General features: G+C 37.6%; 6 protein-coding genes across 39 annotated transcripts in view; 3 read left to right on the forward strand and 3 right to left on the reverse strand.

Annotated features, from left to right (window-relative positions):
* The first annotated feature begins 7,897 nt into the window (after positions 1-7,897).
* On the forward strand, positions 7,898-27,176 carry LOC307164514 (interferon-induced very large GTPase 1-like). 3 transcript variants are annotated; one of them, XM_079881439.1, is made up of 8 exons: positions 7,898-7,935; positions 8,346-8,381; positions 9,147-9,232; positions 9,318-9,454; positions 9,787-10,020; positions 14,321-14,384; positions 14,993-15,057; positions 20,740-27,176. In XM_079881439.1, exons 4-8 carry the CDS (start codon positions 9,440-9,442, stop codon positions 25,525-25,527), a joined length of 5,166 nt encoding a protein of 1,721 aa, XP_079737565.1. In that variant the 5' UTR covers positions 7,898-7,935; positions 8,346-8,381; positions 9,147-9,232; positions 9,318-9,439; the 3' UTR covers positions 25,528-27,176. The 3 variants fall into 3 exon arrangements, with proteins under 3 accessions (XP_079737565.1, XP_079737566.1, XP_079737567.1); XM_079881440.1 differs by having other exon boundaries at positions 9,836-10,020; XM_079881441.1 differs by lacking the exons at positions 7,898-7,935; positions 8,346-8,381; positions 9,147-9,232; positions 9,318-9,454 and having other exon boundaries at positions 9,787-10,024; positions 12,866-14,384.
* A 12,333-nt stretch (positions 27,177-39,509) lies between these two features.
* On the forward strand, positions 39,510-48,427 carry LOC307164533 (tripartite motif-containing protein 16-like). The gene is made up of 6 exons (XM_079881467.1): positions 39,510-40,141; positions 41,734-41,829; positions 41,926-42,159; positions 43,892-44,042; positions 44,149-44,196; positions 47,654-48,427. Exons 1-6 carry the CDS (start codon positions 39,569-39,571, stop codon positions 48,181-48,183), a joined length of 1,632 nt encoding a protein of 543 aa, XP_079737593.1. The 5' UTR covers positions 39,510-39,568; the 3' UTR covers positions 48,184-48,427.
* Positions 48,428-52,445: 4,018 nt separating this feature from the next.
* LOC307163909 (uncharacterized protein) lies at positions 52,446-53,275 on the reverse strand (the record flags this gene model as incomplete). The annotated part of the gene is made up of 3 exons (XM_079880238.1): positions 52,446-52,680; positions 52,808-52,971; positions 53,255-53,275. 3 exons carry the CDS (start codon positions 53,273-53,275, stop codon positions 52,446-52,448), a joined length of 420 nt encoding a protein of 139 aa, XP_079736364.1.
* Positions 53,276-56,332: 3,057 nt separating this feature from the next.
* On the reverse strand, positions 56,333-75,346 carry slain1a (SLAIN motif family, member 1a). 3 transcript variants are annotated; one of them, XM_079880235.1, is made up of 10 exons: positions 75,169-75,346; positions 74,697-75,091; positions 73,374-73,510; positions 71,158-71,286; positions 70,090-70,188; positions 65,905-66,054; positions 65,295-65,627; positions 61,339-61,518; positions 60,228-60,507; positions 56,333-57,143 (listed from the first exon to the last, which is right to left on the reverse strand). In XM_079880235.1, exons 1-10 carry the CDS (start codon positions 75,214-75,216, stop codon positions 57,068-57,070), a joined length of 1,827 nt encoding a protein of 608 aa, XP_079736361.1. In that variant the 5' UTR covers positions 75,217-75,346; the 3' UTR covers positions 56,333-57,067. The 3 variants fall into 3 exon arrangements, with proteins under 3 accessions (XP_079736361.1, XP_079736362.1, XP_079736363.1); XM_079880236.1 differs by lacking the exon at positions 71,158-71,286; XM_079880237.1 differs by lacking the exon at positions 71,158-71,286 and having other exon boundaries at positions 74,697-75,229.
* An 869-nt stretch (positions 75,347-76,215) lies between these two features.
* scel (sciellin) lies at positions 76,216-90,983 on the reverse strand. 8 transcript variants are annotated; one of them, XM_079880539.1, is made up of 38 exons: positions 90,843-90,983; positions 89,250-89,297; positions 88,744-88,849; positions 88,504-88,566; positions 88,313-88,402; positions 87,230-87,265; positions 86,916-86,960; positions 86,770-86,829; positions 86,581-86,661; positions 86,250-86,303; positions 86,110-86,139; positions 85,956-86,027; positions 85,793-85,864; positions 85,567-85,620; positions 84,185-84,214; positions 84,012-84,074; positions 83,844-83,897; positions 83,608-83,637; positions 83,435-83,497; positions 83,270-83,323; positions 81,568-81,597; positions 81,393-81,455; positions 81,228-81,281; positions 80,509-80,538; positions 80,336-80,398; positions 80,171-80,224; positions 79,935-79,964; positions 79,761-79,823; positions 79,596-79,649; positions 79,182-79,211; positions 78,198-78,269; positions 78,036-78,107; positions 77,752-77,808; positions 77,610-77,666; positions 77,449-77,517; positions 77,260-77,368; positions 76,920-77,022; positions 76,216-76,825 (listed from the first exon to the last, which is right to left on the reverse strand). In XM_079880539.1, exons 2-38 carry the CDS (start codon positions 89,287-89,289, stop codon positions 76,809-76,811), a joined length of 2,124 nt encoding a protein of 707 aa, XP_079736665.1. In that variant the 5' UTR covers positions 89,290-89,297; positions 90,843-90,983; the 3' UTR covers positions 76,216-76,808. The 8 variants fall into 8 exon arrangements, with proteins under 8 accessions (XP_079736665.1, XP_079736667.1, XP_079736666.1 ...); XM_079880541.1 differs by lacking the exon at positions 85,567-85,620 and having other exon boundaries at positions 76,454-76,825; positions 90,843-90,913; XM_079880540.1 differs by lacking the exon at positions 83,844-83,897 and having other exon boundaries at positions 76,454-76,825; positions 90,843-90,913.
* A 6,536-nt stretch (positions 90,984-97,519) lies between these two features.
* The window catches only part of mycbp2 (MYC binding protein 2), a 109,143-nt gene continuing 62,483 nt past the window's right edge, over positions 97,520-144,179 (forward strand). For 17 of the 23 annotated variants that reach the window (XM_079880710.1, XM_079880727.1, XM_079880731.1 and 14 more), the window contains exons 1-18: positions 97,520-98,181; positions 102,572-102,647; positions 117,344-117,559; positions 119,834-119,987; positions 120,064-120,260; positions 125,409-125,651; positions 126,153-126,224; positions 126,433-126,529; positions 126,866-126,939; positions 130,760-130,898; positions 131,021-131,097; positions 136,437-136,641; positions 136,726-136,890; positions 137,976-138,134; positions 139,258-139,462; positions 140,148-140,293; positions 141,317-141,427; positions 142,903-143,007. In XM_079880710.1, the coding sequence (XP_079736836.1) occupies positions 97,904-98,181; positions 102,572-102,647; positions 117,344-117,559; positions 119,834-119,987; positions 120,064-120,260; positions 125,409-125,651; positions 126,153-126,224; positions 126,433-126,529; positions 126,866-126,939; positions 130,760-130,898; positions 131,021-131,097; positions 136,437-136,641; positions 136,726-136,890; positions 137,976-138,134; positions 139,258-139,462; positions 140,148-140,293; positions 141,317-141,427; positions 142,903-143,007 (2,719 nt within the window). In that variant the 5' untranslated portion in view covers positions 97,520-97,903. The remainder of the gene's footprint in view (positions 98,182-102,571; positions 102,648-117,343; positions 117,560-119,833; positions 119,988-120,063; positions 120,261-125,408; positions 125,652-126,152; positions 126,225-126,432; positions 126,530-126,865; positions 126,940-130,759; positions 130,899-131,020; positions 131,098-136,436; positions 136,642-136,725; positions 136,891-137,975; positions 138,135-139,257; positions 139,463-140,147; positions 140,294-141,316; positions 141,428-142,902; positions 143,008-144,179) is intronic. The other 6 variants (XM_079880721.1, XM_079880723.1, XM_079880724.1 and 3 more) reach the window with 3 other exon arrangements.

The raw sequence follows: 144,179 nt of genomic DNA on the forward strand, positions 1-144,179 counted from the left end.
GCTGTTGTTTTGTTGTGATTTTTTTGTAGCCAGAGTTAAAAAATTTGTCACCATTGCTGCATGCTGATTGCTGATGTCTCTGTGTGTCTAAATTATGACCTAATTCAAAACTTTTTTGTGCATGATGTGTTTATATCATCAATACACAATAATCATCATCTGATCATAATTTATCTGTTTTCTTTCCCCCACAATGAATGTGCTTTACTCAGTTACAGCATCCAGAGAAAAACTAATATTTAAAAAAATGTTCTGTTCTTTTTTCTCTTTCCTTCAGTGATTCTGCTTGTTAACAGCAGGTATCATCACTAATGGTCAATCTTATCTTAATTTAATCCCTTAAATGACATATTAACTGCAACATTGCTTCAGTGTTAGTTTTTAACACTCTGAGTTGACCCCTATAGACACCGAGGAGTGTTAACATTTAGGATTTTGCTGTGTACAAAATAGAATTGTATTGGCTGTTGTTGGTTTTTTTACTTACTTTCTTTCTTTTTCGATAGTATAAGTAATGTGTATTTGTTTAACCTGAAAAATGTGTCAACAATAACTGTATCTAGATGAATTAGCTTTTTTCTCTCTCCCAACACTAGTTAGAAGCTCCAGTGAGGCAGTGACTGGGACCAATTTTTGGAGGGGTTAAATACAGAAATGTAAATCTTGATTTTATAAAATCACACCTTAAAGCTGCAGTCCGTAGTTTTTCCTCTTTGTCACCATCTCTGTTCGAAATCTGCAATTGCAGTTATTTGCGGAATTATCAACTTTATGTGGGTTGTGCCTCGGCACGGCACAGCGCGGATGAATCCAATTTTTTGAGGACAATGTGCGGCTGTCAGTCACCGCGCCCGTGTGGATCCTGTCATTCACAATCATAGATTCTACTTTTTGGAAGTATGACCAACATAAGAATTTTCCCTGGAAAATGTCATCTGAACAAGTAACTAACATCCACTTTTGTTCTGACCAACTAAGGGAAAAAAAGCATTGCAGTAAATCGCGCTGATTAAATCTAACGATCGCTTATATCATGTCAAACCGTGCAAATTATTCTTTGTTCTCAAATTGTTAAAGGAGAACTCGGCAACTCTAGCGAACTCTAGTCACTTCTTCGCTGATTTTCCCTTTTGTTGTCGCATGTTTTCCCCACGAGCTCCCCCTACAGCTGTGGGGGGCGTATATTTCACAACACGGTCATAAAAAACTCACTTGCGGCGGCCTCCTCCCCTCTCTACCGCTGCTCTTGTGCGTTTGTTTTGATCGGAGCAAGCCAACTGTATCGTGTGGAGCTATGTCTACCGTGGTGGGTAATCTGGTAATACATCATGCGTGTGTGTTTATGTCGAATTGCCGTAAAGCAGAGTTCTCAAACCGGTTCCACGGAGGGCCTAGTGTATGCAGGTTTTTGGTCTTTCCCTTCAATTAGTGCCCAATTAAGACCTAGACTACCAGGTGAGGGGAGATCTTAACCAATTAGTGACCTACTCAATCAGTTTGGTTCAAGGTAAAAGAGAAAACCTGCATACACTAGGCCCTCCGTGGAACCGGTTTGAGACCACTGCCGTAAAGCAATTCGTGTTTCGCGCTCGTTCTCGTTCTCGCTTCTCACGAGACTTCCAATTTCTATCTTGCCGGGACGGTAGTCCCCAAGTTGCAAGGTTGGTTTTCCGTCTGGGAACGCTGGGGGGAGCGGGGAAAGTCACCAATATCACCAGAACAGGTTGTTTAACCATCCAAATGATTTCTAGACAGTTTTATTAAGTTAAAAAAGTTACCAAGTTCTCCTTTAATGTTAACAACATCAGCATTGTGTGACTACATTTAATGTGTATTAGGGCTACCTGTAGTTCAGTTTCCATTTCTGTGCAGTCTAATTTCTAATTGTCATACCAACAAATTAATGTTCCTCAGAACTGGTTCTCACCTGTCCAGCAGAAAAAAAGCCGTCTTTGCATCTGTTCTAAACCCCTTCAAAACACGGAGTTCACGCCATCTTTCAAAAGCCCTTCTGATATTTATCCTTGTTTTCGCATGGGCCGGTTGCAGTCTCTTTTTTTCTGTAGCCACTCCGAAGTCTTTTGCATTTTACAACGGGTGAATCTCCAGTTGTCACTGGTGATTGTTGTTTGAATCTTTCTGGATCCGCCATCAAATTGATAAGTTTAATCATATCAAGTGCTGTGAGAAAAGGCTATAAATCTCCACCTCCAACATCCTCACACTCATAGCCTACTAGCCGAGACTCCTTCTTTATGTGCACAGATGTGACGTAATGACGCAAAGACATGTTTGAATTTCCCGCGGAATCCACCAGTACCACTGGGATAAAAAAAACATTATTACAAGCTTACCGTTTTGAATCGAGCTAAGGCAAGCAGATAGTTTTGAACACTGGCTGGTTATGTACTTGCTCAAATTTATTTTGGATAATTTTTAACCCAAAAAAAGTTACGGACTGCAGCTTTAATTAAGAATCTTTCATTCATTTTTTTCTGTTCTGTTTTTTTCCCTGTCCTTTACAGTTTTACAGGTGTTCCATTGCCAGGGCGACAAAGTTGTAAAAATAAATACAACTTCACATATAAATGATTTTTTCATAATAAAATCATGTTAACATGCTTATTGTCAGGATTCCATCTTCACCACCACGCTCTCCTTCACCTCCGCCCACTCGTTCTCTCTCTCCGCCCAGTCATCAAGTCACCCGTTCACTCTCCCCTGATTACTGAGCACCGTCACCTGTGTCCCATCACCAGCACTCCCTACAAAACCCACAGTCTCCCTTCACTCAGTGTCTGGTCTCGTCATTACATGACCCACAGACTCCCGATCACTTACCTGAACACTTACCTGAACACTTACCTGCTGAATTCCTCTCCGGTCCGTCCTTCCAGCATCCTGTTCTGCCTTCAGCCCATCCTGCATCTGCCAAGAGAACGAAAGAGAAAGACTTTACAAATTCAGCTAAGCATTCACTGTTGTTCTGTGTTACTATTACTCACCATCTGTCTGCATCTCCGCTAACCTGCAATAAAACCCATAACCTTACCACCTTGTCTGCATCCTCTGTGATCCCTGACAGAAGACCAGACCCAACATGCAGAAAGTGGAGTCTTCAGAAGATCTCTACACAGACTTTCCGGCCGATTCCGTCCCATCCATTTCATCTATGTCAACACGTCCACTTCCGCATTCACCCACTACTTCGTTCACTGCCTCAGCGAGTCCCATGGCCCGGCCAGCGACCTATTCCGGTGAGGCGGAGAACTGCAGTGGGTTTCTTCTTCAAACTTCACTATATTTCACCATGAATGAACACCAGTTTCACAACGATGCAGCCCGAGTCGCCTTCATGATTTCTCTCCTCTCAGGCCAAGCACTTACAGTAAGTGGGCTCAGTCATTATGGAACTCTGAATCTGCGGTGGTAAGATCCATTACTGAATTCACGCGGCATTTCAAGGAGGTCTTTGGACAGACTGTTTCTGAACTATCAGTTCATGATCAACTGTATAATCTCCGTCAAGGAAATTCTTCGGTGAGTTCATTTGCTTTACAGTTCAGAACCCTTGCCGCATCCAGTGGCTGGAACGAAACCGCTCTGATCACCGCTTATCGCCATGGCCTGAACCCTAACATCCGCCATCTGCTGGTGGTGTATGAGGACAGCATGGGTTTAGAAAACCTTATCCAGAAATCCATCCGCATCTCTCAACGCCTTTTCAGCTTGTGATCTATCTGCACCCACTGTAAGTTCTCCGCCCACGATCAGTTCCAATACTCCTCCAGCACCAGTTCCTATGGAAATCGACTCCACTCATCTTTCGTCCTCTGAACGCCAGCGCAGGATTCTGCATCATCTCTGTCTCTACTGTGGATCGGATAAACACTTCCTCAGTTTCTGTCCAGTTCGTCCACCGCGGCCGGCGGTAAGTTCTATCCAACTCACTCCTAAGATTGAAGCATTAAATCGTACTAAAGTACATATCCTGACGTCTTCTATGTGTATCCCAGCGCAAGCTCTCATCGACTTCGGGTCAGCGGGGAACTTTATATCCACCCAGTGTCTTGAAAAGCTGAACGTTCGCCGTCGTCGCTTGGCTCAAGATCTGCCAATCCAAACCATCCAAACCGCCCTTGGTTAATCCAACATCAGCCAACACGCCACTGGGAATCCGGAGAGGTTCTTCACTGGGGTGAGGATTGTCACGTATCCTGTCTTAGTTCTGTCAAGAAAACTCGACCTTCAGTCCGTTCCAAGTCTTCTATGGGTGAGTCCAGTTTTCCTGTTTGTTCAACCTCGGTGGAAAGTCCAGAGACATCAGTGCAAGTCGAGATCCCAGTGGAGTACCGGGCGTTCCAGGATGTCTTCAGTAAGGTCCTGGCAACGAAACTACCACCTCACCGGCCATGGGACTGCGCAATCGACTTGCTACCCGGAGCCATCCTTCCCAAGGGCCGCATTTACCCTTTGTCCATCCCGGAACAGAAGGCCATGGAGGAGTACGTCAAGGAAGCACTGGAGCAGCAGTTCATCCGACCATCTACCTCCCCTGCCGCTTCGAGTTTCTTCTTCGTGGCCAAGAAGGACGGAGGCTTGCGGCCGTGCATTGATTATCGTCAAACTTAACTCCCAGACCATCAAGTTCCGTTATCCCCTTCCTCTGGTCCCAGCCGCCCTGGAACAGCTTCGTGGTGCGAGCATCTTCTCCAAATTAGATCTCAGAAGTGCATACAACCTGATTCGTATTCGACGAGGGGATGAGTGGAAGACCGCCTTCGTGACCCCCTCAGGCCACTACGAATACCGGGTTATGCCCTTCGGGCTGTCCAACGCTCCTGCCGTTTTCCAGGGATATATGAACGAGGTCCTACGTGAGTTCCTCAACCGGTTCGTAGTGGTCTACATCGACGACATACTCATCTACTCTTCTTCTATGTCTGAACACCGCCATCACGTCATTCAAGTTCTAGAGAAACTGAGAGAGCACCGACTATACCTGAAGCTGGAGAAGTGCGAGTTCCATATTACTACCGTCCAATTCCTGGGTTACATCATTAATCAACAAGGCATTCAAATGGACCAGAGGAAGGTGGAAACCATCCAGAACTGGCCACAACCCTCTACCATAAAAGATCTTCAACGATTCCTGGGCTTCGCGAACTTCTATCGACAATTCATCCAAAACTACAGTCAGATCAGTGCTCCTCTCACCTCAGCTCTCAAGGGCCGGCCCAAGTCTCTGTCCTTATCCCCCGGTGCAATTCAAGCATTCCAGCATTTGAAGGAAGCCTTCACGACAGCTCCTATCCTTGTTCATCCAGATCCAGATCTTCCATGCGTGGTAGAGGTGGACGCCTCTTCCACCGGGGTAGGAGCTGTCCTCTCTCAGCGGCAGGGTGAGTCACGTAAACTCCTTCCATGTGCCTTCTTCTCCAGAAAGCTGTCCCCGGCGGAGCAAAATTATGACATCGGCAACCGGGAGCTGCTGGCCATCAAACTGGCTCTGGAGGAGTGGAGACACTGGCTGGAGGGAGCCAACCACCAGTTTGAGGTAATAACTGACCATCGCAATCTCGAATACCTCAGAAAAGCCAAAAGACTGAACCCTCGTCAAGCCCGCTGGGCTCTCTTCTTTACCCGGTTTGATTTTGTAGTGTCGTACCGACCTGGAAGCAAGAACTGTAAGGCGGACACACTCTCCCGGCTCCATTACGCATCTCAAACCAACCTTCAGCCTGAACCCATCCTCCCTCCAGCCATGATCCTGAGTCCCATCCTTTGGGACATCGACCAGCAGATCACCCAAGAGGCCGCTCGCCAGCCCGCTCCGCCGGGAGGTCCAGAAGGGCGCCTCTTCGTACCTCAACATCTTCGGACACCCCTTCTGGACTCAGCTCACACCGTTCCGGGCTCTGGACATCTGGGTAGCAAGTGTACCCTCTCGCTCCTCAGACAACGGTACTGGTGGCCATCCATCTCCCAGGATGTATCCAGATTCGTCCGCGGATGCTCAGTCTGTGCTATAACCAATACCCCGAGGAGACTTCCTGAAGGCAAGCTAGTGCCATTACCTATTCCTCGGCGACCTTGGTCTCATATAAGTATAGACTTCATGACTGATCTACCCAACTCTGAAGGCTTCACCTGCGTATTCGTTGTAGTGGACCGGTTCTCCAAGGGGTGTAAACTAATTCCTCTACCTGGTCTCCCCACTGCCTTGGAATCTGCTGAAGCCCTTTTCAACCATGTCTTCAGGAATTTCGGCATCCCTGAGGACATCGTCTCGGACAGTGGACCCCAATTCATCTCCCGGGTATGGTACGCCTTCTTTAAGCTCCTCGGGGTCACTGTCAGCCTCTCTTTTGGATACTACCCTCAGACGAATGGCCAGACTGAGCTGAAGATCCAGGAGATAGGAAGATATCTGCGATCATACTTCCACCAGTACCAAGACAGCTGGAGCCGCTACCTCCCCTGGGCAGAGTACGCCCAGAACTCCCTGCGACAAAACACCACCGGGCTCACCCCCTTCCAATGCATCCTTGGGTATCAACCTCCACTCTTTCCCTGGTCGGGTGAGCCCTCAGAGGTTCCAGCTGTCGACTTCTGGTTCCATCAGAGCGAGAGGGTATGGGACTCAGCTCACGTGCACCTCCAACAGGCTGTTCGGAGGCACAAGGAACATGCGGATCGTCGTCGTCTTGATGCACCTCAGTATCAACCCGGACAGAAGGTATGGTTATCTACCCGAGACATCCGCCTCCGACTGCCTTGCCGTAAGCTGAGTCCTCGATTCATCGGACCTTTCACCATCCAGAGGCAGTTGAACGAAGTCACCTACAGGCTCAACCTTCCTCCCCAGTATCGGATTTCCCCTTCTTTCCATGTTTCCCTGCTCAAACCCTTCACTGACCCTGTTATTCCTGTTCCCTCAGATGACTCTTCCTCTGACGTACCTCCTCCTCACGTTCCAGTCGAAGAGGAACGTATCTACCGCGTCCACACCATCTTGGACTTCCGGCGGCGAGGTCCCCGCCTGGAATACCTGGTGGACTGGGAGGACTACGGGCCAGAGGAACGTTCTTGGGTTCTTCGTGACGACATCCTGGATCCTGCCCTGTTATCCCAGTTCCACGAAGACCATCCTGATCGTCCAGCACCCAGAGGTCGGGGTCGACCTCGCCGCCGGCAGCGCTCCTCTCAGGCGTCAGGAGCCGCCTTGGGAGGGGGGGGGGGGGTACTGTCAGGATTCCATCTTCACCACCACGCTCTCCTTCACCTCCGCCCACTCGTTCTCTCTCTCCGCCCAGTCATCAAGTCACCCGATCACTCTCTCCTGATTACTGAGCACCGTCACCTGTGTCCCATCACCAGCACTCCCTACAAAACCCACAGTCTCCCTTCACTCAGTGTCTGGTCTCGTCATTACATGACCCACAGACTCCCGATCACTTACCTGAACACTTACCTGCTGAATTCCTCTCCGGTCCGTCCTTCCAGCATCCTGTTCTGCCTTCAGCCCATCCTGCATCTGCCAAGAGAACGAAAGAGAAAGACTTTACAAATTCAGCTAAGCATTCACTGTTGTTCTGTGTTACTATTATTCACCATCTGTCTGCATCTCCGCTAACCTGCAATAAAACCCATAACCTTACCACCTTGTCTGCATCCTCTGTGATCCCTGACACTTATGTCCTGTTGCTCTACTATTGAAATCATCATTATGCCACAAATGTTGGCAACTGAACTTAACATGTATTTATCCCGGAATATTCCTTTATTTGACCAATGCATTCACTTTCTGATATGTCATGTGATTGCAAGGAACACATGTTGTTTACGAGTGTCTATATTGAGACCAGCAGACAGATATCATTAGCTATTTTGGACTCTGGAGATGGAAAGATGGCACGGAGAGACAACACTCTGGTTTGGCTTTATTGCTTTTCATTTATTTATTCATTTATTTCAATCATTCAGAGTATAATAATTTATCAGAGTGTAATATATTTTAAGAATGACTTGATTTGCCATGCCAGGGAAAGGAAATTAAATTTAGAAGTTGTATAGAAATTATAATAACTTACATCTAACCTATTGAGTGATTTTAGAAAACAGTACTTTCATAATAATATGCACACTATCAATTGCATAACAGACTTGTGTATCTTCTGCACTTTCTGGTTTTGAGACTGCCTGGCCAAAAAAGATCAGATTGTATTTACATAAGTACATACTTAAGATTATTGGATTGGATCATTAATGCAGTGATTATGTTTCTAACATGTTATGTGTTTTGCAACAATTCTTTGACTGATGAAGCTTTTTATTTCTTAAAGGGGACCCATTAATGCGCCTTTTTCACAAGATGTAATGTAAGTCTTTGAAGATTCAGCACAAAATAACCTACAGATCATTTATACCATCCTGTTAATGCCCCTTTTTTTGGTGGAAGCAAAAACATGCTGTTTTGTATCTTTAAATGCAAATGAGCTGCTGCTCCCCACCCATTTTCCAGAATAGGGCTATGCCTTAACAGCTCGCGCTTCAGATACTCTGCCAACGTACACACACATTTAAATATACACTAACCCAATTAAAGCTGCAGTAGGGAGTTTTTAGAAAACGTTGACTTAGCCTGAAAATTTGAACAAGCACAACTTACAGGCAAGGGGGTAATCCAGCACCCGGAAAGCGTACCATCCCCGGGGGCCGCCATTGGCTAACAAGCCATCACCTGCTGTTAGCATTCCATTGACTCCCATTCATTTTGGCGTCACTTTGACAGCGATAACTTTGCATCTGAGGCGTTTAAAGACTCTATTTGTCCATTGTTTATTTCTAAAGAAACACGACAATGTATAAAAGGCTCCATTACCTTGTATCTTACGTTATGGCCCCATAGAAGCAGTTTTTGTAAAAATAGGCTAACGATTGTGTCATAACCACGCGACTCTCTGGAAATTGTATAGACAGGAGGATAAGCTCACAGTCAATCGGGGGGACGTGGAGGCATAAAGTCCGATAAAGTCAAGGGAGAAGCCCATAGAGAGTTATAAAGTTACTCCTAAAGACTCCTACTCACGCTCTCTGTCTCTGCAAGATTAGGAAGGGAATGATTCAGATTTCTCTTGGCACAGCTACTAGAAGACAGACAGGTTGCTCACATCACATCTACGACATCAAGCTCAGTTTGAGTCTGTGCAGTACGCTCAGCCATCAGGAAGTGAGTGCTTCTAATTTGCTTCACTTTTCTCCGTTGAAGTCTATGGGGTCGCTGTGTCCATTTCTTATACTGTCTATGCTTACAGGTCACTCCCCCTTGCTCTCTGCTGCGCTACAGCCCTCCCTCCACAGCTCCTCCCCACAACGGAGCCTGCCGTGAACGCGCAGGCTAGTAAACAGGGCCACCGATGACGGCGGATAAACAGTTATGGCACATTCACTGGTAAGGATGAAACATCAACAATATGCTTTACATTGACTATGGCCTGCCCATACTTTGACTACAAACTTGGTCCTCCAATCATTATGTATTTTTTAAATACATGTAATGTAACTTTATAACATTGCACTCTTTCTATAAGTTATAAATAGCTAGTAAGATAATATAACGGTAACTAACATTACAGTATTATAAGTAATTATTCTAGCGATATGTAATGCTAAATAAGGTTTGCTAGTACATTATTTCAGCAACATGACAAGCCAGTGAATCAGCAGGTTTCAATTGTTGCTTTGCACAGTGCATGACATTTTATCTGTATGTTATGTGGCTAGAGTTTTAACACTGAGTCAATGGGCTCCGACGAGGAATTCACTCCCACAGCGACTTCGACGAGTCAACGGGCGGGGAGAAGAGGAAGCCGTGTGCGCGGAGCATCCCTGATTGGGATCAGGGCACGTGGGAGACAGGGCAGAGGTCGCCGAGTGGGTCCAACTCCCGAGCACCTCAGCAGAGAGGACATGGCGCGTGTGGAGAATTTAAGATTAGAGAGGACTGCTTATGAACGTGTAAGTTACCTCAGTTATAAATGTTTTCCCTTAGCACATCATAAGTTATAATATTGTTCAATTCAATTTTAGGGATAGGATGTGTGGTCATCTGATGTTTGATTGGTGTTGATGTTATATGCAAAGCACCACCCTGACATCTACAAGAAACCATGCCATACATAATTTGTCAGGCCTGTTTTGAAATTATCTTAGTTGTGTAGTTCTTATAAAATGAAACAAATCAAGCAGGGATACTTACATGTCAAGCAGAAATGTGGCTAACTCTGCATCGGTTTTTAATCCTTTCAGGACACGTAGCTCCCTCCACCTCTGAAAAGCCGCCCCGATGTTTACCCTCGTTTTATTTCGGGTTCTGTCTAATTCTTTCTTTTTCGCCTGTTTATCGTCATCTGTCTTTTTCTATTTCCCGTCTTTGTTGTATGAGCAGGTGCCACTTGAGAAATTGGCAGTTTTGGTTGTTTGTCCGCCATTAGCACAGCTGCAGCACACCGGCAATATTGATTTTGAACGATGGTACGTGCTGTGCAACAGACGGGTGTGATCAGCGCGTACACGAGCTTGATTGACACTGCTAAGACATTCCTCCTGGCTCTGATTGGTTGTTTCTGACAGGGAGCGGTGTATTTCTGCAAATGGCAATAGGACCACTGGGAGGAGCCAGAGGAGCTTGATTTTTTCACTGATTATCTGTCTCATATTCTACTGTCAGGACATAATGACAGGTTTAACAAATATGTAAAAAATATTTTTTTACAAAAGTTACCTACTGCAGCTTTAAATATGTAAATACAGACTTTTATGTTAGATGCGATTAATCGATTTTACAGCCCGACAATATGGGGTTACTACAAAACAACAGAACATTTAGATTGTCTTAGCTACGTGTGGGGAAACATTCTTGTGTTACTAGCTGCTAGCTCACTCAGGGGAGGATCTAAGCTAATAGGGTAGAGTCCGTCACCAGTCGTGGGTGTTGGCTACCCTAATGTGATGTCACATTGGGATGCAGACACAAACGACTCAATTGAAGTCACTAGATATGTTTGACTTGACGCGGCGCTGTGCAGACTGATCGGTGTTTGAATTGAAGCAGTACATGCCAGTTAGAAATTTTGTCTGACTTGAGATGCCACCGATATCACGTGACTGTGACATATGCCATCAAAGTAACGCAAGATGGATTTGAGAGCAGTCAGCTGGGTCAACCACCAAAGTTTCCTCATTGGCCAGACTCACAGATGACAATTGATCACATGTGACAAAATCAGTGCTGACAAGATAATGCAGCACAAAATCATGTTTTTATCACTGTAAATACTCTTTTCATTTAACCTTAATATTATATTGTCATATTTCACAGCTATGTGGAATACTTGATTCTGATTGGTCAATCGCGCCATCCAGTGGTATGTTATTCCCCGATATCACCGCTGAAAGCAGATAACACAGGCTCATCCGGGTACTGAAGTCAGTTGCGCTATGGCTTTACACTTGCTAGGAACGGGTTTTCTTCGTGGAAGTTTTGCGTTTGGTGAGTGGATAAAATATTAAACTCAGTCAAATCAATATTTTGTCTACAGTTATTTAATTATGTCATGCAGTATCGTGGACTCGCTCTCTGGTTTCATACAAGCACAGCTGCTGCCATTTTGTGACTTTTGTTTTGTACACTGTTGGATTATAAGATAACAAACAGGTACGATTTTCATCTTTCATCTTTCAACAGTTTCATCTCAAATCAGTATCACTTGTCCCCATAATTATTTATGTGGCGAAATGCCAACCCGATTTTACGAGGTGGCTAATTCGTATGAATTCGTACGAATGACCTACCCCTAACCCCGCCCCTAAACCTACCCATAACTCGGGTTTAGACAAATCTAAAATTTAGCCACATTTAGCCAAAATTAGCCACCTTTTTTCTCACTCGTACGAATTTATATGAATTGGTCATTAGATAACGTTGGAAATGCTGTGTAATAAGTGGTATGACTGTACCGTATCCCTTAAATGTCTGTCTAGTTTGAACTTGCCGTGCTAGCAACTGCTCTCTCCGTGGAAGCTTTGCGTTTAAAGACCTAATAAAATATTTAGACTCAGATCAATATTTCGTGTCTAGTTCAATCAATTTTTCGGGTTCAGGCTGATACTTATTCTGATCACTGTGACGGTGTTTATTCTGAGATAACAATCGGCTGGATGTACATTATCCCTTACATTTTTATCAAAATAAAACTGCTAAAAAATATATAGACCCACTTTATTGGTATTTAAATAGTATTGGCTTATGTTGAACTTTATGTACATAGAGGCGCTTTATTAAGCAATGCATAAAGTACTGAATGGAAAGTGTTTCTGTTGTATCATGAAAATGTCTGAAACGTCTGTGTATTTGACAAATATTGCATCTAATCCATTTCATCTGTGATAAAGTACACAAACACTGCATAATTCCCAGTATGGGAAGCAGAAAGTGTCCGACTTAATGTCTCCGTTTTCAACTCCTCCCTGCCTCCAAGCAGATCGATTGGAAAAACAATCGGAGAGGTTGGATTTTGACCATACAGTGCATCCGGATAGTATTCACAGTGCTTCACCTTTTCTACATTTTGTTATGTTACAGCCTTATACCAAAATGGATTAAATTCATTATTTTCCTCAAAATTCTACAAACAATACCCCAAAATGACAACGTGAAAGAAGTTTGTTTGAAATCTTTGCAAATTTATTAAAAATAAAAAAAATCACATATACATAAGTATTCACAGCTTTTGCCATGACACTCAAAATTAAGCTCAGGTGTTTCTACAAGTTGGTTGGAGTCCACCTGTGATAAATTCAGTTGATTGGACATGATTTGGAATGGCACCCACCTGTCTATATAAGGTCCCACAGTTAACAGTGCATGTCAGAGCACAAACCAAGCCATGAAGTCCAAGGATTTGTCTGTAGACCTCCGAGACAGGATTGTACCGAGGCACAGATCTGGGGAAGGCTACAGAAAAAAATCTGCAGCATTGAAGGTCCCAATGAGCACAGTGGCCTCCATCATCTGTAAATGGAAGAAGTTTGGAACCACCAGGACTTTTCCTAGAGCTGGTCGTCCGGCCAAACTGAGCGATCTTGGGAGAAGTCACGGAGTCAGGCAGGTGACCAAGAACCCGATGGTCATTCTGACAGAGCTCCAGCATTTCTCTGTGGAGAGAGGAGAACCTTCCAGAAGAACAACCATCTCTGCAGCACTCCACCAATCAGGCCTGTATGGTAGAGTGGCCAGACAGAAACCACTCCTCAGTAAAAGGCACATGACAGAATATGTAATATTCTGAATGTTCCAATCCAATATGATTTCTGACCTATAATGCTGCCTCATCATAATCATACACTGTTCATTCGTTGGCCAGAGGAGAACTGTTTTACTAAATATTTAAAATAAAAGGATTACAATGTAAAAGATTATTATTGTGTACATAAAGATATGGTGGAATCCGGCTTGTCCCATAGATGGTTATGCACTTTTACCTCACACACGAGCAGTTCCGTTTGCGCTCTTTCCACTATCAAATTCCGTCATGTAAATAGCGAATCTGCCATGGCGCGAGTGCGACTGTCATTTAAAGGGAATGGTAGATGAATTCTGATTGGTTGAACGCAAGTAAATCCCAAAACGCACCCATTACTCATTAAGAGAATAGGGACTTTTAGACCATGCACCGGGCGTGCCGACCATTTTTCCCGCCGTTAAACTAGCAAAAGTGGATTCGGACTAATGTGAACTTGCGCCGTGCGCTTTAGACCATTCGCTTAGATCGTTAAAAGAGGGCCCTAAGTCTGTCAGTGTATATCCAGGTGGCATGGCCAAATTTTGATTGTAACAGCCATTTGGGTGATGCCAAGTCAAAATCATGAAGTCATGAAGCATTGCTGCTTTCTTGTTCATTGAACACACATTTAATTGAGCGAGTCTAATTTTGGAAGTTACATTGTTGCTGCACTTCTCAGAAGACTGAGGTAATACAGATGGCATGGGGATTAAAGTTTCCTGAAACCCTATACGAGTAAAGCACATTTATACCAGCAGGCGAAGCATGTAAACCTAGACGAGAGCCACTATGTGAATATCTTGCACAGAGTTCTTTGAGCAGTTGCAGCAACTGTGACAATAGTAAGCTTGTTCACCTGTAAGGTCAGTTGTTCAGAAAAATACAGAGAAATCAAATGATGTTCTGTTCAAATACTCTTGCACACATAAAAGACTTGGAGAGTTTGAAAAATATCTTAATGTATTTTTCTTCAGGATGGTCAAGCAGACATGAGTGAAGCACCTGAACCTGACTCTGATTCATCATTCAGCAGAATGGGTAAGGAAACAACAATATTGCTTATAATAAGACTCTTGTGTTGCGGTGTATTGATGTGTTTAACAAAAGTTCTTTGGTGTTTAATCTAGATCACATATTTCCCAATTTAAAGGAGAACTCCGGTCAATTTTAACATTGAGCTAATTTTTTTGTAAATTTTGAGTGTTTTGGAGATTTGGAGAACAACGACAATATTCTCTGATGACTGGCAATTTGAAACGTTCACCATCAGGATAACCATCTAACATCTAAAGAGCACCACTACAGGAATACACATCTGTCCTGTACGTTTATTATGTTAATACACATTTGATGGACACATATTATTAGCGGGCTTTTAAAAAATAACTTTTTAAAATTTTTCTTCATGTCATTTGTAATCATTTGTTTTTATTACAATACTGAAAAAGCGCTGTAAAGACATATAGCATTAAGAAGAGGCAAAACAAATCCTACCCACCTCACATTGCAACTTTGTCGCATTTGCATACTTATTTTACATTTGTAAGAATTAGCTGATCTACCTGCATCTGACAGAATTCAATAAAATATATTCTAATCAGCTGAAGAAACATTATTGCAAGTGAATTTTTATTGTGTTTCAAAAGATGAACCTTCAATCAATAAAGAAACAAGGGAGTCCACTACAAGAGAAATGGGAGAAGAACAATTGGTAAGAGCTGAGTTATGTGCAGATTTATTTGTATTTGTATTTAACCCTCTGATTATCTTCAATTGGGCCGACACTAGTTATCTTTGGGGTCTCCAGGGACCCCAGACAATAACATTTAATTTTGTAACAGAATAATAGTTGTTTTTTTTACAAATGTAATTTTTACTCCGTTTATTAATGTTTTTACTCAACTTTTGTGCAGTTTTTGGAGGATTTATGATATCTTTTATATTTCTATAAATAAATCAATAAATAAATATTTAAATAGGCTTTTTACCAAAAAATGCATTTTATGTAAAATTCACTTTATAAAAGACCCATATTTCTAACTTTCATTCATGGAGATAACATGGATAATTGTACATGGTTTAATGTAAGATTTTTGCCAATTTTTTGGAAAATACAGTAAAAACATTTTTTTTTTAAATCACTTTAACCACTAGATGGCTATAGAGCTCCACTATTTGCTATTTGCTATTTAACTAACCGAAAGATATCTTTTCACAAGTTGTATTCAGTTGGATTCATAACTAAATATTATAAAATCACAATTATAACAAAACAAAAAAAAAAAGTACTTTTTGTCAAAGTTTAGCATTTTTTGTACTGAAAAAAGTTTTTCAATACATTATGATTGGAATCAAATCTGAACAATATGTTACAAAGAGAAATGTTGTAGTCTTTAGATTTTATCATTTATTTCAATCATCTGTTTTTAATATAATTCTACAATTTAAATCAACATTTCAGTTACTAACTGGAACAGAACAAAAATTAACAGAAATGAAAAGTTATATTACATATTGAGTAAAAATACATGACATGAACATCAAAATGCAATGAACTCTTTGATCCTGGTATTTGAACTGTGTGTGTGTGTGTGTGTGTGTGTGTGTGTGTGTGTGTGTGTGTGTGTGTGTGTGTGTGTGTGTGTGTGTGTGTGTGTGTGTGTGTGTGTGTGTGTGTGTGTGTGTGTGTGTGTGTGTGTGTGTGTGTGTGTGTGTGTGTGTGTGTGTGTGTGTGTGTGTGTGTGTGTGTGTGTGTGTGTGTGTGTGTGTGTGTGTGTGTGTGTGTGTGTGTGTGTGTGTGTGTGTGTGTGTGTGTGTGTGTGTGTGTGTGTGTGTGTGTGTGTGCTAAATTGTTTTGTCTCATCCTTTCATCTCTCTCGCACTCTCTCTCCCTCCCTCTGTGTGTGTGTATGTGCACATGTGTCAGCGTAACCAATTTATATTTGTGGTGGATATTTGTGAGCATAATTTTGCATTGTGGATGTTGTTTGCATTGTTGGAAGTGTGCCTATTTCTGTCTATGTGTTCTGCGTTGTTTCTGATTTTGATGATGAATTTTGTATATTTCCTATGCGGGGTCTCTAGGGACCCCGAAGACAACTAGTGTCACTATTTTTTTCACGCTAACATAAAAACAGATATCATTCCCTTTTTTTTTTTTTTTTTTTTTTGTAGATCTAGAAAGTGTTGAGAGCCGTAGAAAGTTCCATACCATTTGGACAAAGATAAATTTTTTTTTAAATTTGAGCAAAAGTAATTTGCGGGTTAAAAAGACCCGAAGATAACCAAAGGATTAATTAGTATTTGCTGCTTGATAGTTACAGCCTCCAATTATTCCTGTTTTCATGGTAAAATGTAATTTACAATCTGAATGGTAACATCCACTTATCCCATAAAAAATGCTTTAGAACTTTGGTCCATGTAAATTTTTCCTTTTCTTTGCTTCTGCTGCTGGTAACCAAGGCTGAGCTTTATTATTTGATTCTGCCAGCTTCATGGAATATCTTTTTTTTTTCTTTGCATGACTGGGCCTCTGAGACATGCAGAACATGGAAACTTCTTTAAAAAAAAAAGTATTTTTGCAGTTTAATATTCACAGACACTAGTCCACATCACAATTTGATCATAGGGCCCTATGAACCAGATAGTATTGCCCTGTTAAAGAGTGGGTTATTAATTGTTGTTTTATAAAGTTATAACCATTAGTAAGAAGGGTATGCAGTTAATAAGGGTTCCCTCCCAGTACACTTTATATAGTGCTCTTCTTGTTGAACAATGGCATATACTTTGTTGGCCACTGAATAAATTATTGTTTTAGTTATGCACTGTATGGTGGTATTTAAAAAATACATATCATACACTCTCAGAAAAAAAGGTACAAAAGCTGTCACTGGGGCTGTACCTTTTTAAAAGGTACATTTTTGTACCTAAAGGGTGCATATTGGTACCTTAATGGTACATATTAGTACCTAAAAGGGACAAATCAGTACCTAAAAGCCACCCAGCACTGGTAACCTTTGAAGGATTTCATGACTTAAAATGTGGGCTTTTTCAAATTTGCATTTAGCTTTTAGTATAAGGAGAAAGGGAAATGAAAAAAAAAAAAAAGATTTTAAAACATGGATTGTAATAACTTTTGGTGTGTTAAATGAACACTGCTCAGTTTCCACACATACAGAGTGTTAAAGTAACAATGAAGCAGTGTTAAAGTTATGAGATAATTTATTAATTCCAGCCACAGCCTTAAGATAAAAGAAAACATTAAATTTCTCAAGATGTTAGCAGAGGATGATCAAACAACTCCACAAACAGCATTGACAGTTTCACTTATTACTAACCAGTTTGACGTTTATTTATGTTATTTCACATATGAAATCAGTTTCATTTGAAGTCATCATGATGTTGATCAGTGTTTGCTCTTAACTCGACTTTTTAACATCAATTTTCTCTGGCAACTGTAACTGTGCGTTTAAAGGGCACATCTGTTATGGTAAAAAAAAAAAAGCCCAAAAAAGGTGAGATTCAGTGATGTATCTTGTAGTGGTCTGATTCGCTAATCTTTTCTAGAGTTTAATCTCTTATTATTTGTGTGATGTCCCTAGTAAAAAAACAAAAACAAAAAAAAACCAGTATATTTAAGCACACTTTATTCAGTAAAATGTGTTGGTAGTGCATAATAAATTGGTATACTTCAAGTCTGCTCAAGTGGAACAACTAATTTTGTACTTAATGCACTTTAGTTGTCTGAAAGTATGCTGTGATCCAACTAAAAATTGCTGTATAATTTACAGCAGCTTTCTGGCAATTTTGGTTGCCAGTAGGCCTGTACATTTAAATCAGACTACAATTATATTGTAAAATTATACAGCACACCTGTAAAAGCAGCAAAACAAGAGCAGCTGTGAATTTACAGTTCTTTACTGTAATATTTACAGTATGTTACTGTTATTAATAATGGACTGAATTAAAACCTGAGATAACTCATTTCATTTGAGGAAATCAATTGGTCAATTGTCATTAAATATTTATACTGTGAGCTTATTTAATTTGAGTTCATTAAGAAAAAGACTTAAATGAGTTAACTAGAAACATCAATTTAACTAAATCCTGTTAGTTAACAACAGGAAACACGCATGAGATGAAGAATTTAACTAAAAGATCATCAATGCATCAGCAACTACACAGTCGCTGCCTTTAAATAAAGCAACATGCAGCGTAAGTGTTTTTCTGCTCATCCTGGACTGAAGCACACAGGCTCTGCTCTTCAGCACAATGGTGATCCACAAAACTCAACAGAAACCCTTTAAATCCCAACAGAACATTAAACACTAACAGATCTCCACTATATCATTTTGTGCAAAAACATATAAAATCACAAAGTAACTCACAGAATTTTACATTTTTTTGTTTAGTAAATTTGACTGTGAGATTTTACAGTAATCAACTGACTTCCTGCCACAGTCTTAGATGAAATCAACTGAAGATAAAAGAAGACATTAAATCTCTGAAGATCTCAGCAAAGGAGGATTAAACAACTCCACAAACAGCATTACCAGCTTCACTTATTACTTACCAGCTTCACTTATTACTAACCAGATTGACTTTATTTCTGTCATAATCAGAAGTACTTATTAAGAAATAACAGAGGTTTAGATGTTGATGATTTATTGAAAATATTTAATTTGAAGTTACCATGATCGTGATCAGTGTTTACTTTAGTTGGGCTCTTGACTCTTGATTTTTTTTAACATTAGTTTTTCTCTGGCTGCTATAAACCCTGTCTTTATAAGACACATTTGTTATGGCAATAAAAGCCGAGGAAAAATATGATCAGGTGTTGATGGTTATGATGTTGCCTGGCCTTATCAACATCTACTGGCCTGATCCGCTGGTCTTGACGTCTATTCTCTGATTATGAAGGTGAGGTGGTATAGATTTCACCTTATTGATTGTAGTAGTCCTTTGATTCTACAGCATGATGTTCAGTTGTGATATAATCAGGTAATTTGGGTTTTAAATATAAGTTATTGTGTCTGTTGAACACACACATATATCAAGAATCAGCATATGAACCTCAACAATGGTGACAAATAAAATATTCAGATAAACAGATCAACTCTGAATATCACAAATCAAGCTACTTAAAGTCACATCAAAAACAACAACAAAAATAAGTGCTAAAGTGGAACTAACTTCAAGTCTCATTAAAATACACGTTATCCATAGTAGTACTTGTACATTGAGAGCATTGGAAATGTATTAATATTTATAATCCCCTTACAGTGGCCAACACACCATGATTGAACATTTGCTTTCTACTAACATTCTATAGAAATTCCCTATAGTATACCAACAATTCACTTATCTTGTGGATGTAGGATACACAATTAACATCTAGATTCAAACCCGTGTCCCTTCCGTACAAAGGATTCGATTAGGCATTCAGTCTTTGGAGATCAAAGAGGGAGCCATCTCTTAAAGATGGGTACCACTGTGGCATCTTTGATTTCTTTTGGCATGGTTTCCTCACCCCAGATGTTGGTCAGGATGCTGAGGAATGCGCAGAGCATTTCCGGGTTTGCCAGAGACACCATCTATACCAGCTGCTTTGCCACTGCTTGTCTGATTGATCCTCCAGATTTGGGGGCAGGTCAAGGTTATTCAGAAAAGGCTTTTGTGGGATGGAATACAAAGCTGAGGTGTCAACTTTAGAAGGAACTTTAGCAAGTCAGAGAAATGTTCCCTCCATCGATTATGTTTGCTTTGTCTTTTAGAAGGATGTTATCATCAGCTGAGAGTGCATGATCTTGAAGGCCCATAGACTGCCTTAAGTGCAGAAGCACGTTTACACTTCTTCTTTTCAATGTGTATGTGGACAACATCCAGATACAGGTCGCATGTTAATGCCAAGTGTAAACGCAGCCTTGTGCGTTGTCTTTTATCTTCAGTTGATTTCACAGGCTGTGGTTGGAAGTCGTAGTTGTTCTCTTTCCTTCATTACTTCTTGTTAACAGCAGGTATTCATCATCAATGACACTTAGTGTCTGAAATAGCTCACATTTTCATTCACTCGTCAAGTGGACCATAGTAAACTAATGTAGGGAATATTGGGTAAAGGGTTTAACATGGGGATTATAATGTAGGGTTTATAATGTAAAATTATTATTTTTTGTACACAGTTACAGGTTTTTTATGTTATTTTACTTTAGACATGTAAATTCACCAAAGTGTATTTTTGTAATTTTATAATGATTTTATAAATATTTTCTGTATTTCAAAAATAATAAATGGCAAAACTACTGTAAAATAAAAAATAAAATTTGCAGTGTATTTTTCAATTAATTCTCTGCAACATGTTTAGCACATGAATAACATTACACCTTTTATTTTACAGAGACCTGTTGGAGAGCATACAACAGAATGTGAGGGAACAGATGAGCATATAGAAAATATTACAAGGGCAAAAACACTCTTTCACAGATTTCATCTTGACAAGCATCACTATAAACTGACACCTGCATGTGTTCTTCAGTTAACTGCACATTCATTACTGTCCCACGGGTCTTGTGCTGAAGAGAACCTGATACAGACTTTCATTCAAAAGCTTTTGATGATGGACTACCGAGCAAGACACATTAATGTTGAGGAGACGAATGATGAAGGTCACACTCAACAAGGCAGCAATTATTCATTTATACCTGAAGGAGATTATGATAACATGATTTTCGAATCAATGTCTAATAGAGAAACAAGTAAACCTGACCCTGTTCACCCGATGGATGTTCAGATGGCTGTGTTTCATTGTGCTGATGGTTTCCTGAAGCAGCTGATGGTGACTAAATTGTCCCAGTGTCAGTACGCTCTGCCTCTGCTTGTTCCTGATCCATTCACACAACAGATTGAGTTTCCTCTCTGGACATTCAGACAAATCAACAAGAGCTGGAGGATGAGAAGCAGCTACAATGAAACCATCAGTCGAATCCACCCGATCTACAAGGCACAAACTCCAATGGTGGCTTTTTTCAGGTTAGGCTATGTGTCTTTATCCAAGTCTCAGCTGATGAACAGCCTGATCAATGAGAAACACAGCACGTTCTTCCACAGGAACTGCCAAGGCAGCAGCAGAACCAGAGTCCTGATGGATGGAGTGGTGGAGATCGCCTGGTTCTGCCCCTCTGGAGCATATGATGATAAATTCACTAACTGTGTTGCATTCTGTAATCTACATGGTGATGCAGGAGACCATGAGAAACAGCTGCAGATCCTCACTGAAATGGCCTCAGTCAATGTTGTTCTTCTCCCACGACTGGACCGGAATGACAGAAGTGCAGTAAAGATCAAGAACCTGTACAAGGACTCAAAGCCACTAATTGTAATTATTGCAGAGAATGATTCAGCATGCACTGAGACATGGAAAGGGAAATTCAGAATCGGTTTGAAAAACAGAAATCAGTCAGAGGTATCTGAAGAACTCAGAAGAGCTATAACTGACTGTCTTTCAGAATCATCTTCTACTTTCAGACTTGAAGATGTGTCCAAACACTCAGACATCAGAGTAGATGAGGAAGACGATGATGACTGCAGGAGAGGAAGAGAAGCAGCACAGCAGATGATGAGTTTACTGGAGAAGAATGATCTGAGAGAAATCAAAGAATCATTTCTGCCTCATCAGGGGGAACTGTGGCATCAGTGGAGTCAGAAGAACAAAGAACTACATCGACCTCAAGGAGATGAACTAGAAATAGAAATAAGTAGAAAACAAACAGAAATGAAGAAAATCCGTCAACAGCAGCATGAATCAGACATCAGTCAGTTTATGCAGTTCTTTATTAAAGAAATGAACTCAGATGCTGCAAATAAGATATATTTTATTAAATGGCTTGGAATTCTCCTGGATGAATATGTCTCAGCTGACCTTTATGCTCTACATCATAAGTATAATGAAAAATGGTCAGCAGTCGTAAAAATGAAAGAGAATCATCATGAACAACTGACAGTTGAACAAACTGCACTTGAGAGAATAACTGAGGATCTTCAAGCTGCAGCCTTTGGTTTGGAGCACATCATCAGGGAGATCGGTCAGATCTATGAATCCTGTTCATCTGTGAAGAAGAACAAGAAAGATCTGTTTCATTTGAAGTTTCATTTCTCTTCACTCCCGAGACTTGCAGCAGAGATGATGATCTCTGGACTTCCACTGGAGCTGATGGATGGAGATGCTGCTCAGGTTCCTGTGATCTGGATCTCTGCTGTTCTAGATGAACTTATCAACATACTGGGAGACCAGAGAGTCTTTGTGCTGTCAGTTTTAGGGATTCAGAGCTCTGGGAAATCCACTATGCTGAATACCATGTTTGGACTTCAGTTTGCTGTCAGTGCTGGCAGGTGCACCAGAGGAGCTTTCATGCAGCTGGTCAAAGTGTCAGACGAGATGAAAACACAGTTGAAGTTTGACTATATTCTGGTTGTTGATACTGAGGGTCTACGTGCTCTAGAACTGGCAGAAAGGTCAACTAGACATCATGACAATGAATTGGCCACATTTGTTGTTGGTCTTGCAAATCTGACATTGATCAACATCTTTGGAGAAAACCCATCTGAGATGCAAGACATTCTTCAGATTGTTGTTCAGGCCTTCCTGAGGATGAAAAAGGTCAGACTGAATCCCAGCTGTGTGTTTGTGCATCAGAACGTTTCAGACATCACAGCTGGAGAGAAAAACATGGAGGGAAGGAGACGACTGCAGGAGAAACTGGATGAGATGACAAAACTCGCTGCTAAAGAGGAAGTCTATGATGCAGAATGTTTCAGTGATGTCATTGCATATGATGTACAGAATGATGTGAAGTATTTTGCTCAGCTCTGGGAGGGCAGCCCACCTATGGCACCACCAAACCCAAAGTACTGTGAGAATATTCAAGAACTAAAGAAAACAATTATGTCTCATGCCTCAAAATCACATGGAATAAGGCTGGCAGACTTAAAAGGTTGTATTAAAGATCTCTGGGAAGCTTTACTTAACGAACGATTTGTTTTCAGCTTTCAAAATTCTCTGGAGATTGCAGTATACAAGAAACTGGAGACCCAATACAGCAAGTGGTCCTGGAGTCTTCGCAGTGCCATGATGGAAACTGAGAACAAACTACACAACAAAATAGAAAATGAAACCATTCATGAGCTTGAAGAAACTGATCTTCAAAGAGAACTGAAAGAGACAAGTGATGAAGTGACAAAATCAATCTCAGAATTCTTTGAGAAAGATGCAGATGTAAATATACTAATACAGTGGAAAAGTTCTTTTGAGATAAAAATCCAAGAGCTTCAAGAGACCATTATTAGAGATACAAAAAGGAAATTAAATGGGATTCTTCAGCAACGAGACCTGAAGAAGGTGATTGATGCTCAGAGGACCCATCATAAAAACACTCTCTTTGAAAAGAGCAAAGGACTTGCCTTAAAACTCAAAGACAAAGCAAATGATGAAGAAACACTGAAGAAAGAGTTTGATATATTTTGGAAACGGAGTGTGACGACGATCATCAGAGTCAATCCTCCAATCAGAGACATTGACATACTGAGAGATGTGAAAACTCTCCTCAGTGACATCTATGAAAGTGCTCCTGTAGGGGAGAGCAGTGAGAGCAGGGATGTTTTTTCTGTACCTAAGTATTCAGATTATGTACAGTTAAAGAAATCCAGTGGATTTACAGGACATATAAAAAATGACAAAGCAGTTAAAGAGAATTTTGGTTACATTTTATCTCAAGAGGATGAAGCCCAAATAAGAGCATTAGTCACAGATGTTGCTCAGCAAATAGACAAAAGGATCATTATATTAAACATCGCAAAAATGGGTTACAATATCAGCTGCATTCAACAACTCATAGATTATATCAAGGAAAGAGAAAGACAACATCAGGAGGGACGAGTGCAATATGTGTTCAAGAATGAATTCTTCATCGATTTAGTTTACTCAATATTTAAGAGAGCAAACAAGACATTCATTCAACAACACAGAATGTTCAGGGAAGACAATGATCCTGTTCTCTATTTGAAGAAGAAGAAAGAAGAGTACTATAGTATTTTCCAGAAACACCTGCATGGAGCAACATCAGCTGCCATTTTTGGTGAGATCATCTGTCAGGGACTTAAAGAGCCCATTGAGCAGAGTGTCTACAAGAAGACTGCCAAATATCTGGCAGATGAAATGAGAACAAACTGTGAATCACTGAATGGAAACAGATCAAATCTGGAAAAACACATCCTGAAGTTTCTGGCAGAAAATGAGAATTTTTCTGCATACATGGACTACATTAATTATCCCAAACAACACTTAATGGATTTCATTACATATGAAGTCAATCGGTACATCGATAAGTTCACTGTCAGTGTTTTACCCAAGGTGAAGGAGAACATTGAACTCATGCTTCAGTTTATCATTGGAGCAGCACAAGAATCTACTAAACAAGTTAAAATGAACAGTGGAGATGTTGATTTGTGGTTGAAGAGTTTCACACAGGAGTTTTCAGGTGTGCTGATCTTCTCTGAAAAAGACCTCAGTGGAGTGATACTCGATGGTGTTGATGATTTCAGCCTCCTAGAAGATGTGATAAGAAAGGAACTTCCTTGTATGTTGTCAGACGTCAGCGGTAGATTCAATGCTAACGTCAGCGGTAAATTCAATGCTAAAACATTTGATGAAAAACTGGACCTCAGGTTCAGACCAGATGGGATTCTGATTGATCACTTCAGTCAGGGCTGTTGGGCTCAGTGTCCGTTCTGTAAAGCCACCTGCACCAACACCATTGAAAACCATGATGGAGATCACAGTGTTCCTTTCCACAGAGTGACTGGAATTATTGGAATGCATTTTGATGGAGCAGAAAATCTTTGTACAGATATTTGCTCTACTGTAGTGAAAAGTAAAAGGTCTTTTAAATCATCAAACACGTGGTTTCCATTTAAACAATACAGAAATGCAGGAGAAGTTTATGCCAATTGGAGCTTTACAACACACTCTTTTAGGTGGCTGTACTGGAAGTGGTTTGTCTGCAAATTCCAGAAACATCTGGAAATGTACTACGAGAAGTCATTTAAAGGGAATGGTAGGATCCCAAAATTGTGGAGATTATACTCAAAAGTGGACGCAATCAATAGTTTAAAATACTACACTTCTTCTTAATCTTTAAGATGTGTGTTAGAAATACCCCTTTAGAAAACTTCCGAAAACCTTATCAGATAAGATAACAGGCAGAAGGAATAGAACTGTAAGGATGTCTCAACAGTTTGATGATGAAAATTACTTTTTTTCAGTGTAGCAGTGACAAAGGTCAAGAAGCACCTTGAATTTGATTGAGTTAGAAAAACTAATTGAACAATAGAGCATTCTGGACGCAAACGCAAAAGTTTAATGCCCATAATGTAAAGATGTTTCTAATTGAAGAAATAGATAGTGTCCATGCTAATAAAGCCCAGGGCACCATGAGAATCATTATGAGAAAAACAAAGAGGAAATTAAATTAGATTCTTCATCCGTGAGACCTGAAGAAAGAGGCAGATGCTCAGAAGACACATAATTTAAAGAACAAAGAACTTTAAACTCAAAGACTATGAACGTGTTCTTGTATGGGAGAGCAGAGGGCTTTCATAGAAAGTATTTGTAAGGGCTGTTTTGTTCCATTTAAAATTATTTAGATTATGTCGTTAAAGAAATCCAGTATATGTACAAGACATTTAAAAATGCAATCAAATCCACTCTCTAGAGAGGGTAAACTGCAAAGGAGAACTTTTTTAGCAGATGTTGCTCATTAAACAGAAAAATTATAATTTAATTTAACATTGCAAAAATGGACTACAACATATGCATTTAAATACTTAAGGCTTAACGTCAAATGTGTAAAGGCAAACAATTGAGCATTTAGTACTTGTACAAGAGTTCACTGCATATTGTTGAAAAATATCTATTGTAGTGTAACTAAAATAATTGTGGCTGTTCAAATTTATACCCCAGTATATCATTGCATGATGACACAATGATACTCCAGCATATTTCATGACGATAAAATTCCCATTGCCTTTAGTCAGACTACTGAAAAGCAGAGGGCTTACACTCCGTGTTGGTACCTGATGCTAAAGGGTTCTTGGTGTCTATATAGTAATGAACAAAATTCTTGAACATGTAGCAGTATTGGACATGATAACAGATTGCTAAAAAACAAGATTTACTAGGATACCAGCCAAGACAGGCATTTTGACATAATTTTGTGTGAGACAACAATGGGCCGGGGCAGTAGGGGGGCGTTAGGGTTAGGGGGCGTTCGGTACGCAATGAGAGTACTGCGGGTGGTGAATTGACGTTTTTCAGTTCAGTTTGAATATTGTTACACCCCTATTAAATACATTTTTTGTCACCTAGAGTGAAATTTAGTTTACTGTTATTTACTTGCATTGTTGAGGGTTGCAGTTAGTGCTAAATAATGTTCTAGATCATAAAATTGTCTGCTTTAAATTATTTAAATTATTCTTATAAATTATTATTGTGTTTCACACTTGGGACAGTTACTATTTTTTGTGACAAATTTTTCACCAGATGTAACAAGAGAGCTTCCCCCTAGCTCTACAACCTTCCATGCCATTCAATCTACCTGTCTTATTAGAATGTGTATTTAGCTGTTCATTTCTCTTCAGTTTAGTGCTTAAACAAACATTGCAGACTTGTAAATAACGACCTTACTCAGTTTCCCTTTTTCCTAAGTGTTGTTACTTTTTTTTACTTTTTTTTTATTTGTATGGTTTTGTCTATGTTCAAATAAAGAATTGCCTTTGATGCCACATCTGAGTCCAGTTTGGTATCTGCACTTATAGGCTCCATCCAGTTTTTCAGTTCTGATGAAACATTGTGTCGGCAACTCCCTCAATAACAAAAACACAAAAACCTTGATCAAAGATTTTCAAAATAGTTTTTCTTTTCCTTATTGGAAGTTGTAGTTTGCCGATTTGAGGGAGGCTTTTATTGGGGTTAGTGAGTTATAGTGGGGTTATAGAGGCTCTTATTGGGGTTCTTATTGGTGGAAAGATAATTTCATAAAATCAGTGTTGTTATCTGTTGATTTGATGTTCCATGTAGAAAAATCCAATAAATATATTTGAAATAAAGATATTCAATATAAAAAGATGCACAATGACATGGCACACAAACACTTACTCTGGCTGAAATAAACAATTAAGCAGTTTATATAAAAATATATATATATATATATAGTTTATAATAAAAAAAACAAAAACAAATGATATATATATAATATACTTGGTGATTCCACGAGATAGTGGTAGATGTCTGAATAGTCCATATTTGGCCACTGCGTGGGGTCATTAATCCAGTTTTTGACCATTTCAAAGGGACACCTCTGTAACCCCGTATCCAGTAGCTTCTTTAAATACCGCTCACGGTCCTCGGCCGGCAAAGAGAGTGTAGGTTTGTGCCATTTTTGCTATCAAGAAACTTTGCAGATCTAGAGCGAGCGAGTTCTGTTCTCAGGGGAATCCGTTTGTCTTCCCCAAAAAAGGGGCGTTGCCCTTCGATGACGCAACAGTAGCGTTGGTCTATGGGGAACACATGGCGAGATCACATGAGGGCAAGGGAATCACATGACAAGACATAAGACATGAACAGTTTACAGTTATATTTTGTCCCATTAGCTTTCAGGGCGTGTGTTATTTAATCCTGTCACTAGGGGCGCTCTAGCCAGTGAGATGCCTAGTAGCATAAAAGGGTAAGAGAAGAAGTATGGAGTAGGAAGTATGTGTTAACCCCGTGGAGAAGCTTTCTCACCAATGCTGTCTTGCTTTTTTCCCTCATTTGAGGAACCTGAGGTTCTTTAACTCAAATGTAGGTGATCTTGTTAGTACTTTATTTGTATATATGATGTTGGGTAATGTTTATGTAAATATGGAATGAGTAAATGTGTTAATGGTGGCACTAAGTTTATCTGTTTGTTTGATGCAGAGGGTTCAACATGCAGGCCTGAGCTGGAAGCTGGACTATTGATAGGACCTTCATCAAAAAATGTGATTAACTGTCTTCGTTTTGTCCACAACATCTTTTTGCCATCTATGGTTAATTTTATAAACTACAGTTCACATTACTGACAGTTAGCCTATTGGGAAGCTCGGTTGCAGGCAGATGGGGCCTCATCAACAAGGCACTTAAGTACTATTTCATCTTGCTTCTACGTCACTTAAGACTGAACCTTGAGTAATCAAAGACACTGCTACAAAAGTCTGAACTGAACTGTTTGATTTTTCCCATGCAACTGCGTAACTATATGTACATTGTAAGTTACTGACTGTATGTTGATTTGTGGTGTAATACACGTCAAGTCATCTTCATTTATATAGCGCTTTTAACAATGTAGATTGTTTCAAAGCAGCTTTACAGAGATAAGCGTATAATTTAAGGTAACAGATTGTTTTGGCTTTATAGCGGTTCTTTAATAAAGTTATTTTCCAGCTAAAGTTAGTTTTGATTGATTCGCTTCCGTCGCAACGATCATTTGTTATTAAATTAGGGGCCGCTAAGACGACACCATTCTCTCTACACAAACTTTAAACGCGAACCTGTGAGAAACGCTGATGGCGTTCACATGCGCATTAAGAATGGGTTCTATAGTTATGTGCGTTTGAATATATGTGTGCAGGTTTGGAATTCCCTACAAACCAAGCCTAAACAAAGTACTGGTGTTTCCTTATAATTTTTGATACAGAATTTTATTTTATTTTATCAATTCGGGGTAGATACGCGAATTGAGTTTCCCGACGACGCTTTATCTGTAGAGTGGTAAAGGGATCCTCCATAGGGAGAGACTAGTTGGCACTTCAGCTCTGCGTTGTCATCGGGTCCAGGTCTGGGTCCTTCATCAGATCTGGATGTGGCCTGGATCCGGCAGGCTGCGGGAAAACCTCGGGATAAACAAAGACATTAAAATTAGCGTATGCCATTCTACTTATGATGTAACGAGTACATCAGGATTTATGGGAAGTGTTCCCGGTTCCAGCTGACCTAATCTATGCAGCCTAACATTGAATTATAGAAGTCTATAATGTATTATGTGAATGTTAGGTCAAAGAGATGTGTCTTTAATCTAGCTTTGAACTGACAGAGTGTGTCTGCTTCCTGGACAATGGTAGGAAGACTGTTCCAAAGTTTTGGTGCTAAATAGGAAAAGGATCTACCGCCAGCAGGCGACACGTGGCTCATTGAAATGAGAAAGTCTCTGGTCCCTTAATTATGTAGCATCAAAAACATTATTTTAAAATCAGGTGTTACAACATGAACCAAAACAAGACATGACAGTTTGGCTGCATCCGAAAACTGATAAATGCTGCCTTCGAAGGACATATTTCAAGGTCGGAAGACATCAAGGCACGTTCAAATGCAGTGTTAGTTTCATTTCCTGTCTCCTGAGATACCTTCATCTGATTGATTTTTGAAGGCAGCATAGATGTATCCTTTGCTGCATTTGATATCCCACCGTCCTGTGCTTTCCATTCTGTGACAGTTGGGCTAGAAAAATAAAGATGGCATCTGAAAGTTGCGGCTGGTTGTCAGTTTGTCTGTATAAAAGTCTGTTTTTAATCAATGTTTTTCACTTATGATGTCATTTCTACGAGAAATTACTATTGTAGTCATTAAATATTCCCTTAGTATTCACCAGAGCTCTCTCTATTTTGCTGCAGATCATTAAACCATAACACTGCCTCAGAAGTCTGTCCGAAATCAGTTTTGAAAGGAACCTTCATGCGCAAACACTGCCTGCAAAGTCATTGCCTGATAGGGCAGCGAAGTAAGCTGCCTAAGTTTACAGATGCAGCCTTAGTATGATCCTGAAACATTCTTTCAACTTAATTTTTGCTAACAACATAAAAATGTACAGTTTAATGTTAACAGAATGTAATTTAAAGGGTAGTATAATGTTCCTGAAACATTCAAACACCTGCTGTAATCAAGCAGAATAACAGCAGGTTTCTTATATTACAACCAACATGATTTTGAGACAAATGTTCAGACTTCTGTGAACATGGGTGACTTTTCAAAAGTAAACCAATGTACTAACTAAACATTTGAGTAAAGCTCAAAGCATTACAGTCCTCCAAGCACAAGGACTGACTGGGTGACTTTAGTGGAAAACATGAAGTTGCATTAATGCCACAATCATTCACTACCAATGTTTGATTCTTTTTTATGAGAATAAACGCTCATAAAAATCATACATGGCATAAACACATACAATGTTGATAACATGAAATGCATTTTAAGTTATCCTCAATTAATCCCATAATAGCTAACCTTTATTTGTTCTAAACAGTTCAACAGGGGCTGACCAGGAAGTCCCTTTTTGGCTTTAAAAAGGTCCACAAACTGTGGACTGTGTCGATCAAGGTTCTCTTCGAATTCCTGCTTTAGGATTTTTGCTAAGAACATCCAAAATGATAATTCTCTGATCGCTTACAAATTTCTTTCTTTCACTCTCCACATTTGTGTTCTGCAAAAGAACTATAATAAGAGTTTGATATTGCATAAGAATTCATTTTGTGGGTGAACAATTACCTAAAAAAAAAAAATAAATAAAAAATAAATAAAAAGACTTTGCACTATCTACCCTCTCTGGCCTCCTCCCTTTCTGGGAGGGGGGAGAAGGGAGAAGGGTGCAAACCAAATGCCCAGACAGGTATGTGGAAGTGGGTGGCCCAGGCAGGGCTAACATTTCCTGGTTCGTAGAATAAATGTGTAGAGGTTGATCTCAAAGAAGTAAAACAATTACCTACCTGTCTCAAACCTAATGGCAGCAATCCTAATAGTTCAAAACATAACCCTAAACCTAACCCTAAATTAAGGTAAATACACACCCACCCTAAACCTACCCATGTCAAACCAAATGACAACAAAACTAATGGCTACAAACCTAGTCTAAATAACCATAATTAAGCCAATTTAACCAACTAGGATGAATCCACACCCACCCTAAACCTATCCATTTCAAACTTAAGGGCAACAACTCTAATGACTCTAAACCCAGCCTTATAAACCGAATTAAGCTAAGTCAATTAACCAAGGTGAATACACACCCACCCTTAACCTACCCTTTTCAAAGCTAATGGCGACAAAACTAATGGCTGCAAACCCAGTCTGAATAACCTGAATTAAGCCAACTACTGCAACCTGATTTCTCAAGAAAGGAACCAGATCTAGGGTTCCCGGTAGAGTCTAACATGCATAGGCCCATGCATTTTCTTGGTCTCCCTACTCCAAACCTTCTTGGACAAATGTCTAAGTAAGAGGGGAGCCGTTGTGACTCTTTCAAAACCTAACCTAGCCAAAGCCATCGGACTTGACCTACCGGTTTTAAGCACAGACAATTACTTATTGTCTCATAAACTCAAACCCAATGCCAGTAACCCTAATAAACATATTATTATAATAATTCTATACTTGTCAAATAAAATTATTCCCGGGCTATTCTTTGCTCATTTTTCCAGATCATTAAAAATACAGACCAGCCATGGCAACAGACTAAGATTAGTTCAAACAACTAATCAGACCCTTTCATCATTCCAAAACCCTTCGGGACGACTCAGAACAAAACCAACCACCAAGTCGGGTTGCAAGATTAGCGGACATCTTAGCCATGTCAATTAAACCAGCCTTACAAAAACAAAATCCAACAACTAATCTTTGGATATACGGAAATGCACGCAATTGATTACACATTAGACATTCTGAAAGATCATTACCAGGAATGCCTGGAAACAACACAAACTCACATTCTCACCAGGATCGTTGGGAAGAAGCTTGGCAGATTGCCATTAAATGGGCCAGACGCAATTTCAAAACAATACTATCGAATTAGCATCCCAAGTAGTTGCGGAATTCATGTAAACACCGGCCCCTTTTGAGGACAAACAACCTCTACCAACTCAAAAACAAGGGACAGAAAACTTAAAACAAAAGTCTCTGGCGTCCCCTATGCCAAAAAAAGTCAAAATAACACAAGAACATGAGACACTTAAAAGACAAATAACCCCGCAAACCAATCTTCAAAACTAACAGTCCGCCGAAAGAGTACAGAGATCAAAAGAGGGTTACCCAGAAGTGCTCACTCAGACATAGCAACAAAACAACTAACCACATCTCTCTTCCTATGTCCACACATGACTCCGATGGGAACTTCCTCCTAATAATGGAACCGGACCAGGATGATTTCACCATAATACCACAACAGGCTTGCTCAACATCAAAAATGTTAGCCCAAAACAACAACTGAGCACTATAAAACCTCCGGTAACCCCGGTACCCCGCCTCACCCCTCTCACCACAAGGCCATTAAGTTCCTCAGAAGCTAGTAAACTAACCGCAGACCTCCAGACAGAGACTCGGACCCCAGCCTTGTTTTTTCAAAGACAGGAACACCATCAAAACAAATACAAAAATTGGACTTTAACCTCCATAAAACTGATCCTCTTCTTACGGGGCTTGAACCTCAGCCACCTTCCCCCCATAAAGAACGACCAGGTGCAAGTAGTCAGTTATCCAGGGGCAAAACTAGAACACCACTTTGTGAATACCACATTCACAAAATAAAACTCTGACATCTCCAGAAACCGAACAGGTCATATTATCCTTCGGTTTAAACAACAGAAATAAGGGTAACACAACGTTCCTAAGAAAAGCAGTGGAACGCATTTTAGGAGCGGCAGAACAAACTTTTCCGTCTGCAACAATACACGTTCCCCTAATCAACTTTGACATGGACCTACCAACCCCCATAAAAGAGAATCTCAACTTGCTAAATGACAACATTTGTGACAAAGCACAGTACATTCCCCTTTTACTAGGACAATCCTTCAGAACGCAAATGGGTAATATCCACTGGACGACTAAAACAGGAGAAGCCATATAAACTTGAACATAAACTTAAAGCAATAAAAAACGCAGAACCGATTACACTAAACAGGACAGTAGTCTCGCAAACCTTTCCCAGATACACATTTTATCACCAGCAGAAACCTCAGTACTCAATAAAGGTCTATCCTTCATCCTGTCACATCCAACAAAGTCTTAGGACAGACATACCTTATGCGCAGAGTTAAGCCAATTCCACACAAAAATACAAAGGGCAATGTACTTTGGAACAGGAACCGATCCAAAACAAGCAATTTCATTTTGCAATAAATCAACCTGGAAACCTCCACCCCAACAATTACCCAACCAAATCTGGGACTATTTTGACAAGAGCGAAAAACACTTACAAAGCTTAATGACTAACCCTCAATCGCCCGGTCCAAACTTGTCACCCAAGGAAGAAGCAGCATAAAATTCACCAGCCCACAGAAGAGATCTAATTATCAAACCAGCGTATAAGGGTAATGCCAAGGTTGTCATGGGAAAAATCTCAATACATACTGCAGGGCCTCCAACAACTACAGGAACAAGAATTTTACACCAAAATACCAACCCCAGTTTTTCAAACTTCCATAACCTGCATTAAACAAGTTATAGAAACCATTCTAAAACAAGGCTACATACTGTACAGAGAAGACAAGCGGACTATCTTAAAGGAGAACATAATTTGAGGCCAATACGGTTTTACCTGCTACCCAAAATCCATAAACTACGTGAAGAATTCCCTTTATGCTCCCTGGATGCCCTATTGTATCAGATTGTGGCAGTGAATCCTACAGGATAGCAGAATATATTGATTCTTATCTGAACCCATTATTCATCAAACACAAGAGTTTCTTGAAAAACACATATGATTTCGTAGAAAAGATCGAAATACTACAAATTCCACCGGAGGCCTTCTTATTCTCTATAGACGTTGACAGTCTATACACTAACATAGAAACACAGTTGGGCCTTCAGGCAAAAAGAGAATGTTTTAATCAAAACTCAGATATCTTAAGACCAGACGATGTAATTCTTCAATTGTTAGAAATCAGCCTAACATGCAATGAATTGAGTTTGCGGGCGAGTATTACCTGCAGAAAAACAGGATGACGATTGGGAAAAAGTTTGCCCCCTCATATGCTAACATCTACATGGCACAGTGGGAAGAAACAGTCTTTCCCAAATGTTCTGAACTACCGTTCAGCTACTATCGGTATCTAGATGACATTTGGGGAGTTTGGTAACATGGAACTACAAACACTACCACCATAGACTTTCTGGACACCACCATTTATAAGGGCCCGAACTTCAACAATACTCATCGATTAGACTGAGTATTTTTCAAAGAAACAGACACACATGCTCTGCTCCATTACAAGAGCTCCCATCACGACACACTTTTTAGGGGGATTGTATGATCCCAATTTTTAAGATTTTCCCGAATTTGCTCGAGGGAAAGGGATTTCCAAGAAGCCACAAAGATTCTCTTTAGAACCCTAAGAACAAGAGGATATTCAAAATCAAGACTTAGATAACTGTACAAGCAACATATTCAAAATCTGACTCATCCTATCGACGACCCACTTCTACGGATCAGACTATCGTCCCGTCAGTCTTTACTTACACTGTGTAATGCAGTTCAGATGTTATGGGAAGAAGGAGGCGGGAACCGGCGAACATTCAAACATATTTAATAAATAAATAAATACAAAAATGAAAGTATAAGCCAGCAGCCCCTCGCGGACAACTGCTGGCCACACAAAACAGAAACAAAACTTAACATAAAACTCAGGCCTGTTCCTCTCTCACTCTTCACTGTCATCGCTCCTCCTTTATGCTTCCGCTCCCCTGTGAGAGATACGAGACTGATGCGTCGCGCAGGTGTCGCTCTTCAGTAATCACGCCACCGGCCTCGTGCCGCCCTCTCACGGCCCTCGGCCTCGTCCTGCTCGCCACACACTGCAAATTCAACAAAAGGACAAGGACAAGGATAAGGACAATTTTACACAAACCCTTGTGCCCACACAAGATATAACCATAGTAGCAGCCTACAAAAGCTGTTCACTAACAGAGAACCCACACGCTTAATCGGAAAACCCAGAGTCATCAAACAGAGTCAACAAAAGGCATATTTTTTGCCTAACATATCCTTAAATAACAAGAACTGCATTTATGTCATCACATGCACCAAGTGCAAAAAGAAATATATTCAAACAAAGAACAAAGAACTCAACCGGATGTAAACGGACAAACCATTTACATTAGCATCACTATAATATCCGTTCTGCCCCAAAAAACACACAAAATCTCACCTTCACTGAACACTTCCAGAGAAATGGCATTTAAAACCTGCACATACAGGGAATTGACCACAACCCACACAAGACGGACAAATAAAGAAGACGAGTGGCATTGGATCAATAAATTGGACACAAAGGTGCCTAGAGGTCTGAATGAACGATGGGAGGGTGAACAATTTTGTTAAATTTAAATTTAAGTAAATTTTGTTACATATGCTAACCAATGTATTCTTAAAATGTATACTCATTTATTCATATATCTAAGGAGTTCAAATATTAAATAAATAAATAAACAAAAAAACAAATAATCAAAAAAATAATAATTTGGATTAAAAACCAAATTTTAGCTACATTTGAAAGAAAATCTAACACTGAAGTGGAACTTGACAAACAATAGTAAGAACTTGGAATAAGAGAAAGTAAACCTGGAACAGATGAAAGTTTCAAACTTAAACCTAACTTAGAACCAACCCAAAACATATTTCTACCAGTTAACCCAGAAGAACGGACTTAACACTTAGGACTTGAAAAATAATTATTTTTGATTTCGGGAATATCCTTGTCTCATGTCACCTGTAATAAAATTGAAAATATTTACAAAATTGGAGAAAAAAAAACTAATGCGAAAAAAATATTAATGTTAACAATGTTATTCTCATGCTAGCAAAATACACCCAAAACAGCAAATAAAGATCTCTGGCTTTAATTAAAAACATGCTGGAAGGTAGATCAACTAGAAAAATGGTCTGTCATTAATAGGTATTTATGCAGGAAGTAATGCAGGTGTCACATTCATGTTAGTTTGGACTCGTTATGTTTTGTCATCATCTGCCCTTCACTCATTTGTTGTCACGGACACCACCTGACCACACTGCCAAAAGAACCAAAACCTGGTTCAATGACTATTGGATTACTGTGCTTGATTGGCCAGCAACTCGCCTGACCTTAACCCCATAGAGAATCTATGGGGCATTGCCAAGAGAAAGATGAGAGATATGAGACAATGCAGAAGAGCTGAAGGCTGCTATTGAAGCATCCTGGTCTTCCATAACACCTCAGCAGTGCCATAGGCTGATAGCATCCATGCCACGCCGCAATGAGGCAGTAATTCATGCAAAAGGGCCCCAAACCAAATACTGAGTACATATGCATGATTATACTTTTCAGAGGGCTGACATTTCTGTATGTAAAATCGTTTTTATTTTATTATTGATTTCATGTAGTAATCTAATTTTCTGAGATTTTGAATTTGGGGTTTTCATAAGCTGTAACCCATAATCATCAAAATTATAACAAATAAAGGCTTGAAATATCTCACTTTGCATGTAATGAGTCTATATAATGTATTAGTTTCACCTTTTAAGCTGAATTACTGAAATAAATTAACTTTTGCACGATATTCAAATTTTTCGAGTTTCACCAGTATTTTCAGCTGTGCACTCATCAGTCACCATCATTACCACCTGTATATATTCAGTTATGTTTCAGTTCAGTGCTTAATTATACTTTTAACTGTAGCGTGTTATTCAATATAATACATTTAAAGTTAATATACTTTACAGGGGTGGTTGATTATGATTTCACTTTTCTAACTTTAGTTAGTGTCTAATTTTGCTGTTTGATCAAAAACAACATCTGCAAAGTTACAACGCTCAAAGCAAAGGGAGATATTTTCTTTTAAAGAAATCGCTTTTTAAGGACCACAACAGGGTTAGAGACATCAAACTAACCCTAAAATTTACATTAACCCCGCCACCGGAACACGATTTATAGATTATCAAGACAGAATATGCTAATCAATGACTAGAAGATAGTTATACTCCACATCAGCAACATAAATTCATCAACTACCATTCAAAAACGTCCTGTTGCTCTACATGTTGTCACTTCTTCTTGAGTCTCTCCATCATTGTCTGACTCCGGTCTGAACATAAAAGGTTTAAAGTTTTTGAAATTTTCAGTGCATGTCTGTGTGAGGTAAAAGGACACGAGCTCTTGAAGCTCCGCCCCCTTTGACGGGAGCAGCAGCTCATTTGCATTTAAAGGGACAGACACAAAAACGGTGCGTTTTTGCTCATCCTCAAAAAGTGACAACTTTAACATGCTATATAAAAATATCTGTGGGGCTAAAACTAAAACTTTTTTAAAACTTTAAAGCTAAAACTTCACATACACACTCTGGGGACATCAGAAACTTATTTTACATCTTGTAAAAAGGGGCATTATACCACCCCTAAATAAAACATTACATCTAAGGGAAACATCTTACTGGCTTATGTGGTCATTGTCAGGATGAGGAATCAGTTGAACATATATTAAGTCACTGCCACAAGTACATCACAGAGAGAGAAATATTAAAGGAAGAAATTAGAAAGAAAGGTTCAGTGTATTAGGGGATTGTAATGCACACAATCATGATCATAGGTACTAAACCTATGCGTGTGAACTCGGCAATCGACTACTTTGGACTTCAACCGAAAAACAGGATGTAAACACAGGTATTTGCGCTGGCTTAAATAACATCATTTTTATACATATCTTTCACATCTACTGCAGTCAGATTCACTCGTGTTCACTCTGAAGGAATCACTCACATTTTCTGTGCACTTGTAATGACACATCAAGGATGTTAAGAGGCTAAAAGCAGGTTTAGTACTTGCCCCATTGAAGTCAACAGGGTGCAAATTTTAAAAATAGAATAACTCGGTGTAGGCAACAGAGTTGTTCTCTGTATTGACAGCACTCCAAATGTACAAAAAAATTAGCTCAATGTTAAAATTGACCGGAGTTCTCCTTTAAGAAGAGGAATAAAATGTTTAAGCAGATTAAAGCCCACCATACTCTGGAAACTTTGATTAACTACAAAAGGGCACAAGCAGTAGTTAGGAAAAAAATTCGGACAGCCTAACATGAATATTGGAGACTATTCTGTAATAGAATTGGAAGAGAAACTCAGTTGTCAGACATTTGGAGAACAATAAGGAAAATGAGTGGAATAAGAAACAATGTGGAAATACCAGTGTTATAAGAATGATAAAAATGCAATTAGTAATGCAGAAAAAGCTGATTTTTTTTTTGTTATAAATTTTGTGAAGATTCACAGCTCCGAAAATCTATCCTCAACAGCTAAGCAGTGTAGAGACCATGACACTTGCTCAAAATCCAGGAACAGTGGAAAGAAGTAATATGGGGAGATCTGGCCTTGGCATTTACTCTATTTGAGTTAAAAAGAGCTATATCAAACACACGACAAACGACACCAGGGAAAGATGGTATATGTTATTCCCCATTAAAACAAAAGAAGAAGAAGAAGAAGTTCAGTGTCCGGCGTCTTCTATAGTGTGTGTTGCTACTGCCTATTTGCTTGTCTTGTGTGTTATTAAACTTGTTGGAACTTTATTCATCATCATCGTCTGTTTGCCTGCAACCACCCATGACAGCAGGACAAATGTGTTGTACTACATTACCACTTCAGCTACTGCTATTTACTAAAAAGAAAACAAGCTTAATTAATCAGTAAGTAATATCAAATTTAGGACTAAGATCCTTATTAGTTAATCGAATGAGATTGGCCTCATTAATAACTATCAATTAACTATAAAAAAAAACCTTTTTTACTCAATATAGTCATAAAATGCATCACTATTACTCAAGTGTTTACCTAGTCACTCTGCAGGAACTACTAGGGATCTAGACCATTATTTTAAAGTGAAAAACATCTTTTCACTAGTATTTTAACAACTAAAGCACAGCATTGAAAATACAGATGATACTACTGAGCTCATGCGTATCCTAATTTCACGTGTGACCTTTGAGTTTCTTTCTGAGATTGACATCTGTTATTATCTGTGACTTGGCTTGCAGACAAACCTGCTTTACACACGTCACTGACCGAGAACCAGGGAACAATTTCAAGTCCTCGTTTCAGGGAAGTGTGTTTGAGCTGCTGTGTGTTTGCGTCTCTCAATTCATTCAGTAAAATGGCAGAAGCTAGAATTTTTCAGGATGAGTTCATCTGTCCAGTGTGTTTGGATTTACTGAAGGATCCAGTGACAATTCCCTGTGGACACAGTTATTGCAAGAGCTGTATAACAGGCTACTGGAATCCGCAGGATCAGATGAGAGTCTACAGCTGCCCTCAGTGCAGACAAACCTTCAGTCCAAGACCTGTTTTAGGTAAAAACACCATTCTGGCTGAAATGGTGGAGAAACTTAACAAAACTAAACTTCCTGCTGACTGTTACGCTGAAGCTGGTGATGTGCAGTGTGCCGTCTGTACTGGAAGAAAATACAAAGCCGTCAAGTCCTGTGTGGTGTGTCTGAACTCTTACTGTCAAAATCATCTTGTACAACATGAGAATTTCTTTAAAGGAAAGAGACACAACTTGATGGATGCGACTGGACGACTGCAGAAGATGATCTGCCATAAACATGATAAGCTTCTGGAGGTTTTCTGCAATACTGATAAAAAGTGTATTTGTGTGCTATGTACGATGGATGAACATAAAAATCATGACACTATATCAGCTGCAACTCTGAGGACAGAGAAACAGGTACAATTTTTCATTAATGAAATAATGAGATATGCATCATGTTCATCTCATTTCAGGAAAGCTATAAATCTGTGGTTTGAACCTATAAATGTACCATGCTATATCTTAACTACTATAGGCTCACCACCCCATTGATATTGGATTCATATTAAAGTGAATATCACACTTGCAAGAGTGTGTAATGGCTGTATACCAGCACAGCTGTGATTCGGCAGTATCATGAAGCTAATCACAGCCATTGTGATATATCCATAGAACTCACTTGATCATGAAATGACAAAACTCACATAGATGTGTAACTCCTCCACCCAGGTCCTACTCGCCCTGCTCCGTGCAGGCCTCGAACCCGGGTCTCCAGCGTGAAAGTCAGGCGCTCTAACAAGGAGGCTAAAGACTGCAGCCTCTAGCATCTGCCGCTAGAGCGCCTATTGAGATCAGAGGAGTGAGGTTTACTCGCACAGCAACTACTAGCTGGCCTCCGTTACACTCACCCCCCTAAACCTCACTCCCATCCGGGTCACGGCACCAATGTAACCCCTCCACCCAGGTCCTACTCGCCCTGCTCCGTGCAGGCCTCGAACCCGGGTCTCCGGCGTGAGAGTCAGGTGCTCTAACAAGGAGGCTAAAGACTGCAGCCTCTAGCATCTGTCGCTAGAGCGCCTATTGAGATCAGAGGAGTGAGGTTTACTCGCACAGCGACTACTAGCTGGCCTCCGTTACACTCACCCCCCTAAACCTCACTCCCATCCGGGTCACGGCACCAATGTAACCCCTCCACCCAGGTCCTACTCGCCCTGCTCCGTGCAGGCCTCGAACCCGGGTCTCCGGCGTGAGAGTCAGGCGCTCTAACAAGGAGGCTAAAGACTGCAGCCTCTAGCATCTGTCGCTAGAGCGCCTATTGAGATCAGAGGAGTGAGGTTTACTCGCACAGCGACTACTAGCTGGCCTCCGTTACACTTGCACTCTCCTTCCACCTGTCATTCTAAATTTGTTCTTTCAAGGTAGCTTTGCAAGACTAGTCTTAACGAAAACACAAGTCCATTCTCAAAATGTCAGTTATTGACAAGTCAGTTCACTCTGTAGCCATATTGGCAACATATATTTACCCCACTCTAATCAAAAGTCTTTCTAGAAAGCAAAACAAAACATTTTCTTATGACCTTACATGAATTCTTTTGACTAAATTCATTACAAAATATAATGACATCTGGTAACAGTATTATTGCTATAATAAACATTAAGCTATACATTGCAATTTATACTATAATTTGGCCATTAATACTATATATTTTTGCTCAAAACTCTTTTTAAAACACCTACTTTGCATTTTCTCATATAATTTATTAATAAAATATTTATTTAAATGGGAAATTCGTTTTTAAAATAATCGGATGAATGAATGAATGATTCAATGACTCATTCATAAATACACTTGTCATTGTACATAAAGATGAAACCTGCAGAAAGAATCACTGAAATATCCCAACCACTATGCACATGCTGACCTACTGTCATTAACAAATACAGTTTTACCAACTTTTACATGATTATATTATGATATATAGTTATACTGTTGGTTATTTGTTCATCAGAGTTACTTGAAGGATATGCAAAGAAAGGTACAGCACAGAATCCAGGATAGAGAAAAATATCTTCAGAAGCTGAGAGATGCTGTGAAGTCTCATGAGGTGAGAAGACGACTCTCCTCCAGTGCTGGAGCTCACTGTGGCTCACAGACTGTGTGAGGCAGCTGTAAGAGCTGATTGTGATGTGTGTTTTAACAGCGCTCTGCACAGGCGGCAGTGAACAACAGTGAGAAGATCTTTACTGAGCTGATCCGCTCCATTGAGAGAAGTCGCTCTGAGGTTACGCAGCTGATCAGAGATCAGACCAAGGCTACAGTGAGTCGAGCTGAAGGACTCTTGAAGCAACTGCAGGAGGAGGTTGCTGATCTGAGGAGGAGAGACACTGAGCTGGAGAACCTTACACACACACAAGATCACACCCTTTTCCTCCAGGTAATAGAGATCTAGAAATACAGTATAGTTGACTTATGAACAAGATCCTGCTCTGACGTGAGAGCAGAATGAGTAGCTGACTCAAATGATGTTGTCTGGAATACTGTCAGGTGATGCCATAAATCAGTCAGATGGTCATCTTTATTCTAGAGAGACTGCAGTTATATATATAATATTATAGTTACATAATATTTACTAGCACCACCAACAGTTCAAAGCTCCACTAACATTCATGATTATAACTTTTGAACCATTTGGCCAAAAATGAATTCAAATTCATCTTTTTCTTCTGATTCCTTATACTATGGTGTAATCAATGAACTTTGCACTATGAATGGTAACACTTTATTTCGATAGTCCACATAGACATTCTACTAACTATAAGTAACTTTGCAAATACATGTCAATTAACTCTCATTAGAGTATTATAGAAGACTGTTAGTAGATGATGGTTTGGGTTAGTGGAATAAGGACAGGATACTAATAATATCAACTAACAAAAAAGGTATTTATTATATAAAACAAACCAAAGTAATCCACAGATGAGCAGGTAACGTGACATTGTATAAACAAAGCAACACAAACAATACCAGACAATGAATGAAAGAAAATGAGGAATTTAAATAGACATGGTGATGAGCTAACTACAGACAGGTGTGCTCGTTAATGATGAATACCCATGGTAACTAATGACTGGTGGGAAACTAGAACAAAGGGAACGGGTTAGTAAAGAGAAACAAATCAAGGGGCTGTTTACACGACACTGTTTTCCACTAAAAACGTAAAACTTTTTATGCGTTTTGGCCGTTCGTTTACACGACAACGGCATTTTGGTGCCTGAAAACGCAAACTTTTAAAAACGTTTTTTCAAAGTGCACGTTAAAACGGTCTCTGTGAAAACAACAAAAACGTGAATCTTTGAAGACGATGACGTCATGCACATGCGTATTACGTGATCAGTTCGTTTTCATCGCCATCTAATGGCCTGGCAGCAGAATACAGCGCTTTTAGTCGTTTTCGCAGATCCGTGTGAATGGGGATAGTTTTGACAATGTCGTCTATACACGGAAAACAAAAACAAAAACTTTTCAGTTTTAACATATCGTTGTCCTAATTAAATAATTAAAGGATTAAAAGGGATTTAAGGGAATATATAATGGAATAAGAATGGTAAAATTATTTGTTCCAGGTGTAATTGTAGTTATTATTAAAATAACAAATAATATTTTATTTTAAAATGTGCCACATTGATTCTTATTTGTATGTCTAATATTTTGAAAGCACAAACGTTTCTTGTCTCGTCACATTAATCTATGAATGAATTATGATCGCATATTTTCATTTCAAAACGGCGAAATGACATAAGTTGAGTAGTTTGCATCACTAGTTTGCTACTGTTGATCGCTGAACATTTCTATCGCAAACATCTACTTACATAAAGTAAAAACGAATAAAAAAAAACATGTAAAGTAGGCCTATAGGCTACCTGTCACAGCAGAAATCGTTCTCCCCTCCGCCATGTTTAAAGTTTATGGCCTGCCAAGTATCAAAATTATCCTCAAGCTTCCCAGTGTAAAAACGACTTGACAGAGCGTTTATGTCCAATTTTTTACTTGGAAATTATTTACAATAATTCCGATAGCAAGTCAAGTCAACAAGATCTGCACAGATCTGAATTAATTAATTTGATGAAGAGTGGAAGTGATGAAGAGAGTTTTTTTTTTTTCTGTAGAGTTTCCATTCTCTCTCAGCATCTCCTGAACCTACAGCTGTACCCACCTTCACCTTTCTAGCTTTTGATGGCATAAGAGAATCTGTTTGTCAGCTGAGAGATAAACTTGAGAATTTCTGCAAAGAGGAGATCAAAAAGATATCTGACAGAGGTAAATTATTATCCATCATAATATTACAAATGACTTAAGAATGGATGCTGGGATTATTTTCTCTTTACATGAGATTTACACTCATAATGTCTATTGACTTCCACAGTTACATTCACCAACATTCTTCCCAGGCCCAGAAATGACTTCCTACAATGTAAGTCACTAAGAACAGAACCTCACAGAGTGTATTCATATACTACCTGTCAAAGCTGTAAGTTTGGAAAGTGAAAAAAACAAAAAAAACAAAAACAAATTAATAATAGAACAGTTTTATAGTTCTTAAAGGGTTAGTTCACCCAATTTTTCCCCCCATAATTTACTCGCCATCAAGCCATCCTAGTTGTATATGACTTTCTTATTTCAGCCAAACACAAGAGTTATATCAAAAACATCCTCTTCTAAGCCTTATAATGGGAGTGAATAGTATTCTAGATTTTGAAGCCCAAAAAAACACATCCATCCATCATATTTATAATACCCATATTTATAACTTTATAAACTATAATCACTGGCTTTTTATAATCATTTATTTATTAAATGCACTTTTTTGGCGCTTCGAAAACTTGGATACCATTCACTCCCCATTATAAATATATATATATGGGTCAATGACGTGACGCCTAAATTTTCTGTCCGATTGCATTTTTTCAGGCAAAAATGGGTTTAAATGCATAAAAAGATACTGTATATTTTTAGTACCTCTCCCATGTATGTACTCACTTTAACTTTTAAAAAACCTTTACTTATTTGTTATTTTTTTTGTTATTTAAAGTGTCAAAACATCATGTGGTGCGACCGTCCGGCCATAACTTCTGTTTTGAAAACGTCTTTGAAATTACTCTGAATTTATTCAAATTTATTTTCTGCACTATTTGGCATGATTTCCAAAGTGTTTTGTAATCCTTTAAAAAAATTCAAAGCATTTGTATTTATATTTCCATCATAATATACAAACAAACTTTGTCCGATGATGTCCATTTTATGAAATATCATGTGGTGCGACCATCAAGGAACTACCATTTTGGGACTTATATGTTGAAAACTATTCAAACACAGGAAGTTACATCATAAACCAATTTACCAAGGACCCATGGAAGCAGCAAGCAGGTTTGTAATTCTCTCAAATTGGAAAAAAAATAAACCTTTGTAATGGTTGGTATGTAGTTGCCACATTTGGATGTCATGTGGTATGACCTCAAAAAAATAATAATATTAAAGTTATTTCTACAAATATATATATTTATTATAAAATTCATAGTGACCTTTTTTGGCAAGCTAGCTTGTTTTGTTTAGGTGGCCAATTCTGTGCCTGTAAATTATGACTGAATTTGAAAATATCATGTGGTGCGACCAAATATCATGTGGTGCGACCACTGCAGACTGTTTTCCATGATAGATATATGTCCTAGATTGGCAGTTTTATGCTTTTATATTCACTTGACGGTTTATATAAAAAAAAGTACTTTACTTTAGTATTATTTGGAATAGATTTTTATGCAATTTGGGATCTTTTTTATAGATTTCAGACAGTTTGTGTTTTCTCTTTGTACAATATGAGAAAAATGCAAAAAAAAAAAAAATTAGAGCATGTAATTTCAGTTTAGTAATAATGCATTTATTAGTAGTGTATTTATTATTGCCTATTTATTTATTTAAAACTATTTTAATCTATTTTACCAGATGCCACTGCCAAGCGAAAAAATTCTGACCCTGCAACAAGAGCAGAGTACCTTGATAGGAGAAGAGTGAAATATTATTACAGTTTAAAATATCTGTTTTCTATGTGAATATATAGTAAACTGTAATTTATTCCTATGATCAAAGCTGAATTTTCAGCATCGTTACTCCAGTTTTCAGTGTCACATGATCCTTCAGAAATAATTCTAATATGTAACCCTAGACCACAAAACCACTCAATGGGTCAATGTCACATGGGTAAATTTTTTGAAATTGAGATTTATACATCATATGAAAGCTGAATAAATAAGCTTTCCATTGATGTATTATTTGTTAAGATAGAACAATATTTGGCCGATACAACTGAAAATCTGGAATCTGAGGGTGCTACAAAATCGAAACATTGAGAAAATCGTCTTTAAAGTTGTCCATTTATGTTTGCAATATTGCTATATTCACTCACAAAAATAAATGTTTATAAATTTATGGTAGGACATTTACAAAATATAAAACATGATCTTTATTTAATATCCTAATGATTTTTTGGAATAAAAGAAAAATCGATAATTTTGACCCATACAATGTATTGTTGGCAATTGCCACAAATACCCTGTGCGACTTGTGACTGGTTTTGTGATCCAGGGTCACTAATGATTTGCTGCTCAAGAAACATTTCGGATTATTATCAATGTTCATTTTTTTTTGGAAACTGTGATACATTTTATATGTCAGGATTATTTGATGAATATAAAGTTCAAAAGAACAGCATTTATTTGAAATAGAATCTTTCGGAACATTATAGCCTGCGCCTGAATGTGACACTGAATGTGTCCTTGATTAATAAAGTATTAATTACTTTAAAAAACTATTGACTCCAAATGTTACCTGTATACAATACTTTTATGAAATAATTTATATCTATAACATTATTATTTGTTATAAAGAAATTCTAAGTCAAGTTAAATTAAATGGTGCACTTGTGTTTGTGAAGTGATTTTTTTACTATAAAAGTGAGTTTATAAAATGTTTATGTTCAGGAAAATTCTGTGAAATTTGTATAAAATCTGGTTTAAATAAAAAATGTTGTATAAAATGTATTGTTCATTGATCTCTTTAAATAGATTTTTAACTATATAAGGTTTTCGTGTCATTTGGAGCGACCACTTATCATGTGGTGCGACCAATAAAAGCTATCACTGTATTAAATTTAAAATAAAATATCTTATTTCTGTGGCTGAAATATGAATCACTGATACAGTATGCTTTAGTAAATTATATTTTTTAAACATTTCTATCAGTTTTATGCGATTTACAGGAAAAATAAGTCTGTTAACTGCATTTTAGAAGGCGACTGAAATTGCAGAACAAAAATATGAGATCATTATATACAAAAACTCAAAAGAAATTCAAATACTCTGTTTTTAAACACTTTAATTACTGAGAACATGTAAAAAAAAAATACATTTATGTTAAGGAAATTAATTAATTTTAAGATAAATCACGGTCGCCCCACATGACATTTTTTAAGCCTATGGACAATTCATCTAGATGAAAAAACACTAAAATCACTTAATTTTAATTTTTTATTTGAATTTATATGTACACAACATTCTTAATGATTGAACAATTGCAATATATATTGTTAATTTTCGTATTTTAAAATTGGCCTGTTGAAAATCCTTATACGTCATTGACCCATATGGCAATGATATGTGATTGTGTTTAGCTTAATGAAGAAAGTCATATACTGTACACCTATAGGATGGCTTGAGGGTGAGTAAATTGTGGGATCATTTTAATTTTTGAATGAAATAACCCTTTAATGCAAATGATGATTTGCACAGGATATCTGGTAAGCTGTACTGAACTCACTGCTGATACACTGAACAAAGGCCATGATGAATTCTGATTCTGGTGCGTTTTATCTCCATCAGATTCCCATCAACTCTCTCTGGATCTAAACACAATGAATAAATACCTCTGTCTGTCTGAGGAACACAGACAAAGGATGATTACTTACGCTTTCCCAGAGCAGCCGTATCCTGAACATCCAGACAGATTTGATGAAGAAAATTATCAGGTGTTGTGTAGAGATAGTGTGTGTGGACGCTGTTACTGGGAGGTTGAGTGGAGTGGGTCTTATGGTGTGTATGTATCAGTGTCATATAAGAGCATCAGCAGGAAAGGAGGGGATAAAAAGTGTTTGTTTGGACATAATGATCATTCCTGGAGTTTGTACTGCATTGACTCCAGTTGCTCATTCATACACAATAACACACAGACTCATCTCCCTGTGGTGTGCCGCTCCTCTAGAATAGGTGTGTATGTGGATCACAGAGCAGGAACTCTGTCCTTCTACAATGTCTCTGACAAACTGGGCCTCATCCACACAGTTCAGACCACATTCACTCAGCCTCTCTATCCTGGGTTTTATGTTTGTTATGGCTCATCAGTGAAACTGTGAAAGGTACTGGTAATTTTCTGCCATGACATTTAACCCATAATCAAGTTAACCCTAAAGGCCAATTCACATTGCACAGACAAACGTTATCAAACTTGTTTGTTGGGTTTTGTCGGATCAGTGTGTTACGTCTTGTTGAAAACTTTTTCTTCGTCGAAGCAAGAGACCAGGAGACGTTGGGGATCACGTTCAAACAAAGTTATTCTTTATTGAGGACTTCGCTGTACGCGGCTGCAGTTCTTCCCAAATCATTCTGGCTAACATACTTTACATGGTTTCTTTATAGGTCTTTCAGTGGGCTGTCCTTAAAGGTGCTAAACATACACACAGCCTTAGAGGTAACCACTAAATCTAATCATCTAAAGACAATAGAGGCAATTGCCCCCAACTGAGATAATGGTACCCCCCCCCCCCCCCCCCCCCCCCAAATGGTATACACAACAAATGGTCACGAGACCTTAGACTAGGTAACATTCCCACACAGTCCAACTTCTTAGTTGGAAGATCAAAGCAACGTTTAGACAGCTGACTTAAAGCTGACTTCTGATCAGTAAATTGATGTCATCATGTTCACCTTGAATGCCCAATACAGTGTAATTCACCTTAGTTTTTTCATGTGATGTTATGTAAGGAAGTAAGATCAGCAGATCTTAAACATATTCTTAAATTTTAACCCTTCAGTCTGTTGGTGTTGGTTAGGGTTTATTTTTACCAATCTGAACAAGTTCAATCAGTTTGTTGGTGTCTGTTGGGGCAGTGTGGACATGACAATTATTTTGCATAAAATTTTAAATCCAATGGCCAACTTGTTTGTTGGCGTTTGTCTGTGCAGTGTGAATTAGCCTTATAACATAACACAATCCAATGTGTAATTCAAAATAAAGGTAAGTCAAGTCAAGTCAAGTCATCTTCATTTATATAGCGCTTTTAACAATGTAGATTGTTTCAAAGCAGCTTTACAGAGATAAGCGTATAATTTAAGGTAGCAGAGATTGTTTTGGCTTTATAGCGGTTCTTTAAAAAGTTATTTTCCATCTAAAGTTAGTTTTGATTGATTCGCTTCTGTCGCAACAATCATTTGTGATTAAATTAGGGGCCGCTAAGACGACACCATTCTCTCTACACAGACTTTAAACGCGAACCTGTGAGAAACGCTGATGGCGTTCACATGCGCATTAAGAATTGGTTCTATAGTTATGTGCGTTTGAATATATGTGCGCAGGTTTGTAATTCCTTACAAAACAAGCCTAAACAAAGTACTGGTCTTTCCTGGTAAAACACCTGTGAAAAATAACTAAGGATAATTCCTTCATATTAATATAGCACAGTGGGCCATGTTTTTAAGAGAGTAGAATAGATTCTAGAGTAGGGGTCGCAAGCCCTGCTCCTGGAGAGCTACCGACCTGCAGAGTTCAGCTTCAACCCCAATCAAACACACCTGAATCCGTTAATAATTGGCTGCATCTGAAATCACATACTTCCCTACTATATAGTAGGCAGAAAACAGTATGTGACAAAAGAAGTATGTCCGAATTCACAGCACTCATAAAAGAGTAGGGGCATCTCAATCATCTCCCTGGTTAAGTAGTCTGAGCACTGATCAGAGAGTCGACAATCCTTGAACTGAAACGTTCGCTCCCTAAAAGTCCAACAATGCACCGTGGAAACCAGGGTGTTCCCTTAATAGAAGTTCTGAAGCACGAAACATAAATCACATGAGCCAACTCACTATAATGACGTGATAGACGTTTTTAAAAATACAAACCATTAGTTTATTATATTTCAGCATAAACATACATCGTTCGAAAGGTACTGAACATAATCTAGCTAACATTTATAATTTATTTATGGCTGAAATGTTGCACGCAGATGTAACAAGCAAAGTATTTATCATAGCTGATTGAGATGCACTCTAGGCAAAAAGTACCCAGATGACCTACCACTTTCGGGCGAATTATACTTCCTACTACTTCATTGAATTAATACAACTTCTGTCACTGAAACAACTTGTCAGAATAAAGGCCTGTTCATATCAACATGAATATTCGGCATGAATCAGTCCAATTTGTGGGTGCAACACGTCCGTTGTTCAGAGCGATATGAAAATATTGACCGAGTACGGGCTGAATGAAAACGCACATTTGCATTCACACTCTTTCTGTGTTTTCTTCCTGCAAATATTTTCCCTTGGTTACTTATGATTATCTTCACCTGTGTCTTGTTTTGTTTCTCATTTTCCTTTTGTGTGCATATATAATCTTCCTCAGTGCAGTGTCTGATTGTGCTTGCGTTTTGCTTTCCCTTTGGGTTGTATTTTTCGTTTTCCTCCTGGAATATCATCTTTAAATAAACGTTGCAATTATATTCTCCTTGTCTGCAAACCGACACAGATACACTGTGATATAAAGTCGTCTATATATAATGTATGTGCACTGTTTAAATATATATAAAATCAACCTTGCTGTGATGGTTTGTTCAAATCATTATGTAGTGTAGATTACAATTGTATTATATTTGTTAAATGATTCAAATAAAAAAATACTTGTAAAATTGTCTTCTGTGCTCAGGCAGGATTTATTTTCAAAATTGATATTATTGAAGCGTACTGGACAGTTATTTGAACATTTAAATTGAAGTAGATTGAACTGCTTTTTAAGCAGATCAGGCTCAATAAAGCAGCACTGTATTTTTGTCTGAATGCATTAAAAGCTACTTCTTACAACTCTGACTGACAATGACACAGTTATGATCATTTTATTACCAAAACAACAACATGTGAGTAAATTCAGTGTGAATTTACTACAAATGTACATTTTATTGCATGAGTGTTTGATTGAATGACAGAAGAGTGAATTGAATCAGTTTGATTAGTTACAGGAAGAATATTTTTATGTGTGTATTTGAAAAAGAACTGAATCATTTAAACTATACTAGTGAATATGTACAGTGGGGTCCAAAAGTCTGAGGCCACATTGAAAATTTAGATAACTCTCAAATTAGTTGTGGCCTAATGGTTAGAGAGTTGGACTTGTAACCCAAAGGTTGTGGGTTTGAATCTCAGTACTGGCAGGAAATGTGGCAGGATTGAATGAACAGTGTTCTCTTCCACTCTACCCACAACTGAGGTGCCCTTGAGCAAGGCACCGAACCCCAAGTCGCTCCCTGGGCACCACAAAAAAAAAAAAAAAAAAAAGCTGCCTGGGTGTGTGTTCAATATTCACTACTGTGTGTGTGTGTGTGTGTGTGTGTGTGCGCACTTGGATGGGTTAAATGCAGAGCACAAATTCCGAGTATGGGACACCATACTTGGCGTCACGTCACTTCACTTCACTAAATTATGCTGAATAAAATTGACTTAAGGTTTTATACAAACTTGTGGAGTTTTTATTTATTTATTTATTTTATCATTTTCTGATAATAGAGTGCAACAATTGGGTTCCAGAAGTAAAAACACCATTCATTTTCTCCATAAGGAAATTCTGAACGATAACTTATAAACTTTTAAAGACAGACCTGTGAGCTACGAGGTTGTTAATCGATGGTATTTGCTTTTGCTGAAAACATCAGCCTACATTATTTCAGCTAATTTTTAAAATAATCATGTTTAACACTGGAATTCCTGGTTAAAAATGACATTACCCATGATGCTGTACAGAAAATTACACCAACCAGATAGTCGAAAAAAAAGCAGCAAAGATCTTCTTAGTTCCTCACACACCCATGAATCGAATGGCGTAATCAAATCGATCTCAAGCGCTGTCAAAATAAAAAAAATATATGAATAAAAATGCATATTTTGCAGTAAACTTAAAGTATATTGCTTTTATATTATAATCAACATTTGTAAATGAGTAGTTTTATATTTCTCCATCGGTTTTAATTTGATTATGTTGTTCGCAATGCTTCATGGGTTTGTAGTTATTTTCCTCACTAAAGCCGTACACATTCTTGTACCTCTGTATTTCTGTACGATTTTCAAATACTTTTTTGCCTCAAATCAAAGTTTTTAGTGTTGTGATTCACCTCATAGCTGATTTTCTTGATTCATGGCTTATAACTCTTTAACAAAGACTTTTTAAATATCCCTACAGGAAAAATAAATGGAAAAAAAATAGTTTTGGAAAAAGGCACTCTATAGCATTTATGATGAAAAATATTTCATTAAATTTAAAGAATACAAATTTAGATAAAAAAAATTTCACTAAGTGAAGGGCATTTTCACTAGTAGTTTCAGACTTTTAGCTCACATTAATTTCTTTGCCATTTTAGTTATAACTGCGATTAAGCACATTTATCCTTCTCAAGGCATCTTTGTTGTCTATGGTCTTATGGACGGTAATGATGAAGGGGAAGGCAGAGGGCAGCTCGACTCTGCGGCTGAGCTTTTGGTGACCCCAGTGCAGGCAGCGCAGTCTCTCGGCCAGGTCACGACGGCCTGCACGCTCAAGACCGTCCTGCAGAAGCTTGGTTTTGTTCGGTTTGTCCCAGGAACGCTCATACCTATCAATCATTAGAGGTACCACTACTTAATAACACAATGACTCTCAACTTTAATAATAAGGGCTCATTTAAAAACATTGCAAAAACAGTTAGCCTACATTTAACAGTGTGTTAGATTAATACACACCATGATTCCAGCATTCTCTGAGCCTGGACCCTCTTTTCTTTAGATGTTGCATGAAACTGTCTGACTTCATTTCTGGTGAATCCAAGTTCAAATGCTAGAACGTTCCATTCAAACCCCAACTGTTTAGCAATCTCCTGCACGGATTTCATATTGATCACAGCATCCTAAAGGACAAAGAACAGTGTGCATGGACATGGAGACATATTATGGGGGGGGGGAAACTACTAATTTATAACAATATTGGATTACACATTCATTTAATTATACATTATACAAATATACTGAGTAATATTTATTAACTACATGTACTTACTATAGGATTATGGTTGGGATAGGGTGTGGTTTAGTTGGATGTAATTATGATAATTACAATAGTAATTACATGTAACATGCGTAACAAGGACACTATAAAATAAAGTGTTACCCAATAGTGTAGAGATGACTCACCTCTTGTGCTTTGTTTGGCATTTTATCCACTTATCCAAGGATTCTAGTTGGTTCCACAGGCAAGAAACAAGTGCTACAGTGCAAAGTGTGTCAGAACAGTACCATCTAATGTCTCTCTACATTTGACTTAAATGAGTTATTAGTGAAATTCAAATACTAGTTCAATTCACAATCCAAATACTCTTAAAACACTGACAAATTTGCGCTGTTGTTGCATATAGACGTCAATGTGATTGCAGCGGTCAGTGGTTGTCATAGGGACTGTCCAACACAAATCTGCCTGGTTAAAAATTAAAACATCACATAGTCCACTCAAGGTTTTACATTAAGAATTCATTCAGTAGAATGTAAAGTGAGTGTAACCTTGAAAATTATTTAAGAATTCCTTCTCAGTTTAGCATTTAAGCTCATGTAGACGATAAGGTGACACAAGTGAAAATGATATTTTTAAATATAATAGTTTTATAGAAAAGTTCATTATGAATTTTTTCTGATATTTATTGTTTGATGAAACACGTTACAGCAATTCACGCTGGGGTCAAAAGGAACAACTGACTTTCAAAGGAAATCACTCCTTCTTACTGTTCTGAAAGAGAAAATAAACTAAGATATGTGATCATGAGATGTACTGTATGTGCAAACTAATTAATTTCATGTCAAAGGATGTCATAATCAGTCCAAAATTACAGTATGCTCTGGGTTCGGGCCAAATTCCAGGGTCTGAGCTCTGTCCTTGGACAAATACACGCCAAATACACATATTTTATAATATATCTGATTATACTATGTAAGTGTGAACTCATGAATAAATTAATAAAAAACTTTTTTCTGGAAACTTTTTACTTTAACTTCACTACATTTGAAAGACAAATATCGTACTTTTTAATCGACTACAATTCTGTCAAGGACCTTGAAAGTAGTAACGTCAGTCAGGGGATGATTTTGGTTGCAGGGGTTGGAAAATAAAGTCGGTTAGACGTCAGAACCCGACATCAGATTGACGTCAGAACCCGAATGATGTTGGTTTCTGACGTCAACTTGATTTTCATTTTCAACCACAATACAACATCTGTCCAGCATTGGAGATTAATGTCAATCTGGCATTGGATTCTGACATCAACGTGATTTTCATTTTCCACGTTGGGTTTGGTCTTCTAAATGTGAATTTTGTCATTTTTTTTGGAGCACACTAGCTTATAGATAACAGTAAGGCTAACATATTCATACTAAAATCCAAAAAACTTTAAATATGGCACCATTTGAGGGAACAGCCTTTTTGGTGTCCGTAACCATTGTGGACGTTATTGAGTGCACTTATTTAATCTCAAATTCAATCCCACTATTGGAACTGTGTTCTAGAAATAAATTTGATATTGATATGAGGGTAGGCAGGCATAGATTCAGAGGCACAAGGTACTGTAAGTATTACATACAACAATGCAACAATAATAAAACAATGCATTGACATTTACTTTTTACTTTTGATACTTCTGTACTTTTACTTAAATAAAAATGGGTCTTTACAACTTTTACTTGTGACAGAGTAATATTTGACCAGTAGTATCTGTACTTTCACTCAAGTAAGGAAGTTGTGTACTTTGTCCACCTCTGATTACATGAATAAACAGAAAAAACTGACTAAATCCAGAAGAACTGCGGCAACGTCTCCAAGACGCTTGAAGAAACAGTAACACAGTATCTGCTGTTTCAGTCATTTTTTCACATCAGCTTATTACTTTTCAAGCTAAACACATAAGAATATTCAGGTTGAATGTTTGAATCCAGACACAAGAGAGCAGCAGAGCATCACTTACAGTGCAGTAAAGCAATGCTCTGCTGCTCTCTTGTGTTTGGATCCAAACATTCAACCTGAATATGAGTTTAACTTGAAAAGCTAACTGAAAGAGCATCACTGAAAAAATAACGATTTATAACAATAACAGTTCAACGAATACAATTACAATTTTATAAAATAAAATATAAAATAAAAATTGCATGCTGCAAACAATGATTCAGTGATGCAATTTCCATGTATCTTTTCAGATAATGTGTGTCTTTAAAGGAGAACTGCGGTCAATTTTAACATTGAGCTCATTTTTTTGTACATTTGGAGTGCTGTCAGTACAGAGAACAACGACAAAAATCGGTGTTGCCTACACCGTGTTATCCTCTTTTTAAAATTTGCACCCTGTTGACTTCAATGGGGCAAGTTTTAAACCTGCTTTTAGCCTCTTAACATCCTTGATGCGTCATTACAAGTGCACAGGTCATGTGAGTGATTCCTTCAGAGTCAACACGCGGTGAATCTGACTGCAGTAGATGTGAAAGATATGAATAAAAATGATATTTATTTAGCCAGCGCACATACCTGTATTTACATCCTGTTTTCGGTCGAAGTCCATAGTAATCGATTGTCGAGTTCACGCGCATTGGTTTAGTACCTATGATCATGCGCGTGAACTCGACAATCGATTACTATGGACTTCGACCGAAAACAGGATGTAAATACAGGTATGAGCGCTGGCTAAATAAATATCATTTTTATCCATATCTTTCACATCTACTGCAGTCAGATTGACCCGTGTTCACTCCGAAGGAATCACTCACATGACCTGTGCACTTGTAATGACACATCAAGGATGTTAAGAGGCTAAAAGCAGGTTTAAAACTTGCCCCATTGAAGTCAACAGGGTGCAAATTTTAAAAAGAGGATAACACGGTGTAGGCAACACCGATTTTTGTCGTTGTTCTCTGTACTGACAGCACTCCAAATTTACAAAAAAAATGAGCTCAATGTTAAAATTGACCGGAGTTCTCCTTTAAGTGTCTCTTTAAAGAAATATTGTATCATATATTACTTTTAAAGAGACAAATGATATTGTCTCATTTAACAAGAAATAGGTTAATTTGTCATTATGGGCCAAACCCCAAAACACACCAGCCCATATCTCCTAAAGGATTAAATTAATTTATCTTCTTTTGCAAACTTTTTTGTCAGATGCATTAAAGATTAAATAAAAAAAAACTCAAAGATTCTCTTGAATCAAACATCCTCTTTTCAAAGTACAGTACGAAATATTATATTTCAGTTCAAAAGCCTTTTATTCAACATTGGAAAACACAACATCCATTCCCTTCAATCATAAACCTGTTCTTAAAAAAAAAAGAGAAACAAATGTTACTATTTGATGTGCAAATGTCTTCTCCACAGTGCTCTATTATCATGAGCATCATGTAAACATACAATCTGGAATGGCTGCCCTTTACTCTAGGCTGCATTTGTACTTCTAAATACAGTGTTTTACAGTCCATTTAGTCTGCTTTTACAAATGCATCAGATCACTTGAATATTTCTCTTGCCAGATGTTGGAAAAAAATTGACAACATTATAAAAAGTAATGCAACTTGCACAACAGAAAGCTATCTGGTACGACTCTGGCACTACTGGTTATCTAATGTAACAATGCAAGTTAACAGTAAAAGTGCTATTTGAGAGACAGCAAATGACTTATGCTTATTAAATCAATATTGTTCATTTAATGTTCATATCTAATTAATAATATCATTTGAAAATTGGTTTCAGTGGCTAAAAAAATTGTGCTGCAGTTAGGCAAATGCACGTAAACACTTGTATGCATAATGCTCTGGGTTTCAGCCATCAGGCATATTGCAGTGGTGCTGTATTGCATTTATTAACAGTATTTTTCAACTTTGAATCACTTGAAGTTATTTTACATCCACTTAAGATCTAAAAGCAACAGGTGTGCCCAGCCAGCTGGGCCTGAAACATTTAAGGTCAGTGTGCAGAGCAGTTTAATAGCAGCCGTCCCTCCAACTCCCGTCACGCAGGGCGCTCAGAGCAGACACACTCTTCGGCGGGGTCAGGAAACTGCAACGACAGTGACTCGGGATGATGACAGCAATACTTCAGAAGATACATTATAGTGCATTTAACATTTTCAAATAAAGATCAGTTTGTTACCATCACAAACTAACAATGAAAAACTATTTTTACAGCATGTACTATTTTTTTGAATGACCCGAATATAAAAGTTTGGGATCGGTAATAATTTATTGTTTTTAAAAGTCTCTTATGCTCAGCAAGGCTGGATTTATTGAGCAAACATACAGTAAAATACATTTTAAAATGTAATTTATTCCTGTGATGCAAAGCTGAATTTTCAGCATCATTACTCCAGGCTTCAGAGTCACATGATCCTTCAGAAATCATTCTGATATGATGATTTGCTGCTCAAGAAACATTTCTTAATGTTGAAAATGGTTGTGCTGCTGAATATTTTTGTGGAAACTGTGATGCACAGGATTCTTTTGATGAATAGAAAGTTCAAAAGAACAGCATTTATTACAGCAATAAAAATCTTTTGTCACATTAAAAATGTCTTTACTATCACTTTTGATCAATTGAATGCATACTTGCTAAAAAAACAACAACTTAATGACCCAGTTTAGGGTAATGCAGATAAAATTAAAGATTGCACTTTCTTGAAATGTATTTTAAAGTGTTACCAATATATTTAATATTTTACATTTACAACTGCATGTTAGTAAATTGAATATTTCCAATTCTTAGAATTAGTAATTCCTGTCAGTACTTTAGATCTGTCAAGTGATACATATTTTATGGTGATATGCTGATTAAAATTGGAATTTAATGCAGTTACAATATTTGCTCAATATAAAAGCCTTCCAGTGAAAATAATTCAAAGTCTTTACATTATTGTGGCAAGCAAATAAATCTAAAACTGAATTACAAAAAGTGACTTCAAAAGTCAATATGTTGTTTGTTTTATGTCCACATCATTAAACATAAGCCTATCAATAGTCTGCAGTCAACAGCAATTCATTTCGCAATACAATTTATCAAATTGTCTGAAGTTGAGCGGTGGCTACATTTGCTTAAGTCAGTGGTTCTCAACCTTTTTTGGGCCAGCGCCCCCTATCTATTATCCAGGTCCCTTATTAGCTTTACTACTAGATATATTTATGGAGATGAGAAATAAAAACCTGCTTTCGATGTTACAGAAAGGCCGAAGCTGATCGGTTGGTTTTTGTCACATGACCTGTTGTGCGCTTGCGGTATTCTGAAAAGTTGAGATGTTTTCAACAGACCGCGTCGCTTCTATTATAATGAATTTGCACACGCATAAAACGCGATATGTGAACAGCCCCTGACTGGTTTGAGTTGGCACCCGGCACCGCTGTGGAGTAATGTTAGCACAGTACCTGCAAAGTACCAAGACGCCTGCAATTTTGTTTATATTCCGCTAGAGTGCCAAAAGTTACAGACTGCAGCTTTCATATATAATTAAAAAGCATGTCACTAAAAGCCAAATAACAGATTTGGGTGGGAATATTATTATCATAGTTTCCCAGAGAGCAAAAAAGTCATCTGAAGTAGAAATTAGCCTATATATCACTGTATGCCAGTGTTAACGAAATGCAACGGTTACAAATTTGACATTCAAAATTTAATTATGTGGCTTATCGCAAATAGCAGCCAATCAGTGAGGAGCAGCCAAAAAATGCAACAGTTACAAATTTGACATTACAAATTTAATTAACAGCAGCTGTACATTAACAGAACATTAACAGGGAAAAAGCAGAATTCGCATCTTTCAAAATTGATTAGAAAATTAGTGTGAGCCCTGTGCTTGATGTTTTTCTGCTAATTTCTTTACTGCGGGTTGCAGAGACGTTAGTTTCAGCCGTAGTGCGCCTGAGGCATGCAAGTCCAAGCGATTGTGATACTCAGACTGCATGTGGATGTGACAAGAATAAACACTATGAACAATTAAATTATTATTGTATTATTAATTTTTTTAAACTATCTTGAAACTATCCAAGCAGTGTTTCGTGCTCAGATGTTAACGGCGGAATTAACACATTACCAAAATGTGATTACAGAATATATTTAAATGATCCATCAAATTGTCATTTTCTCCTGACAGTCTTGCGAGTTAACAATAATGCCTGACCAGTAAATTACTTGGTGAACAAAGAAAACATTTTGGCATTAGGCATTGGAATTAGTTAATGCCTAAAAATGTAAAAGTTTTACCTTATAAATAGAATTTAGTTTAATTCATTTTAAAATTAGTCTCCGGAGCGAATAGGAACATGGTTTATTGAAAATATTTGAAAATATATAAGTGGTTCTTAAGTCAATACTTTTTAATTCGTTACATTTATATACTGTATCGCTTTTCTGAGTACTCAAAGCGCTTTACATGGAAAGGGGAATCTCCTCAACCACCACTAATGTGCAGCATCCACCTGTATGATGCGACGGCAGCCATATTGTGCCAGAACGGCTTACTGGTGGAGAGGAGACAGTGATGAAGCCAATCAGTATATGTGGATGATTAGGAGGCCATGATGGACTGCTGGCCAATTGTTTAATGGCTTGTCAACTTTCCATTCCTCAGCTGCATGTAGATTAAAAAGTTTGTCGAGACAAACTTTAAGTTGTCTTGAGAAAGACGGACCAGATAGTTTCTGGCCACCACGGACTGTTGTCAGCGCTAAACACATTTTTGAGCATGTGAATGCTGATTCTTGTCAGCGCTGGTCTATGACTGGAAAAATTATAGAGTCGTTGAAAAAGAAACGATAGGCTACATAGCTTACATGTCACATTAAACTGGCAGATTTTAGAATGTTGTAGGCAATTATTTTGCAAGTAATTACATGTTTAATCTTGTCTTGCCTGGATCTTTGGTGTAAACTCGGGAACGGCCCCTCGTGAACACCTGAACGCCCCCCTTTCAAAAATCTTGCTTCCAACGCCCCCCGTTGTTTTCTGAACGCCCCCCTTGAGAACCACTAGCTCAAGTGAATATGAAAAGTGGTAATTAACAGAAATGTTTAACAGTAAAAGACTCGTCCTCTTTGGAATTGCTAAAGTTATATAAAGCAACGACAAGAAGCCCACAAGAAAATTGTAAATGATTACCTGCGTACGGGCTGGCCAATTTTACTGCGTGTGGCCCCACTTGCCCCAACAAAGGAAGCAGGTCGAGGTAGAGCGCTGCGACTGGAGGAGGGGGTGCTGGGTTTGCTGGGGTGGGGGATATTACTGCTGGAGAGACAGTTGAGACTAACAGAGGAAGGCATCGTGGTAGAACTCTGTATCGTAGGGCTCACGTACGCTGTGGCTTTCAGAGGTGGCCGTGATGTCAATGAGAAGTTGCCCACGCTCTGAACTCTCTGCTGTAACTGGCCAGGAGGGGGAACTGAAATTCAACAGAGAGCAAAATTTGATGATTAGTGTGATATACTCCACTAGATTAAAAGATTAATATCATCATATTTAATAGAATGTTTTGACAGTGGTAGTTACGGTGGCCGAGAGAGCTCAACGCGCTGCAACTGAAGAAAACACATGCAAATAGAAAAACACCCGCAAATTAAGAAAACATCTTCATCAGTTTCACAACACATGTGCTCCAAAGACTCACAACACAATCAAATACAGAAATGCGCTGCAAATAACACAGACCTCACTGCATGCACTGCGCTCCTTCCTCTCCACTTGTCTCAGGTAAATAAATGCATCTTCCAGCTGAGCCTGAGCGTTTGGCGTCGTTCCGCGCGTTCATGTGTTTTGGGGGCGTGGCTTTGGAAGGAGCTCAGAAGGGAGGGGGTGGAGTGAATGGAAATAATTAGCTGTGTTTACAACAGTCGTGAGAGGTCTACAGACACTCGATTTTTATACTCTCTTTTTTTTTTTCTTACATTTTAATTATGTATTGGTATATAAAGACAGTTTAAACAAATTTGGAATGTTTTTTTTTTAGAAAAATCCTACATACCCTGCCTTTAATGGGGTCCCCTGGAAACATTTCTGATGTGTTCTGTGCTATTTGCAGCGTGTTTCTGTGTTTGGTTGTGTTGTGAACTTTTGCAGCGCATTTCCGTATTTGGTTGTGTTGTGAGTATTTGGAGCACACGTGTTGTAAAACTGAAGAAGATGTTTTCTTCATTTGCGGGTGTTTTTTCTATTTGCATGTGTTTTCTTCAGTTGCAGCGCGTTGAGCTCTCTCGGCCACCGTAGTTAGTCTTACTTGCAGACTGTATCTTGGTCAGAACATTGTGGGAATCAAAACTCTGACTGTTTCGGAGTAACGAAAAAGATGAGGATGATGTGGCGATGTGACCAGTCGGAGCAGAAACATTAGGCACGCCGATGACACTGGGAGTGCTGGGGGCTCGAATGAGGTTTGGCATGCTTCTCCGTAGCTTGTCTGAAAAAAGAAATACATCACATGATGAAACATGCAATCTAGTATGAACAGAGTAATAGTCTACATAAGTATAATCTATAGCTGTTGTTCTCAACCAGTGGGCAGTTCTCAACCAAAGGAGTATTCAAAATAAACAGTCTTTAATAAATCCAACAAAAAACATGCAGGAGATATCAGGAGTAAGAGTATAACAAAACCACATAAAGATAATACCGGACAATGAAACTAAATGAACAGAGGATTTAAATACACAGGGATAATTAACATAACCAGAAACATGTGCATAACTCAATCAAAAACCATGGAGACAAACTAGCAAAGGGAACACAGGCAAACGAAACAGAACACGGTAAAAAGGAAGCCAAAACTGAACATACACAGTTGGACAGTGGGGGATCTTCGAGTCAAAAAAATTGAGAACCACTAGCTTAAAATTATTTAAAATCAGCTAAAACAGCTAAAAAACAACATTTCATATTTTAATTAATTTCTTAAACTGCTGTCATTTTAATTTAAGAACCAGGGTTTCCACGGTCATGGAAAACCTGGATACTCTATGTAAAACAGTTTTAAAAGTTTGATTTACAGACCTGGGAAATTCATGGAAATATCTATAATGAATATGAAATGTTCTAGTTATGCCAGCTTTAAAATATTTTATCAGGCAGAAATAGTTATTTGTGAATAAAACAAAAATATATATATCCTTTATCATGAAGGTCTGGGAATGTTATGTAAATGCATTGTTCGTAAAACATGTAAAACACATTCAGTTCATTGCTACTAGTTTCTGTAATTAAAAAGTATTTGTATCAGCTTTGTCATTACAGAAAAAAAAAAATTTGCCTACATGGGGATCTTTGAATATTGTCTTGGAGTCAAAACATTTGTGAACCATATGTCAATAGTTTTTTTTGTTGTTGATTATTAAAGCTTCAGCTAAGAAAAACAATCAATGTTTCAACAAGATGAACTCTGAAATATTCTAATATTAATATATTATTATCAGTCTGCTTTCTCTATGGACTAGTTAGTTACCCAAACATGTCTGCCTCTTATCATTTTAAGTTCTCTCCCAGCCAGCTCTTTGTGTCTCTGTCCAGTTCGCTCTGTGTTTATCCTGGAACTGTTTATCCTGTTTATGATCCTGTTTTGCTGCCTGCCCTGACTATTATGCCTTTTGATTACAGAATGCTGAATTATCCCTGTGTTATTGTTCTGCCACGCCGTTACCGGCCGCTGCCTGTTTGACTACTCTGTTTACTCTAAACAAGCTTCAAATGGGTCCTCTCTCGTATGGTTCTGAGCCGACAACAGGCTTTCCAGCCGCTTCCCACCGAATTGTCTGCCCAAGTCATCATTTTGGCCACCCTTCAACAACAACTTAACTATTTGACAACACTTACGGAAGAGCTGGTGAGAACGCCTCAGCCCACCTGCATCATCGGCCTCAGATCCTACTACCCCGATACCCATGGGACCATTTACTGACATTAACGCCATTAATGCCAACCAGGAGAAGTATGAAGGTAATCCAACTAAATTCAAGGTGCTTTTAATGCAGAACTCAATGTTCCTGGGACAAAAACCTTTATTGTATCCCACCGACGACAGTCAAGTCTCATTTGTTTGTTCATCAGGAGGGCACTGGATTGGGCCACGGCAGTTTGGTTTTCCCGACCTTCGAAAAATTTCTTTCACACTTCTGCAAAGTATTCAAACATCCAGCGGGATGCCTGGTGGCCGAGGATCAACTGCTTAGTCAGCGACAGGTAAGAACCACCGCACGGGAATACTCACTCATATTCCACACTCTGGCAATCCAAATAGTGTGGGAGGATGACACACTGAAACTGCTTTTCCACAAAGGACTGACCCCTGAATTACAATCCAAGCTTGCATGCTGGGACGAGACCAAAAATTGCTTTCACTTCCTCTCTTCCTGTTACATCAAGTATTTTGGTACCAGAAACTTTGAAGTTTGCAACCAGTCTGTTAGACGTTGATGCATCAAACACAGGGATTGGGATGATTCTGTCACAACAACACGGCACACCAGCTAAGCTGTATCCCTGTGCTTTCTCCTCCTCGAGCTAACTGCGGCTGAGCGTAATTATGATGTGGACGACAGAGAACTTCTGGCGGCTTTCAAGGAATGGCGGCATTGGCTGGAAACAGCCAGGCGCTCATTCCTGGTACTAACCGACCAAAGGAACGCCAAGTACATTGACTAAATCCCAGGCAAACTGGATGGCCATTGTTCTTCACTTGATTTCAATTCAAAATTACGTACCAGCCAGGCACCAAGAATACAATGGCAGACGCTCTCTCCCGCCAATATGATCACACCACTCAAGAACACTCAACTGATCCCATTCTCCCTCCTGCGATCATTCTCACCCAGTTCAATGAGATACTATGGATATTATTCAGGCTCAAATGTTAGAACCTGCTCATCCAGAGTGGCCACCGGGAAAGACTAATGTACCATCCGTGTTCTGGCAGAGGGTCTTACAATGGGTTCATTCTTCACTCATCTCCGGCCATCCCAGTATCACTGCCATGCTATGACTACTACAGAATCGATTCTGTTGGGATACCAGAAATGCTGACACAACCATGGTCATGAACAATTCAGTTGTGCCACCTCCAAACCTTCCAGACAACCACCTGTGGGGCTGCTACACCCTCTCTCTACACCTCAACAACCATGGTCACGCATTTTCATCAACTTGGTAACAGATCTGCCCACTTCTCAAGGTAACACAACCCTATTTACTGTAAGCAATAGATTCTATAAGGCCTGACAACTAATCCCTCTACCGAAGCTCCCCACAGCACTGGAAACAGCGAAACAACTCTTCCACTCTCATCATCCAATTCTACGGACTACCAGACAACATTGTCTTGGGCCGTATCCAGATCAGATGGTGTACCTGCGCCTAGACACGACTACAACGCATCCCTGAAGTGTCAGCAGAGGTTGTGTCAACTAGACTCTCCCCTGTGAAGGCCTCATCAACATGACAGCCATCGGCACTGATCCTCAACAAACCCGTCTCCATACCGGCGTGATGACTCCGATCTTCAACCAGATGTAACTGGATAATATTCTGATTGTTCCTGATGACCACCAGAGGGCTCCCTCTACCGAATATTGACTTCCCTTTCTCACTACATTTCCCACAATTCTCCTCCCAACCTGGCCTGCGTACTGTAGCCTATCTAGGAGAGTATTTACGTACTGAACAAACAATGCTCCATGTGAAGTCTTGTTCTTGCCATGGCTGACAATTCTGAGCATTTCCTTACTGTATTGTGTATCTGGTTTGCTTGATCTTGGACTGTTTAAGTTTATGATTGTTTCGCTGCCTGCCCATTTACCTTGCTTCGTCTGCCTGGATTACTGTTGTTTGCTCCCTGCCCTGACTATTTCCTGCCTTGTGATAACTGATTGCTGTATTATCCCTGTGTTATTGTTCTTCCATGCCGTTACCAACCACTTGCCTGTTTGACTACTCTTGTTTACTCTAATAAAGCAGCAAATGGATCCTCACCCGGATGGTTCTGAGCCGTCATTACAAAAGAAAACGAAGGATTATACTACACATAAAGGACAATGAAACTTAAACTGAACAATGAAACTTAATATTGCTTTAATAGTTTGTAATCTTACCTAAAATCTTACCTAATCTTACCGAGTTCTTACATATTGAATTCCTAGTGTTAACTGTATATTTTCACTCTACACTTCATAAGACCTTGTGTTGTCTGACCTGTGTTTGCTCTATAACTCTGGGGCTCTGCGGTACTGGAGCTGTGGGTGGGCATGTGGAGCTGCTGGTAGGACAGGCTGTTGAGGTACTGAGGAGTGGAGGGGCTGCGCCGGCAGTCTTTCATGCTGGAGAGGTTCTGTGAGTGGGACGCGCTGCGCTGCATGGAGGCCGTACGGAAGAGTCGAGGCTGTGGAGAGGACAGCTGATCATACTCTTCCTCTTCCTCCAGCTCAGCCTCACTCCTCATGCTTCTGCGTGCACCTGCGTGTACCGAAAAACTGGCACTACGCCGTGTGGCCGTGGCAGCAGTGGTCGCGTACTCCTGACGTAGACCTAAACACAAACATGCGTCAATGTGTTTTTCCATGAAGCACCTTGACTATAAAATACTTTTTTCCAGTTCCAAGCCGCACTTTTAGACTACCGATATATCAAAATGTTATCTAAATCACTGCATGCTCGTTCCATGGAAAAATATGGGTTAGGAATAACATGAGGATATATTGACAATAATATTTTTTTAATGTTGTGAAACATTAATGTTGTGAAACATTGTGAAAGACTTTTAAATAACATCCTCCCACTACATGATGTATTAAAGTAGACATACTCTCCTCCTGCAGTCGGGCCATGACCTCCACATCAGTCATGTCCTGAATCTTATAGCTCATAGAGATGGAGTCCTCCTCCAGCTCAGAGGCACTGAGCTCACTATCTATGGAAGACTGAGGACTGAGAGGCCGTTGCTGATGACTATTACCTTAAAAGGAGAAATGAAGAAGTCAATCTCGCGTACATATACACTACTGTTCAAAAGTTTGCGGTCAGTAAGATTTTATTTTGACAGAAAGTAATACTTTTATTCAGAAATAATGCATTAAATTGATCAAAAGTGACAGTAAAGACTTAAATAATTATACAAAAATAAACAGTTTCAAATAAATCTATTTCTTTGGAACTTTCTATTCATCAAAGAATATTGAAAGAAGTATAATAATATTAAGCAGCACAACTGTTCTCTACATTGATAATAATGAGAAATGTTTCTTGAGCACCAAATCAGCATTTAGAATGATTTCTAAAGGATCATATGACACTGAAGACACAAGAATAATAAATTACATTTTAAAATATATTAAAATAGAAAACGTCTCGGGTTACTTGACTGTAACCCTGTTCCTTGAAAAAGCGGAAACGAGATGCTGCGCTTGATTTTAATAATAATTTTTTTGTATAATTGTTTTTGGTAATTTTGTCTGAAGAATGTCCTGAATACGACCTCAGTGAGGCAATGAAGCGTAGTATCTCGTTCCCGCTTTTTCAGGGAACAGGGTTACAGTCAAGAAACCCGAGACGTTCCCTTTCAAAAGCTACTCTCAATGCTGTGATTGATTTTAAGCGCTATTGGAATGAGAATACCAAAGCTGGAAGTGTCTGGACCCCTCAAGGTTGTGTAGTGTGTCCGCACAAACACGAGAAAGGCCTCAGACAGGAGCTTGGGGTGTCAACTCAGGGACATGAGTCCTTAAAGGGACACTTCCCCCATTTGCATTAAGCTTTGTATCGTTAGAAACCCAGTCATATTTTTGGACGGGAGAAATACGGATTTCATTGTTGCGTCATTCTAAGCAGGAAGTCTCATATCTTTGTAGAGGGGTTGAGACTACAAACACTCGTTCCTCATTTTTCCAGGGGGTGGGACCCACTCACGCTACAGACCTATTACAGATCAGTGGGTGGGACTTCACTTGCAGAAACTAAAAGCAATATCCGCCATCTTGTTTGGAAGCTGGATCCAGATGTGAAGTTACGACAATTGCGAAAGGTACTCAATATGATATGGAAGAAGAGGATTTCGAAAGTCTGATGCTCGAATCAGATGTTCGTGGCTACTTTTACGAGCCGCAATATAGCGAAGAGCAGCTGAGGCTCATGGAGGAACAGGAGGCGACTGCTGTAGCTTCTGCAGCCGAGGCAGAAGACCTTTCTGTCGCGGACGATGAGTCTGGACTGGCTCGAGCTGGGGCAGACTGGTGGTGCCTGTGCTCTCACTTTGCGCCTACGGACACAGAGATAAGAGTCCATCTGCTGCAAAGAATTTCAACAATGCCAATTTCTCCTGGACGAAATCTCTGAATCAGACGAGGACATGGATGTTTGTGTTGTGACCTGGATTAGTGGAAGTGGCTTGCGGAGCTGTGCAATGTGGTGCATTGTGGGAGTTGTTGTCTTCCATACAAATGCGCCCTAAAGTTACTTTCTGTCTTTCCTTGGTCAAGAAGGCACCAAATTCTAAATTTCTGTTACATTTCGACTACATATATGACCCACTTTCAATAAAGATTAATGTTCCCACGGGTTGAAATTCTCCTTTAAGTAACATGAACATGCAAACTATAGAATCAAATAAATGTGTGCGGAGGACCAGCCTGCTGCATCACATACTTGCTGCAAGGGGGCGCCTCTTGCCCCTTGTAGAGTGAGCCCTAACACCTAGAGGCGAAGCTTGACCGCGTGCCTCATAGGCTAGGGCAATGGCATCCCTCACCCAATGCGACATAGTCTGCTTTGTGGCGGCCCCCATAACAAATGAACAGCTGCTCTGAATTACCCCACTGGCTAGTGCGGTGGACATATATCTGAATAGCTGCAAAGTCTAAGCGGGATGGTGAAACCAAGCCTGCAAATCTCCAAAATCTCTTTAGTGACAAGATAGCCATAAGAAAAACCTTAAAACCTTAATCTTTAGAGTCAGAAGCTTGACCGGCGCTAACTCTAATGGTTCAAATGTGTTGTCGACTAGCCCCTCAAGGACCATGGCTAAGTCCCATGAGGGAACTGTGACTCTTACGGGAGGCCTCAGTAGCCTAGCTCCACAAATGAAGCGGGCGATCAGAGAGTGTTTCTCCTCTGAAACCCTGTCATTTAGAGCGTAGCAAGCTGAAATGGTGGCCACAAATACTCTGAGAGTAGCAGGACATGTGCCTGCTGACAGCTTTTTCCTGCAGAAACTCCAGCACTGAAACAATCTGGCAGTGGACTGGGTCTGCATGATGTATAGCACACCACCTTTAAAAGACGCGCCACTTCAGGGCGTACATTCTTCTGGTGGAGGGAGCCCTAGCACTCAAAACGGTCTCTATTACATCCGCTGGATGTCCAGCATCTCTAAGTCCAGCATCTCTTAACCCCCTCAGAGGCCAAACATGAAGGTTCCATAGCTCCATATTCCCCTGTGCCAAGAGGCAAGACCCTTGTTGACGGACCTTCGGCAGGACTCCCAGGGGCAGAGCGAACGGTGGAAACACGCAAAGACATGTCTTGGGCCATCCAGGGGGGCTGGAGGAGTCAGAGAGAAGTAAAGGGGACATTGTCCTGTTTCTGAAGAGGTCCACCTCTGCTTTGTAATATCTTTCCCAGATCTGACTGACCATATCTGGATGAGCTTCCAATCCCTGTGTGCGACCTCCCGTCTGGACAACAGATCTGCTCCCACATTTGTGCTTCCGGGAATGTAAATCGCCCTGAGGGACAGGAACTTGTCCTGATCCAAAAGCAGAACCTGTTGCGCTATTTTGGTCAAATGGCTCGAACGCAGTCCGTCCTGGCGATTTATATAAGTGACTACTGCAGAGTTGTCCACCAGCACTAGGACATCGAAGCCTCTTTACTGCTGGAGGCAGTATTTCAGGGCCGGAAATACAGGCATCAATTTGAGGCAATCGATGTGCCAATCGAGACCCCTTGGGCAGGACGGACATCTAAGACTGCTCCCCAGCACGTCAGGGAAGGGTCTGTCGTTAGCATCTTGCTTTTTAAGTGATGATGCGCTGCCAGGGGAGAGATAGCCCACGAGCATCATCGTATAACCCTGTGCCTTTGCACCAATGATAGTCAAAAAAACAACATCGCAGGCACAAAGACACGGAAAGAATAGGGCTTATTCCAAGATTTAGTTAGTTCGTTATGTTAATATGGAAAGAAGGGGAGGGATCGCCTCTCTGATGCCTCCCCCTGGCCATCTGGGGTTCCCTTGTTCCTTTGGCCAATTTAACTGAAGACTGTCCACAGCGCGAGTGACTACCTTGAGTAATTCATCGTAAGATCTACCATCACGAGAGGAGTGAACGGAAGCAGTACACTCGATATCCATCTCCACAAGAGAACTAGTGTCCTCAGCCCGGTCTGAAGAAACACCGTAGTACAGTCCAGAAGCAGACTGAAGGACCTCCCAATCTGGTGAAAGGGCAAGAGAAAGGGACGTCCCGTCTCCTGCTCTTCAGCCAAATTGACACGCGAGCCCCATGATTTTGTCATCGAGGACGCGCAGGCTCGCGTTTTTGCGGGAAGAGCGAGCCTGAGCAGCCTGGAGCGGAGCACTTTGATGGAGAAGACTTCACACTATTCGTCCTCGAGGGCTGACACAGCGTGATGCTCCCCCAGACAAAATGGAGTTCTGAAGACAAAAGAACCTGATGAGCGTACCTGTCACATGTCTATTTATAGCCTCTGACCGATGACGTCATCATCAGAGGTTTTTTAAGCCAAATTCTTTGGCGTGTTTGCCACACGTGTTCACAACTAGTCAAACAAACACGTTTTCCCAGAGCACTTAAAATCCAGCGCATTCAGCCTTGGTTAGCATAAGAGACTTCTTTCAAAAACCTTAAAAAAATCTTACCAACCCCAAACTTATGGTAGTGTAAATACTGTACAAACACAAGAGTCGAAATACAGCATTGGAGAAGTGGTGTATAATTAGTGGAGCATGATAGATGATCTTGGTCATGCTTACTGTGTGTAGCCGTGTGATAGAGGAATGTGGGAGATCTTTCAGTTAGGCTTAAGCAGTTCCTCCCCATGAGAGACATCTGATGGTTTGGTGAAGGTGGATCTGCGTCAGAAGAGAGATGATAGATTAAAAAAAACTATGAAAATATGATTCAGACTAAATTTAATTTTGCATCCTTAACAATTTCGGTACTATGTTGAGTCGCCACTTGCTGTCAAAAGTAAAATCTGTGTAAAATTTGAGAACTGCTGATCTAAATCTATACATCCAGTCCAACCAGGATCATTTGTAGACCTTCTGCAACAAAGCATTGAAATCAGATCTTTGTTTCATGGAACATATGCTGCAATGGTCGTTTCCAGACACCATGAGGTCATCACTACTGATCACTGATGTCTCACTTTTCACATGGCTTGAAAAAATGCTGAGCTGGCTGAAGTAAATGAAACCTGATGCCTGAAAAAATCATTATGTTCTTTCTCAGCTATTCTTCTATTTCATTTTTCTAAACTACCTACTACCTATCAAAAAGTATATTTGCACTTGCAGATAATATATTAATGAAATACAAGATCAATTAAGAGTACTTGCAGAGAGTCCACTTTTGAATTTAAAGTATATTTTAAATAATTAAGTTTTAATAATCTTTTGTCATGCTTTAAAAAAGTATTATTTTAATGTGTTGACTAACACCTGTACTTGTTTATAAATTTAACTGTAGGGTGTTTTTCGATATTACTTTTAAAGGTAATATATTGTAAATGTACTAAATAGCAACTTTTTATCATTACAAATGTGTAATTACAAATATATTTAAATACATGACCTATGTATATTATGTATCATAAGTATATTTTATTTTACATTCAGCAGTAGCATGCAGTTAAGTTTGCTAAAGTGTACTTCTTTTTCACAAGGGACTGTATAATACACAGAACAATCTTTGTGGTTTATCAGGCATAGACTACAGTACCTCTGTTAGCAGTTAGAGATAATGAGAGAAAGCATCAACAAATATTAATGAAAAGCTGTTTCCATCTGGAGTTAGAATGAGTGAGGCACACGAGTTACCTGTTTGCTCAGTTAGTGCAGGTTTAGTAAAGTGTTTAGAACAGCTGCTTAAAGAAGAGACTCCATCTATAGGACTGTACAGAACGTTTGAGGACCCACAGCCCGAGAGGACCCCTCTCCATCTTTTGGCTAATTGAAAAAGGGAAGTGCAATTAATAAATAAAAAAACATCACACACAACAACATTTATATATATTAAAAGAATGGTTAGTGTAACATTTTAAATAAGAATAATGTGACTAAATGTTTTGATTGCAACACTATATGGCTATTGGGTAAATTAGTCAAATGTTTTTAAACTAAAGTTTAAAGGGTTAATTCACCCCAAAATGAAAATTCTGTCTTTAACAACTCACCCTCATTCCAAACCCGTAAGACTTTCGTTCATCTTCGGAAAACAAATGAAGATCTTTTTCATGAATCTGAGAGATTTCTGTCCTTCCATTGACTGCTACGCAACAACCCCTTTGACCCTTCAAAAAGCCCCTTCGGAAAACCAATCATTAATAATTGAGCGGTTTAGTCCAAGAGACACGATTCACTTTATATGATGACCAGATTGAATTCAGGCTTTTATTCACATAAAAACATTCATCAACTCACATATCAGTTGTGGTAAACGGAAGCTCAAGCATGTTCGATTGATGTGCGAGAACCAATGAGGTTCAGTCTCGTGTTACGTTCTTTAAAGCGTAGTTGTAGTTGCGTAACTGTCAATGGAGAGACAGAAAGATTTTATTTAAAAAATCCTCATTTGTGTTCTGAAGATGAAAAAAAGTCTTATAGGTTTGGAACGATATGAGGGTGAGTAATTAATGAAAATTTTCATTTTTGGGTGAACTAACCCTTTAATGCTTTCCACTGAGGCCATATTTAATATTAGAAAGTTTTTCTTTTAAAAAAAAAAATTAAAAATTTAAAAAAGTCAAAAATTGGTATTATTTTCATTAAAGCCAAAAATAAACAGTAATAAAAATTGAACTAATTTCTGACTATTAAAAAAAGTAACTAAGACATCCTTCCAAATCTCTCCTTTTGGGACTCTCATAACTTTCATTTTGGGACAAACTCTTCAGTAACACTGTACAATAAGGTTTCAATAGTTAAAAATAGTTAATTACATAATACATTATTAACATTAACTAACAATAAACAATACCGTATTTAATAATATTTGCTAGCGTTAATTTGAACCTTTAATAATACATTTTTTCAAAAAAAAAAAAAAATTACTTAAAGCACTGTGAACTAACATGAACAAACAACAATTGTATTTTTACTAATTAACATGTTAACTAATCCATTAACTAATGTTAACAAATGAGACCTGTTAACAATGTTAATGCTAACAAATGAGATTGTTAAGTGTTATCAACTCTTCCCTTAAATGATTGAAAATTAGTAGAATGAATTATTGTTAGTGAAGCGAACCACAGTACTTTTGCATACCTTAACAATTAGGCTTTCCCAGATCGCATAAAAACAAGCATTCATGGCTACAAAAACAAAGGTTTTCAGAGGCCGCCAGAACAAAGATGTATTCATGACCCCGTTTGCAGAGAGCCAAGCTTACTGAATCTGGCCTTTCAAAAGCCTTTCAGAGCGCCGCAACTCCACAACACACATCTCTGTATATGCACCTCATACATCATTTATGTACGGACTGATCCAAAGGAATAATTTATACAAAAGCATTTCACAACATCTCCAGGACAGTCTCAAATCTGTGTTAGCTAGTGCTGATTCTACAGGCAGGTTTTATTGAGGAATTGTTTCTATGGATACCATCCCCTCAAGCAGCTTAACTGAACTACACATGTACTGAAAACTTAAGGTTATCTATTCAGACACTCAAACACTGCATGGCTAATTTTATGTCTAGTCTTATTCATTTTTTTTAGGGTACTATTAAAAAACATGTTCTTCACTGAAGCTTTTTCAAGTAGGCTGATTAACAGTTAACACGCCCCCATCTTCCACTGTTCTTTATGTACAATTTTCTACCATTAAATTGCTTATGTGTCTGTATTATATCAGCCATCTCCATTAAAAAGCTATAATGGTCAATCACTGTAAGTAACTAAAAACTTCAAGCTCATAAACAATTTCTATACCACTGACATTTCAGAAATGACTTCATATTCATGGGAATGGTGGAAGACCAAAACTGGGAATGTGACTACTATGTCATTTCCTACATCACTTGTTGCTGGTACCTTGGTCCAGTTTGTAGCACAAGGAGCGTTTGGCTAACTCCACCTCTGGTCTGGGGTTGTCCAGCACATGTCTACACCACTGAAGAGGACTGAGGAGAAGATGAGGAAACAGCTTTGCTTTTGAAGACACGTACAACCTGGTGATATAAAAACTGGGTCAAAACATTACAATCTGGACTTTTGCAAAACATTCATTAGTGTATTGTTTTCTAGATTGTCCATGGATTTTATCATTAACCTAATAATATGTGTATTAGTTCAGCTGATTAAAAGGTGGGATACAGGGATATATGACCACTATCTGCTAAATCTAGTCACTTGTCTGAGAGGGAGAACAAGGGATCACCTGAAAACTCTATATCTAAAAAAAATTATCTGACTTATTAAAAAAGTGTTCTACTAACTATTTTGCAAGAATAAGTTAATATAGGACTAGATTTTTATTGAGGATGTGAATGATGTTTAATTTACTTGATAATTATTAAACAATTCTGTGAATGTCCATTATGATTATTGGTTTTCATGAAAATGTAACACTGAATAAGAGTTTCAGCACATAAATATGAAAGGATACTTTTAGTAAATATTTAAATCTTTATCAGTACCCTGTGCCATGAACACATGACTTTTTTTACATTTAATATTTTTGTCAGTACAAATTATAAAATTAGCATAACTTGTATGACCTGTACGAACACAGAAGTGTGCTTCAAGTCTGGGACCACTAGTTTTTTTTTTTTCTTCTTCTTTTTTGCATATTTTAAAGTTATTACTGTATTTGTCATTATAAAATATGTTATCAGCATAACTTGAAATGTATAGGTTTAAGTTACAGTTTTGGCTCCTATATTTTGATGTGATCTCCAACATCTGATTCCCAACATAATAGTGTTGCAATTATGATTAATGTCCCATCCTATCACAAACAGATATCAGATTTTGTCAGTTTTTATTTCTCTGTATAATGCACAGGTTTAAATTAGACTACTTTTTAACATTTTTTATGAAATAATTCAAACAAAACAGTCAAATAGTCATGCACCTGTGCACTTCACATTTAGGAGACAAATTGTCTCAAGTAAAACATGGAACATTTTCACATCACCAGATGCAAGTAACAGCAAGCCAATCTCCTACTAATTAAGATATTCCCCCATAAATGACACTCACCAATTTAACAATGGACCTGGACACATATTCTATGGTGACATTTCATGTGAACTGAATTTAAGGGATAACAAAGAGCATGCGACGCAGAAAATCAAATCGAATCCTTCCAGAATTACACTATTGTTTACTTAGCAAATAATACAGCATCAGTACCAGCTATAATCAGACTCTCCATCGATGGGAAGAACAATATGAAGGTCTAATATTTCCACCTCATCCAGTACAGTAGCATCATCCTCATCAGCACCAGTCACTGACTGCGGATGAAAATACGGGTAGTGCTCATCCGATAGTCCAAAAGACGGAGAATATGAGGGTGAAGCGCAGTGATTCCCGGTGTCTGGGCCAGCCGGGCCAGCCGGAGCAGAGGGACAGGCCGATGCCGGAGCTGGTAACCCACGGGCGCTTGAGGTGCAGTTGTTCGCAGCGTTTGCTCTCGTCCTGAGCTGCTCGTTCTGCCTCTCCAGTTTTCTCACGAGCTCTTGAAGCTTTTTCACCTCCAGTTCTGCGTTCATCATCTTACTGTTGCCATTGACGTCCGCCATCATCTGCGGGTTGAAAAATAGTCCGTCCATTGAGGAGAAAAGCATATGAACAGCAGTAAGATGGTGGCGGTGTTGTTTACCCTGTGTGCCCAGTCTCGCACTGCTTTCAGACGGGTTACATGCTTCATTCAGATGCTGATGTGCTGCTCATGCTTCTGTCTCCTCCCCCTCAGTTCAAAACACAACACACACGGCCACCACCACAGGCAAAACACCAGTCACACTGCCTAGGCTCTTTGCCATCCTTTCTTTCATTCAGATGACGACAAACCGTAAAATGGTTGCATTTGGAGTGTTCTATTCTATTCTATTCTATTCCTTACATACACTAGGCTATAGAGTTCAAAGCCATTAAGGTCATTACTTTTTTTATTTATTTAAGTAATTTAAACTTTTATTGAGTAAGGATGCATTAAACTGATTCTTCAAAATTCTTTTGAACTTTCTATTCATCAAAGAATCCTGAAAAAATGTATCAAAGTTTCCACATAAACATTAAGCAGCACAACTGTTTTCCACATTGATAATAATCATAAATGTTTCTTGATCATCAAATCATCACATTAGAATGATTTCTGAAGGATCACGTGACGGTGTGATGCTGAAAATACAGCTTTGCATCACAGGACTAAATTACATTTTAAAATATATTCAAATAGAAAACAGTTATCTTACATTTTAATAATATTTCACCATATTACTGTGTTTTTACTGTATTTTTGATCATATAAATGCAGCCTTGTTGAGCATAAGAGACAAAACCATTTTCAATCTCATTGTCTCATTTTCAAAAACATCTTAAAACATCTTTAAAACACTCAATATCAATTTCAATCCTGTTAATCTTTGTAAAATCCCTAAACTTACAAAAGTCAATTCATTAATGGTGTCATCCCCCAGGACGTGTACTTTTTAATTGACACCATTTTTGGTGGGAACACTACACCACAAGTAATTGATTTAAAGCATTCTGTGGTGTTTTGATGTTTAGTTGGTTTGTCTTCCTCTAAAACATTCCACCATGTTTGACAAAATTATAGATATCTGGATATTAACATTTTAAAAGACTGTTAAAAGATTAACTTCAATGTAAGCAGACTCTCTCAGTATTTCACTGAGCAATGGCTAAGTTTAGCTCTTTATTTATCCTCTTAGGAATCCTGTCATGAGTTATAAGTTGAAGTGTCTGATCTTGATCAGAAGATATTTCTGAATGTCTACGAGTCTCTTTAATATAAATACCTTAGATACTAACAGAAGCATGTTCATAGTGAAAGGTACTGCATGACTATACTCTGGAATGACGCTCAACCAGATCTGAACAATAAAAACAATCAGATGAAAACTCAGGCGAAATTACAGATTCTTATCATCATAGCTTATAATTCTTTAATATAACAATATTGACAAAAAAGTACAATAAAGCAACTCAAAACACAAAGTAAAACATTTATTATCACATACGAGCATATGATTATTCTTATTTTAAAATATTCTTCTTATTTTAGTAATTAGATGAGATGCTTGTCACATCATCAGGGAAGTATAGCAATCAATGCAATTAATAAATGTCCCAAAGTCTATAATCAGACAGAAGTCCACCACCAAAAATGCACTTCAAATACCCGAGTCCAAATCAGAGCTATGGGAAAGTTTTGGTAAAGGCTAGTTCATTTGCCGTCTCTTTCTTAACATCACTTAATGGATGGTAAATGTAGTCTCAGCTGATCCATTTGCCTGTAAAACAACGTTTTATTTATTTAGGAAGTATATTGATAGCATGTTTCAGAATACTGAAAAAAATATATAGTAGAGTGTATAGTCTTCTTACCCCTAGTGACACCAAAGCAACTCTCACAGTAAATTGCACGACGGTAGACCCATAAGCTGTCCCCGGCCTTCAGGTGTCCCAGAGACGCATTACACACCCCACACTAATAATGCAAATAATAATAATACTCTTTTAAAATGATTTTTTCTTGAATAAAAAATCTTTATAAATTCTTGAATTAATATAATTATAAGAAAAGAATTATGAAAACCATTTTAGTTGATAAGTAGCAATATAATTTGTTTTAATACATTTCATTAATAATATTAAAACTTTCATCTTCCATATTCCATTCATATCATTTTCATAAATATGCTTAATATGAGTTAAAAAAACGAACCTTGAAACAACGTGCATGACAGTTTATATTCATGTCATCCAGAATCATCTTTTCATCTGTGTACATGTTTTTTTGGCAGTATGTGCAAATGTCCTTTGAACTCACTGTCCTGCAATAAAGTGAAAAGCATTTCACATGTGCACGACACATGGCATCAAACTCTGGCATAATTCAATTCCGTTTCCATACCTTTCCGGTGATGTGTACACAGTTGTAGAGGTTTTTGATGTGATGGAGTCAGACAGGTAATCAACGGGCCTGATGACAAAATGACATGACTAAGTCTACAAACCCCATCAAATCGAATCAGTAATTCTTGTAATGTTTAACTGACAAGACATATGTCGAACCTGCTCTCGAATGATGATCTGGTGTAAGAAGGACTTGTGACAGTACTCCACTCATTTCTATGCATTTAAAAAGATAGAGAAGTGTAATAAACAACAAATAACGTATCAGGCAAAGATGCTTAAATAAGAAATACCATCCTACCTGTCATTTGTTGAATACACAGTTCTGATGGTTTTGGAGACCGATACATCCTCGTGACTGTAGGAACGATAAAAATCCATGATAGAATAAACACTACTGTACGGAGAGTGAAGCTCTAATGTAAAGTTGTGAGCACTGACAAAGAGTCTAAACACGAATGAGCACCTGCTTTTGTGTTTTTATCCTGGCAGTCATAAGACTGGTTAATCTACTTAAAAGCCAAGGCAAATGTCAAACTCGCCAAAAATGGGTTCACACCTTATAAATATGCAAATGCAACATACCTGTCATCATGTTTTGTGTAGGTTGACTTGATTGATGTTGGTATGAGGGTGTCAAACAGTTGATCCTCAGTGCTGTAGAAAAGCATTCAGTGATGTTCTTTGTCTTACAGTGAGTAAAAGCATTTACAGGCGATTACTTGGAATTATCTGTCAGGATCTCACCTCTTTGTGGATCGGAGAGAATATGATGTTGTTTTAGCTGGTGAAACATCCTCCTTGGTGTAGGTTTTGATGCTAGAATTGAAATAAAAACGAGGTTAACAGAGCAGCCTCTTTATTTCAGGTTAGTCAGCAATCTGCACTGAAAAAAATTTGGAGTAGGATTTACTTGAAAAAAGCTTGCTAAGTTTTTTCACTCAGAAAATGCTAGTAAATTTACAAAGTTTGCCAAGTAAAAACCTAAACATATTTATCAGTAGCTTTAATTAGAAAACTTTAAGTTAAATTTACTTGGAATATGGAATTAAGTAAACTTTACTTAGCCTAGTTAAGTGAAAGTAACAAAGAAAATAAGTCATTTTAACTTGGCTAGTAAAAGGTTGATTAATATCGATTTAGCTAAAACTTCCTTTGCATTACATTTCACTCAAACAATAATATTGAATTATACCAGTCATTTATAGTATGTGCTTTACTTAGATTATCTAAGTAATTTATACTACATTATGTCAGATGTTAAGCCCCATGTGAATGCAAAGACCTCAATACTTGGTAGACAATACACAATGACGGTAACATTTGATGGATCATTTTTGTGTTTGAATGTGTCATTTTGAGCAGAAAATTTACTCGAAATGTCACAAAATGGCAAGTTACTAATCCTGACAACAAAAGCAATGATAAAACAGTGTAAATACAGCTGTAAAATAGTGAAAAATGAACCTCATTAATTATTCAAGGTCCAGTGCATGATGGGAACCCCAGTATCAGAAAAGTTGAGTAATTTTTACTTAATTTTATTGAGTTGATATTTACGCTTTCATTTCTACTCGCTTGAATTAAGTACTGATATGGAATTTACTTAGTTTTTTAAATTCTTGCCTGAACTAACTTTTTCATGTAAATTACATTGTTTTTTTTCAGTAGTATTTACTTCACCAAAAAATCATGTTTTACAGTGTGTGAGCAAGGCTGTGGTTACTGTACCTTGAGGTGGTCTTGAGAGGTGAAGTGGGTCTAGATAAAAAGAATGATAGGATATAGTTTAATACGCTCACAAAACAGCAAAAAACAACAACAGCAACTGAATGAAGATATTGTTAAATTATTCAAAATATCCTTAAAATCATATAATGAACAAAGCATTTTTTTTTTTTTTTTTTTTTTCCCACAAGGGATACATAGATATTTGTAGGAAAACTGAGAATTCTGACAAAAGATATATAGGAGGCCTATATATTTTGCTATTCTATCTATGCATGATTATATGGTTATCTGCATTTTTATTATTTGCATTTAGTATTGTTTTGTCTCTGTTGTTAGTGACCCATCAAGATAGACATGTAGGAGATTTGTGGGCCGTGACCCTTCAGTTGAGAGGAACTGATCTATGACACTCACACATCAATGATGTCCTTTGATGACTTCACAGTAACCACCTCAGTCTTGTAGTCACTTTAGAGACACATAACAAGTGCAATGAGCAACATTTCAGTCTCTAAATGAAAGTTCAGTTCCTTGCACTGCATTATTTTTTGTAATAAATATAACAATTCAAGTTCTCACCTCTTTGTGGAGTAGGATGTTGTTTTAGCTGGTGAAACATCCTCCTTGGTGTAGGTTTTAATGCTGTGAATGAAATTGGTAAAGGTTTAAGAGAGAAGACACATTTTTCAGGTTAGTCAGCAATCTGGATCCATGTTTTTTTCTGGTTAGTCAGCAATGCTGTGTTTACTGTACCTTGAGGTGGTCTTGACAGGTGAAGTTGGGCTAGACAAAATAAATTATAGATTTGATTTTAATACATACACAAAACACAACAAACGTGTTTAGGACAACATACCCTTAAAATCAAACCTCCAAATTTATTACTTTTACCATAAACTGTATAGGTCAAACAATATGCAAAAATAGACATGCAAGAGATTTGTGGGCCGTGACCCTTCAGTTGAGAAGAACTGATCTATGACACTCACACATCAATGATGTCCTTTGATGACTTCACAGTAACCACCTCAGTCTTGTAGTCACTTTAGAGACACATAACAAGTGCAATGAGCAACATTTCAGTCTCTAAATGAAAGATCAGTTCCTTACACTGCATTATTTTTTGCAATAAATATAACAATTCAAGTTCTCACCTCTTTGTGGAGTAGGATGTTGTTTTAGCTGGTGAAACATCCTCCTTGGTGTAGGTTTTAATGCTGTGAATGAAATTGTTAAAGGTTTAAGAGAGAAGACACAATTTTCAGGTTAGTCAGCAATCTTGAGCCATGTTTTTTCTGGTTAGTCAGCAATGCTGTGTTTACTGTACCTTGAGGTGGTCTTGACAGGTGAAGTTGGGCTAGACAAAATGAATTATAGATTTGATTTTAATACATACACAAAACACAACAAAAGGGTTTTGGACAAAATCCCCTTAAAATCAAACGTCCAAGTTTATTACTTTTACCACAAATAGTATAGGCCAAACAATATGCAAAAATAGTAACATTACCCTTGTCAAAAAAGTTGTTTTATTGTTTTATTGTATTGAATGTGCACTTCAAACCTTCAAGTATGTTTTTTTTTTTAAAACTGTACTTTCAGATAATATAAAATCAATGAAATAAATAAATAAACACCACTTAGATGTACTTTCATGACTGTCTCTTAACACACTTATGTGCACTTTTAAAAAAATAGCACTTTGTAATAATGTCAAATGAAAAAGCTTTCCTTTAAAGTCTATTTTAAATCATTATGTTTTAATAATCTTGTTTTAGTTTAAAGAACTACACTTTTTTTGATGTGTTGACTAACATACTAAAGCTCATGTGTAACTGATTATAATTTTAACTGTAGTGTGTTATTTGACATTACTTAATTGTAACTTCATCATTACAAATGTATAATTACAAATATATTTAAATGCATGACATACAAGTACATTCGGCAATACACTTAAACTGTATTTGAAAATACATAAGATGTACTCAAGAGATTTGTGGGTCGTGACCCTTCAGCTGAGAAACACTGATCTATGACACTCACACATCAATGATGTCCTTTGATGACTTCACAGTAACCACCTCAGTCTTGTAGTCACTTTAGAGACACATAACATGTGCAATGAGCAACATTTCAGTCTCTAAATGAAAGATCAGTTCCTTACACTGCATTATTTTTTGTAATAAATATAACAATTCAAGTTCTCACCTCTTTGTGGAGTAGGATGTTGTTTTAGCTGGGGAAACATCCTCCTTGGTGTAGGTTTTAATGCTGTGAATGAAATTGTTAAAGGTTTAAGAGAGAAGACACATTTTTCAGGTTAGTCAGCAATCTTGAGCCATGTTTTTTTTCTGGTTAGTCAGCAATGCTGTGTTTACTGTACCTTGAGGTGGTCTTGACAGGTGAAGTTGGGCTAGACAAAATGAATTACAGGTTTCAGTTAAATAAACGCACAAAAACACAACAGCAACTGAAATTTACTTGGTTAAATTTTACATTCTACTACAGTGGTTTAGGACAGAATATCCTTAAAAGTCAAACACAGAAGTTTAATACTTTTACCATAAACTGTATATTCCAAACAATATGCAAAACAAATCTAACATTACCCTTGTGAAAAAGAAGTGTGAATTATTGTAATGAATGTGCACCTGTACTTCAAATCTTAAAAGTATATTTTAAAAAAACTGTACTTTCAGATAATATAAAAATGAATGAAATAAAACACCACTTAGATGTCCTTTCATGTCTGCTTCGTAACACACTTTTAAAAAGTGCACTTTAGTAATGTCAAATAAAAAGATTTACTTTAAAGTATATATAAAATCATTGTGCTTTCATAATATTGTCATGTTTTAAAGAACTACACTTTTTTTGATGTGTTGACTAACATACTAAAGCTCATGTAAGTACTTATAATTTGAACTGTAGTGTATTATTTGATATTACATTTAAAGTTAATATTGGAAACTTACTAAATTGTAACTTCATCATTACAAATGTGTAATTACAAATATATTTAAATACATGACATACAAGTACATTCGGCAATACACTTTAACTGTATTTGCAGTTACATAAGATGTACTCAAGTCCTGCGTGGGTAAAGAAATACTCTAAAGTTCAGTTAATTGCATTTAATATAAATAAAGTACAATGCATTTTCATTAAATTGCTACACGCAATTAAGCGTCTGAATACAGTTCACACAAGTTTACACTTCTAAAGCATATTATTTCCATAAACATTGCTCTTTTTTCATAAGGGATACATAGATTTGTTCGAAAATTGAGAATGTTGACAAAAGATATCGGAAGCTTTTCTCCTCCCTTTTAAAATTTGATTAAACCTATTTATTTTGCTATTCTACCTATGAGTGGTTATATGGTTAGCTGCATTTTATTATTTTCATTTAGTATGGTTTTGTCTCTGTTGTCAGTGACCCATCAGGATAGACATGTAGGAGATTTGTGAGTCGTGACCCTTAATAATAATAATAATAATAATAATAATAATAATTTGTTACATTTATATAGCGCTTTTTCTGAGACCTCAAAGCGCTTTACATAGAAGGGGGGAATCTCCTCAACCACCACCAATGTGCAGCATCCACTTGGATGATGCGACGGCAGCCATATTGTGCCAGAACGCCCACCACACACCAGCTTACTGGTGGAGAGGAGACAGTGATGAAGCCAATCAGTATATGAGGATGATTAGGAGGCCAGGATGGACAGAGGCCAAGGGGCAAATTTGGCCAGGATGCCGGGGTTACACCCCTACTCTTTTTTGAAGGACATCCTGGGATTTTTAATGACCACAGAGAGTCAGGACCTCGGTTTAACGTCTCATCCGAAGGACGGTGCTCTTTTGGCAGTATAGTGTCCCCGTCACTATACTGGGGCATTAGGACCCACACAGACCACAGGGTGAGCACCCCCTGCTGGCCTCACTAACACCTCTTACAGCAGCAACCTGGTTTTCTCAGGAGGTCTCCCATCCAGGTACTAACCAGGCTCAGCCCTGCTTAGCTTCAGTGGGCAACCAGACCCTTCAGTTGAGAAGAACTGATCTATGACACTCACACATCAATGATGTCCTTTGATGACTTCACAGTAACCACCTCAGTCTTGTAGTCACTTTAGAGACACATAACATGTGCAATGAGCAACATTTCAATCTCTAAATGAAAGATCAGTTCCTTACACTGCATTATTTTTTGCAATAAATATAACAATTCAAGTTCTCACCTCTTTGTGGAGTAGGATGTTGTTTTAGCTGGTGAAACATCCTCCTTGGTGTAGGTTTTAATGCTGTGAATGAAATTGTTAAAGGTTTAAGAGAGAAGACACAATTTTCAGGTTAGTCAGCCATCTGGATCCATGTTTTTTCTGGTTAGTCAGCAATGCTGTGTTTACTGTACCTTGAGGTGGTCTTGACAGGTGAAGTTGGGCTAGACAAAATGAATTATAGATTTGATTTTAATACATACATAAAACACAACAAACATGTTTAGGACAACATACCCTTAAAATCAAACCTCCAAGTTTATTACTTTTATTATAAACTGTATAGGTCAAACAATATGCAAAAATAGGCATGCAAGAGATTTGTGGGCCGTGACCCTTCAGTTGAGAAGAACTGATCTATGACACTCACACATCAATGATGTCTTTTGATGACTTCACAGTAACCACCTCAGTCTTGTAGTCACTTTAGAGACACATAACATGTGCAATGAGCAACATTTCAGTCTCTAAATGAAAGATCAGTTCCTTACACTGCATTATTATTTTTTGCAATAAATATAACAATTCAAGTTCTCACCTCTTTGTGGAGTAGGATGTTGTTTTAGCTGGTGAAACATCCTCCTTGGTGTAGGTTTTAATGCTGTGAATGAAATTGGTAAAGGTTTAAGAGAGAAGACACAATTTTCAGGTTAGTCAGCAATCTGGATCCATGTTTTTTCTGGTTAGTCAGCAATGCTGTGTTTACTGTACCTTGAGGTGGTCTTGACAGGTGAAGTTGGTCTAGACAAAATGAAGTATAGTTTCAGTGTTAATATACACATACAATTAAACACACACACACACAAAAGATAATAATGTAATTATGAGATCATATCAGATTTTACACACATGTAGTGACACGACACATACCCAAGACGTCACTTTCAACCATGCTTCAATATCTGACGCTCAAAGCACCCTTTAGCGTCCATATGAGACGCATAACCCTACCACAGACCTAAACCTACCCAACCGAAGCGTCTCATATTGACGCTAAGGGTGCTTTGTGCGTCGGATATTGACGCTTTCGAAAGCGTCAGTTACATGACGCCTAAACCTACCCATAACCGAAGCGTCACATATGGACGCTAAAGGGTGCTTTGAGCGTCAGATATTGAAGCATGGTTGAAAGTGACAAAAAGTGACGTCTTGGGTATGAGAATGTGTTGCGACACAGTATACCGAAATAGATTACTGTTTAACAGTACACAAAAATATTCTTAAAATCAAACACTGAAATTCATTATTATTAATATGAACTGTATAGGCCAATAAAGTTATTAACATTCCATAAGCTAAAACATTTTACCATTTTGGTTTCTAAATGTAGTTTTTGCAATTTTATTTATGCTTGCCCTTGTGAACAAGAAGATTACTGATTACATAAATGATACTTAAAAGAATTTACTTGAGAGCGAACTGAACGTAATATTTTCAGATACTTAAATGCATGTTAACTGAAAAATATAATAAATAAAAATGTATTCTAATTTAGAAACCCATACATTTTAAACCCGTAAATTTTGACCCATTTACATAGGACTTCAGTACATCTTTATATGTAATTTCATAACAGTCTTTGAAATATGGTTAACGTGCACTGCCGAATGTACTGAAAAGTATTTGGTAAACTAAAATATACTTTAATGTCATTTCTATTGAAATTTGAAAGCCGTGTCTTTAAATTTGTAATTGCATGTTTGAAACAAATGAAGTTGAAGTTTTAAAGAATGACAAAAGATTATTAAATCATGATTTAAAATGTACTTTAAAGTAAAACTTTTAATTTGACACTATTACAAAGTGCACTTTTTAAAGGTTTAATAATGTTAGGACACTCTTCGAATAAGTGTCTTTTTATTTCATTAATATTATATTATCTTCAAGTACAGTTTTTTTTTTTAAATATACTTTTAAGATTCTAAGTACTTACTATACTTTAAAGTATTTAAAGTGCACATTGAATACAATTAAGCACACTTATTTTTCACAAGGCTGAAAGTTGAAGGTTGCATTTAGCACGTTTTCCCCCACTGTCCATCATTTGTGAGTCGTGACCCTTCAGTTGAGAAGAACTGATCTATGACACTCACACATCAATGATGTTCTTTGATGACTTCACAGTAACCACCTCAGTCTTGTAGTCACTTTAGAGACACACAACAAGTGCATTATTTTCTGCAGTAAACACTAGATCTTTTCAGTATCAGTTGTTGGACTATATAATCTTGTGGCGTGATGAGGTTGATATATTCTGATTAAAATGAAATGAATAGGATGTTAAGTTGTTTAGTTCATAAATATGCAAATGCCACATACCTGCTATCAGGTTTTGTGTATGCTGACTTGACTGGCGTTGGTATGAGGGTGTCAAACAGTTGATCCTCAGTGCTGTAGAAAAGCATTCAGTGATGTTCTTTGTCTTACAGTGAGTGAAAAGCATTTACAGGCGATTACTTTGAATTATCTTTCAGGATCTCACCTCTTTGTGGATCGGAGAGAATATGATGTTGTTTTAGCTGGTGAAACATCCTCCTTGGTGTAGGTTTTGATGCTAGAATTGAAATGAATAACAGGTTAATAGAGCAGCCTCATTATTAGTCAGCAATCTGTAAGCAAGGCTGTGGTTACTGTACCTAGTGGTGGTCTTGAGAGGTGAAGTGGGTCTAGATAAAGCATATTATAGATTTAATGTTAATACAAACCATAAAGTAAATAAGCTAAGATTAATTTAATTATATGATTGTGTTTCTCCTAAATAATCTATGTCACTCACCCATCAACAGTGTCCTTTGATGACTTCACAGTAATGACCTCAGTCTTGTAGTCACTTTAGGAACATATAACATGTGCAGTGAGACATACAGAGACCATGAAAAGTATTGCACACTTAAGGCACAATGGGATATGAATTTCATTAAATTACATAACATAGACCAAATCATCTTAATTTTGAACAGTATATCTATTATTTTATAATTTACAACCAAAATAAATGTTTTTGGGGGGGGGGGGGGGGGTGCGGAAAGCGTGAATTTGAAAATCAAAGTTGCTTTAATATTTTGTTATATGTAACAAAAAAATCTAACATCAAATGCATGATTTACCCAGAAGTCTTGGTCTTTAGAGCTGCCAGGTCTTTATCAGTGATAGTTTCAGACTTGGTAAATGATTTCACTACATCCTGCCTGAGGACAAGAAGACAACACAGTTTAGAATAGTTAAAGCTGACCTTGTCATTCATAACATGCAAGTAAAGAGTGTGAAATAGTTCTGATATCCTCTCAGTATCTTACTTGGTAGTGGTCACCGTTGTCTCGGTAATCTTTGAACCATTGATTGTTGTTGTAGAAGTGCTGAAAGAGCAATCATCAGTTTTGTAAGAAGCTAGTCTTCATTCATTCAACCATTCATTTAACCAGGCGTGTCTCAGATGCTTTACCTTGTCCTGGGCAGTGTTCTCACGGTTGATTTAGTTCCTATGGTTCTGTAGGGTTGGGTTGAAAAGATGATCGAGCTCTTAAAATGTTTTAAATTCCCAGCATTTTTGGCTCACAGACAGGTTTTAAATCCAGCAAACATGGTTAACTAATCATATTGTAAATGTAAGTGCATGTTCTTCAACAGATTAAGCATTATTGTACTGTAGTACGTATTATTGTGTTGTATTTTACACTTCATTGTTTTTCTAAATTAAGTACAGAGACAGATTTAAACATTAACAGTTACAAGTTGTGATTTATGTGTATATTTTACCTGGTTTCATTCAGCTTGTCCTGGCTGCCACCAAATCTGCACAATGAAAACAATCACGTAAGACTCTTTGATCTAATTTTATCCCATAAACTTTTTACAAAGCACCATATCATAGAAGCCCATTTCTTCCACATATGAAAAAAAAATGTTTTGTTAAATCATAATTATGACAATGAAAATTATGACATTATCTACATTATGAGATATTAATTACTAAAAGAAATCATGAGAACCTAAGTCATTAAAATAGAAATTATGAGAGCCTAAAGGCATGATCGCACCAAGAGCGATAACTATATTAGAGTCCACACCACCGGACAATATTGCAGGACGGATTCTGATTGGCTGTCAGTGTTTTTATCGTTCATCAAAAACTTCCGTAAAGTGATTCCAACGATAATGTTTCTCTGTGCCGTTATCAATAGTTGTGGTCATGACTCTGCAATTCTTTTACATTTAGAAAGATTATTAGAACATCTTCATCGTTAACTTATTATTCTAGTTATCGTCCTTGGTGTGAATGGGCCTTAAGTCATAATAATGAGTTAAAAAGATATAGATATTTTGTCATTATCATGACTTTTTGTTATAACTATGGCTTTTTTATCTCATAATTTTGACTTTTTGTCATAACTGACTTTTTGTATCATAATGTCAACTTTTTATGTCATGATTTCAACTTAAAGGTATAGCGGAGGATTTTTTACTTCCGGGTGGAGGTGATATACTATTGGTCCTCCTAATTGTCAATCATTCTGGTGAATCAATCAAACTTTTCAAAAAGTGGAGAGGGCGGGTCTTACCTAAAATTCGGAAAGATCCTCCGCTATACCTTTAAGTCATATTAATTGTTTCATAATTTCTACTTAGTATCACATAATTTTGACTTTTTAGCTCATAATTATAACTTTTATATCAAAATTATGATTTACCAAAGCATGCTTGTTTTTTTCTTATGTGTCGCTGATGAGCTTCCATAAGAGTGAGTATTGTTATGTACTGTGTAATTCAAATGCACATTTGTAAACAATGTGTTTAATGTACTGTATGAAAGTGATAAGTGCATCTTCAGCAGTGCATTACCTTTTAGAGAGAGCTTGGACAGAGGAACCTCCTGATGAAGTGGGGACGGTGGTGGTTTTGCTCTCGGTTTTGCTAGTTTTATCTTGAGGGCTTTGTGGAAAAAAAGAAGGATCTCATATTCATATAAAAAAATTGATGTCAACACGTGGGATATACACACAAAAGCATTAAGACGAGATTAACTAGGCTACCTGACAAGGTTTTCGTTGGACTTGTAACGGCTCAGAACAGTTTTGCCAAAGTTCGGGTCGTTTCTGTTGGGAAATGGGAAACACAAATTCATCTTGTCAGCTGTTTAGTCTGTCAGACACACATAAATACCATTGACAAAAAGCATCTGAAAGATTTACATCCATATTACAGAGGAGAGATGTTAAACAAGTTGTATCTATCTAGTTTGCTGTCCATTGATGAATGTGTTGAAAACTCACTCGACTTGCTTGTCCTCGTTCACATTAGCCCTGATCCAGCTATTGTCCTTCAGCAGGGATGCTTTCTTTTTGCTGTCCTCTACTGCTTTAGTACTTGAAGTCGTACCTGTTTTCAACAAAAAGTATTAGGCAAATAACTTGATTATGGATGTACATAATGATATATTAAGAACAATGGGTTACACTTTACTTCGATGGTCACCTTTTGACATTCTACTAACAGTAAGTAACTTTGCAACTACATGTCAACTAACTCTCATTTGAGTATTAGTAGTGTTGCATACTGTTGGTTTTAGGGTTCGGGTTAGTAGAATAAGCTGACATGCAAAGTTACATATAGTCAGTTGAATATCTGTTGGGGAGCATCACAATAAAGTGTTATTAGATATTAAGCAGACAATCTACTAATACTCCAATGACTGCTAGTTGACAAGTAGTTGCAAAGTTACTTATAATGTCTAAAGTGGATTGTCGAATAAAGATGTCATTTTAATGCATCTTCTCACCTGCTTGGACTTTACTGTATGGTTTTCCAGTGAAAGACATGGTTTACGCTGTAAGATGGAATTGAAACACATTATTTCGTTTGCAGTGGATACAGTGTAGTCACTTCTGCATATATCATACATACTAATAGGCTACTATCCACAAGATGGTGCGACCAGAAAAGACATATTGAGTATGTCAATGCAGCATCATGTTCATAAAAGGCATAATTTCACAATTTACGGTTAGTACATTCCATTCCTAGTGTTGATGTGGCATTGTCCTTTCACTTCATACCTCCCCTGGATACACCCAAAACTAGTCTGTCCTGATCCCTGACACACCCTTCAAACACCTGCCACTGAATCCATGGCAACATTCTCATGTTTTGAAAAGAAACGTCAGATGTATTGCAATTAACAACATCAGCTGAGAGGTTTCGATGGATTTTATGTAACAAAGGTAATAATTGTAAAAAGTGGTAGTGATAATTGAAAAATATTTTTATATTTGCTCCATATTTGGGTAGCTGACATTAAATACTTACTCATGGACATGCTACACATTTAAAAGTATTTTAAACAGCTCTTTACCAATCTTTATATATATGTATATATATATATATATATATATATATATATATATATATATATATTATTCTCTAAAAGTTAGTCATATATGCATGCATAATATTTTTCAAAACAATAATGTTCTGTATATATATACACACAAACAGACCTGTCAACCAAAGTTGACCAAAACAAAACAACCAAAACAATAAACACATCAAACAAAAATACAGTAAAAACAGTAATATTGTGAAATATTATTACAAATTAAAAGAACTGTTTTCTATTTGAATATATCTTTAAATGTATTTGTTTCCTGTGATGCAAAGCTGAATTTTCAGCATAATTACTCCAGTCTTCATACTGAATAACTGAATAAATCATTCTGCATTTGCTGCTCAGCAAACCTTTCTTTATATTATTATTATCAATGCTGAAAACAATTTTTGCTGCTTAACATTTTAACCATTCAAACATTCATGGTAAGATTAAAACATATAGAAATTAATACTTTGGAAATGATGCTGAAAATTCAGCTTTACCATCACAGAAATAAATGACATTTTAAGATATATTTAAATAGAAAACAGCTCTTTTAATTTATAATAATATTTGGCAATATTCCTGTTTTTACTGTATTTTTGTTTAAATAAAATATTTGACCGTACTAAACTTCTGTATAGATTTGACTTCTAATTTGAGCAGAAAACCACTGTCCCTGTTTATGACAAAAACCTCTATTCTAATTTTATTTTGAAAAAGCAATAATCTGAGACAATGTCATGGTCTTCAAATCCACCTTGACATTGAACACCGTTTTAGTAAAGTGCACTGCGAAATACTCAACACATTTAATTTCAGCATTGTGTATCCATATGACAAGAGAACCCAATTGAATTAAGATGTTTTAGTAAGATCACACTGTTAACATAAAACCCCTTTGATTTTAGAAACAAAAAGGATAAAAATATTAACCATGAAAATGATTGACGTATATAACTAGAGTAGAATCAAGAGAAACACCTATAGTGTGTACAATCATACCTTGGTATTTCAGGTGCTCAGGATGTGATAGAGTTCTGATGAGAATAATATACCGTTTACTGCTCTTTCCCTCTTACATATTTGACATGGGTAGGGAAGGACCAGTGAAAGGTGTGGCTTCATACGAGAGCAACTGAACCTGAACTGTCAGCACAGCAACGTTTACAGTAGGGGTGTGTTTTATGAGGTCAGCTGGGTATGATGAAAAGGCACTAGGTAATGAATGTCATTGGGACATAGCCAATTGTCTGTCTTAGGAAACTATGCGAAAGCCGCCATTACAACCTTCAATGTCAAGATAAGACTGTTTGGGGTGTTGTTCTTCAGGTTTAAAAGTTCAAAAGTCTGCCATTGTAAATGTTTATTTATTTTATTTAGTTACATATTTTGCCAGCAATTATTGTAGTTCAGAACTGTAACTTTATAAAACTATTCAGAGCCTTAACTGTTAGCAGGTGTGCAAAATCATTATTATTTATTATTACTTCTTAAAAGGCTGTGTCAAAACCTTTTAGCAACTGTGAAAGTCAGAGTCATGTCGTAAAGGTTTTCTGGTGTTTGGCCAAACTTAAAAATAAAGGTTCTTTATTCACTGCAAAAAATGCCTTTCTTACTTAGTATTTTTGTCTTGTTTCCAGTCCAAATATAAAAAAAATCTTAAGCGTTTACTAGAGAAGTTAAATGACATAAGAAATTATATCATAAATTAAGTGAGTTTTTGCTTAAAACAAGCACAATTATCAGCCAACGGGGTAAGAAAAATAACCTTGCTAAATGTGTTTTTTCTTATTTATTTTCTATCTATCTATCTATCTATCTATCTATCTATCTATCTATCTATCTATCTATCTATCTATCTATCTATCTATCTATCTATCTATCTATCTATCTATCTATCTATCTATCTATCCATCTAGTTTTGTGAAAAACTAACTAAAAAATAGTGACATTTTCAGTAGCAGTGCATTATCATTTTAGGTTAAGAAAAACTAACTGAACATACATGCTTTTCAATCCACTTAGTTTTTTGAGGCAAGTGTTAACACAAACTTAATTTGACTACATATTAAGCTAACTACATATCCAACCTAAGTGAACAATAAACATTAAATGGTCTTTGCCTTTAATCAAAAATGCATAAAATAACGCTTAATTTGAACCTTTAATCTCAATTCAGTCCTATGGAAATGCTGCGAGTAAAAATCCACCGATACAGTTTTAGTTAATGCAACAAAAATGATTCATGTACACTGAAAGAATGAACCTGCAATTCTAAGGAGCTATTACCTGATATAACCAAATGTTTGCTGGTGTAGATTAATGTATTTGGGGTGATTCAGTGATGTTAAATAATATTTTTGACGTGAATAAAACTAGTTAATTTAGATTTTAAATGCTTCTTGATATAAGAATTCTTAGATATTTGGACTGGAAACAAGACAAAAATAAGAAGCATTTTTTGCAGTGTTGGCACTGAGGGATCCAACATGAAGAACCTTTAGGGATTCTAAATGTAAGAATGTTCATGTAATGACTCAAAAGAAATCAAACGAATGTGAAGTTCACTCTCAAGAGCCTCTCTTTTGTTCAATCACACAGGAAATTGGACAGTTTTAAGGATAATGCCGAAAGAGACATTCTGTACTGCATGTGATTGTGTCATGCAAAGAAAATAGAATAATAGTCTCAAAAAAAAAAAAAAAAAAAATATATATATATATATATATTTATATTTTGATCATTTATAATCAAACTAACATAAGTGTAATTTTAATTTCCTCATCTGTAAACATGATGGTGAATAGCAGAGCTTGAGCAAACATTCTCATAGTTATGATCAGATGCTTTCTTAACTGTTTTCTCAAGCTGGCGGCAAATTTACATATTATTTACATGAATATTTACATATTCATCTCAGCAATACGGCGTCAGGAATCAGGGTGTTCGTTAACAACAGACAGTGCATCACTCCAAAGTAATTTCCTACTTCTTTTTACTTCTAATCGAGGAATGAACAAGATCGGGGCCTTGAGTCATGTGCAGTTTATTGTAGGCTACAATATGTTATAATGTGAATGATTTGGCCGCTGACCAAGGCTATGTATGTACGTTGCTCACTAATGGAGTGTGTGTGCACGAGTGCGAGACCAGCACTAGTTGCTGGCTGCATTTCACATTTTGATTGGCTGGTTCTAAATTAACAGTTGTGTTGTTGCTGACGCATGTGGCTTGTTAGGTTTATGCTTTGCTGTGAGTGGGTGAAGCTCTCTTTGCGAAAAGTAAGCTACAGTATATGTCTGACAGCAAGTATGAAGAGCATGTCTGTTGGGTGTGACACTAATGCTCATCACACCCTTACTAAATAGTTTTAACATGTGTAATATGCAAAAGACAATACAAAAACTTGATGACACAAAAAGCTGCTTCTTATGTTTCACCAAAACTATTTTTATAGGCTATGAAAATACTAATGTTTGCACATACGGGATTTGGAGGAGTGCTAATACGATGATTGTATTTATTTAAGGAAATATTGTGTTTGATTTAAAACTAGATAGATTCACTGGAAAAAAGTTTGCTGCTTGCTTTATTTACTTAATTAAAATGGGCTAAAGCAACACAATCGCTGAACATTTTGTCACAACTTAATTTCATTGTGTTCAATCCACTCAAATATGTCAATTTTTTTAAAAATCTAAATTAACTAGTTTTATTCACGTTATATCACTGAATCACCCCAAATACATTAATGTATACCAGCAAACATTTGGTTATATCAGGTAATAGCTCTTTAGAATTGCAGGTTCATTCTTTCAGTGTACATGAATAATTTTTGTTGTATTAACTAAAACTGTATCGGTGGATTTTACTCGCAGCATTTAGGACTGAATTGAGATTGAAAGTTAAAATTAAGTGTTATTTTATAGAATTTTGATTAAAGACAAAGACCATTTAATGTTTATTGTTCACTTAGGTTGGCAAATTAAATGAGTTTCTGTTGTTGACATTTTTGTGGTTACCACTGTGCTAAGAGAGCTTGTTGGTTTGGTTATGGTTTAATGGTTTATGCTTCATTCAGCAATGCTAATGTCAGTACAGTCACAAACTAAATATGTAGTCAAATTAAGTTTGTGTTAACACTTGCCTCAAAACACTAAGTGGATTGAAAAACATGTACATGTTTAGATAGATAGATAGATAGATAGATAGATAGATAGATAGATAGATAGATAGATAGATAGATAGATAGATAGATAGATAGATAGATAGATAGATAGATAGATAGATAGATAGATAGATAGATAGATAGATAGATAGATAGATAGACCTTCTTTCACCTTAACACTGAAGTTTCTCACCACTAGATGGGGCAATAAACTAAAGAAAATGGTTTTGATTAAAATTCTCCAGTTCGTGTCATATTTGTATCCAAGAATTTACTGTAGTGACATTTTAAGAATTTCGAACTAAGAATATATACATTCTTTTCCTGCTCTCTGCATTAAGAAAAATATTTAATTTTAAGATTTTAATGCATATTGTGTTGTTAGAAGTACATTTTCATCTAAAATATATTTTGCTAAAAATCTTTTGTCCAACCGTTGTCCACAAAATAAAGTTATTTCATTTTGACTGGGCAGAAGTGAACTCCCTGCACAGGTGAAGATGTTCTGTCAGTCTCACCTCTATCACCATTACTGAATCTAAGGTTGATGATTGTAGGGTAAAGGACTTCAGTACTGCTGACACAACTCTAACCAGTGTCTGTGTGTGACACAGTGAAGGGAGGAGGGAAATGTCATCTCTCAGTATTCGGGTTATGTCCCCAGTCAGAGGACATTCATTGACCTTATTACATCATGTGCAGTTCCTCTCACATTATCTTTTTCACGCTCTTCTTGTTTGGAAATCCAGATCCTGTCTCTATTTTGTTTCATATACCTTCAGATTACAGAATTTATATCAAGGAGAAAAGTCTTTGGTTTAATGTCTTTGAAATACTGTCCATCCCTGACCCACTTCATTAAAGACATGCATTTGAATAAATACATATTAATACAAAATTCTATTTGTCAGTCAGAGTGTCAGTCATCCTCTTTATCGGCAGCTGATTTCCTCTATCAACTTTAAGCAACCCTAAATTTGAATGCACACAATCTGGAGATCCCAGAGAGAACAGCTCCATCTAGCATTGGGTTAGAGGATTTTCTGCATTCAAATATGAAGTGGCTGATCTAGGCATCACTTGTTCACACGGTAGTATTAACTTGACTCTTGTTTGATTTGTGTATTTGCATTATCTTGCATTAAGTGATGCCAACTCTGCTGAAAATACAGCAGGATACTTTTAACCAGTCATTACACATATCAACAGTAATGAAGTACTAGTCCGCAGCCAGCTATAGTCTAACTATCATTAGTGATTTCAGCTATAATGAAAAAAATTTGTTTGCAGTTTCTTATTTCAATTCCTATCGAACAGGGGAAGGGAAGGGGTAGGTGAAATAGAAACAAATATTTCTAAGAAATTGTAAAAATGTACTTTACATTCAGAAAATAAATATTCGTTAAATATTCAGAGAATAGCCATTTGTCATTGTATTTTGACACATATTTCCCCACACAGTATCTTGTATTATTTGTTATATTTGTGTATTGTTATATTTAAGCTGAGGTCATTTCAAATACATTTGTTCAATATGTTGCTCTTTTTTATGAAACTCACCCACATTTAATTGTTGATGAAGAATGCATGAATTAAGCTAAAACGATTTTGTTTTTAAAGCAGAGGCTCTGTTCTTTCTTTTGATATATTGCATGTTCTGATATTCATACAACAAAATATTTTGGGGGTCATTACATTTTTTCATAACATTATCAAATATTGCTGGCGATGGCTGACAACTTTATAAAAAAAATATTTAAAAAAAGTTGTCGGGGAAAGAGTTAATTAAACTTTACATTTATATAAAGCTGCACTTTAGAGTGCTTTTTTGACCCACTTATCTTTATATGTAATTTCATAATTATTTATACTGTCTTTGAAATATGGTAACTGACAAGACGCCTATTTATGTAAACTAAAATATGTTATGTGATGTATGCAATTGCATAAGTTTTGCATTAAGTTAACATAATGTTGTTTAAATGTCAATGTGGTGTTTTTAATATGCTGTATAAGACAAACCATGTGCAAATTCATAAGTCAACACCATTGCTAAGTATTTTCTCCTTAAATCTGCAGTGAACCAAAAATGCAGTTTGAAATCGCTGGTGTTCTCTACGTCACAAATGTAATATCAGTTACAATTTTAGAATCACGTATTTTATGCATTAGTATGTTAGTCAGCACATCAAAGTACAGGTACATCTAGCACATTATTACAAAGTGCATTTAAGTGTGTTAAGAAACATTCATGAAAGTGTACTCTCTTTAAGTACACTTAGGTGGCCTTTTATTTCATTAAATCTGCTAGTATGGTTTTTTTAAAAAGTACAATTGTATATTCAATAAAAACCAAGTGCACTTCATTTCCAGAAGGGAACACATACTCCGAGTCCCAATATTCAGATTTGTGGGTTATCTTTTTTTGTGTGGTTGTTATGATTTTCAATTCTTACTCTCCAAGGTTACATCCTTAGTTATAATATCAAGTCACTGGTAAGGGTGCTTCAGTGGTAACCCTATACCAGAAACAGTATGCCAGGTAACATGCCGTAACTAATCCACGGAAAAACATTCTGACAACAAAACTAATGTTTTGGTGTGAGCAAATTATTTAACATGATGAGGCTTATTTTTGTGTTACTAGCGGACATTGTGCATTACCCTGATAGTTCACCCAAAAATGAAAATTCTGTCATAATTTACTCGCCCTCATGTCATTCCAAATCTGTATGACTTTCTTTCTTCTGCTTGAACATAAAAGATGATATTTTGAAGAATGTTGATATCCGAACAACTTTGGAAACCCATCAGTTTTGATGACCAGTGACTCAAATAGGAAAAACCTGACATGAGGGTGACAAAATGATGACAGAATTTAAAATTTTGGGTAAGCATGACTACTGACCAAATACGGCAAATGAACATGACAGGCCTAATGAGATTATTTTATTATGTGAAAAAAGAATGTTGAGTCCTTTGGACAAACAATTAAATATACAATGCAGCATACATTAATTAATTGCACAATATACACTTATTACAAAATGATGCTATTGACCAATCAGAAGTAAGTATTCCAGAAGAATTTGTAATTACAGTAACGAGTAATAAAACATCTTATAAAATAGGCCTAATATGACCAGACAGATATTCATGGTTATTGTCAGGAAATAATAACCATACAAATTTAACGTACGCTTCACCATGCACCCCTAAGAAAATAATCGCCCTGGATGTGTTTTATAATCGTGCAGTAAATTCAAATTCTTCTGCGATAGGAAACGACCGTTAAAGCATCTGAAAGCTGCGTTATTAAACTCGCCCGCTCCATTACTACAGCGGTCGCGTTTCAAAGCCTACCGAGTCCCCTAGCAAGAAAGCACTCTGTGCGCGTGGTTCATTATCTTCGTCCGACCGCCCAAACAGTGCCTAGGTAGTGCGCGCACTGCGCTTTGAGCCACAGCCGGTGTGTGTGCTACGGATGGGAATGTATCCCAGCATGCTTGACAGTCAGTCAGCAGCGACATGAACAGGGAAGGATGATGAAGCTAAGATGGCAGCGCTGCTAGGGCTGCTGTCTTTACGGGGTCAAGAAAAACAGCAGGAATAAACGCAAAGCACGGACGTCAGCTCGCGCGTTTGACTCGCTTCTCTTCGGGCGGTTGAACGCGGTCGGACCGCCTGCAATCGAGGAAATAACGGTTGGTTTTGAAGCGTATTTCGCAGTCGCAGCAGAGCGGCTAACCGTCAACGTCGTTTTAATTGGAGATACTCGGATGTAATTCGCCGGGCGTTTTTGCGGGTTTGCGGAGCGGATATATGGGGTGTGCTCGGGAATTTTAGCTCTGTTGATTGACTTTGTAATCTAATATATGCGTTGTTCCCCTAAACGATGATGTGTGCTGCTGCGGCGGCAGCGGGTGCCGGTGGCAGCGGGATTGTGTCCTCCTCATCCCACTCGATGGGGCTGGGTGTCAGGGTTATTCCGGGAGCTGGACAGGACTTCGCATCGATCGGATCAGGGATGGGCTCCTGTCCCGTTGTGGGGGCCCGCTCGGATTGTCGGAGCCGCTACCAGCTTCTTCTCTCAGGGCGAGCACTGGCGGAGCGCTACCGGAGGATATACACCACCGCGATCAACGACAAAGAGCAGGGGCTAAACCTCGGCAGGTGGGTCTGATTTACATGTTCGGTTCAGGTTGAGAGATGGGTCGTGATGCCGTGCGGATGGATGTGTTTGTAAACAAAACCCAGTGGGTTAAACATGAGCTCATTTGAGCCCAAACAGTAGTGCAGCAGCAGTATTAGCAGTTAGCATGCGGCTAACTTCCTTAGCGATAACACATTAGCGAGCGCAGCGAAAACACTCGATTAATCTCGTTCGTGTCAACGGAAAAGCTCAGTTTGTGATGGTTTTGATTTGTGCACTTTTTTAAAACGTCACCCCTGTGCTGTCACGGCTAACACAACAGTCTTGCACAACCAGACTAATATAACGTTAGGTGTGCTAATAGGACATAGCTGAATGAGTTTGATATATATGCTGTAATTTTACTGGCTTCAAATACAATGCATAGACTATGGTATGTTGTGCAAAGAAGGAAGAATTAAACCTTTCACCTCAACATTTGTGTACATTTAAGACTGGATTTTGACTCGTGAACTGTTGTCAGGCTTATGGAATGTCTTATAGTCCCAGTTCAGGTTTTATATATTATCCTTCTTCACTGAATTGCAAGTTTAAGGTTATTATTGTTAATAACCAGCCACTTCATTTTCATAATGTGACTTATTGAACAACATTAATTATATCGCATGTATTCAGAGCTCTAACGTTAGCCGTGTCTCGTTTATGCGAAGGGCTGGGTTCTGTTTTGCCTGACGTCACCCTGCTGTAGCGAGAAGCGCGCGCGCACACACACACACACACTCTCTGACGAGCTCTACCTCAGAGCAGTCTCTTAAAATTGATCTACCTGTACACATCATTATTGTTTCTGCTCATATTTATACTTTTACTTTGTCCATAGTTCATACGCAGTTTCACAATTAGCAAAAAAATCTAAATAGACGACAAAGTAAAAATGACATTCCGTTTTACCATAAAACCTTCACATTCCTTTATATTGAACTCTTTAGCAAATAAAACAGTATAATTTGATTTATTTCAGTTGCATATTAAATAAGATATTCAATAAATCAAACTCATTGTTTATTTTTTATTTTTTAGATGTACTAAATTGCTTTTATGTATTTAAAGTCTACAAAAAAGGGTTCAAAATTAACATTAATTAAGGTTTAGCCCACACATACAACTCAAGAGTCAAAAGTAATAAGCGCTAAATGACCAGAGGTCAATAAACAAAGATATTTGAGATTAAGGAAAAAAGGATCATGAATATTGTTACTACCTTGTTTATGCAAATTTTTCTTTGAGGTTTAATAGTCCTTTTACAAGTGGTTTAGTTGTGTACACTTGCACCATCCACTTATGACATCACTAGCGTCAATGCAAATTGCGCTGAACCCTTGAACGCCCCTCCCAACCTTCAAGCTCTTCATCACAAGCAGCCTCTGTGCTTTCACTTTTCACTGCATATAATCAGCTACTGTTTTGTTTTCCCATTGTTTACTGCCATACACGAGCTCTAGCTTCAACACAATTCCTACGTAAGGTTGTACATAATAGCAGATTCAGATCGCTCTCTTGTTAAAAATGAAACTATGATCGCCCGCTGTTGCCGTCGCTGTTCCTCGGTTCCTCGTGAAGGATTTGCCACTAGACCAATGTTTCTCAACTGTTGGTGTGCAGCCCAAGAAATAACAACAATAATCATAATTCTATGTGTTTTTCTGATGCGAGACTTTTATTTTGACGTGTGAAGCTGTTGACTCTCCTGTCAGATGCAGTTTAAGTAAAGAAAAATGGTTTGTTTTTAGGCTACATGTCAGTGTCATATAATATTCAAATTTTATTTTCGTTACTTGAAAGAATTCGCTACAGAATTTTTTTTGTACATGCTTAATTTCATTTGCTCTTTATAGTGTAGTTAACTATAAAGAGAAAATGAAATTATGAGCATGTAACGTCATAGTTACATTGTAAATTAAGTCATGAAATTATCAAAAAGTACCAATAAATCACGTTACTGGTATGTCGTGTGTCGGCTCGGAAGGATTTGTATGCCGGTATGATGTTCAATCTATTCATCAGGATTACTGTCCATATGTTTTATTAACAGTTCATGTTATTGTGTGTTCACTATTTTCACTTTGTGTTATTTTTTTATACTTTTAATGACTGTGGGGGCTCATAAAAACTTAATAACTTAATTGTATTAACAAAAACAAGTTTGGGACTTTAATTGCATTACCTTATACTGTTTATTCATCACTATTAGTGATATTCTTATAATTTATGTGTATGCTAAATAAAGTGGGACAGTACTTGTGTGTGTGTATGTGTATGTCACTGTCAACCATTGGAAATAAATTTGCTTTATTCAAATGCCTAAAAATTTGGGTCTTAGCTTAATGAACATATGTGAATGTGGGTTTTATGGCCATACCAGTTGAGAACCACTGATTTAGAGTTAGACTAACAGGTCTATTTGCAAAAAAGACCAACTTTTGTTTTATTGCAGCTAACATGCTTTAAAATCTTTAAAACATGCTTTGTTAACATGCCAGCAACCCATTTTTTTTAACTGGGTTCTTGAAATAGTATATTTTTGCTCTTACAATCCATGCTTATTAAAAATGCATGTTTTTACAGGGATGACACACCGCTACATATGCTGACCTGTTAAGATATCTGTGATATATGACCTCTGGACCTTTTTACTAGTATATTGAATTGATATTGAAAACCTGACAAATAGGTTAGTAGTGTCAGCCTCAAACGGACTGTCTGGTTCATACTCAGAGAAATGATTTCTCTATTTTTCAACCTTAAAAGTAAGACCCACGTGAACTGTGTAAATATGAGACAAAAATGGTTGGTTGGGGGGGTGGTTACTGTGTGATGACTGATATCACGAATAGCCTTAAACAATTACTAAATAAACTGCAAAATGTAACGTTTTCTAATAGCCTACATGTATTTTATGCACGGAGACAGCGTTGCACAAGCTCACGGTGTCGTCTGCGGGACACCCTTAGCCAGGGTTCAAAGCGGCAAATGCGAGTAAAAATCAGCATTGAACCTGTGTTACTGGCCAGTTGCCCGTTAACTTGATGAATTTTGACAATTTTGTGAGAATGTCAATGTCATATGGCTTAGTGCGTTCAAATCGCAATGATAGGGATGTAATTATGAATATATGAAGAGTTCAGATGCAAAAGCCTCTAAGTGCCATCGGAAATTTTCTTCTTGAATGATCATTTTTATCAAGCTTGTATATTTAAGTTCAGTAGTTTCACTTAAATAGCAATGAAAATGACCTATTAATTGTCATTTAAGTGAAACTACTGAACTTAAATATACGAGCTTGATAAAAATGATCATTCAAGAAGAAAATTTCAGATGGCACTTAGAGGCTTTTGCATCTGAACTCTTCATATGTAGACTTCAGATGCAAAAACCTCTGTCTGACATTTTTCTTTTAAATGAGCATTTTTATCAGGCTCCTATGTTTAGGTTCAGTGATTTCACTTTAATGGCAATGAAAAGGTTATTAGTCAATTATTGAAATGCCTTATTTTCAAAAATGTCACTGATAAAAATAAAATTCAAAACATGAAAATCCTCATTTAAAAGAAAAATGTCAGACAGACTTAGAGATTTTTGCATTAAGTCTTCATGTGCTCTGACGCTGCATGATTTAGAGTAAAGTTTCATTTTCAGTTTTGATTCACAGTGAATGCTACTCTGTTAGCGCTGTGTGAGTCGCTTATAATTTGCTGATCACATGTCTGATACATTCAAACATTCTGTTTATTATAAGTGTGCTCTGCAGTTTTGTCATCTGCTGATTTATATTCTCGTGCTCTCATGCAGGACAGATTCTGATTGGCTGTAAATGTTTTTATCTTTCATCAGCTGGAAAGTGGCTCCAACGATATTGTTTTTCTGTGGGTTTCCGTTATCGTTGTAGTTGTGGTGTGAAATGATGTTTTTTTACAGAATGTTTTTAAAACATCTTTATCGTTATTATTGTTCTTGGTGTGCCAACTATAAATCAACATGCACCAAATGCTATATTTTCCATATATTGTAATCATTATGTTCACAACTTGTAATAATTACTTTGAGCTCATTGTTTCTTCCTTAAATTAAGACATTGTTTGCTAACTGCATGATTTGTATATTAGCACATTTCTGAAATACATTGCTTAGACACCTCTGATAACAGATCACTCTAAATTGTAATACAGACAAATTCTGTTTGAAACATTAAGTATTGTGAAAAGCGCTATACAAATAAATTTGAATTGAATGTGAATTGGTGTGAGTAGACCTTTAAACAAACTGTTATTATCTAGATATACCTTTCTAATAATTTTATTATTGATAGTTGACACTGCAAACCCAGATCTAACATGTGCCAATATTTTCCAGGGGAAAGAAAGCTTTGAGCAAGAAGAAACTAAAAAGGCGGCAAAAAGTCAAATCAAAAGTGAAAACAAGAACAAAGGTAAGATTGATAATCCGTCTTTTGAGTACTGTAAGATTCATTGCTACACATTTGCTGATTCAATCAGACATTAAAGTTATATGGTTTAAAATAATTTTTTGGTAGCATAATTTGCATAATTGTAATTTTTGAAGACAAATGCTTCCATAGACTTCTGCTGGATCTGTCTGTATTTTATCTTTAGTCTCTCAAAATGCATAATGATTTGTCATCTCAAAAACTGTAAACTTCTTTCTCAGCAATATAGCATCTTTAACATCAGATAACAATGATTCTGTTACCAAATGTGGCCATTTTGGTGGAATTCTTAATTTCATTAAGATATTTTTTTATTTATAATATTAGTTTGATCTCAATACAGCACATATGAATACATATTTATACATAGGCTACATATTTTCATGCTTTTAGTCATCACATTTGAGAAGATACCAGTAAACACTCACACATGGTGGAGAATGCGGGAGTGGCGAGGTCACGATTGGCTGTTGCATGGCGACCCATGTGTTGCACGTTTCCATGGCAACAGCTTCCTCCATCTCCTGCAATGAGCACCTATGGTGTGTCTGGCAGCCGGGTTTGTCTCGCTATGTCTACAGCGTTAACCAGCGCTCAGAAAATAGGCAGAGACCCAAAATGTCCCGTATTGCATATTGTGTATTGTCTTCCCATTCCCCAAAGCATGTGTGGGGGTTAATGCCTGATTGTGTTTGGATATCCTTTCCCAGGCACTCTGTTTTCCCTAGTGGATGTGAGTGCTTCACAGGCAGCGGTAAGAGAGAATAATGTGATTGTAGATAGTGGAGAGGGGAATATGCTGTAATAATCCTCCACCCTAAAACCCTGCTGGCTAAGGAGTAAAATCTCATTTATATTTCTCCTTCTCTGCCACAGTCACCTTAAAAGGAGCTCCGTGCCTTTGTTTGCTTATAAACAGATGGGTGGAGTTCCTCCAGCAGGGAAGGCTCGGCTTCAAGACAAACTGCTGATGTGTCTGTCAGTGTTCAAGCACTTCAGTTTGCTTTGTTTGATGGATCAGGATATGAATTCATGAGTTTACTGCCCTTCTGCTTCGACTCCATTCCTTATCTGTGATATTACACAATCCCAGACAGCTTTGTGCGACTGATGACTAAGACTGGGCGATCCAGCCAAAAAAAGAAAATCTCAATACAGGGCTCCAGAAAATTGGCTCCTGTTGACCTTATGTGGCAGAGAAACAAGCACGCAGCCATCTTTAGAATATTGTCTTTGAACTTTAGTTTTTGCGGTCGCTCGAAGTATTTCAATGGCATCGCTGTCGAGGAGTAATTAGCTGGTGAAGTGGATTTACTTATTGCAAAGTTGACAAAAGTTATCATGAGGATTGTAGTGTTTAAAGCAGATGTCTTGACAAATGTCAGTAGACCGGGAAGATTTTAAACGAGCCATTCATTCATAAATACGCAAGATCGCTGTGAAAATACAGACCGGAAGACAAAAGACAATGAGCGCAGCGCTGAAAAGGGGCGGGGCTACATAAGGTCTATGAGGGATAAAAATTGGCGGCAAATTATCTTTTGGGTGCCACTAGGGTTGTAACAGTATAAGATTTTCACAGTATGAAAACGGTCTCAGAAGATTTAACTTTTTCACTGTATATGGTGTTAAATAAATAATAATTATTATTTCATCAGTTAAGGGTGGGGTAGGCAATTTTCGACATGGCCAGCAATAGCACGTTAGCTTTGAAAGCATGAGATACCAGCCTCACTTCAGAGCGTCTCCAAAAGCCACAGCTTCTTCAAAATACCTGAATGCGCACAGCTGAATCTGCAAGGCGCCACAAGATGAGAGACGGCGTTAAACTACCTCATGTCTCAAAGCACATAACATTACAATAATAATGAACATAAACAACTTAAAGAGCACTGACCTATAACACCTGACTGCTGCAGATTCATTTCACCGTTAATAGTGTTGCCATTGAAATGCATAAGTTCCAGTCACAAACCACTCTTGAGTAAAACGTCACGGGTTTCCGTCTTTTACAAATTACAGTAGTTATGGCGTGAACAGAGCATAAGCTTGTTGTTGTAGTTCAGGAGGAACTGTAAAAGTTGGCTGCTGTAGCTCTGCATAGCATGAAATGTGTTGATAACGTGTGATGTCTGCGCAGGTAGACAGGCAGGTATGACATCGTACCATTGCATTTTTGGTAGAACAAATGCTTTATTATAACAAACTTGCATTTATTTGTTTTTGTTTCCTAGCTGTCCTATTCTACTGCGCTCCGTCTGTTTGACGAGCATGCGCGCACCGACGCTCGTTCATCGAAGTCATTGAAGTTTAACAAGACTCGCTTGTTGTCAGTATGTGCAAAATTGGAATGCTCACGGAACTTTCTAACATTTTCAGATAAGGATATAACTATAAAATGTAAGTTGTGCGCTGAGGAAAACACGTGTCAGAGGCATTAACACGACAGGGCAAAACGTGGTAAATACTTATACTTTTGTTTGAAGCGCTTATAAATATAAAGCATTCTCGTGTTTTAGGACAACTTGGATAATGTACCTTTCCCGAAGCAGTTCACTCTGCTTCCTCATTGATTTTCCATGTGTTTTTTGTCCATAGAAATGGGTTATTCACAACTATAAAGCGTCGTGACTGTCTGGTTTACGAGCACAGCGTTCAGATGCGTCTAATCGATAATCAAATTCGTTGTCGATTATTTTCATTATCTATAATAATCGATTTTAGTTGTTGCAGCCCTACCTTCATTGGTGATAAAAGAGAAGGCTGTCTATGAAGCAAATGTATCTATTTAGTGTTATATATATATATATATATATATGTATTAAACTAAATATAGTCACAGCTAGGGGTGGGCGATATGGCAAAAATATATCAGAATTTTTTTCAGGAAAATCACGATTCACGATTTTACCACGATTCTCTTTCATGTTGGTTTTACTGTTTTGCAAGTGACTGAGCATTACAGCCAAACTAATTTCCCTATTTTAAAAACAAAGCCTTACAAGGTAACAAAATATGAAAAAAAGAAAAGAATGGCAGACAATTAGGCCAAAGTGGCGCAAATAAAAATAGGCTACACGACATATACAAATGAAATAAACAGTGCTTTATTTTCTCAGCTACAGTAGGTGGATTTAAGAGTAGCATTCAAGAAAGCAATTAAATGAACAAATATAAAAATAAAATACTACATAGACATCACTGTATAAATTATACATTGATTCTTATTAAAGCTACTTTTAAAGTTCTCAATCAAGAGCAGTGAGTGATTTTCTCTTTGTGTTTTGTTGTTTTATTAACAATAAAAGGATTAGTTCCTGTGAGAATACAGGTTACTTTTGAATCAGTCTCTTAACAATACATTGCAATATGGAAAAACTTGCAGCATCTGTAAAATCTAACTCGATATCTTCAACCAGGGCTGGTCTCTATTCCTTCACTACATAGATGCCTGATTCCTCATTGCATTCCAATACTCTACAACTATCACAAAATATGAAATAGAAACATGTTGGTTTTCTTTAAACTCATTTTGTAACAGTGTAACCATGCATGTAACTTATCCTAATGTCCTTTTTGTGTCTATATGTGTATACATACATATGTACTGTATATTTGTGTGTGTGCATGTTTGTATGTGTCCCCTTTTACCTTTCTTTCTTCTTTTGTTCACCTACTATACTTGTAACCTTTTGTTTTGTTAAATAAAAAATAAAAAAAGAAGTAAGTATCAATATCAGACTCGTTATGGAAAAAGTTGTATCGGTTCATCCCTATTACGTATTATTACAAATGCCTGCATAGGGCGCCAACAGCCTGGTGTTATTGTTGTCCCACTTTACAGTAGGTCAAATCCTTATTTAATATTGGCCAAATGACATTTAATTCAAATGTTAACTTAATCTTTAATATTTGGCCACTTTTTTTACGATAAAAATGCTACATCCACAGTTTTTTCTTGAATAAGAATATGTGGACATTAAAACACGAGCGAGGGTTTAAACTTTTATTTTGAAATCGCGATTTACAGTTTGCATATTTAGAAACACATAGATTTATTCTCCTGTGTTGGCGTAGGTTTGTAAATAATTTACGTTACAAATCTGATGAAATGGCACACATTGCTTTCCCAGATGAACGTTATAAGCAACCCAAACTTAGCATGCAGAGATGGAGTTTGAGCTCTATGCATGTAAATGATAACAGTTCAACGTGGAGCAGCATTTACTGTGAACAGAGCCTCTCTGAGATGCACATAACCTACACGCATGTAAATAATTAAAGTGTATATATATAAAACACGCAGGGCATATATATTTAATTGAATCACAGCCTTTGTGAATTCACTATAGCACTATGCTATAGTATGGTTTTTACATTTAATAGGCCTACATAGTGCAGCCTTAGAAAACGATCTAATAATGCAGTTCATGGATTCTCGTCCTTGGAATGTGCCACTTCCGGTATGTTGCTGGTTACTCGACACGATTAAATTGTAATTCAGGATTTTTTTTAAGTCGAGTACTCCATTTTAATCGAGGAATCGTTACAGCCCTACATCCCTAACTTATAATGAAACTTAGTTTGTAACATTTATACTTGCAAGGGTGATCTAGCTATTCTCATTTCGCCACCGTTTTCCTTGCAGCTGATATTATTTAACTCTTGACCTTTCAGGGCAACAGTGGTGGGACTTGTGGGTAAATTGTATACAGTATGACTCATGTACCTTTGAACAGACAACTGGCTTTTCACATTCTAAATACAACATTCAGGCCCCTCTGTGTTTTATTTAGCTAAGTTCTTGCGCCACGGTTTGCCTACAGCTGAAAGTCACCAAATGTTGCTATGATCAACCTATGATTGATATCACCACAGCGAGATTCATAATTGTCACCCCCTTTACTGACATAGAGGCATTGTAGTATCAATCAAATTTGCCGCAGAAAAAAATGGATAACATCTTCATACCAGCTGTCTAATAAAGAACGGGTGTGTTAGGTTTGGTGCTAAAGTGTTACAGAGCTGCACCTTATGAATGACTCACTTATAGTAATCTCTGGTCATTAAGTGTAGAATCAATTTATGAATATGTTTTGGTATTGAGTTTGAAGAAATGGTAAAGTTTGTCCACCAAAACGATGTCTTTGATAAAATGGAAACTCCTTATGCTGTTCAAAGTACATTCATTGTCTTTCTTGAGGTAGCAGTTAACCACAACTGATGTGGTCATTTGAAACATCCCCTCCCGTTTCATGCTCGTATACTAGACTTTATTGTCTGTTCTTTGGCCATTAGGTCTATATTCTGTATTGTCTCCTTTCCTTACATTGCTCAATTATGGTTTTGTTAAAGGTTATTCTTCCAAGTGCTTATGTCCCTTGGTAACTTGCTCAGTATGTGGCTGATTGCATTGTTATTGAATGAACAAATGGCATTGGAGTCTGGGGCAAAACAGCAGAAGTCCTCTTTGGTGAGCACAGTACTTCTGTCGCTAGTTCTCAGGGCTGCTTTCTGAGGCTAGTGTCTTTTATTGCAATTTTCAGTCATAAGCGTAACAGGTGACATGTCTTTACATGAATATATATATATATATATATATGTATGTATGTATAAATACACACATCAAACGCTCCAAGAGCGTAACGAAACAGAGCTGCTGTGCCACGTTTGAACCGCACCACAAAGGCCTTTTATCAGCTCGGCTCAAAACACACTTCAGTGCGAGCTTACAGCGAATGCATTTACTTGATGATCGTCTTAATCACATGACTGCTAACAACTGTGAGACTAACAGGATCACTGTGAGATCCAGTGAAAAGTGTTCGAGTTCGGTGCATAGTTACACAAACCATACAAATCAAGATTTAAACCAAGTCAGATAAAATGGCGCTGATGTTCTCAACAACACTGACTCAGAAAACAGGAGAAACATTAAGCCACAGCGGTCCAGTTAGAGGCTTTTCAATCCACAAACCACCAACATTTACCATGGATTTACTTTAGTATCACAGACTTTAACCATGGTATTGTGGCAGAAATGTGGGATATTCATATTGAATATTATTATATTATTAATGTAGACATTAAATGTATTAACTGAGTAATGTAATATATTTACAGTATTTTTTATACTAAGGGCTATAGCAGTTTTTGTGATTTGTATTATACTAAATGTCTTTAGGCTATGTTTTTTTTCTTACAAATACCATAGAAACATGGGAGTGAGGTGCAATACTTGGTTTTACCTGTGGTTAACTTTAGTGGTGTAACGATATTCAAACCAAACTTAAAAACTGCAATACACTACTAGGCATGTGACGGTATCAAATTTCATGTTGCGATAATTGCTGAAGCTTTTCTCACGGTATACGGTATTATCACGATATTGAAGTAAGTTTAAAAAAGTGTTTTCGTACTATAACAGTTTTATATAACAACTTTTTCTTAACTTTATTTTCTTAACTTAAATGTTCAGTTCTTTTAACTAAAAGAACTGAACATTTAAATACAATAAAGCAAAACACAAATGTATAAAGTAAACAAATGTAGGGCCCTATAAAATCCATTTGATTTTTTCCCAAATTCCGTTTTATTTTTTCCCAAATTCCGTTTTTTTCCGTTTTAATTTTTGCAAATTCCGTTTTTTCCATTTTAATTTTTGGGAATTCAGTTTTTTTTTTACCCTTTACTGTTATTTTAGTCGTAAAAAGAGTGTTTTTAATGTTAATGACTAAAATGTACACAAATAAAATAGGAATGACCCTAAATTTTTTGAGGTAACAAACAAAATTCTCATTTTAAAGGGTAACTAAACCCTAAACCAACTTTTTTTATTTAATGATCTGTAAAAATGAGGCTTTATTAGTGCTGTTCATTGATTCGAGTAACTTTTTTGACATTTGGGTATAAAGTGTTTTAATTTTGCAATATATGGTGTAAAAACGTCTGAGTGCTGCCCTCTTAAGGTTGAACGGTGGCTACTGCAGTTGAATTTTCCTATTGGATGTTGCGGTGGCAAGTGACGTAAAAGGTGGCAGGTGACGTAAGCAGGTTCCAGCTCTACCACGCCCCTGGTACGAGCTCACCACGCCCTTGGTATGAGCTAGCGTAGATTTATCTGTGTACAGTGGTCAGGAGGGTAGGTGTAGTGTTGCTGGTTGCAACAGCACTGCTGGACTGCATAACTTTCCAGCAGACTTGGAAAATAGGCGCCAGTGTTTGCATGCACTTGGCCTGGAAGACCGTGAGTGTGAAACCTGCATTTTCGCGGGATTGCTTCTCCAACGCAATAGAGGTGGAAATGGGCTTCTCCACACAGCTTGCGCTGAAAAGCGACGCAGTGACAAACGCTGCTCCTCCTGCATGGACTCCACCATCGCAGCGGCGTCTTGATGTGAGTGATCATATATATTTTAATCACAATTTATGGTTAGGCTAAAGTTATTCCTCTGGGGTCGACAAACGTGTCGGCGCATTTTGCTGGATTTTTTCACATAGCGGCAAAATATGAATATGCCTATATATAGAGAGCGCGCGCTATTGACATCAACTTGATAAAACCAGAGAATGACGGGCTCTGATAAAACTCATCAGATGCATGTACTTTACGTCGTCTTGCGACCCTGTGAGCAAACTCCATTTTAGAGTCTGACAGCAGGTCTCAGGTGCACGCCCCCCCCCCCCCCCCCCCCCCCCCCCGCTCACGGTTCGTCCCCTCTATCTCTGCTGGGGTCTGCCCACTTTTCTAGCATTTTTCAAATATTGACAGTGGGTGGAGTCAGGCTCTGACCAGGGGTTTAGTTACCCTTTAAGATGTGTTAAATGTGGTTTGGTTTGTTTACATTAGTGAATGTATTAGGCTAACTAACATGAACCACGAGCAATACATTTGTTACTGTATTTATTAATCTTTGTTAATCTTAGTTAACCCTAACCCTGTATTTTTATTATGTTACTTCACACAGTGCATTAAGCTAACTAATGTTAACAAATACAACTTTTCATTTAAATAATGTAGGCTACTAAATGGTGAAATTAACATTAATAAAGATTAATAAATGCTGTAGAAGTGCAGTTTATTAATAGTTAGGCTAATGTTAAATGATCTAGTTAACTAGAGTTTAATAAATGGAACCTTATTGTAAAGTGTTACCGATTTTGTTATACACCGAACCGATTCGGTGTTGGACAGATCAGTTGTTTTAACCATTCATTAAAGTGAATCGGTTCAAAGGAGTCATTAGTTCGCGAATCGGACGTATCATTAGCAGACTTGTACGTGTTGTGTGATTATCCCGGCAGTTAGGACATCGCACAAGATTTGTCAACACAGAAAACATTTCATCATTGGATAGGTTTTGTTTAGTTTATTGAAAGTGTTTTTATGTCAGCTGAATGGGCGGAACGCTTTTCAGAGAAGAAGGCAAGGTAAAAAAGTTTTTTTTTGCACAATTCACACCCAGCGGTAGCCTAATTCAGGAAAAAAAATATCCTCCACGTGAAACTTCGTTCTTCCGATCTTTTACCATTGTGTCAATTCTCAATTGATTTAGATTAATAAGCGCGAGGGAGTGAGAGAACAAGACAGTTTGAAGACGCGCGCGACCGGGCCTCTCTCTCTGCTCGTTCTTTCAGTGTAAGGCCCGCTATATTGGTCCAATTGCCGGTTCGCCAATACACGGGGAAGGTATCACGTGTTCTGTCCTCACTCATGCAAAGTATTGGTTGGTTACATTTGTAATACATTAATCATATATTTACTCGTTTATTTCATCTGACTCCATAAATGAAAGGTTTTAATAATATCTGTGCCTCACTAAAAGTGAGCGAATGTTTGACTATTCCGTTTAACTCTTCAATGAAAATAATGTCAAAGTCAGTTAGAATAATCAAATGTAACAATTTATTATGTCAGGTAAATGTATCATGCCAATTTCATAATCAATTCAAAGATAATCGATACAAAACATCAAATGCTCTGGAATAGAGAGAAGATGCAAACCCAACTTTAAGAAATACATGAGGCTGAGAGATTTCTCTCTCTCAGCCTCACGGACCGATCTGAAGTACAGAAAAAGGCCCCGATCTCCCTGCTGAATTTCATTAAATAGCCAGACCTCTTTCACATGGAAACATGTGCTAACAAATGAAATTTGCATTCAGAGGTAGCACCTCTGGGTGTAGGGAGACCATTTGTTTGAGAGACCATCTTCCTTTGTGTGTCAGTTATCCATAAACTCTTAAAACCTTATTACCTTGTGTTTTATTTATTCTGAAATGAGACATTTGTACCAGTCGCACTGTGACATTTTAAACGATACCAAACATGAAAATACTCTGTGATAATCATTCACATTAAACTGTACATTTTCTTGGGTGAAATCAGGTGATCATCTGAGCTTGAGAGAGAGGGGGTGAAGGGAGAGGGAACGAGATGTAGATTAAGATGACTCTGAGGTGAGACTTTCTTCTCAATGGTGCACAAGGGCCAGTTCAAATGGTAATCTCCTGAGAGGTCCTTTTGTCCTCTCAGGGTCTGGTCACCACCAAAACAGACTGTCCGGAATTTCCTAATTTATCAATTCTTACATCAGTAATATGCGATTTTCCTCAGACAGACATTTTTCTCCCACACAAAAACAGAATTTTATTCCAAATATGTAAAATTCCGCGTTGACACTAGATTCCGCGTTAATTTGCCAATTCCGCGATTCCGTGATCGAGGAAATTATAGGGCCCTACAAATGTTTCAAACAGAATAAATTGCAAAAGAATTATAAAGAACAATAGGTAACACTTTACAATAAGGTCGTATTAGTTAACGTTAGTCAATGCATTAACAGATTAACAATGAGCAAATAGCTACATTTGTCACAGAAGTTATAATTCTATGTTAAAGTTAGTTTAGAAAATACAACTGTTAGTTAATGTTAGCTCAGATCCATTAAACAATTGTTACAATTTTTGATTTGAACAAAGTGTTGTTCAATTTTGAAATTAAGTTAACTAAGTTTAATAAATGCTTTAGAAGTATTTTTCACCTTTAAATAATGGAGCCTTATTGTAAAGTGTGACTGAACAATAAAGAATCAGAACATATTCAATCAATATCTAGGGCATGTTGTAGTCCAGATTAAAATATTAAAATGTTTTAGTTTGAAAATAAACATCCTTAAATCTATAAGTTTTTAAGTTTTTGGTGCTGTGATGAACACCATAGCGAATACAAAAAAAAATGTTTTTCTTCCTTGACATTTGATTAAATAGTACCGTAATTAGAGGTTTAGCGGTACACGTATTTGTCCTGCTAATTTTCGTGTGTCTTATGCGTTCAAAACGAATACAGTGTTGTAGCCTAACCACCATTAACCACCACCAATAATCGCAATAAGCTCTGAGTTTTGTTACTTTTGACAAGAAACTGTCATTTTCAACAAGTTTTGTCCATTTTTATCACAAATTCAAACAGTAAATGCCATTTTGATGCACTTTAATGTGGCTTTACAGATCACCAGATATATAGGCGCCTCAGTTTAAGCAGCAACGAGTGAACACGATCATCTCTTCCTAATAAACATGAATGAACATCTGAAGGCATGTTGAGAGATACTGTACAACTTACCGAAACATGAGAAATGAACTCTTTCGCTAAATATATGCACTATATTCACCTATATATTCATTGTATTTATTTAAGTAGTGGTCTTAATTTTTGAATGTATGTTTAAAATATCTGTCATGAAAATGTAAATGATTATATTTCAACAATGAATTGGAGTAAAAACAGCTTTGCATCACAGGAATAAATATTTTAAAACATATTCAATTAAAAAGTTATTTTAAATTGTAATAATATTTTGTTTTTATCTTTAATGGTAAGCATAAGAGACTTCTTTCAAAAAAATATTACTGACTCCAAACTTTTGAATATACAGTGCTATGCATAAGTTTAGACACCCATGCTAAAGTTGACTAAAAAGAGGAATAAAAAATCATCTTTTGGAAATTGAACTTAATGCCTTAATTTAAAAAATTAGGAAAAATCCAACCTTTAAGGACACCAATTTTCTTTGTGAATTAATAATGTATCGTAAATAAATAAATGTTCTTCCTTAAAATACAGGGTGCATAAGTTTGGACACCCCTATGTTAAATTCCCATAGAGGCAGGCAGATTTTTATTTGTAAGTATTTTTTAAAAAAAAATTTTTAGGAGACAGCGCATCCTGATAAAGTTCCCTTGGCCTTTGGAATTAAAATAGCCCCACATCATCACATAGCCTTCACCATACCTAGAGATTGTCATGGAGTACTTTCCATAAGATCATCTCTCAATGCAAATCAAACCAGCTATTAGGCTAACTGAAATAAAACCATGCCAATCTCTAGGTATGGTGAAGGCTATGTGATGATGTGGGGCTATTTTAATTCCAAAGGCCAAGGGAACTTTATCAGGATGCATAGTATCCTAAAAAAATAATAAAAAAAAATACTTAAAAATCTGCCTGCCTCTATGGGAATTTAACATAGGGGTGTCCAAACTTATGCACCCTGTATTTTAAGGAAGAACATTTATTTATTTACGATACATTATTCATTCACAAAGAAAATTGGTGTCCTTAAAGGTTGGATTTTTCCTAATTTTTTAAATTAAGGCATTAAGTTCAGTTTCCAAAAGATGATTTTTTATTCCACTTTTTAGTCAACTTTAGTATGGGTGTCTAAACTTATGCATAGCACTGTACTGTATCTTGTTTTAAGAATGGTAAACTAGACAAAATATTCATTAATAGCCTAATTAGATTTAGAAGTTAATGCAAAAACTGCCTGATGTGCAGTTTGCATAAAATTGTTTGATTAAAAATAAATAGCAACAAATTTTAGGCTAAAGGTGATGATACACAGGGCAACTTTTTGAGCAATGTTGCTGGTCAATCTTGCCAATCGATTGTTGTGTGGGCACTTTCCCATTGAAAATAGGCAATAAATATATATCTGGATAATTTAGATTGGTCATGGACCCTGTGTCTCATCTGGTTGCCCGTTGATGGCAAAATTGCCCAGCAACATTGCCCAAAAAGTTGCCCTGTGTATCATCACCTTAATAGTTTTGGCTCTGTAAAATGCTACCCTTAAAAATGAGGTTGCTTCAATTTTTACATATTATAACCTTCAATTTCATAAAATGCGAGTGAAACGCTCACACTGTCGAGCCCTGCTTGTTATATATTAAATGAACAAACTCGTTTGCTGTCAAGGACAACTTAATAGAAAACCATGTTATCTTGTCTTTATTTTGCTCCATTTTGTCGCTGTAGATTTGCTTCATCACTGTAATGTGGTGCAGGAAACTGGCTTCAGTTACATAGTTTGAATTGTTGTTTTTTTCTGGGGCTCCTCTATACCTAAATGACTAATACAATAAGAAAGAGGACGCAGAACAGTCTGTGTTTACTGAATTGATGTAAATCTTTTTCTCCTTTAAACTATGGGCCAACATGATTTACTTCAGTGAGCTTCACATTCATTTACTGCCAAAGTAGGGCATTGCAAATTCAGGACATTGTAGTGGAGAGCAAAGTCAGAGGCAGTCTGGTATTCTGTCAGTCCTCCTCCATTCTCAGTCAGCGAGTGTGATACACCTGTGACTTATGAGGACAAGATTTCAGAAGCAGAGACTCTAGTGGGGTAACACCTCAACCATGCTGTTCTTGCTTTGCAACACTGATAGCAAATCACAGGAAGTGTTAGGGCTTCTCGATTATGGTAAAAATCCTAATCACGATTATTTTGCTCAATATTGAAATCCCGATTATTTAACACTATTATTGGTGGGTGATATCATTAGTCTTATTTTGTGATATGAGTAATTTTAAATGTCTGTGAAATTTCACAATTATCAAGACTTCAGCAAAAACTAATACTAGGTTAAATAATGTAAGTAAAAGTCCTCAAAACAGTAAACAGTTAGCTATACAATAAGAACAAATAAACTAGCCTAAATTACAAACACAACAGAAAAAATACAAATTAAATAAACTTAAAAAAATAAAATTCAGGAAGAAGTACTAACAGTGGTATTCAGCTAAGTATAGCCTACAACAAAAATGAAATAAAGTGATCAAATGTAAAATAACACTGCTGTATACATTAAATATAGACTAATCCTTATAAAAACTACAGTTTATTCATTCAAGAGCAGTGTGTGATTTTATCTTTGTCTTTTGTTGTTCGATTAACAATAATGACTGCAGCAGATTTATTATGCTCACAATATACTTTGCTTATTCGCCAGTATCTCTTTTCGCGGCTTAATACGCTTTTAATAACACTGTTTAATAACAAGCACGTCGCGCAGTTTAGCAACGGCGCATTTTACAACACTTTACATTTGGGTGTCAAGCTTGGGCTTTTAGTGAGGAACAAAAGTGCACCGCTGTGAAGGAAAGGAAGATGCACTCACTGCGCGGGACGGTATGGTAGTGGCACAATAATAGTTTTGCATCGATTATCTTGTTTTTATAATAGTTGGAAGTCAAAATCGAAATTGAAAAATGAATTACGATTAATCACACAGCCCTTGGAACTGTATTGGGGTACTAGGCATGGCTCATAGATGTGTTGCTTCTTACTGACTTCAGATGTCTGATGTCATTGGCCGAACACAGGGGGGTAGATTTCTTTGTGGTGTCCGCCTAAAAATGAATGACCTTCTCTGCATTACATCATCCTTTGTTATCGGCAGATAGACAAAAATGAAGACTAATTTATGAGTTAAGCCTATCAGGGGATGCATTGATGAATGGGACAAACGTTAGCTGTATAATAGGGATGGATATGATGGTATATGCTGTACAGTTTTGCTGTATTGTTTATTACTACGGTTGATGCGATTATCAGTGATCAGAACTGCTTTGCGTTATTTACAAGTGATAGCAATGAAGTAACATCTCAACATGTGTGTTGTTATGCACTATTTGAAGAGAAAATTACATTGTCTGCAACAAACTGATACATTAAAACAATATTTAAGTGAGGTATTGTGTGTATTGGCTTTTTTACTGCATTTTCAATAGAGGTGTTGGGTGTAATGGTTCTCGGTAAAAAAAATTCTCCACCCACGGCTGGGCTCACGGTTCTTAAATCTAAACAACGCATCTATAATATGGTATATTGAAAATAACAACGTGTAAGACAGACAGACGGACAGACAAAGTTCTGCTAATGCATGTTTCTGATGATGGGTTTTACATTCTGGGTTTCCATTCCCAATACATTACAACAGCGGTGATAAAATGACGAATGAATGTGACCAGTCTTTTACGCTGTTCATCCCCCGGGTGTTAATAGCGCACGAGTGCAGGTGAGACTGTTGTTGCTGTCTGTTTAAACTAAACTCATTTAAGCCTTACCAATTTAAACATTTAAGAGCCAGAAGACGCAAATGAGAACTCGCGTGTGCTGTGAGAAGATTGTGTGTGTACACTCATCTGAAGCGTGCCAACTCAGTCATATCGTCATATTAAATATTTTAGATATAAAAGTAATATAGTATTTGTGTTCCCCAAGGCCTGTAGTACTACATGCATCATAACCTACTGTCTCACAATATTTCTCCCTTCCTCTCTCCTCTTATGTATCGCTCCTAATTCTTTATGTATTTTTATCGTCTGACAGACAGAAACTCTGGATGGGGCCTTTCCAGTGCCTGACATCAAACTCCACAGCAACCCCTCTGCGTTCAACGTCTACTGTAATGTACGGCACAGCGTGCTGGACTGGCAGCAGAAGGAAGCCGTTTTGGCCCTGGCCTCCCGGAGCTCTGTGCAGAGCGGCGACTCAGACAGTGAGGAAGAGGAGGAGTATCGCGAACCCGCCGTCAAACTGCCGAAGGTCGGTGAATGACATCAATGCATATACGAAGCCCAATCATTTGGTTTAGTTCTATCGTTCATGATATTAAGCCTATTTTTTGTTGCACCGTTTATGCCTTTTTGTTTCTTTTTATGATAACTGCAGTGATATATCATACGAATAAACTGCTGTGTTCTAAATATTTGAGATTCTTTGGTGGTTGTGATCAAAACTTTAGCATCAAATTAAATTAGTGTAGGCTTTTTTCCCTTTACCCTAGAAATTATGTTTTAATTTTGCAAGGTATCTTACACTGTGTTTACACTGGGTATGACATTGTCGCAGCGACATCTTGCCACGCTGCAACAGCTCAAGGCTTTCTACTACTGGAAACGCCAAAGTAAAATTTCCAGTCCATTGGTTCTGTTGTCGGAAGTAGCGCATTCACATGGAGTACATTAGAAATAGCAATAGTGTTAACAGACGGCATAATTTTGCTGCTTACCTTTGACCCGCCCTCAAACAATGTAGTTGGTTCGTGTTGTACATGTCTAGAAGATGCCGCATATTTCTGTGCTGCAAAAGCAAATGACTAACAAAGAGAATTTGTAAATTTAACTTGGCCAGTTAGTTTGAGTAGTTTCTATTTACTCATTTTGAAGTTTACTATGCAATTTCAAGTATATTTTAATGCGTGATGGGAACACTAATATCAGCAAGTTGAGTAGGTTTTACATAATTTTATAACTTAAAGAATCATTGTAAAACTAAACAATTACAAATAAAATTAAACTTAAGTTCAAGCTTTAATGAAAAAACAAACATGTAAAAACACAAATGTAATTTCTATATTGATTACTTAATTCAAGCTTGTAGAAATTAAACTAGTTTTTTTTTCTGTAGTATTTACTTAACCACAGAATAATTTGTATCACTGTAGCTGTCATTTGTTTCTTTAAAAACAACTGTTTTTTCTCTTCATGTTTCTTGCTCCCCGTTTCACATCACAGCCATATGTGGATGGGTGGCTGATTAATTCCAGTCTCCACTTCAGAGATCTCATGCTTAGGCTAGAAGGAAATGTGCTTAGGGATGGGAATATCAAGGAATTCAATTAAATTTTGAAGGAACGTGTCTGTTTTTTTTTTTTTTTAATGATTACATTGACAATTCTTAGCACTTTTTACTAAAAACATGGTCCTTACTATATAATAAACAAAATGCTGCACTACAAAAAATTATGTTTTAAATCATCATACCACAAAAATCTGTGAACGTCTGTCTTTAACTACAGATTATCAAATGAACAACTAGTCAGTTATCACTCTTGATTAAAGTCACAAGCCCTGCAGTCAGATTTGACAAAAATTTGAGTTGTTGGCAAAAACTCAAGGAGCTAGTTTCAGGATCTAGAAATTAATAATCAGATTGGACCCAAGACTATGTTAAACATTCTATTGTATGACATCCTGATGCCTGTTATTTTAAGATTTGAATTTCAAATTGTCAGGGTGTTGTGATTCACTAACACATTTCTGTATTTATTAAAGGACAGGTATTTTATTTATAGAGTTTTTTAGAGGGCTCATTTAATATCCAAACCTTGAGAGACGCAACACAGGATCTTTTTTTATTTATTTCTCTCAGATGTCCTAGGACAAAGCACAAATTCCTTTTTTAGATGATGACCTTGAAAGATGAACCAGTGCAGGCCTTTTGCTATGATAGCCCAACATAGTGTCTTATAACAATAAGGAAGCACTTTTAGAAACAAACTGTTTCCAAAAAAAAAATCTCCCCAAAGATTCCTTCATTAAAATATACTGGTAGATGTTCACAGCTGCAATACGGTCTCTGAAGATATGCTAAACAGCAAGATCCATATCTTAACCACATTTTTAGATAAAAGAGGCATTGTCAAACTTACTTACATTCTCATCTGATCCTAATGTTCTACATGCTGGTTCTCCCATAAACCCATTAGGTGAAACGGCAACACTGTATTAAAAGTCAGTTTAACAACAAACACATGGACAACCAGTTGTTTATTCTTTTTCAGTCAAAGTTAACCACATATGCTCTTCACGGCACAACATTGTTGCTTTAGTAATAGATTTTTCCAGTCATTGAATTCAGATATGGCCTTTTCTGTTGCGTGATGATGGTTTTATACTGAATAATCCACATGATCATTTATTTTTCTTTTTGCTGGAATCAGTATTACTTGACCTAATGTTCCTACAGAGTGAGCATGATGGACTTATAGATGTAAAAATGTTATATCACTCACAGCTATGTTCTTCTGCTCCTCAGATCATTGGTATTGGGCTATGTGGAGTGTTTGAGCTCATCAAGGAGACTCGTTTCTCGCACCCGTCACTGTGCTTACGGAGCCTTCAGGCCCTTCTAGATATGCTCCAGGGACAACAGCCGGAGAGCTTTCAGACCGAACCTCCAGATGTGCTGGGTAAGATACTTTCTTAAGCGAATTTGTATAAGTGAATCTGTATATTTCAATCATGAAACCACTGTTGGACCTGCAGAGTCTCTCTTCCATCTTCTGCTGGAGACAACGGTGCGGAGCACAGGGATGAACGATCCCACCGGTCAGACCCTCACTGCGTTATCCTGTGCCTGCCTCTTCAGCCTTGTGGTGGCCTGGGGAGACACTGGCAAAACCCTCCAGGCTGTGTCTGCCATCCTCACCAACAATGGCAGTCATGCATGCCAGACCATCCAGGTGAGGGAAAGTTTTGAGATTGCATAGAGCACCAAATCAGTGTATTAGAATGATTTCTGAAAGATCATGTGACACTGAAGACTGGAGTAAATGCTGCTAAAAATGTGGTGAGGTCTGAAATTGTTTTTTTTTGGGCTGTCTGTAGCACCTATTGCTTTGCATCCTTTCTTAAAGGTATAGTTCACCCAAAACTGAAGATTCTGTACAGGAATGAAAATGCAGGTTTAGAACAACTTGAGGGTGAGTAAATGATGACAGAATCTTACATTTTTGGGTGAACTATCCCTTTAAGGAGCCACACTTAAGAGTTCTTTAAGTTTATTTTTAACAATGTTACTGATTATTTCAGTCAGTTTTTTTTTAACAGTTTAATGGATTTCTTGCTTGGTGAGTGAGGTTGAGATTTTAGACTGCATAAAAAGCTTCTGTTCATCTGAAGTCAGGATGACAGCACATTACCGCTCATCTCTCAGTATGCAATAGCCATAACTGCAACTGCATTTGGAGGTCAACAATCGGATTGGCTGAAAATGTCAAATCCCTCTGATTTCCCATCTTTTATTATATTACTCTGCCAGCGCAGAATCCCTCAGCCAATTACTCCCCCTCAGTCTTCTGCTGTCTGCATGATATGGCATTTTTTTTGCTTATTTAAATGTCTTAATGCTCTCTGACAATATCACACACAGATATAAGCCCTATTCGCTCTGGATTAGTATTATCTGGGGACCTCGTGTGATTTAGAAATGACCCACCCACATCTGAATTTGTGTGGCGCATTCGCACGTGATAAGCAAAGCCTGTGATTTAACTCAAATTTACTGACTTATCTCCCGGATATGATGTCAGTAGGCTATTGCTTGGAAATGTCTTGTCGTTATAGGTCTAGCTGTATGATATATCATAAACAGAATAATTTTCCTTACCGCATGCTGCTATACATCCATCTCCATCTAATCATTCGTTTTGTTTTCGCTCTTCTGATGATTTTCAGCCTTATCTTTCTGCAAATTGTATAGTTGTGGTGTAGGTATAGCGACATGACCCAGCACCCAAATTACTATCAAAACACTCCAACTCCATTCTTCGCGAAAAATGGATAAAAAACCCTTGAAAAAATTATATACGACCCCGCCGATTCGCACAGGACTAGTATTATCACAGGACCTCGGTGTTCGGTGAAATATGGTAGGTCATTTGCGGGGGAATTTTTACTTTACAAATTACAGACATGGCCGATTCGCGCGGGATTAAGATCACAGACAACCTCCGCAATTATTACAAATGACTAGAGGTCACCAGGCAATACTAATCCAGTGCGAATAGGGCTTTAGACATCAGAGAAACTCAGTTCATTTGTTGTTGCCAAGGTAACTACAACCTAATTGGAGCATGAGTAACTTGCATAGCTTGTGTAAAGTGTGATATCTGATCCGTCTCTGTCAGTTCACAGTGCACAAGTCCAACTTGAAGTGATTCAGAATGAAAGTGAAAAACAAGCAAAGGCTGTTGTGTATGTTCTGATCAAGTGCTTTGTAGAGCTGGACTATATTTTTCATATGTATTTGCTATGAAATGGCTTAAACATATTTTATTTATTTATTACTTTTAAAAAACAATTAATTATACATATTTATATATTAAACCACATCCTTTCAACCAAACAGCCATCGTTGCCCATTAGATTCAATATACAATGAAAAAGTATTTTTAAAAAACACTATTTTTCTTTAAATAGACTTTAGGAACAAACAATACTTAATCATTTTCATTTATATGCACCAATATAAGATTACATAGTAGCAAACATCAATATTTACTTATTATTTTTTTCTACATGAACAAAGAAACGGGGATTTCAATGAATAGATAGTTGAATCTGGGATTGGAATCGATTTACTACTGACATGGATAGTTTGAAAAGAATTATGGAAATAATGTATGCATTGCATTGTAAGGTAGCTGGCAATACCCTGTCCTAAAACTTGAGTCTTTGGTAAAGAACAGAGAAGTGTAGTGCAATAAAAAAATAAATGTCATTATTGAATTGAGCATCTAAAGCAATAAACCTCTCTGTCCTGTGTAGCATCATTCATCAAAGTAGCTCCTTACTACCTCCAGCTGAATGTTAAAGAAAGATCAACATAAATATTAAACAGGGAAAAGAATGTGTCCTGGGGATATGATGTGAGGTAGATGAAGGGAGGCCTACTGTCCTTGTGAATGGACTGGTAAAGGTCAAGTGGTGCAGAGAGGTTTGGTAGGGGTGTAACTCCACATAATCACATGAACAACCAGTCAGTAACTACACTCTTTTAAGCCTCACAAGCCTGAAAGTACAACAATAACAGTGGCTGTTCTCTTTCATTTCGAAACAAAACTTCAGTGAGTGAGTCATGTCAGTCTGATTCAGCCAGTGAGTGAGTCATTAGACTGATTCAAACAAAGGACACATTATTTTGATCGATTCCAGGATTTTTCTTTTCACTTGGGCTAGTGGTTCAGATTTTTTCCTTGCCCTGCCAACATTTTCATTGACTCCACCACAAAAAAGTCATTTTTGTGATGTTTTCGTTGTTTTTTTGACCCATGTATTCTTGCATTCTAATTAGACACCTACATTTTTGGATATGATACCAGGGAAATTTCACAATTCCTGATTTCAATTTTGATACCACAGCAAAAACTAACTATTCTATCTAATATATATTTCAAACATGATTAAAGACATGTAAATGGGTAGTTCTTACAGTAGTATTTAATAAATCTTCACTGTATTAATTAAATATAGAATCATCCTTATTGAAGCTATACAAAAATGTGTCACTCAAAAGCAGTAAGTGACTCTCTTTCCTCTCTTCTTTTTGCTGTCAACTGTCATTAATGTCTTTCATCAAAAAGAACAAATTGAACTGCTGGTTACCAGTGTTGTGGGTAACGCGAGTTACGTAGTCAGATTACTTTTCTTTCAAGTAACTGGTAAAGTAATTGATTACTTTTAAATTGACAAATAAGTAACAAAAGTTACTTTGTTTTCCCATTTATTGACTGTGTAGAGGTGTTGTGTGTAGGGCTGTGTATTGGCAAGAATCTGGCGATACGATACGTATCACGAAACATGGGTCACGATTCAATATATTGCAATATATTTCGATACTGTGCATAAGGCGATATATTGGGATTTTAAAGTAAAATATATTAAAAATATTTTAAAAAAGACATGATGTGCATAAAAGTCAAAGAAGTTTACTTTAGGTAAACAATTCAGTACACAGAAACACATTGTGGTTCACAGGTTCTTAGTGAGCAAATTTTTATATGCTCAAGTAGGCCATAATAAAAGAAAATAGGTACATAGCCCCTGTCACAATACAAAACAACAACGTGAACTGGACGAAAATGAATGAAAGTGGATGAAAGTGAACAAAATGAATGTGTCATATATTGAAATCAAGTTTTATGTGATAAAAGATTTTAAAAGAACTGGACGCGCGAATGAGGCGAACCGCGCCGCGCTAAACGCCTCGTGCCGCAGGACCTCCAGACGCGCGTAAACGCGTCTTTGTATTGACTTAACATTGAAATCACTCGCGCCAGATGCTCTATTCGCATTTGGTGTGAACGATGCACGCGATTACATTTAGAAATAGACAAGCTTTGTTTCCAAATGCACCAAGCTAAGATATCCTTTCAATTGTATAAACTTTTATAAAACCAGCCAATATAATCACAATAAACACATCCAAAATGAAATATTTAACATATATATAACAAATGCACAATGTCTAATTTGTAAACAAAATGATTTACGCACTAAATCCAGCATAAACTCCGGCACAATTTGCATATGTTTAAACTCTCAAGACAGACGTCACATCCCGAACCTCACAGCAATTGGCTGCCGACTGCGTTTTTCGCTTGATATTTGTATAAAGGAACTGCCCAACTTTTTGACGCTCTCGGTCGCTCTCAACGCTTTCTCCGGTCCGCTGTCAATCCTAAAATGTCCAGTGGACACGCACCGTTATAGGCGAGCCTGGCGAGGACACTAGTGGTGCGTCTCAGCATAGCTATCTAGTATTAGGGATTTAAACAACATAAGCGCGAACCACTGTCTTACGGTCTTACCATGAATATTTTTGGACGTTAAAAAAAAAAAAAAAAAAAAAAAACGATATTGCGTTTTTGCAAATCGATACAGTATTGCAAAATAAAATATTGCGATACTCAAGTGTATCGATTTTTTCTTACACCCCTAGTTGTGTGCGCTGTGAAAACATGATGCTTATTGAAGTTCTAGACTAAATGTGAGCAGGTATTTACTCATATTACTTGCTCAAAAACAAATTCAGTATCCCTCAAAATGAATCAAAACAGTTTAAAGCAAACTCAGAATATTAGGCAAACCTGCAAAAATTAAATGTTAAATTACACAAATATGCTTTATGTATTTAATCTCACTTTATTAACCTATATATTGGCTGCTGACCTTTGATTATCTAATTCAACCATAAGCAAAATTACTTTAGATAAACATCACATTTGTGTTTAATTTGTTTGTTTTTATTTCAGAAGTAAGAGTGCAGAACTTTCTTCATTTGCGTCCTATTCATTTGCATTCTAGAATGTCAGTACAGCTGAAATGTTTGTTTAAGCTGCACCCTCTACTGTACCGGTGTGAATTTGCATTTAGCCTGAGGCCTTTTCATTTCACTTTTGGTGTGAAAGGGCGTTTACATTTTACCAAAAATATAAACAAACAAGCAAGCCCAGCCCAAGTGAGGAAAAGTACCGAAAAAGTAACGTAACTCATACGTACCATACTTACCATAAAAAGCAACGAAGTAACGCAAGTAGTTTTTTTTGTTTTTTTGTAGGATGTAGTGTTGTTTCCCCAACACTGCTGGCCACGCTGTGTTTGTTTTTGCATGTACTAGTGAGGAAATCATAAAAAAGAAAGATTATGTTGTTTATTTATTGTCTTTGTGTTATTAAGTGCTGCCTAGTTTCTCCATGATCAATTCAGACCCAAGCTCGGTGTGGAAAACCCTATCAGAGTATTTTAGTACAGCATTCTGTCCAAATTAAGTGAAGAATGCTCAACTGTATGATCAAGATCTGACCAGATTGTATTTGTGCACCAAAAAGGTTCCAACAATCCTGAACGCACTACAAAGGAGTGTGCAGGCGGTGCTGGTGGGAAAGATCCAGATCCAGGAATGGTTCGGAAACGGCATTAAGCGGGCCGCTCTGATGAACAAATGGGTTCTGAAGGAGGTGAACATCGATGAAGATGAACGCTGTCTACTTCAAACAGACGGTTCCTTCCTCTACCTGCTCTGCAAAGATGGTCTCTACAAAGTAGGCTCAGGGTACAGCGGCACCGTGCGGGTGAGGACATCTTATGTTTACCTGATCACCCATTGGAAATAAAAGAAGTTATTTTGCCAAGCACTTTTTCAGACTAAATTACTGTTAAGTAGTTCTGTAATTAATTTAGTAATTAATAGTGATGCACCCAAAATTTTGGCAACTGGAAATATCTATTTTTTTCAGTTCTTTCTTAAAAGAATTCTTTTTTTTGAGTGTTAATTAAGTAAATTCAGTTAATTAATTGAATATTAAATGAACCTTTATTTTCGGTTTAATTTTTCTGTCAAGTGAAAAATTCATTTTGGTGCATCACTAGTAATTAGTTAGTAATAAGTTATTATGTGGTGTTAGTGTTCATTTACTTTCTATTGATATAGATAAGAGAAATTTGACAATTTTTTTTCTCCAGAATCGGACAGTTCTGAGATTTGTGAAGTCGTGGATCTGGTTTTGTGCTGAGGCAGAAAGTTGTTTATCATTGTGTTTGTGCGGGTGCTAATAAGTGGCTATCAATTGCAGGGCCATGTGTACAACTCCACATCTCGTATTAGGAACCGTGAAGAGAAAAGGTCATGGCTGGGATTCGCCCAGGTATTACCCTCTTGTTTTATGAGCGTTTCTCCGGGTTGTCTGTCTGCTTGTATAACGCCAACGTAATCAGTGTGTGCTTGATCGTATCTCCTAAATAAAGCATTACGTGCTTATGACGTTTTCAACCTTGAACCTCTGTGAACAACAAAAATGTCATTCATTGAACTGCCTTACAAAAGCATGTTTCTTGTGGTGGTTTGCTTTACAGGGTTGTTTGCTCTATCGAGACATGAACAGTCACAGCATGGCAGCCATTAAGATCAACCCAGAGACTCTGGAGCAGGAGGGCACCATCACAATGCCAGGTACAAACACCCCTCTTGTGTGCTATTGATCGCTAAGAGCAGGGCAAATAAATGGCTTGACAAGCACACTTTTCTTCCCTGTGTTGACAGGTTTCCTATTAAAACAGGACGAATCCAAGGGCTTTCATTTTTTTCCTTGAATAGCCAATAGCTTTCTATATAACTATGTGGCTCTATATAGCTCTAGATATATTATGTGGTTATTCAAAGTCGTTTATTTAAAAAATATATCTTCTAAAGATTGTTTATGACTAGCCTAAAACAGATTGTTCCTGTAATTTGGACTGTAATTTGAAACTGTAAAACTTTTTTTAAATTTCACTCTCTCTTTCTCAGGTCTACAAGCAGATGGACAGAACATCGTATTCACTGATGGAGAGTTTATCAACCAGATTGCAGCCTGCAAAGATGTAAGTTGTTTTATTTATTGGCAATGTTGCTGTTCCAAAACCTAGCGAGCTGTTTTTGTAGGTAGCATTTTAGGCATCGCAGTTGTGCAGGCTGTTTGCAAAAGGTAGGCAGCAATAGATATTTATTGATTATATATAAATACTTGTATTTGTATCAGGGTTTCTTTTGTAATAATTATACTGATCAGTAAATGTATGGATTAAAGGAGAACTCGGCAACTCTAGCGAACTCTAGTCACTTCTTCGCTGATTTTTCCGTTTGTTGTCGCATGTTTTTCCCACGAGCTCCCCCTACAGCTGTGGGGGGGGGGGACGTATATTTCACAACACGGTCGTAAAAAACTCACTTGCGCCGGCCTCCTCCCCCTCTCTACCGCTGCTCATGTGCGTTTGTTATGATCGGAGGAAGCCAACTGTATCGTGTGGAGCTATGTCTACCGAGGTGGGTAATCTGGTAATACATCATACATGCGTGTGTGTTTATGTCGAATTGCCATAAAGCAATTCGTGTTTCGCGCTCGTTCTCGTTCTCGTTCTCGCTTCTCACGAGACTTCCAATTTCTATCTTGCCGGGACGGTAGTCCCCAAGTTGCAAGGTTGGTTTTCCGCCTGGGAACGCTGGGGGGAGCGGGGAAAGTCACCAATATCACCAGAACAGGTTGTTTAACCATCCAAATGAATTCTAGACAGTTTTATTAAGTTAAAAAAGTTACCAAGTTCTCCTTTAAAGAAGGTTAAAAATAATAGAACATAGTATAATACACTACTGTTCAAAAGTTTTGAGTCAGTAAGATATGTTTTTGAAAAATTTGATTCAGCAAGGATGACATTTAAGTAAAGACATTTTTAATGTTACAAAAATGTTCTACTTATAAATACATGCTGTTCCTTTGAACTTTTTATTCATCAAAGAAATTGTTCATTCATGGTTTCCACTTAAGTAATGATAGTAATGATGCTGAAAATTCAGCTTTGCCATTACAGGAATAACTTACTTTTAAAAATATATATATTACAATAGAACACAGTTACTTTGAATTGTAATAATATTTCACAATATGCTATATTTACTCTTTAATTATTTTTGATCAAATAAATGCTGCCTTGATGAGCATAAGAGACTTCAAAAAAAATCCTACCAATCCCAAACTTTTGAAAGGTAGTGTGTATATACGACTATTTACATGTGCTTTTGTATCCTGCCATTAGTTTTGCAACATGCTGATGTTAAACTCTGGAATCAATCATATTTACTAGAAACCCGTTATTTGCAGGAGGTTTTATTGGTTGATTTTTCAATGATTTGCCAAACTGCTAGGTGACAAACTGATATAGCCAACCAAGACGTGTTCAAATCGCTTGTTTAGATGGAATAGTGGAATAGATGGATAATAATGCAAGAACCCCAATAAATGTTTGATCCAAAATGAACAGCCGTTCTCCATGCTGCGGTCTTCATCAGACGACAACCGATTTCCCTGCCCCTCCCCTGGCACGTCATAAAAACATGATCGTTGCCTTTTTCTCAAGTGGTGTGATTGTGGCTGTCAGCAGCACCTGATCTCCTTTGTTTGAGCCGAATTCAGCTCTGCTGTGTGTGTGTGTTGAGTGTGTTTGCATAATAGCTGTGTAGGCAGGGGAGGGACTGCAGCACTGGACGTGGGCATATCAGCGGCTGATCATGAGTGGGCCGCAGTTACGGGGAGGAGGATGTGATATTCATATCTGCCTTTGAAGACCCCTTTTTGCATGCATGAATGAAGAGTGCAGGGGTTAAGGAGGGAAGTCGTGAGGGATAATGTTTTGAACTGCTGTGGCACTTATCTTGGAGGGAGGAAAATACGTGCATTTCTTAGCGGTGTGATCTTTGCCTGGAGCGTCGTTTTTGAAAGCTCACTAGTATGCTCATTAACAGCTGCAAATCAAAGACTCCAGCCGTCTTCTATTTATTTTTTATCACATGCTCACTCACGCAAACTCACACACTACAAGCCCTAGTCTCACCATAGTGTACACACCCTGAACTTATGCGTGTGTGTTTCTGGATGAAACTGGCCCAGTATATGTGAGGGTGCTACTTTGCATCTCCTATGCACATGCTAACATACATAGATAAATGAAGACCGAAGCCTCTAATGTTGTCAAAGGCTCTGAGATAATTACTTTTTTATTGAGCTTTGGAACAAGCCCAGTCATCAAGAAAAAAAGTTTAACTGTTCAGTATTAAGACGCAGTCACACTAGACTTCAAGCATGCATCATTTCTTTGGGCATTGAAACGAATCTGTTTATCAAATATTTAAATAAAAACAATCATTTAAAAATGTGAAAATATGCCATCTAGTCCACATTTCTGGAATAAAACCTGCTACTTTAAAAAAGATAGTTCAATTCTGACATTTGCTCACAGTCATGTTGTTTCAAACCCACAAGTCTTTCATCTTCATAACACAAATAAAGATATTTTTAATGAAACTTCATACATTTCTTTAACTCCACTTCAAAATTTTGAGGCTTCAAAAAGTTCATAAAGTCGTTATAAAAGTAATCCATATAAATCGACTCTTCTGAAGAGACACGATCACTTCATGTGATGAACAGACTAATGCACTATTCGAACAGAACTAGTTATCCAGGGGGACGTTAGAGAAATTCATGTTTTCGAGCCGTACTTTTACCTAATTATATTATTTATCACAAAATGCAGGTTTATGCAGTTTAAGCCTAATTAGCCAAATTTTGGCCTAATTTTAGCCAAATCAACTTATTCACGTCGATTACGTCGACGAAAAAATAACATACGAAATAATAAATAGAGCCAAATTACGGAAACTGTGAAGATTTTAATCAGTGTTAATATCAAGATACTTCTCATTGGGTGATTTCACTTGAGGGTGAAAGATATCCCCTTGCAGATTTCGCAACAAGGTTTAAGTTGGTCATGTGAATTTCACAACATTGACCAATAGAAAGCTGCTTGGTTTAAAAGTGAATTCTGTGTGATCTGTGCTTCAATACATCACTACACTATTGACAATACATATAGATCTTTTTTTGCCGTGAAATTTCACCAAAATGTCACTGCACCTTTAGACTGAAAGATGACTCTTGAGTCTTCTGGCAACTAATACATGCACAGATCTTTCACAGCCATTGCATGAATCTAAATAACTCGCTTGGTGGAAGCGACCGCCAGCAGAAAGACATAATTAAAGCTGTAATGAAGTTAAGTAAAAGAGTGACATTGCAGAGTCCCAAGAAGTCCATATGTGGCGACATGACAAAAGCATTCGCTACTGAAGACTGCCTTAAAAATGAAGCACTGGACTGGGCGGTTTGGTTTGACAACTTATTGAGACTGCTTTTATCAGCCAGAAGGAATAAAACAGAACTGGCCCTGCTGCTACTGATAGTCACACCTCAGACTTGCTTTGTCAAACCAAAGTCACTGTATCAAACTAATTGGAATGATCAAACAAACAGAACCACGTATTAAAATGTCTTAAAGACACTCTAGTGCAGGGGTTTCCAAAGCTGCTCCTGGAGGGCCACTGTCCTGCAGAGTTTAGCTTCAACTGGCCTCAATGTGCTTGCTTGTATTGGAACATGTTTTTTAGCATTGAAAAGATGCCACACATCAGCCTGAAGAACATCCTATTGCAGCTCAGCTTAAGCGTTTAATAACTGTAAAATTGTGCTTAAACATTTATGCTTGCTGTACCAAACATTGATGTTCCGTCGTGCAGATGTAGGCGCACTAGAAAGAGGCAGTGTTTTATGATGATTAATGTTTTAGTGTGTGTGTGTTTTGGTTTATTTAGGACGGCTTTGTGGTGCGGATCTACGCCACCAGCTCAGACCCGGCCCTACAGCAGGAACTGCAGCTCAAGCTGGCCAGGAAGTGTCTTCATGCATGTGGCATCTCGCTCTTTGACCTGGAGAAAGACCTTCATATCATCAGTAAGACCAGTGCTTCAGTGCACACACATCTATGCATGCAGTCAGTGTTTAGGAGGAAGCAAGTGTTGAAATGAACTGACTTGGTGTTGTCTCTTTTGTGACGTGTGTGTTTCTGTCCTCAGGCACAGGGTTTGATGAGGAAGCAGCGTTGATTGGAGCTGGCAGAGAGTTTGCTTTGATGAAAACGGCATCTGGGAAGGTAGACATACCTCTCTATATTCCTATATGTCTCTTCATTCATATTTAACTGAATCTGTGTTACAGAAATGTTTGATTCTTCTTCATGTGGTGGTGAAACTATTTCTGTCATGCATAATCACAGCATTGGATTAGAGGCAGAGATAAAGCAGATCAGGATTGGGTAGATGTATTGTCCTTATTAAATTCAGATAGTTCACAATCATCTGACCATTTAACATGTACATTTATTTTGTAATCCTCATAAATCTAATCTACAAGTGTAGGTTGTGTGAGTGAGTATGTGTGTGCCTGTTTGTTTCGCAAGTGTGTGAGCATTCACACTAGGGCTGATGGCAGTAATGGTGTCTCTTGTGTGAAAGGGACGGCAGCAGCAGAGAAGGCCTGTAGAGTCGCACACATGCTTAAATAACTGGAAGTAATTTGATTATTCTACGCTTCCAGTTGAGCGCCGAGGCTCTTTGACACTCTCTGAGGCTGGAGTGTTTGAGAGGCCAAAGAGAGCACAGCTTGTGTGTATTTACACATGCTCCTGGAGCAGCACAAATAAAGGGGAGTGGACAGGCTCCAAAACTGACACACAGTAAGCACTAAATGCAAGTACAAATTGGTTTTTGGCGAGTACATAAAATAATTTAATGGTAACTTGATTAGAATAAAAAAAAAAAAAAAAAAAAAAAGTTCTGTTAAGTAATGGCCTTAATAATTAATTACCGGTTTATTATCTCAGTTGAGCTGCCGTTGTCAGGTGTGGCAAAAAGTTAAATTTGGACACTGGGTGTGTCTCATTGATCTGAAGTGTTGGAGTGTGTTTTAGGGAGGTGCAGTGAGTGTGTGCCAGTATCGTTAGATATGGGAGCTGCTGTAGGTTTATCATCCTTTAAAACTTATCTGAAGATTATCCAGTCCAGTGAGCATAGCAGTAAAAACAGGCCTGACTGAGTCATGACTGGGCAAATTTCCTAATAAATGCAGTGGCCGGTAATAGAAGAGAAGGTTATGTAGTTTTTCGCACGCATCATTAATGGACTGCAGAATGCTGATCTGTGTTTTCTGTCATCATTGATTGTAGTCCTTGAGTTTTCCATTCCAGGAGTACAGTATTTATTTGATATATTTTAATTAGTTTTAAAATGTGTATATATATATATACATACAATTCTAAATGAAGATTTTATTTTAAATATTTTAATTATATTAATTTTAGTATTTTATTCATAGAATTAATATTTAAATAATAATAGAATATCTGTGTGTATCTGACCTACCAAATCTTTTTCTTGTTTGTCTTCAAACACAAGACATGTCAAGACATGCAACGTCAGGTTTGTTGAATGATCCCAAGATCCCACACAAACCTCTTGAAAGCAAAGAGTTTAAAAAATATATTTCTTCAAATGAGAATAAAAAATATATCTCTTCACTTGAGTTTGCATTGGGCACATTCTCACAGTTTTTTCGACAAATTCAGTATAAAATAATTATAATAATCGTGATTTTTATTATGATTATTATTAAATAATATATCAAACAAAATAAGAAGTAGTGATCGACCGATATTGATTTTTTATAACCGATACCGATACCGATTATTTGCATGTTTATGTGCCCGATAAACGATATGCAGAACCTTTATTTATTTATTAATGTAATTCATTTTAAACAGTTTTAGAAGGTTTATGTGCCGTTTAATAGGTTTAAAGAGTGAGGAATAATTCACTGGGTAATATTAATTCACTGAATAATATTGGCTGAATAACATTGTCAGGAAAGTAACAAACAAAACAGCATATACAGTGAGGAAAATAAGTATTTGAACACCCTGCTATTTTGCAAGTTCTCCCACTTGGAAATCATGGAGGGGTCTGAAATTGTCATCGTAGGTGCATGTCCACTGTGAGAGACATAATCTAAAAAAAAAAAATCCAGAAATCACAATATATGATTTTTTTAAACTATTTATTTGTATGATACAGCTGCAAATAAGTATTTGAACACCTGTCTATCAGCTAGAATTCTGACCCTCAAAGACCTGTTAGTCTGCCTTTAAAATGTCCAACTCCACTCCATTTATTATCCTAAATTAGATGCACCTGTTTGAGGTCGTTAGCTGCATAAAGACACCTGTCCACCCCATACAATCAGTAATAATTCAACTACTAACATGGCCAAGACCAAAGAGCTGTCCAAAGACACTAGAGACAAATTGTACACCTCCACAAGGCTGGAAAGGGCTACGGGGAAATTGCCAAGCAGCTTGGTGAAAAAAGGTCCACTGTTGGAGCAATCATTAGAAAATGGAAGAAGCTAAACATGACTGTCAATGTCCCTCGGACTGGGACTCCATGCAAGATCTCACCTCGTGGGGTCTCAATGATCCTAAGAAAGGTGAGAAATCAGCCCAGAACTACATGGGAGGAGCTGGTCAATGACCTGAAAAGAGCTGGGACCACCGTTTCCAAGGTTACTGTTGGTAATACACTAAGACGTCATGGTTTGAAATCATGCATGGCACGGAAGGTTCCCCTGCTTAAACCAGCACATGTCAAGGCCCGTCTTAAGTTTGCCAATGACCATTTGGATGATCCAGAGGAGTCATGGGAGAAAGTCATGTGGTCAGATGAGACCAAAATAGAACTTTTTGGTCATAATTCCACTAAACGTGTTTGGAGGAAGAAGAATGATGAGTACCATCCCAAGAACACCATCCCTACTGTGAAGCATGGGGGTGGTAGCATCATGCTTTGGGGGTGTTTTTCTGCACATGGGACAGGGCGACTGCACTGTATTAAGGAGAGGATGACCGGGGCCATGTATTGCGAGATTTTGGGGAACAACCTCCTTCCCTCAGTTAGAGCATTGAAGATGGGTCGAGGCTGGGTCTTCCAACATGACAATGACCCGAAGCACACAGCCAGGATAACCAAGGAGTGGCTCTGTAAGAAGCATATCAAGGTTCTGGCGTGGCCTAGCCAGTCTCCAGACCTAAACCCAATAGAGAATCTTTGGAGGGAGCTCAAACTCCGTGTTTCTCAGCGACAGCCCAGAAACCTGACTGATCTAGAGAAGATCTGTGTGGAGGAGTGGGCCAAAATCCCTCCTGCAGTGTGTGCAAACCTGGTGAAAAACTACAGGAAACGTTTGACCTCTGTAATTGCAAACAAAGGCTACTGTACCAAATATTAACATTGATTTTCTCAGGTGTTCAAATACTTATTTGCAGCTGTATCATACAAATAAATAGTTAAAAAATCATACATTGTGATTTCTGGATTTTTTTTTTTAGATTATGTCTCTCACAGTGGACATGCACCTACGATGACAATTTCAGACCCCTCCATGATTTCTAAGTGGGAGAACTTGCAAAATAGCAGGGTGTTCAAATACTTATTTTCCTCACTGTACATCATTGCATTTTGCAACTAGTATGTTATTAATTATTAATAATGTTTTTGTCGGTCTACTCTATAGATCATGAAATGCTTTCTGACAAAGTGCTGTTTATCTATGCATTTACACAGAACTATAACTTAGGCTACTCAACCGCGGTCGCGCGTGGAGATAATAAATAATGAATTTATTTTCCACAGAGCGGTATTTATTTAGATTTGTATTAGCGAACATTTTTTTCAAGACTATATAAACAGCACTTTGTCAGTTGGCATTTCATGATCTAGATTGAATCTAGATCATGAAATCCAACTGATAAAGTGCTGTTTATCTATGCATTTACACAGAACTATCAACCGCGATCGCGCGTGGAGATAATAAATAATTAATTTCCACAAAGCGGTATATTTAGATGTGTATTAGCGAATTAATTGCTATGTAGTAAATGATAATATAATCTAGGGTGTTTAAACAAGATAATCTTGTCAAAAGTTTCATTCAGTGGCCATGCTTGAGCATTCCTGATCATCAACCCAGTGAGTGCTCAGCAATATGAACAAACTTTTTTTTCCGAGACTAATGGTGATCAAATACAACAGATAGAGAATTAAATTCAGTGCTTTTATTTTCAACATGAACTCATTCATGTCTGTTTCATTTAATTCATGTAAAGTTACGTCTTTATTGGGGCAGGACATGACGGATTACGCTACGTGACTCCATGAGTTCGTCTCAATTTCTTAGAACCAAGCTGCATAAACTATATCAGGCATTTGTCTCAAATCTCATTTCTGCATGTCTGTTATGTTAAATAAAGTTGAATAATTAAAGCAAAGCAAGCAGAACATAGGCTATACTTTACCTGTGCACAGAGTTGTTGTTGACTGATCTACTCAGATGCGGGCTGCAATGGCGGAATTCTCAAAACGACCACAAGATGGCGCCGTTTATCGGCGAATCCGATATTACAAAACCGATACCCTATTATGGGAAAATGCTTAAATATCGGGGAAAATATCGGTAAACCGATACATCGGTCGATCACTAATAAGAAGGATATTGCAACTGTTGTACTGTTAAAAAGGATTAAATAAATCTAAAATAAAGTTTTTTTTTAGTACAACTGTAAAATTACAACACTATTACAATACTATAATACTATTCAAATTTAATCTCTTAATTTTTAGCAATCAATAATAGAAGTGGTCTAAAAAATGTCATATTTACTGTAATTAAGAGATGACAACCCGTGACGTTCTTCTCGGAGCTGTTCACGTTCTCAGACTCAGATTTATGCATTTCTATGGCAACGCTATCAATGGCGAATTGAATCTGCAGCAGTCAGGTGGTAAAAGTCAGAGCTCTCTTTAGTCGTTTCATTATTATTGTAATGTTATGTGCTTTGAGACATGAGGTAATTTAACGCTGTCTCTCATGGCGCTTTGCAGACTCTTCTCTGGGTGTGTGCGTTCATGTGTTTTGGAGAAGGCGTGGCTTTGGAGACACTCTTTGGAGCTAGCTTGCTATTGCTAGCCTCTCTGAAATTGCTTACCCTAGCTTTTAAATCTCAGTCTGCACATTTTCACAATAGCACTAAGCCATATTGTGATATTGATTTTATTTTGAAATATTGTGCTGCTTTAATCCTGCCTAACATTTACATTTACAGGTTTAGAACGACATGACGGTGAGTAAACAGTGACAGATATTGCATATTTGTGTAAACTATCCCTTTAATAGGCCAATCAGGCACAGTTATTGTCTGGTGCAAAATAGTTGTCCTGTCACTACCTGAATGCCTTAACTAGTATCTGTATAAGAGTTCTTGAGTGCCATTTCAGCGGTTCATTTCTATTATCTCAAAGAGGTATTGGTTTGTGCCATTGCACACAGGCTTGATAACACACAAGGGAGATGTAAACATGACTGTTTTCCTCTCCACTAATGCAGATCTACTATACTGGAAAGTATCAGAGCCTCGGCATCAAGCAGGGCGGCCCGTCGGCTGGGAAATGGGTGGAGCTGCCAGTCACCAAGTCGCCCAAGTTTGTGCAGTTTTCAGTGGGCCATGATGGCTCTCACGCCCTGCTGGTGGCAGAGGATGGGAGCGTCTTCTTCACGGGCTCCGCCAGCAAAGGGGAGGATGGAGAGTCAAGTATGAACAGAATTATTATCATGTACATACTTGATCTGACCTAATGATTAATGGCCAACCTCTTATAATGGTGTCTGTCTTTAGCAAAGAGCAGGAGACAACCAAAGCCCTACAAACCCAAGAAGATGATCAAACTCGAGACCAAGACGGCCATCTACACGGCCTGCAACAATGGCAGTAGCAGCATTGTCACTAAAGATGGAGAGCTCTACATGTTTGGCAAGGATGCCATTTACAGCGACAGTACCTGTAAGTACCCGTTAAAGATGGCAGGAAAGAAATGATGGCCTATCATAATGCTGTCTGTAAAACCATATATCTGTCCTCTGTGGGAGAGATTATTTAGAGCCAGTACATGATCCACATTCACAAAAGGGGGATATATTTAGAAAACTCCATATTTGGATGTTCAGACTATGTACATAAACGGTTTCTTTTTTTCTTCCTCTTATGATTGGATTTCTGCCAGCTTATTTTTGCTGATATAGCAAATATTCTTGCAGTTGATGCCCTACATACGGGATACTCAGTTTTGCAATTTACAGTCATGTGTCTTTTTTTTTTTTTTTTTTTATCCTGAAGTGGAGTTTCAGGATATGCAAATACTGTCATCCATGATTGCTGCATATTGATGTGCCTCTTGCTGCATATTAAATCACCAAACTATGTGTAGCCCATTTAAATGGCTTTATGAAATCAGTTTTATTTTTTCCATGAATTCCGTTTTTTCTGTTTGAATTTTTCTGGGTTCAGTTTTCTGGGATTTCCTTCTTAATTTTTAGTCTTAAAAACGCATGACTCATTAATTGAGATCACGAAACTTGTACAATTTGACGATTTATTAAAAGTTTAACAAAAATATAAATTTTAGGGCCCATGCAATCTGTTTATTTTTTCTCAAAATCTGTTTTTATTCTTCCCACATTTCATGTTTTCAGTTTCAATTTTTCTGGATTCCATTTTAATGTTTTAATTAATTAAATGTTTTAATTAATTAAATTAATTAAAGCGGTATTTAATTAAATACCCCCCCCCCCCCCCCCCCAAAGAATTTTTTTGAAAAATTTAAATTTTTACAATAGTAGGGCCCTATAAAATGTTTTATTTTTTCAGAAATTCTGTGTTGTCTGCTGTCACGTCACGTGAGTGTAACCGCAATATAGGCAATAGTCCAAAATCTCCAAAGTTTCTAGCAGTTAATCGTGTCTCCTGGTATATCGCCCACCCCTGAGTATCATTCTCTTCACCGCTGCTTTATGTTAAAATGTTATGAGAGATTTATTAGCATGCGTGATTAATTTTTTTTTTTCCCATTATTCATTTTTGATTTGCAGGTCAGGTGTCAGACCTGAAGGGACAGTTTGTAACTCAGGTAGCCATGGGAAAAGCGCACACTTGTGTCCTGACCAAGAGCGGGGAGGTGTGGACATTTGGAGTGAACAACAAGGGCCAGTGTGGTCGAGACACTGGAGCCATGAGCCAGGCAGGGAAAGGTGAGATCTGCTTAATCAAAACCAAACATGAAAATGTACTATTATACACTAGCAAAGGCCCTGAATAATAAATGAAGTAATTCTTGACCTTCCTGGGAAAATTCCACCAAATGGAATGATAGGTATAATGCAACATTTTCTATTTCTTTTGTGGAGTTTCTTCTCAAGAAAATGAGATGAGAGGGAAAAGGGTTTTATTTGTATTGTTTGACAGTATATTGAGCTACTAGTATTTATTTCTGATGTGTTGTGCTGAGTAGCTTCACCCACAGTAAAATCTCATTAGTTCAGAATCCCAATCCACATAGATAAACTAGGGTATAGAGCTGGTCCAGTGTTCCACGACCGGGACGAAAACCGCACTGTTCCTCCTGGACCCAAGGTTGTATCGGCCGAATTTTCCTCTCCAGTACCCTGGCACAGACTTTCCCGGGGAGGCTGAGAAGTGTGATCCTCCTGTAGTTGGACACACCTTCCGGTCCCCCTTCTTGAAAAGAGGGACCACCACCCCGGTCTGCCAGTCCAGAGGTACTGTCCCCAAACGCCATGTGATGCTGCAGAGGTGTGTCAGCCAAGACAGCCCCACAACATCCAGAGACTTGAGGTACTCAGGGCGGATCTCATCCACTCTTGCCACCGAGTAGCTTCTTTACTACCTCGGTGACTTCATCTTGGGTGATGGACGAGTCCACCTCCGAGCCCTCGGCCTCTGCTTCCTCAATTTCCTCGAAGTATTCCTTCCACCGTCCGACAATATCCCCAGTTGAGGTCAACGGCATTAGTCTACCGTTACTCCAAATTTATTTTTAAAGGAAATCTGTTGGTATGAAATTGAATTTACATGACTTATTTTAGAAATAATTTCACAAAAACTAAATATGATTTATATTAGTGGGCCTACGAGTGGAAACATCACAAGCTGTCTCTGATGTACTGTAACTGTCATTTAAATAAATTCAAATGGTGTTACAATTCATGTACATTAATGTTTTATAGACAGATATATTCAGAAATATTCATACCTGACCATAACTAACATTTTGAATCTGAATCTCAGTTGGCTCTGTCAGGTTGTGTAGTCAGCTGCGTTTGAAAGCATGTTTTTAATGTGTTCCTGTCGTAGCGTTTGGTGTAGAGAACATGGCCACCGCCATGGACGAGGACTTGGAGGACGAGCTGGACGAGAAGGAGGAGAAATCTATGATGTGTCAGCCAGGCATGCACAAGTGGAAGCTGGACCAGTGTATGGTGTGCACCGTGTGCGGAGACTGCACTGGGTACGGCGCCAGCTGTGTGAGCAGTGGCCGACCTGACAGAGTGCCGGGAGGGTGAGAGAAACCAAACAACACACACAAATCACCATAATCCAGCTATTATTTCAGAACAATAATGAAATACCATGAATACAGTATTTTCTTTCATTGTACTTAACCGGCCACAAGGAACATGACTAAAAAGAAAGTTAATTATTATTATTTTTTTATGCTAATCAAATCAAAAATTCAACTAATAAATAATACATTCTCAAAAAGTAAGAATAAATTAAGTTATGGTTAAAAATTGAGCTACTTTTAACTATAAAGTAATAATAAATCAGTTATAATTTGTACTTTTAAAATAACATTTAAAAACATTTCTTTCTTTGTTTTTGCAGTATTGAAATGGCACAATAGTTCATTTTTAGAAAAAAAGTCAACTTTTAGCATTTCAAATTCTTACAATGTATTTTCTTACATTTTTCACTGCATGTTTAGAACACTTAGGTATTGTCTTTTTTCTACTTTTGTTGAAAAAAATAAATGTAGAAAAGCTGAATAAATTATTTTTAATCAACTCAAGTAAAAGTACCTACGATTAAATTCGGCTGAAAAAAATTCGACTTTTTAATTATTTAATTATAAAAAAGTACTGTAACGGGAGTATTTGTTACGTTTTAATTGTGATATTTACTCTCATCAATATCTATAGCACTACTGCAGTCCTTACCCATTCATGTGTATCTCTCCTCTGCAGGATTTGTGGCTGCGGCTCTGGTGAGTCTGGCTGTTCGTCATGTGGCTGCTGTAAGGCATGTGCCAGAGAGCTGGACGGTCAGGAGGCCAGGCAGAGAGGAATCTTTGATGCTGTGAAGGAAATGATACCGCTGGACCTGCTCTTAGGTACTGAGGTGTCATCCAATCACATTCGTTACAGCTCCATAGCCATCAAATCATATCTCTTTCCTGTCTGTGAGCCATTTTCATGTCAAATGTTGAACCATACTGTCTGCATGCATGAAGTATTCCGATTAGGGGAGGGCAGAATGAAAATATAACAATTACAAATTAAACAAACAACATTTTTAAAATATAATTTAAAGTCACCTTGAAACGCAAGTTGTGATAGTCTTTTTCTTGCCTATTGTGATGTAAATTCGAGTGAAATGGCTTCTTGAACAAGGAAAAAAATGTAGTACGGAACTTGATTTTGTCCATCGGGAATTGATTGGATCGTTGGATGGTTGTGGTTTTCTATTGCTGTGCTGTGATGTCATGTGAGTGACAGGTTGTCCCCCCCTCGCATTAGTAAATACGTCTTCATAGAAGAGGGTGTGGAAATAATTTTTAATGAAGATTTAAAGGGCATGTTTTAAAATACTTTTGTGCATGGATAAATCATTTATAATAAATACTGCAAAATGCCATACAAAATAAGAATTATCCATTTTGATTTCATGGTGACTTTAATAACCATGTGGGAAAAAAAAATTTTTCTTTAAATTATTATTTTTTTTGTCGAGGTAATCCTATCTGCTAAAAATAATGAAAAAATAAAATGATAATAATAATATGCATTGCAATAAAAAAAAGTTTTGCAGCATTCATACAAACTATATTGGTCGATCGCTAATTTCTAAAATGTCAACTATCATACTGTCCTGTCCTAATGGAGATCATTGGTCACTGGCTGCTTTTGGCAATGTTGTCTCTGTATATTTGCCTAGTGAAGCAGCACTGTGTGTGTGTGTGTGTGTGTGTGTGTGTGTGTGTGTGTGTGTGTGTGTGTGTTTTGTTGGGATCACCTCGCTGCTCTTGTCTCTCACTGTCTTGCATTGCGTCTCATGCTCATCATTCACCTGCCTGTGTTGTTTCTCGTTTGTCTCCTTCTTTGGCCCCGCCTGTGCTGGACCTCTGTTATTTTAGCTGTGCCTGTCCCTCCTCCCCCAGGCGTCAATATAGAGGAGCACATCCAGATTCGACAGGAGGAGAAGAGACAGCGCATCAACCGCCGGCACCGGATAGAGGAAGGTCGAGGTATGACGCCTACATGACCAGACCCCAGAATAAACCCAGACATCCCGCACGTGTTTGACACACAGTATTTTTCAGTATTTACTGTGTAAAGCCAGAGCTGGGCGATACATTGAATATTCACAATAGATTTGAGAGGAATTTGCCAACTACTGTTCAAAAGTTTGGGGTTTGTAAAATTATGTTTTTCGAAGAAGTCCAAGGCTGCACTTATGTGATCATAATCAACAGTAAAACAATAATATACTTAAATATTTTTACAATTTAAAATAACTGTTTTCTTTTGTAATATATTAAAATGTGATTTATTCCTATGATGGCAAAGTGACATAATTGAAATTCTTCATTGGCACATACTTCAGAAATCGTTCTGATTTGGTGCTCAAGAAACATTTCCTATTATCATCCAAGTTGAAAACACTTGTGCTGCTATTAATATTTTTGTAGAAACTGTGATACATTTTTCAGGATTCTAACGTTCAATAAACAGCATTTATTTGAATAGAAATCTTTTGTAACATTATAAATGTCTTTGTCACTTTTGCGTCCTTTCCTTGCTTAACAAAAGTATTAATTTCTTTAAAAACAAAATCTCACTGACCCTAAACTTTTGCAACGTTATGAACATTGAGAATTTCAGTAGCAAAAATAGCTTTTGATTCATTTTTGTGAATCAGGTCCAACTGTGTTTCAGAAAATTGGATTAAATTGAAAGTTCAGATTGCTTTGCATAATTTTTCAGAAGTATAAACGAAAAGTTTCGAGTAAATATATATATGGATACATATTGCTGTTTAATGTTATATATTGGTCTCCATGGTGTTCATATGTCTTCTGTATTTTAACTAGATTTTTTACATTATTTTTGTAAATTACACATTTTGAATTTACAATAGCTATTTTTTAATCACTTTTTTTTTGCCAATTAAGAGCAAATAAATAAACTTTGATATTTACTGTATATATATATTTTATAAACTCAATTTTTAATTTTTTTTTTTTTAATTTAAGGTTTTAGGTATATCATCCAGCCCTAATAGTATAATTCTTTTTAACATCAAAACAAATTTTTTTTGGACCATAAAATGACATTTGACCTAATTGAATGCCATAGACAGGCCACTGTGAATGTCACTAATCCCTCCCCCATCAAAAACATCTAATCATAATCCATTCTCCTGTTCACTCTGTCATATACAACCTTGGTTATGAGCACTTCATACATCCATATAATATTCCTCTGGGTTCATGGATGGAGTATTATTACCTACTCGATTATACTCCAAAAGCGGACTGATCACCCGAACTCTCAGCCTTCTACCTTACGTTTGCTTGTCTTCTCTGGGAGTGGGTTGCTTGTGGAAATTCCCTTCTTGCTTGTGTTTTCATAATGTACCATGTGTTATATACCATGTTTTATTTTCCATTTGTGAGATGCTTTTCCCCATGCATGTGAAAGTTTCTCTCTCCCCCCATAGGCCCCCTTGTTTTCCCTGGTCCCCTTTTTATGAACCAGCGTGAGCAGGTGCTAGCAAGAATAAGACCCCTTCAGGCCTTTAAGCTAATGCGGGAGAGACTCAAAGGTACTGCGGTCTTCACTACAGACTCCACCTGGAGCCCCATAATGCCGTTTTTTCCTTCTTCCTTCAACAAACTGTACTCTTCCGCTTTCTTTGGTCCCAATAACATCTCTCTGCCTGCATCTATTCCTCTCCCTCTCTGGTGAAAGAATAAATACCTAACTTTACTACCTCTTTTCTCTTCATAATAATCATTTGGCCATATGTTGTATGCTGTGTGCATTGAACAATCAGACCCTGCAGCCAGGTGAAAAATATCATTGCTGAGGTTAAGATTAAACCAAACGGCTCATTTTCTCAACTAGACTGAGACTAGAGAATTGTCTTGTTATGGTAATTATTATTGGGAAAACAGTGGCCAAATCTTCACTTGAAATAGCACATGGCTTGTCATAGTTTTCACAAGGGCTTAAAATAAATCCTAGTGCTTGGCCAATATAAATAGAACTTAATGCTTTGTAGTTATTTTAAGAAACATTGAAATAATAGTCGTGCTAATTTACCATCTGAATGCGTTTTATTATTTGCCCAATCCAATATCTAGGTCAATATCAGAACTTTTCTATTATTAAAGGAATAGTTCACCATTTTTTTATTATTATTTACCCACTTTCATGTCGTTCCAAACCCATTTGCTGTTGTTATATTAGTTAAGATTATTTTTAAGAATTGCATCTCTTTTCCATACAAAAGCAGTTTATTGTAGGCTGATAGCGGCAGAGTGTCTCACTTTCATCTGTTATCTCCAACAACATGATTTAGTGCAGCAGTAGCTGCCGTTGTCATCTTTCTTCTGATTTATGGGTGGAAACTAGCGTTAGTGTCTCTGGACTGGAGTAGATTGTGCAGACGTTGTGATGGTTTGCGTGACATTAACGTGAAACCAGACTTCATTCGCCCCAATGGAAAGCATATTTACACTGTACCATTCACCATGTAGAAAATAGTAATTGTGTGAACAAATGACCGATTTTAGCTGCAGCTTCAGCATCCATATATAATGTAGGGGGTGAGATGCTTTAGATTCTAGAGAGCATTTGATTGGACAGAAAATCTGATGAAAAGCTGAAGTGCAGAGTGATGTCATCAAGATCATTGATCCATATTAGCGGAACTGAAAGGACAACGCTTGGAACGCTTATGTCTTCTAAGTGTGAATTTTGTCACTGTTTTGG

The sequence above is a fragment of the Squalius cephalus genome (genome assembly GCF_949319135.1).
Source record: "Squalius cephalus genome assembly, chromosome: 9".
NCBI classification, from domain to species: Eukaryota; Metazoa; Chordata; class Actinopteri; order Cypriniformes; family Leuciscidae; genus Squalius; species Squalius cephalus.

Excerpts from the sequence above, each read along its gene's own strand:
- LOC307164514 (XM_079881439.1), top strand. Across the intron at positions 14,385-14,992 it reads TTCATCATTCAGCAGAATGG|ATGAACCTTCAATCAATAAA; the intron begins GTAAGGAAACAA and ends GTGTTTCAAAAG. Across the intron at positions 15,058-20,739 it reads AAATGGGAGAAGAACAATTG|AGACCTGTTGGAGAGCATAC; the intron begins GTAAGAGCTGAG and ends TTTATTTTACAG.
- slain1a (XM_079880235.1), bottom strand. The coding sequence starts at position 75,216 with ATGAAGCATGTAACCCGTCTGAAAGCAGTGCGAGACTGGGCACACAGG. Across the intron at positions 71,287-73,373 it reads GTGCTACAAACTGGACCAAG|CCAAAAGATGGAGAGGGGTC; the intron begins GTACCAGCAACA and ends TTTTTCAATTAG. Across the intron at positions 70,189-71,157 it reads TGCACTAACTGAGCAAACAG|ATCCACCTTCACCAAACCAT; the intron begins GTAACTCGTGTG and ends CTTCTGACGCAG.
- LOC307164533 (XM_079881467.1), top strand. The coding sequence starts at position 39,569 with ATGGCAGAAGCTAGAATTTTTCAGGATGAGTTCATCTGTCCAGTGTGT. Across the intron at positions 41,830-41,925 it reads ATGCTGTGAAGTCTCATGAG|CGCTCTGCACAGGCGGCAGT; the intron begins GTGAGAAGACGA and ends GTGTTTTAACAG. Across the intron at positions 42,160-43,891 it reads ATCACACCCTTTTCCTCCAG|AGTTTCCATTCTCTCTCAGC; the intron begins GTAATAGAGATC and ends TTTTTTCTGTAG.
- scel (XM_079880539.1), bottom strand. The coding sequence starts at position 89,289 with ATGTCTTTCACTGGAAAACCATACAGTAAAGTCCAAGCAG. Across the intron at positions 88,567-88,743 it reads AACGAGGACAAGCAAGTCGA|AAACGACCCGAACTTTGGCA; the intron begins GTGAGTTTTCAA and ends ATTTCCCAACAG. Across the intron at positions 83,498-83,607 it reads CCTGTCAAGACCACCTCAAG|CATTAAAACCTACACCAAGG; the intron begins GTACAGTAAACA and ends TTTCATTCACAG.